At 42.0% G+C, this 144,179-nt stretch overlaps 1 long non-coding RNA gene across 1 annotated transcript in view; it reads left to right on the top strand.

Annotated features, from left to right (window-relative positions):
• LOC120910439 overlaps positions 1-1,952 on the top strand; it is an 18,935-nt gene extending 16,983 nt beyond the window's left edge. Inside the window, exon 2 of the long non-coding RNA XR_005741531.1 lies at positions 1,651-1,952. This is a non-coding gene — a long non-coding RNA (uncharacterized LOC120910439). The remainder of the gene's footprint in view (positions 1-1,650) is intronic.
• The last annotated feature ends 142,227 nt before the right edge of the window (positions 1,953-144,179 follow it).

Here is a 144,179-nt window from a genome sequence, read left to right as displayed (position 1 = left end):
CAGGAGAGTCAGGACACTCCCTACGTTGCAGATAGAGAAAGGAGCTGTGTGTTAGTGGGCGTCCTGACTCTCCTGTATTCAAGTGAGGGGGCGAGCACGACACTCCACACCAGGGAGAAAGCCTTGCATTACTGTGTGGAGTTACAGACAGAAGAACAGGAAGTGAGGATTTCTCAGAAGAAATAAGGACATTTAAAAGCAAAATCAAAGGATGAGGTAAGTGAAGGAGGACTGCACTAAGGTTACATAGTTAGTTACATAGTTAGTCAGGTTGAAAAAAGACACAAGTCCATCCAGTTCAACCACAAAAAAAATAAACAAACAAAATAAAAAAACACAGTACAATCCCATACACCCAACTCCCAGGGCAGGACTTAGGGTGGTGGGGGCCCCTGGGCTTGAGGGTTGAAGGGGCCCCCTGTAGCCGAGAATTGGGGGGGGATCGAAGATGTTGAGCGAGGGGGGATCATAGTTGTTGAGCGGGGGGGGGGGGCGAATTCGAATTGAAGTTGTTGAGCGGGGGGGGCGCATTAAAGTTGTTGACCCGGGGGGTTGCCTCTCACCTGTGCACGGAATGTATGGGCTCTCCTCCCTCCAGCAGACATCCACACACCACTCCGGTTCCTCCTGGGGGGGGTTTTTCAGTTGAGCGGGGGGGAGTGCCTTTCACCGGTGCTGACAGCTGGGGCCACAGACTGTCATTAGCCCGGCTGTCGGCTTTCTTCTCTTCAGCAGCCACAGTCCTCCACACACCGCTCCGGTTCCTCCTGCTTCCATGCTGCCTCCTCTTGCAGTGCGGGAAGAAGCTGTCTGTGCGGGAAAGTCCTGCAGAATCTGTGCGTGTTGGGAGGTATGCGCAGGGCCGCCATTAGGAATTTTGGGGCCCCTTACACAGCTTAAGGCATGGGCCCCCTGGAGCAGAGAACCAGGGGGCCCCCCAGCAACATAAGACTCGCCCACCAACAACAGATCCCATACGAGCAAAGAAGAACTCCCCAGCAACAAAAGACCCCCTTCCTCCGCAAAAATAGATCCCCACCAGCAACAATAGATTCCCCAGTCGCCAGCAACAAAGACCCTTCCCCCAACAGTACATCTCTCCCAGCAACAATTAACCCCCCCCCCAGTAACATAAGACCCGCCCCCAGCAACAATAGATCCCCTACGAGCAACAGAAGAACTCCCTAGCAACAATAGATCATCTTTCTCCGCAAAAATAGATCCCCACCAGCAACAATAAATTCCCCAGTATCCAGCATCAATAGATCCTCCAGCAGCCAGCAACACAGAAAACCCACCCCAGCAAAAATAGATCCCCTACAAGCAACAGCAGAACTCCCCAGCAACAATAGACCCTCTTACTCTGCAAAAATAGATCCCCTTCAGCGACAATAAATTCCCCAGCAGCCAGCATCAATAGACCCTTCAGCACACCCCAGCACTTCTTGTCAGTGCATACATTCAGTGCTAGAGGTGCCGATTCTGCATTCCAGCTGAAAAAAAGCCCTGGCTGCAATAAACACAATATGATTACATTCGTATAGTATAAATCCCGGTCCATCAAATCTATTTGCTTTTCTATGTGTACAACTAGGGCATTTGTATAAAGTGTACAATTATTGTCATCATCTGTTCTTTGTCCTCAAATAGGTACTAAGACCCACCAAAAATGGGGGTGAAGAAGAAAAAGAAAGAAAGAGAGGAAGAGAAATAGAGGAGAGGAAGAACAAGAAGAAAAGAAAGAGTGTCATGAAGTGAAATGCACCAATCCTTTCCACCCATTCTAGGAGTCCAACATTCTAGAACTATTTATTGTTCACCAGAGATGTAGTCCATGGGTCCCATATTTTTTTCAAATAAACGTAGCCAATAACTTTTTAATTGCCACTATCCACAATTATTTAGAAGTTATTGCTATTCTGGCAGCTAAGAAAATAAACAAATTCAGTTTTCTTTTAGGTTTTGGTGCTTGATATATGGGTTGATCCAAAAGAATTTGCCAGTGTGTTTTTTTTTTTTTTAGGTTCATCTGGGTTAGAGAGTTAATAAAGTTATACTTGGATCCAAAACTCTTTAATTTTCAGGCATGTCCACCAAATGTTATACTTCAAACCCTCTTGCTCACATCCCCTGAAGGAGGATAAGAAAGAAGAGGGTCCAGGGATATAGTAAGCTATTCTCGTAGGTACCATGTGCCGCCTTATGAGAACTTTATAGTTAGCTTCCATAATGGAAATGTTTATGTATGATCTGGAAATATTAGGAGCCAGTTTATTCCATTCATGTCTCAACAAAACAGTATCACATACGGGACTTTTGGTCCCTTATGAAAAATGTAAGGCACTGGAGTTTGTCACGATTCAAAAAATGCAATTTTAAGGCTTGACATGTTGGGTCAGCACAACTAAGCAGGTATTCTAGGATCTTAAGAACATTACATTCTATTGTTACATAATGGCATCTTGGTATGCTGTTATATATACAGTAAATACTGTCTACAAAAGACATCAACTCAATAAAAAAAAGAAAAATCTCTATAACTGGGCAATCTATAAACTTGTCTTAAACAGCAGTGTACCTTTGTAATGGGAACACCTTTCCCCTTTCCAGGTAGGACCTGAGTCTTGTAAATGAAGTGTTGTGTTGGCATATACTGTACATGTGCACACAAATTATCAACGCAAGTTCATATGATGAAATATAGGTACCAATGCACACTATAAGTAAACCTACTAAAGAACTTTATAACAGAAAAAAGTTCCAAAAGGATATTGGAGTAAGACCAATTACCATTTAAGTGAACAATAGAGCCTAATGTATATAAACCCACTAAAGGAAGAGCACACAAGATCAGCAAATGAGCAGAACAGCAAGTAGACCAGATATAAAAGCGGAGGTCCGCCTAAAAAAAAAAAAAATTAAAAGCCAGCAGCTACAAATACTGCAGCTGCTGACTTTTAATAAATGGACACTTACCTGTCCAGGGTGCCTGCGATGTCGGCACCCGAAGCCAATCAATCGCTCGGCTCTCGGTTGCCCTCGCTGCCATCCTCGGTGAGGGAATCAGGAAGTGAAGCGTTGCGGATTCACTTCCCGGTTCCCTACTGTGCATGTGCGAGTCACGCTGCGCATCCTCACTGGTCTTAACTGTCTTCTGGGACCTGTGTGTTTCCCAGAAGACAGCGGTGGGGGGGGCGGGAGTGGCGTGACCACCGCGGAAGTCTATGCCCGGAAGTGGGTGCATATACCTATATTATACAGGTATCTGCACCCCCTCCCCCCTGAAAAGGTGCCAAATGTGACACCGGAGGGGGGGAGGGTTCCGAAAAGTGGAGGTTCCATTTTTGTATGTTCAAAGCTTGCGATATTTTTTTTATAACCTAACCCTGCTTTAAACGTCTCCACAACTTCATCCCTGACCTGTCTGGTGTGTTCCTTGGCCTTCATAATGCTGTTTGTTCACTAAGGTTCTCTAACAAACCTCTGAGGGCTTCACAGAACAGCTGTAGTTACACTGAGATTAAATTACACACAGGTGAACTCTATTTACTTATTAGGTGACTTCTGAGGGCAATTGGTTCCATTTGTATTAATGGTATCAGAGTAAAGAGGGCTGAATACAAACGCACGCAACTATTTTCAGAAATGTATTTGTCAAAAATTTGGAAAACCATTTATTATTTTCCTTTTACTTCACAATTATGTGCCACTTTGTGTTGGTCTATCACATAAAATCCCAATAAAATACATTTAAGTGTTTGGATGTAATATGACAAAATGTGGAAAATTTCAAAGCAACAGTCTTATTTTAACTCTCAGTTTCTCAGCAGCACATACCCTCCTTCCCATCAACCTCCCCCTTCACTGGCCATTGTACAGCAGGGGAAACATGATATTGACAGTTCCAGAGGTGTTAGCTTCTGAAGAGACCTATTTTTCTTCATCACAGTAGAATTAGACATCAAGGGCAGCATTTTTTCCCTAACTTCAAAGGTTTTTCTTTATTCTTTCTTGCCTATGCGAGAAGGGTGCCCCCCTCTCAGATCATGTGTATGCTTTGGGTCTTTGCAGATCCCTGCAGCAAACCTAAGCATGTACAGATTTCTCACACATGCCTGAAGACAGAACAAGTCTTCAAGTCCCAAACCTCACCATTTCTGCGCATGTTTGGAAACCGCCTGCGCATATGAAGATGTGCCGCAGGGCTCTGCCTGAACTCAAGAGTAACAAAGATGGTGGCACTAGAGCAGTGTTTCTCAATTGCAGTCCTCAGACCCCCCCAACAGGTCAGGTTTTCAGGATTTCCATTATTTTGCACAGGTGATTTAATCAGTTTCACTGCCTTAGTAATCACCACAGCCTTTTCATCTGAGGGAAATCCTGAAAACCTGACCTGTTGGGGGGGCCTGAGGACTGGAATTGAGAAACACTGCACTAGAGGAAGGTCAGGGCCAAAGCTAAAAGGACTGAAGTTCTGCTTTAGGAGGTGTTGTACTATGCTAATGTTGGGAAGCCCACTCAGTTTAGCTATAATCTGAGGTTTATATAATCCATTGATGTCAGATTCAGAATTCAGACTGCAGCTTATTTTTACATGATTCAGGGCTGTGCTCAAAATATGGAAACATTCGCCTGACGGTTGCAGTCCTAGATTTAAGCGGAGTTCCGCCTTTCCCCTTACGAAACAATTATAAGCCAGCAGCTACAAATACTGTAGCTGCTGACTTTTAATATTAGGACACTTACCTCTCCAGGGTTCCCGTAATGTCGGCACCCCGAAGCCGATTTTCAGATCGTCTTTTGGGTGCTGCCGCCTCCATTAATGGTAAGGAAAACTGATAGTGAAGCCTTTTGGCTTCACAGCCGGTTCCCTACTCCAAATGCACTCATTTTCCCGGTTACAAGAACCATGAATCAGACAGAGACAGAAAATGCAGTTAAAATCACACCTTTTAATATAATGGTAAAAATGGTACAAATAGTAAACGTAGTCAAAACATAGCCAGGGTACAATAGCCAAAGCGGATAGTCAAACACGCCAGTAAATCAGAAAGCCAGAGATCAGCATAGTCAGAGGCAGCAGACATAATCAGGAACCAGAAGGGACGTCAGCCAGACAATTCTTCAACAGGAACACAGCAGAGAGTCTCCAGATATGTTTGACCAAGGTGAAGGCACGGAAGGAATGAACTAGGCAGTTTAAATAGCCAGAAGGGGCTGGCTGTAGGCTGAACTGACAAGCAGGAAATGATCACCAGGTGAGCCACTGTGGAATGATGAGTGTGGGCAATTAACCGACAGCTGAGCAACCTGAGCGCTGAGAAGGGAGGCCTGAGAGCCCAGACTTGACACCTGGCAGCGGAGGAAGGAGGGGGGGGGCGAAGTTCTGAGGGACGGCACTGCAGCGCAGTCTACCGGAAGTGGGGATGGGTACCTGTCAAATACAGGCACCCGTTCTCCCATTCCCCCTAAAAAATGGTGCCGAATGTGGCACCGGAGGAGGGGGGCAAGCATCTAAGCAGAGGTTCCACTTTTTGTGTACTTTCACACTTGGGCGTTGATGGTGTTAGTGGTAAAGCACCACTAGTTTTAGCAGCGCTTTACCGCTGCTATAGCAGCGCTCTTTGGCCGCTCTCTGGGCACTTTTAACCCCCGCTAACAGTCGAACAAAGGGTTAAAAGCTTAGCGCTACCCATTCATTTCAATGTGCAGGGCGTTTTGGGAGCCCCAAAAATGCTGCTTGCAGGACTTTTTTTCCCACCCTGCAAGCGCACCGCTCCAGTGTGAAAGCAGACGGCTTTTCACACTGGGGTGGCTTGAGAGGTGCTTTACAGGAGCTATTTTTAGCGCTATAACGCATGAAAAGCGCCACAATGTGAAAGGGGGTCTAAGGATATTGGATACCCTGGGAATTTACCAAGAAAGACAGAAAAGATTGATCCTGATATGAAAATTAGAACCATTTAATGATTTTTTTTTTGTGCACAGTGTCTATGTTTTACTTAAACCTACTGTATTTTAGTATTTCTTGTTGTAGAACATTATATAAATTATATCACTATCTGCACTTCTTTACTTTTTTGTTTCTTGTTTGATTCTTTTTCCAATGCACTATTAATTAAAAAGTGCTTAAGGAAAGAGTTAAATGCCTAGGTAAAGATCTACACTAAACATATGGAAAGCCTCTATTGTATGTTTATTTAAATCATCCCTTTTACCCCAACATTTTATTCATTCATGAAGAATGAAGAATTGCAGACCGTGCATTTGAAACTCCAAAGTAGGCAATGACTAATCTGATTTCAAAACTTGCTTTAATATTTAATCTTTAATCCATATTTAATAAACAAACTTCAACAAAAAGGGCAATTCAGATACGATTTAAATATCCCACAATGCATTTGACCAAAGATAATTCAATGATGGGAAATAACATTTTGAGCTTTCCGAGGAACATAGATAATACATCTCATTTTGTTTTATGTGGTCATTTTGTATTGTGAAACCACAATGAGTTCATGTACATGTTTAAAAGTGAATATATATATATATATATATATATATATATATATATATATATATATATATTTTTTATAAAAGACATAGAGTGAATGCAAACCTTAACTGAATGGCATTTAGTTTGCTTGAGCACCATGTTGCATAAACAATTACTATGTTTTTTGCTGACATGTTTTTAATTATTCGCATCTAAGCACTGCTGATCTCTTGCATTATATCACCTGCAGCCTCTTTGCAGACACTTGCTTTATATATGCATGCACTCCAGCGAAGGATGCATTCTATTTTTTGGGGGGGATTGGGCATTCTTATTGGAGGCCCATGTGATGTGACAGGTTGACAATGCAGCCAATTGTAAGACAGGAACAGAGTGTGATGACCCAGCAACAGAAAGTGCCTGAACAAAGACAATTCGGCACTGCGTCGCTTTAACAGAAATTTGCCTGGTCGTGCGACGTGGCTCCCAAACAAAATTGACGTCCTTTTTTTCCCACAAATAGAGCTTTCTTTTGGTGGTATTTGATCACCTCTGCGTTTTTTATTTTTTGCGCTATAAACAAAAATAGAGGGACAATTTTGAAAAAAAATCAATATTTTTTACTTTTTGCTATAATAAATATCCCCCAAAAACATATATACAAATTTTTTTTCCCTCAGTTTAGGCCGATACGTATTCTTCTACCTATTTTTGGTAAAAAAAAATCACAAAAAGCTTTATCGCATTTTTATTATTTTTTTTTTTTTTACTATTAATGGTGGCAATCATGATTTTTTCCGTGACTGCGACATTATGGCGGACACTTCGGAAAATTTTGACACATTTTTGGGACCATTGTCATTTTCACAGCAAAAAATGCATTTAAATTGCATTGTTTATTGTGAAAATGACAGTTGCAGTTTGGGAGTTAACGACAGGGGGCGCTGAACGAGTTAGGGTTCACCTAGTGTGTGTTTACAACTGTAGGGGGGTGTGGCTGTAGGTCTGACGTCATCGATCAAGTCTCCCTATAAAAGGGATGATTTGATCGATGCAGCTGCCACAGTGAAGCATGGGGAAGCAGTGTTTACATACGGCTCTCCCCGTTCTTCAGCTCCAGGGAGCGATCGCGAGGGGGCGGCTAGAAACGAAGCCCTCGTCCCGGATCGCTCCCCGCGGGTTTCCGACCGCCGCATGTAGCGGGGGGGGGGGGGGTCCCGATCGGACCCCCGGCCCGCGGAAAGGCGGGGACTTACATGTACGCCCATATGCCTGTACGTGCCATTCTGTGGACGTACATATACATGCGGCGGTCGTTAAGCGGTTAATAAAAGATTCAGGTCTACCAAAATGTAATTATTTTTTTTTCAACTTATTATGACATCGTAAAGCTTATATGGGATTTTGTTGTTTGAGTTTCCATAGACTCTCAAGAGACACCCTATTGAGCTCTATAACTTGCATAAAAGTCTGTGCAGATGGACATTGATTTCTTGCATTTCATGATTATTTGAAGAAAAAATGAATTCAGTAATATAGTGTGAAATACACTTTTGAGGGTGCAGTTGACCTGTTTTGATTTTCGTTTCTTCGGACGCAGCAGGACATACAGGGATATGTGTACTGTGCAGACAAAGCAGGTCAAGGTTCTGCACTTTGAATTTCAATAATTTTTTTGGTCAGCGCTGCGTTCAAACTCAAAAGGCAGCATTCATCAACAACACTGCCATCTACAGACGGTCGTTTTTTGTGATGAAAAAAAACGACATTTTAAAAAACGTCATTTAAAATGATCGTGTGTGGGCAAAACGTCGTTTTATGTCTTCAAAAAAACGACCAAAAAAAAATTCGAACATGCTCGAATTTTTTGTGTCGTTTTTCAAAACGTCGTTTTTGTTTCACAGAAATTGACCGTGTGTAGCAAAAAAATACTTTTAAAACAAAGTTTTTAAACCCGCGCATGCCCAGAAGCTAGTTATGAAGTGAGCTTCAATGGAAAAAAGTGGTGAACGTAACCTCACTTTGCTAGAGCATTGTGAAAAAACGATGGTGTGTAGGCAACATCGTTTTTGAAAATGATGTTTCAAAAACGTCGTTTTATTTCATGATTTAAAACTTCGTTTTTTTTCATCACAAAAAACGACCGTCTGTATGCGGCATTAGGCCTCGTACACACGACCGAGTTTCTCTGCAAAAACCAGCAAGAAACTTGCTGGTATTTTTTTTTTGCCGAGGAAACCGGTCGTGTGTATACTTTTCGACGAGGAAACTGTCGAGGATCTCGTCGAGCCAAAAAGAGAGCATGTCTTCTTTTTCCTCGACGGGAATGGGGAAATTTGGCTCGCCGAGATCCTCGACAGCCTAACAAGGAACTCGATGAGCAAAACGATGTGTTTCGCCCGTCGAGTTCCTCGGTCGTGTGTACGAGGCTTCACTTTTTTTGTGTAGAATCTTTAATTGTTTGGATGTTTTTTCTTTCATGTTTGATACTTTGCAATTAAATTTGAATTCTTCTCAAGGTATTTAACTCAGGTTTCCAAAATCGTTTTCATTATCTATGAAAAAAAAAATAGAATTACATTACACCACAGATAGCAGGTTTTTAATAAATGAAAAAATTCTGTTGAAAGTGTGCAAACACACCAAAACATTAACTAAATAGTTTCAAATGTTACCTTATTATCTCACTTGTAACATGTACTGTTAATGGCCTTTGAGGAGCAGAGCTCAGCATCACTGCTGGGTAGACTCTTTGCCTCCAACAGTCAGTGACATGGGGATTCACCTAAAATTTTATAAACCGTGCATGGCTTCCCTGCCTTCACAGCTTATTTTACCAAACCCTATTTCCTTTTATTCACTTTTGATATGTTGCAATTCCAATTATTCTAACAATACTTGGTATTGCACACATGTGCTCTTTTGTTACCAAATAAATCCTTATATTCAGAGATAGCAAATAAAATGATTACCGGTACTTTTTACCAAAAGGTTTTACAATCAGCCCTATTAACACTCTTTACATTTAAGAATGAACAGTTTGATTAATGGCTTGTATCAGAAGGAATTAGTTTAATTTCTATCAAGCGTAGCCAATAAAAACCTTCAAGTAATATGTACTCTTGATTTTACTACCCTTCAAGAACATAATATTAGTCCAGCCCTATACAATGTAGATTATTATTTGCTTTGTTGACATTGGGTAGATTGGCTGTGAAAGAGGGCAGCTTTCAAAACACTTTTCTTATTTCTCGTAACATAATAGTATTGTATTATAGCTTTTTAGAAATTACTTTTACAATTTTATTATGATGTAATAAAACGTAAACAATATAATATTTTAAGTTTTATAACTTGAGTTACTCAACGTAGAATGTAAAGGGAGCACAAGAAAATGTTTTGGGTGCATCCTGTTCCTTAACATCTACTTTTTCCATTTCCAATTCAAACATCTAGTCATAAACTTCATTGTATATGTACTATATCTGTGTACCTATCTATTCACATACCTGTATACTGTGTATGTGTATATATATATATACACACACACACACACATATACAGTATATACACAGTGGCCCAGATTCACAAAGCACTTCCGCCGAAGTATAACACGTTACGCCGACGTAAGTGCAAATGTGCGCCGGCGTATGTGTGCGGCAGACCCACAAACCAACATGCGCCTAAAAACAGGTTACACCCCGCCGGCGTAGCTTGCACATGCCGGCGTAGGGTGGGCGCACATATGGGCTGGGCGCATGATGCTGCTCCCATTGATTAGCCATTCAAACATGCAAATGAGGGAAATACGCCGATTCACGAACATGCGTGTGCCCAGCGCATGCTACGCGAGATGCGCGTAAGTTGTACGTCCGGCGTAAAGTTATTCCCCATAAATGAGGTACAACCCGGCAACAGACATGCACAGGTCTGCACCAGGGAACACAAGCCGGCGTATTGTGTGTTGGACGTGTGTCTGGCTGGGTGTACTATTATGTTCACGGCATACGCGGTTATCCTGTGTAGCTTAGGCAGTTGTGCCGGCGTGGTTGAATGAATGAATGAATGAAAAACTTATATAGCGCGGCAAATGCGAACTGAATCGCCTCTGGGCACCTCTTGGTTGGGAGCAGGCACAGGGGGGGCTGCGCATGCACAGTTCGTGATACGTACCGGTCTGGCACTTGGCCCATCATTTGCATGGGTTCACGCCCACTTCCACCTACGCCGGCGTGTGCCTTCCAAACCCACGCTAGCGCAGCGTTGGGAGCACTGGCTTGCCGAATGCAATGCTTGCCTCTCTGCGCTGCATTGGCGTGGCATACGTGTTTGCTCTACGGCGGCGTAATGTGCGCCTTGCTCTCTGTGAATCTGGGCCAGTATGTAAAGAGAGAGAGAGGGAGAGAGATAATTCCAAGGGTAGCCATGGCACTCTATGGTTGAAGTGCCAAGGTGCTCACCCACAAACAAATGCATATAATTTGAAACCTGGTATAGAGGTACTCATCTCACATCTTGTAGAGGAGGAAAATAAAAAAACAGCAGGACCCGTGAGTGCCCCTAAACCAGTTTTGTATATATATATACACACACACATCACACACACACTATACACACACAAACATTACATTACAGTTAAGGCAACACTCCTCCTGTAGGGACTGAATGGTGCCATCAGTCAAAGAGAGAAATCCAAACTTGTTACTACGGCAGCATATTCTAGTGTTTATTTAGAAGCACACCACCAATATATGATATCTACTGGGGATACCATGTATTGGTGATTTGCTACTGACTTCAGCTGTTTATATGGTAGGCAGGGAAATGCCACCAAACCAGTCAACGGTTATAATGAGCCTTTTTTGGTAGAAAGAATGGAAAAGTTTATTAAAATGTTTTGTATTTTTTGTGTAATGCTGCAAAGGTAAATGAAAAAATAAAATAAAAAAAGTTCACATGTAATGGGGAGGAGGGGGTGAAACATAGATTCAGGTTAGGTAAAAGCTAAAAGGGGGTTAAATATGAACAATTTGTATTAAAAAATTTAAGTTTATTTTCCAATTTTTAAGATTGCTTCAATTTACATTATAGATCAAATGAGTGTTCCCTTGATCTGCCATAAAAGAACTAGTCTAAAAATTGTAATAATAATCAGTAAAGCCAACAAACACTGTCTGCAGCCTGTGTTTACATAAAAGCCACTGTCTACCCTTTGCACCACAGAGCTGGACCAGACTTACAAAATAACTGCCAGTCCAAGGGACTTTAGAAAATAAAAAATAAATCTGCGCTATCAATGCACTATCCTACATTGATGTCATTTAATGCCTACATAATTGTAAGTGTTTTTAACCACTATTAAATTTCCCCTTTTTTGCGGAGTTACACTATGTGCCTTTTATTTTCCTCCTCATACTCCGTGCAAATATTTCCACTTCTATGAGTCATCTTTCAACTGGAGTCATCCTGTTCACCTGTCATTAAGTGAGGATTTCACCGTTGTCTGCTGATTGATCGTTTGGTGTGGTTCGGTCCATTTCCATACTCAATTGAGTTACAAGCTTCACTGATCCTTTGGGCATAAGCTCATTTGGGTCCATCACATCCGGTAAGCCTCCATTGCTATCGGTGGCGGGCGACATCACTCTTATCACAGTATATTTTGGATCACCGCGGGTGTTGTGTCATTATTATTTGACTGATCATCTCCTTTCTATTTATTTTTTACGTTCATTTTTGTGGACTTGTCTTTTTATGGAACTGGAATATACGTCTAAAGTGTTTCATATATACTGATCGACTCTTTTCAGTTTAAGATTATTTCCACCAATTTTGGACTTATACATCTTATGTTTATATATATAAGTGTTTTATATAGACATTACTGTTTATTCTTCTCCTATCCTCCCAGCGCTGCATTTTTTGTTTTCTGTTTGTATTGCTTTCCTTTTTTTCACTGGATTGTATGCGGCTGCTTAACCACTTCGATAGCGCAGATTTATTTTTTATTTTCTATTTTTGTTCTTTGTGATTGAATTTTTGCTGCTATCACTTCTCTGAGTCCACCTTTCACATGGATGTATTTGATTATAGAGCTTCACGTAAAGTGGATACCGATGGTGTTTTCACCATTACGGGAAATGATTCAGAGATAGGGGGTCTGTTCACCAGACTCAAGAACGTTATGTCATCCGAGTTGCACCTCCAATGGGACCTTGTATTCTTGGATCAGTATCTCACTGATCGAATGGTACCACGGAGTCTCAGGTGGGAGGTACAACCGCAACAAGGGGATTTAGAAATAGATTCCTGGTTCAAGTACTTTAATGATGCTGGAATAGCCTTTTTAGGTGTCTTGATCTCTAAAAAGAGGACTAGGTTGGCTGTGCTTGATAAAGAGATAAAGGAACTTAGGGAGAAATTGTTATCTCATAAAAAATCCATTGAGTACATTTCCCTTTCAACCAGCCTCCAATCTTTCTTAGAGAAGGAAGATAGAGACCAAAAGTTAAAAAAACATAAAAAGTACGCCAGAGATGCAAGTGATTATAGAAATCATACTGTTTTCCATTGGCAAAAACTTTTTTCAACTACATCAGGAGCTGACATGGATTTAACTCCAGCCACAGCATCTCCTTCTGGTAATGCCTCCAATTTAAATGAAGCCCCTTCCACTAGCCAGGGCATTACTGGCACTCTACGAGTTCCATCAATGCAAGTATCCCGGGCAGGTGAGACATATTCTTCCCAACCTAGGGCTCAACATTCTTCCCCTCATGTCTCTGGTCAGCCCCATCGAGGGAGGGGCAAATCCAGAGGCAATAGGGGAAGTAGAGGACAATCCAGAGGTAATTCCCATCCATCCTGTCATCAATATAATTATGATGATAGAACGTATGGACCTTCCCCCGCAAGACATAGAGAGAGATTAGGTCCTTATAGAGAACCCTCTCCCTATTATGGCTTTCAACAAATCCCGGTTCATAATAGGTTTTCCCCTTTAGGTGAAGTTCGTAATGACAGCTACTATAATCGCAGCTGGGATCACTATGAACCACCTAATCGGGGTTTCACCCCAGTCCATCAGAATCCATATGTTGAACGGGATTTTCATGTGGACCAAGCCACAAATGTAAGGGGCTCCGATCAAAGAGAGGGACCCGAGGGGGGAAGAGAGTTCAGAAGAGGAAAACGAAGACGCACATAAAAGGAGAAGGAGTATTTAATTTAAGTACAAAAATCTTTACGCAGGATGAACTATCTGTTTTGGATAAAGGCCTCAAGTTTGCCCCTCCGAAACGTCTTGATAAATTTGGAACGTTTATTGACGTCCAAAAATACATCCGTAAGATTAATATACAACGGTACTTAATTACTAATCCCATTAGAAACGAACCTAGAGCGGCCACCTCTGGGACTGTACATTCAGGGCTTAAGAACCCTTCGTTGTTTAACCCATCCGTTCCTGCTGCAGCCGCAGTCAACATTTTTAGAGATCTGGTTTTGAAAGATCTAGCAGAGATACCTGAGAGACGCAATTCCCATCATCCGGTATCGAGTAATGGTTTGAAATCCTTATGTCAGAATAAGGACATCATTATCCGCCCTGCGGACAAAGGAGGCGGTATAGTCATCCTTGACAAACCTGACTATGAAACTGAGATGTTACGATTGCTTGATGAGCCTAATACTTATCTTAAATTGGCCTCTAATCCCACATCCAGGTTCAAAACAGAGCTACAAACACTAGTCAATAGTGGCTTTGAAAGAGAGATTTTAAACTTGAAAGAGAAGAAATATTTAGTTCCCACGGTCCCTAGGATACCGACGATATATTATTTGCCAAAGGTTCATAAAGACCCTGTAAACCCACCTGGTCGACCCATATTGAGTGGGATCGACTCAATAACTTCTAGAATTGGTCGATACATTGATAATTATTTACAGCCCTTGGTACAACGCACTCCATCTTATCTTAGAGATACGAGGGCAACCATAAATAAATTGGATAATGTTGAGGTAAAGGGTAATTTTATTATGGCAACTGCCGATGTGGCATCCCTTTACACCTGTATCCCACATGATATAGGTTTTGAAGCCGTACATTATTATCTTAAAAAGGATCTTACATTGGCCTCATTCCAGACTGACTATATAATGGAATTGTTAAAATTTGCCACAAAACATAGTTATTTTTGGTTCAATGATCAATTTTATTTACAACAGAGAGGTGTCGCTATGGGGGCTAAATACGCCCCAAGCCTTGCTAATTTGTTCATGGCCAAGTGGGAGGAGGATGTCGTCTATGCCTATGACACCCCTTCATTGTTTTTTTGGGCAAGGTACATAGACGACATCCTCCTCCTATGGGATGGCAGTCTCGAAACACTTGAGACTTTTATAAACTATCTGAACACTAATGATAGGGGGATATCCCTTACCCACACAGCTAGTACAGATACAATTCAATTTTTGGATCTAGAGATTAGCATTGTGGACAACCGGTTCCAATTCAAAACATTTTTTAAAAAAACTGACCGGAACAGCTTTATCCCTATCGACAGCTGCCACCATCCGTCATGGCTGAATTCGATACCTCGAAGTCAGTTCCTTAGGCTGAGAAGGAACTGCACGGATTTGGACACCTTTTCCGTGCAAGCTAACATTCTCAAGCATAGATTTATTGATAAGGGTTATGATCCTGCCAATATTGAACTCGCTCTTAAAACCTCTTTTGAGGTTGATAGAAGTTCTCTTCTGGAGGTTAAAGCCAAAAGGGAACAAGATGAGAGTTATAAATGGGCCTTGCTGACGTCTTTTTCCAAACAACACAAATTGATCAAGGCCATAGTGTCTAAGCATTGGAATATATTAAGAAATGATCGAATTCTTGCAACGGTTTTACCTGAACGGGCCAAGGTGATATTCAGGGGGGCACCAACACTTCAGACCAAGATAGCCCCGAATATCATTAACCCTCCAACACGCCCATCTTTCTTTTTCCAGCTAGTTGGTTATCATCCCTGTAAAAAGTGTACAGTATGCAAATATAACATCTCCAGTAGAAGTAAAAACCTTGAATTTCGTTCTACAGTGACCGGGAAGACTTACCCCATAAAACATTTTTGTACCTGTTCGACCAAGTACGTGGTATACCTTATCACTTGTCCGTGCGGCCAGCAATACGTTGGTCGCACTATTCGGAAATTCTCTGTTAGAGTTGCTGAGCATATAGCCCTTATTCTAGCTGGTGATATTAATCACACTGTACCAAGGCATTATAAAAAACACCATGCCCAGAACCCCATTGGCACACAATTCCTTATTATTGACCAATTTGTGTCCCCTTGGAGAGGTAGTCCAAAAACTCGCGGGGTGTCCCAACTCGAGACATTCTGGATTTATGAGCTATGCACTCACATACCATCAGGCCTGAATGTAGAGTGGGACATCAATTCTTTTATTAATAAATCTTAAACATTTTTGATAATGTCCCATTATTCAAAATTTTTTTCATAAATTAAACCTAATTGGTGCCGTTCACAGCACACTTGGGTTTATTTGTTGTCCATATAACGTGGGTCTGTGATATTTGATCTATTTCTTTTCTCTCTTTGCACATGTATTTTTAATTATTTTTAATTATTTTTAATTGTTTTTTAATTGTATTTTCTATATCTCTCTCTTATGTAAATACATATAATGGAGTGTATTATATTCATATTGTACCAACCTTTTTGGGGGTTCGTCCACTGCAGAGTCACTTTCTGGACACAATATTGCACACATTATATTTTATATGCATAAACAATAGCCCTTCTAGAAAATAATAATTGAACGAAAAGTTTTTTTCTCTTTTTTAATTTCTACCCATTTTGTTACATTTTATATTCCATGCATCCACATTGGAAGTGTAATGTCCAATATTTAGGGATTTTGATATATAACATTTCTTTAAAAAGATCTGTTGTTCCCTTTTTGGCGTTAGTATTATAATGCAGCAGATATGCTCTTATATATATTTTAATATTTTAAATTTAACATTTCCACAGTGTGGAAGCAAAAAATCTGATTCCAGCGACCTTTGTCCGGGCTTTCTGTTATAAACATCTACCGCCGTATGGCGTCTATATTGTTTATTGCTTTTTGAACCTCCGGAACGCATAGTGGAACGCAGCGTTCCACGTTTAACCACTCTGGAACGCAACACGTGTATGCGTATATACGCACGCACGTGTTGATTATCCTATAATTCTTGAACACGCCTATTATTATCGTCACTATGCGACGTTGCGCCGCATCCATGTGACTAACGACCAATGATTGCCCTATATCATTGTGAACACGCCCATTATCACCGTCACTACGCGACGTCACGCCGCATCCATGTGACCAATGACGCACCCGTTAACGAGCTGTTCATACGTCCTCCACACACAGTCATGTGACCGGGATTCAAACATCGCCCATTGGCCGGCCATTCATACTATGGCGCCGTGCAGTGACGTAGACCCTTCCTATTGGTCCTAGTCACTGACCTTAGGCGCACATGAGATTATGACATGGACTCTTTACCCAATTCGTGTACTAGGCGCCACCATATAGTTCTTTTATATACACCAGGTCTGTTTTATTTTTATCATTTTTACTGGCCCTATTTCAATTTTAACTATTATACATTTCACACATTAGATATTCTATACATGCAGCGTTGTGTGAGATAGTGTGTTAGATGATGACCCGGAAGTGCACTCTCATTGGGTGATCCCCCAGGGGAGTGTTCCTAAACAGGTCATATCTCTTATTTAAAGCATGGTAGCAACAGTAGAGTCTTACCCCAGACGATGCTAGTTGTAGCGAAACGCGTCGGGATTCTACTGCTGCCATGCACTATCCTACATTGATGTCATTTAATGCCTACATAATTGTAAGTGTTTTTAACCACTATTAAATTTCCCCTTTTTTGCGGAGTTACACTATGTGCCTTTTATTTTCCTCCTCATACTCCGTGCAAATATTTCCACTTCTATGAGTCATCTTTCAACTGGAGTCATCCTGTTCACCTGTCATTAAGTGAGGATTTCACCGTTGTCTGCTGATTGATCGTTTGGTGTGGTTCGGTCCATTTCCATACTCAATTGAGTTACAAGCTTCACTGATCCTTTGGGCATAAGCTCATTTGGGTCCATCACATCCGGTAAGCCTCCATTGCTATCGGTGGCGGGCGACATCACTCTTATCACAGTATATTTTGGATCACCGCGGGTGTTGTGTCATTATTATTTGACTGATCATCTCCTTTCTATTTATTTTTTACGTTCATTTTTGTGGACTTGTCTTTTTATGGAACTGGAATATACGTCTAAAGTGTTTCATATATACTGATCGACTCTTTTCAGTTTAAGATTATTTCCACCAATTTTGGACTTATACATCTTATGTTTATATATATAAGTGTTTTATATAGACATTACTGTTTATTCTTCTCCTATCCTCCCAGCGCTGCATTTTTTGTTTTCAGTCCAAGGGACTTTGCAGGGTAAAGGGGCCCGGGTGGGGAAGGAAAACCAGAGAATATGCCTAGGGTACATAGATTAAGTTGTTTAGGGTGTATTTCCTTTGCCTAAGGTCCAGCAACAGTATTGTGGGCAGCATTTGGCGACTTAAAAACCGTTGGTCAAAGGCAATGCCCAGATGGGTGCTCTTGCACCTATATAATATAGGTTTTGAAGCACATAATTATTTATTATAAAGTATTATTAGGTCTTATATGACAATCTTTTGAACGTCCCTAGAGGCTGCTACCTAAGGTTACAGTACTTTTAACCTTTAGAGCAGGACTATCCAAAATATATTATAATGCTCTCTTCATTAATTATTCTCAGTACTGTAAATTTCAAAATGTGCACTGTGCTACTCAACAAATTAGATAAAGCTGCAAACACTACAATCAGACAAATGAGTGGATAATGGGAATGTTAAGTGCAGTGCTAATCCATATTGTGTGTGTATATATTAGAATATTGTGCAAGTATGCAAACAGCAATAAATTAATATAAATACAATTCAAAAATGTAAATCACTGAAATGGCATTGTGAATCAATAACCCAGGGAACAAAACAAAAAACAGTCCAAACGGGTGCAATTAAATCACATGTGTTTATGTAGAAATCAATGCTGAAATTGAAGATAGATTCAACCTCTGAAGGATAGGCCACCATCCAGTAAGAAATCACCATAGTCTGTGAATCCACCACCGATGAAAAAAATTGGATACTCTTACCGGATTCAGTGGATCCCAATGCAGGCATGGAACTGTGAACGTGGTCACTCTCAGGAAACAACATGTGAGGTCAGCTTTCGTTCAACCTTGTCACCGGACCCAATCATGGACGCCATTATTCATAAGAGAAAAAGGCCGCCACATAGTGTAAAAGTACCTAATAGTATTGTAAAGGTAGAACAGTTACATCAATGATGATATAAACAGGCGAGATAAGGTATGTGATGACAAATACATCCAAGAAGCACAGTAAGCTAGTGGAGCTAGTTTAATTTACCTGGCCGGTTTTGTTCAATAGAACATCATCTGGGGCATGAGGTTATTTATTCATAATGCCTTGTCACATATATGGATTTTTTATTGATTTCAATTTATGAATTGTATTTACAGTATATTAATGTATTGCTGTTTGCACCTAGCACTTTATTTTTTTTGCACAGTCAATGTGTTATACTTACTGTTTGGATACTTGCACAGTTTTCTAATATATACACCCAATATGGATTAGCGCTGTACTTAACCACTTGAAGACCAGCCGCCCCAGTTGTACTGCGGCAGGTTTGCTCTCCTGGGTGAATCGTTGTCATTGTACATCGGCCGCTTTAAGAGCTCTAGGGGGTGGGCGCATGCTGCGATTCCGGAGCTGATGCGCAGCCGGCGGCCCCAATGTCTGCTGGCCACCAGCGATCGCTCCTGAGAGAGACAGAACGGGGATCTGTCAATGTAAACAGACAGATCTCCATTCTGTCAGGGGAGGAGAGACAGATCTGCTGTTCCTAGTGTCACTACTACAGTCACTACACTCCCCCACAGTTAGAAACACATCCCTAGGGAACACTTAACCCCTTGATCACCCTTTAGTGTTAACCCCTTCCCTGCCAGTGACATTTATACATTAATCAGTGGCTATTTTTAGCATTGAACGCTGTATAAATAGCACTTGTCCCAAAAATGTGTCAAAGGTGTCCGATCTGTCCACCACAATGTCGCAGTCCTGCTAAAAATTACTGCTCACCGCCATTACCAGTAAAAAAACATATAATAAACATGCCATAAATCTATCCCCTATTTTGCAGACGCTATAACTTTTGCGCAAACCAATCAATATATACGCTTATTACATTTTTTTTTTACCAAAAATATGTAGAAGAATACATATTGACGTAAACTGATGAAGCCTTATTTTTGTTTTTGGGAAATTTATTATAGCAAAAAGTAAAAATTTTTTGTTTTTTTTTCAAAACTGGCGGTCTTTCCTTGCTTATAGCGAAAAAAAAAATAATGCAGAGGTAATCAAATACCACCAAAAGAAAGCTCAATTTGTTTGGGTACAGCATTCCACGACTGCGCAATTGTCAGTTAAAGCGAAGCAGTGCCGTATTGCAAAAAATGGGGGCAAATCCTTTCCGGTCCTTATAGGGGTTGTTAAGGTTTGTTTTTTATTTTCTAAATAGGTTCCTTTAAGCTAGTGCATTGCTGGTTCACTTACCTTTTCCTTTGATTTGCCTTCTAAATGTTTTTTTTCTTTGTCTAAATTTCTCACTTCCTGTTCCTCCTCAGTAAGCTTGCCCCCATCATCCGAGCCGTTCTGGCTGGGGATTAGTTAGTGTGCTCTCCCCCTCCCTTGGGACTACATACCTGCGGGGAAGCGCTGTGTTCACAGCGTGAACAAACAATGCACTAGGTTAAAGGGGTTGTAAAGGTAATTTTTATTTTCCCTAAATAGCTTCCTTTACCTTAGTGCAGTCCTCCTTCACTTACCTCATCCTTCCATTTTGCTTTTAAATGTCCTTATTTCTTCTGAGAAATCCTCACTTCCTGTTCTTCTGTCTGTAACTCCCTGGTGTGGAGAAAGCCTCTTGAGGGGGCGAGCAGGAGGGTCAGTACGTCCACTAACACACAGCTTCTTTCTCTATCTGCTAAGTAGAGAGTGTCCTGGCCCTCCTGCTCGCCCCCTCAAGAGGCTTCCTCAACACCAGGGAGAAAGCCTTGCATTACGGTGTGTAGTTACAGACAGAAGAACAGGAAGTGAGGATTTCTCAGAAGAAATAAGGACATTTAAAAGCAAAATCGAAGGATGAGGTAAGTGAAGGAGGACTGCACTAAGGTAAAGGAAGCTATTTAGGGGGAAAAAAATTACCTTCACCACCCCTTTAAAAGGAACCTATTTAGAAAATAAAAAAACAAACCTTTAGAACCCCTTTAAGTAGTTAATATTCTCAGTACTATAGTAGCTTACCAGATAAAAACATTGATTACTTTGGAAAGCTTGTTTCCTCTTTTTCTTTAATAAATGCTAATCTCATATGTCTCTTTGGTATTATTTCCTTGAGTGATAAAGAGAATTAAAAGTAGAACAACCCATAACTTTTATGACACCAATGATCCAATATGACATCTGATATCACTGAATATTTGGGTATCATTTCTGATGATGTCACTGGGGTAGATTCAGAAAGCAATTGCGTCTGCGTATCCATAGATACGCAGCGTAATTGCTAATTTGCGCCGGCGTATCAACTTTTCTGTATTCAGAAAGCTCGATACGCCGACTGCAGCCTAAGATATGACTGGCATAAGGCTCTTATGCCGTCGTATCGTAGGCTGCATTCTTACGATGGCCGCTAGGTGGCGTTCCCGTAGTGGTCAGCGTAGAGTATGCAAATTGCTTACTCACACCGATTCACAACCGTACGCGCGCCCTGCGTTCGCATTTTACGTCGTTTGCGTTTGTCGGTTTCTGCGTAAGGCTGCTCATGCTATTAGCAGGGGCAGCCAATGCTAAGTATACCCGTCGTTCCCACGTCGCGATTTTTAAAAATTACGTTGTTTGCGTAAGTGAATCGTGAATGGCGCTGGATGCCATTTACGTTCACGTTGAAGCAAATGACGTCCTTGCGACGTCATTTACCGCAATGCACGTCGGGAAAGTTTCCCGACGGAGCATGCGCACTACGTTCGGCGCGGGAACGCGCCTAATTTAAATGATCCACGCCCCCTACGGGATCATTTAAATTACGCGTGCTTACGCCGGCCAGTTTTACGGAGCGCCCGCGCAAATTACGGAGCTACTGCTTTGTGAATAAAGCGTAGCGCAAGTAATTTACGGAGGCATAGCGTTAAAACGGTACGCTGCGCCTCCGTAAGAGTGCGCAGCCCTACCTGAATCTACCCCAGAGTGTATATGCCATGAATAATTGTTAACAGGTGTTGGAGAACAACATAACAAGGGTATAACAAATTTCCCAGCATGGGAGATTTTTATTCAGGTATATATTTTTAAAAGTCTAGATCAACTGAGAAACAAAAACATTTTACTTTATTAATGTTCTGCAAATATTTTTTTGAGCTATAAGAAACTAGTGTTATGAGGCCTAATAGTCAATATAGATTGCTTAGGCATCATTTGTGCCAACAGCAACAACCCCATCCAATCTTTCCTGTAGTGGCAGAAAAAAATCTTCACGTTGATGACCGGCAATATTACAATATTTATCATAAAAAGAAAAGGAAAAATCTATAGATCTCTAGCATACCATAAAACACCATTTCTTCCTTGCCTCTGAGCCGGTACAATGAAAGCCATACCCCAGAGTCCCGGAATGCAAATCTGTGACATCTTAACTTCACTTTTGCCTGCGGTAACTAATTTTTTTTTAATTACATTTATCAAAAAACATTGGTCAAAAGCTTCATTTACAATGAGGGATTTCCCATTTTGTTCCACAAGGAAAACATACAGCCCCAGGAAGTTATATTAAGTCTTGTGCGGTTCAAGAGACCAACTACCAGCCCATGTCTGACTGCACGATGTAATTTTCTTTCACGATGGTTTAATGCAGCCCGCAGTCTGTGAATTCCCAGTGGGTCACTACTTTCTGTTGTCCTATTTCACCCTATCAATGAGTGGGCTAATTCATTTTTTTCTTTGGCGGTCCATGGGGAAAGGGATGATAATGTTATCCACTTGACCTCGTATGTCCCAGAGGTAATGGATAGGAAGGGGAGAAAGGGGGGTAGGAGTGGGCAGTCATGAATAAGAAGAGGCTCCTGCTTACAGAACTGATTTTCACAATAATGGTAACATATGTTTGCATTTTTAAACCTGCGGGAGAGTGTGTGTGTGTGGTGAGAGGGCCTGTGTGCAAGGGATGAAAGTGCAATGTAGATCAGGGAAAGGATGGAGAGGAACGCGCCAGGTGCTTGCTGTCAAACGGAACAAAACAAGCTGGAATCAACTCAATTTAATGAATAACTTAGACCCTATTGGGGGATCTCAATCATTATTTTGTCTCTGTTCTGTTAATGTTTTATTTTTTTACAGGATGGAAAACCATATGTTTATTAAAACATGTAAATGTTATAGAAATGCAACAAAGCATGCGCAATGCATAATACCTTGGTGGGAGAGATAAATGAACTGGACTGGCTGGATCAGAGTGTGGTCAGACTGCACCAGTATGAACTAAAAATAAGGAGATTGCCATAAATTGTGATGAATCACTTGATTTAAAAACAAGGAAAATTTATGAATATAAGCATGTGATTTTTAATATATTTTACTGAACCCACTGGTTTATCTCTATCATGACTAATGCACACGACCATTTTTTATGACGAGAAAAATTAAATTTTTTTAATTGGTCGTTAAAAACGGTCGTGTGTATGCTCCAGAGCATTTTTCTCGACAAGAAAAATTAAAAATTTAGAACATGCTCTATTTTTTCTCATCGTTTTTCACGTCATTGTTTTTCTCGTTGTGAATGAGACAGGAAATTAGCATAATCAGCCCAAAGGGTGGCGCCATTAGAATGGAAGTTCCCATAGTGCCGTCGTATGTGTTGTACGTCACTGCGCTTTGCTCGAGCATTTTTTATCACGATCGTGTGAATGCAAGGCAGGCTTGAGAGGAATCACGTTGAGAAAAATTTGTTTTTTTTCCCATGACATGAAAAATGGTCGTGTGTACGCGGCTTAAGCCTATTTCTGACATTTGGGTGCAGATCCACATACAAACGCTGCGCCCGGCGCAGATGTCAGATACGCTACGCCGCTGTAACTTACTTTGACTTGGTTTGAATCCTCAATGAATTTGCGCCGTAAGTTACGGCGGCGCAGTGTATCTCTCGCGGCGTAAGGGCGCGGAATTCAAATTGGGCAGGTAGGGGGCGTGTTTCATTTAAATGAAGCGTGTCCCCGTGACCGAACGAACTGTGCATGTCCCGTCCGTCAAAACTCCCAGGGTGCATTGCTCCAAATGACGTCGCAAGGACGTCATTGTTTTCGATGTGAACGTAAATGGCGTCCAGCCCCATTCACGGACGACTTACGCAAACGACGTAAAATTTTCAAAATTATACGCGGGAACGACGGCCATACTTAACATTGAGTACGCCACCAGATAGCAGCTTTAACTATACGCCGGAAAAAGCCGAACAAAAACGACGTAAAAAAATGCGACGGCCGCTCGTACGTTCGTGGATCATCGGAAATGGCTAATTTGCATACTCAACGCGGATTACGACGGGAACGCCACCTAGCGGACGTCGAAAAATTGCATCTAAGGCCCCATACACACGATAGAATTTATCCGCAGATACGGTTCAGCGGACCGTATCCGCGGATAAATCCTCTCTAAGATTTCAGAGGATTTCAATGCGATGGCGTGTACACACCATCGCATTGAAATCCGCGCTGAAATCCTCTGCCGATGACGTGTCGCGCCGTCGCCGCTATTATGACGCGGCGACGGGCGCGACACTGTCATATAAGGAATTCCACGCATGCGTCTATTCATTACGGCGCGTGCGGGGAATCCCTTTGGACGGATGGATCCGGTAAGTCTGTACAGACGAGCGGATCCATCCGTTGGAATGGATTCCAGCAGATAGATATTCTGTGCATGTCGACAAATATTTATCTGCTGGAAATCCATTCCAGGGGAGATTTATCTGCGGATAGATATCCGACGGAGTGTACACACCATAGGATCTATCCGCAGAAACCCATTTGATGGGATTTATCTGCGGATAGATTCTATGGTGTGTATGGGGCCTAAGATTCGAAGGCGTATGAAGACGTACGCCTGTCGGATCTAACCCAGATGCTGTCGTATCTTGTTTTGAGGATTCAAAACAAAGATACGACGCCGGAATTTTGAAATTACGCCGGCGTATCAATAGATACGCCGGCGTACTTTCTTTGTGGATCTACCCCACGGTGTTTACAAGTTAAAATTCTTATTTTTTGCTAGAAATTTACTTAGAACCCCCAAACATGATATATATTTTTTTAGCAGAGACTCTAGAGAATAAAATGGTGATTGTTGCAATATTTTATGTCACACGGTATTTGTGCAGCGGTCTTTTAAACGCAACTTTTTGGGGAAAAAGACACTTTCATGAATTTTAGAAAAATGTAATAGTACATTTTTTTATATAATGTGAAAGATGATGTTACACCGAGTAAATAGATACCAAACATGTCACGCTTTAAAATTGCGCACACTCGTGGATTGGCGAGAAACTACGGTACCTAAAAATCTCCAGAGGCGAATCTCTTTTTTTTTTTTAAATAACGGTTACCAGGTTAGAGGTTACCAGGTTAGAGTTACAGAGGGCGTCTAGTGCTAGAATTATTGCTCTCGCTCTGAAGATCACGGCGATACCTCACATGTGTGATTTGAACACCGCTAACATATGCGGCCGCAACTTCCGTATTCATTTTCTTTGCTGCGCAAGCTCGCGGGGACGTGGGCACTTTAAAAAAAAAAATCTTATTTATTTTTTACATTGTGTTTTAAAAATAAAAATTGATCACTTTTATTGCTGTCACAAGGAATGTAAACATCCCTTGTGACAGTAATAGGTGGTGACAGGTACTCTTTATGATAGGATCGGGGGTCTAAAAGATATATATTTATATATATATATATATATATATATATATATATATATATATATATATATATATATATATATATATAAAGTTTTTATTAAATAACAAAGATTAAAGGGTATTGACAGATGAAGAAATTCAATACTCATTAATAAAAAAAACTATCTGCTCTATCGTATCGCCTTTCTCTCAAACCTCACAATACTTTATTTTTGAAGCTTCAATATATTTTGGCTCTTGCCCACAATATTGTAACCTAGTGAAAGTGAGGTAATGAATTTGTTAGTACTTTCTACCCTACTTTGCCAGGAGGCTACAAAAGAGATTGAAGATTACAAATAATAATATGGAGAAGATATCGAATATTTGTTATAAACAATAATTGACATAAAACCATTTTAACTTTATATCAAGTTTTATCATGAGAACGCTGTAGAATCTCCTGCCGGTGAGCTCAGGAGCCACCAAGAGTCATCTCTATCACGAGGGGCTAAAAATAGATAAAAAAATAGTTTATTAGTTTATTAACGGATATTTAGACTCTAAGTTAACAATCAAAAAATTCAACTTGTGCTTTGTTATGACATCCAAAATCCCTCATTTTGCCATTGGCTTTGCCATTGGTTACTTGGGGCTAATAGAGTCACACCTTTAACTTTAATAGTACAGTTTTAAAGGACAACTATTTCAAAAAATCTTCTGTTATAGTAGCTGTACGGGGTTAATACATATAATGATAATGTTCACTATATAACTTAATTTTTTAAATTTCATATTCCAAATTTTTATATTAGGCCAATTTCACACAGGGCAGATCCATCTGAGCGGTATCCGCCTGCTCAGCGGGGGTCTCTCCGCAGATCCCCGCTGAGCAGGCCGATGACAGATACTGTCTGCCCTGCTATGCAGAGCGGATGCAGACAGAGCCCACTCAACTCTATGGGATGGTCGGATTGGAAACAGACTGCATGTCCGTTTGCATCCAATTGTTATCCGATCCGACTAGATAGATGGATGGCAAACGTATTCCAACATATATGTCTGTTTACAGCGGATTTTGGCAGATCGGATGCCAGGCGAGTGTCAGCGGCACATGTCCTATAGAGGACAATGTATGGCCCAATCACATCCACCTGAAAAACGGACAAGCGGTCCCTAACGGTCCAATCCATTCCTCCACATCCACTTAAAATCAGCCATGTGAATAAATGAGACTGTTGAAAGTCCTCCTGGCGGTGTTATAGTTTGTTTCAACCTCTGTCAATGCTATTTTTTTCAGCTTTGTCTACACGTACTGTAAATGCAGCTAATAATATAAATAAAGATGTGAATTAAAAAGAGAAGGTTGCAAAGTAAATACTATTATTGCCTGTATTATCCATATACAACTATTGGACTACAATATTGATAATAGTTCCCTATTGTTTTGAACAGTTTTTCTGTAACGCAGTAGTGCTACCCAAATAGCTACTAAGTTTAAGGGGGCATATTATAAACAACATACAGGGACCAGAGTTAGAATAAGTAAGAATAGAGAGCCCTGCCTTTGGACCAATAACACTTCAGCACACCAGTTGAGGAGTTTTGTGTTCATGCTGTCATTTTGGAGCACTAATTAACTGTGTTTTGCTGAAGTCTTCAAATAATACAACTTACAACTGTGGGACATCAATGATTTGATGCTGTAGCGGTTTAATGGCCAAAACCATCTGCTATAGTAACAGCATAAAAGCAGCTTTCTCAGCATACCTTGAAATAAATATGATGGTATTTTTAAATAAATCTGCACATTTACTGTGATGGCAGAGTTTCTTGCTTTTGAAAGGCACCTGTTTCTGGAAAATCACTAAAACCAGAAAGCCATTTTGGAATATATTTTTTTTATAAAATGATAACTGGTCCTCTTCTTTCCATGCCAGTCAGTCCTTACATTGCCTAGTAAGCTTGTAGGCAGATTACTCTATACCAAGGGTCTCCAAACTTTCTAAACAAAGGGCCAGTTTATTGTCCTTCAGACTATACAGGGACCAAACTGTGGCCAACGGAGTGGACATTTTCTGGGCAACAGTGGGAGTAACCATCACCACATTTGATATAAGGGAGAGAAATAGTGCCCCATCATTGGTACCATTGGGAGGAATAGTGCCCCATTGTTGATATCAGTTGGCAGAATATTGTCTTGTATCAGTGGGAGGAATACTGCCCCAAGGGCCAAATGAAGGCAAGCATCTGGCCCCCGAGCGGCAGTTTGGAGACCACTGCTCTATACCATATACGTAATAGACACATTCAACAGAGAATTCTCCCTATTGACAGAGTTTCAAGTATGTCATTGGTTCCCCTGCCAACCAAGCTTACACTTTAACCATGTGAATGGACAGGCCACTTTCTCACACTCATCTACCTGGTCACAGTTTTTTAACCCCTAAATGCTCAGACCACCCCCTTACATGGGCCCATGTCTTACTTGTGGTCCAGGTTAGAGCTCCCAAAATCAATTGAAACAATCGGGGCTCATAATACACAGGAGCCTGAGTCACTTGACACGTGTTACCTGAGGGGGTCATCGCTCACTGCCAGGAGGGTGATTTTGTTCCTCCGTTACCACCTGCTCTGTGGCCAACCAAAAATGTCACAATAAACACAACTCCACACTTAACTGAATTTAACTCCTCACCTTTAGTAAAGCAGTTCTTTGTTTCCACTGAGACAGTAATGGGCACAAGAATTGCGTGCTTTAAATTTACTGAACAATTTCTAGCAAAAAAGGTTGCTGATTGTGCAATCTCTTTACAATATGCAATGCGATGAACAATTCATTCTATTTCTAGGCAGTCAGGTAGGAGAGATAAGGCTTCTGATGTCACCCCCTTCTCATGGGCAGGTTGGATAACTACTATGTCACTCACAATATAAAGTGTGATGTAGGCACTCTGGATTTCATGTAAGTTATTTAAAAAATATAACTCTTCTTTAGATATTATTTGGAGAATTTGTTTAATAAAAGGTCTACTGTAGGTAAACTCCCTAGAGTTGGAATGTTTGCATTTTCACGTAGTGGACAGGCACCAATTCCTGGCACTAAGACCAGGCTGACATGCTGATTAAAGACTCACACAGGCTTTTCTTACAAGCACACCACTCATCTTCACCACCCTACCAGAAACTCCCTCTACTCTCTGTATCTTGTTTTTACAAATTCATTATAAACATACCATATATTCTTCAGCTTTGGAATTGGACATGTGACCATCACCAGTCAATTTCTTCTTCCTCCTTTAGTGGGCATATCCTATGTAGTGCAGGGAAAGCAGCCACATATTGACATCAGCAGCATTCCCTTCAGCATTCTTCTTTGGGTCCAGGGTGTCTTAATGTCGTGTCTTAATGACGTGCTCTCAGGGGGTGATTTCTGGACATCATTATCCTACAATATGTGGGTTAATTGATATTAGCTGCAACTTTTTTTTATTTTGACATATGTAGGAAAATAATATATATAAAAAAAGCTATTAAACTGGAGTTGGGCTTTAAACCTCTGCAATGCTTGCTGCCCCATTTTCTGAACCAGGGAAAATGTAGACCAGCCAATCCACCTGTTCAAGGGCTACCTTACAAAGCCTTCTGCAGCATTGCCCACACACAATAGAATATACGAGGGAAATTGCACATTCATGTAATGAGAGGCTATCATATCACCAAGAAGCAACACTGGGTAGACAAGTGTATCTCCAGCCAACAATATTTATAAGTTTGGATAGGGTAAAGAAGTGTTACAGCTTCTGTTTGGTTTTTATTGCACTCTGAGATTCTTTTGGGGAAATCTTTAACAGGGAAAAAGACAAAACCACATTCTCAGCAGAGTATAGGGAACACTAAAGCCTCGTACACACGACTGGTTTTCTCAGCAAAAACCAGCAAGAAAACTGCTTCTTGCCGAGAAAACCATTTGTGTGTACAAGGCTTTCAGGTTTTTCTTCTGGAAATCTGGCCAGAATCTCGACGAGAAAAAAAGAGAACCTGCTCTATTTTTCCTTGTCGAGATTCTTGTCGGCCTGTTTCCCGACGAGAAACTCGAAAGTATGTATACTTACCTGTCGCCGTGAAAACCCACGCATGCTCGAAATGACTTTGCCGTGGTAGCTTCCACCGCATAGGTAGGGTGAAGCAAGATGGCGGCGACGGCATCGAATGTGACAAGCGCATGCTCGTCGTACGCAATGACCTTGCTGCGTTCTTGCCTTTCAAGAGAACCGTGGTTCTTTTGGAAGGTCAGTGTGCACACTCGGGCGGCAAGAGATTCTTGTCAAGAATCTTTTCAGGGAAAACAATGTTTTTTTCCCGACAAGATTCTTGCCCATGTGTACGAGGCCTTAAACCTCTGTCAAATTTTTTGCTGCCTGTGTCCCCAAAATTGTTAACACTTTTGTCTGGTAAAAACATTGTTACTGGAAGAGAATGTGGAAGGGGGGCTCACCAAACTTGATACTCTAGACAGCAATTTAAACCTTACAGAGGTCAGATCCAAAAACAGTTACGTTACAGCGACTCTTAAATTTGATATAAGAAGGTTATCCACAAATGGTCTATAAGGCTGGAATAAACCAATCTTGTAGGCAGGTATCAATGAGATACTTGCCATAAATGAACCTCATTGTATAATCAACTGGTTATATGATTCGTCACTTTACAGACTCAATATGGTTATAAAAGTTATTTTATTGCCATGAAGCCCTTTTAAAGACTCAAAGAATGTCTTTATATTCTCGGAGCAGAAAGAGTCTTTTACAGTTCTGTGTTCTTGAAAGATCTCCTTTCTAAGTTCTGTTATTTAACGACACACATGGAACTGGAAAGCATTGCCTAGCCTCTGCGCAATACAGCTCAGCTAAATCTGATTATAATTTTACAAGTGCCTAAATAGCCCTAAAAGGGCTCCCTGCTAATGGGGTTCTACCTCAGACCAGGACTGGCAGCCAAGAAGCGAGTGTATGTCTCTGCAGGGAAGGAGCCTTCTGTTTGTGTTACTGCATTTTAGCAGACAGCGGGGGAAAATAAACTGCTAAATGAATAAACTGATCCTGGCTACAGTCTGTGCAGCTTTGGCGACTTCCAGGCCTGTTTTCAATAGTAACAAGCTGTTGTGGTGTATTGTGGGATCAGCTGTCTTGCTTGATATGCCGACTAATTGTGTCACTTTTATTAGAAATTATGTACAGGGAACTACAGAAAACTATTTTGTTTTCATTATTGAAATTTAAATGAAATGCAATTTGTGTTTTTAGAATGAGAACATGCAATTTTCCTTTTCTGTATTAAACAAGGATTAATTCAACCAGCGATATTGTAAACTGCCAAAGCGTAGTCACCTAAAGTGCTATGATTGAGCAAAATGAAAACCATTTACAAGGGTAACTCCATTCAAAAATGATTATTCAGTTTTGGAAGCCACCAATGGGATGACTTCTGAATTTTGTTGTTTTGGATAGAATTGGAAAGAGTTATTCTTTCTGGCAGGTTCCATTTTCTGTCTGTGAACCAGATAGGGATATTTTCGCAAATTTTAGGTCTCCGTGACTCCTGTTCAAGAAATGAAGGTGGTGGTGTCACTGGAACAGGAAGGCACAAATAGCAATGCAAATGTATTAGGGGGAATTACTTTCATTTCCTGTAGACACAACAGGAAGTAGGGGAAAATCTCTCCAACATAAGGTGAATCCCCTCTCAGACAGTTGTCATCAGAACAAATGTTACCATTGGAAGACTGTCCCCATATTTCTGGTTAACCAGTGGATGAATCTCCTCAGTGGGGACAAAGACAGGGGTTCTAACCTTTCGGTACATGGGGCCAGATTCACAAAAGAGATACGACGGCGTATCTCCTGATACGCAGTCGTATCTCTGTGATCCGCCCGTCGTAACTATGCGGCTGATTCATAGAATGAGTTACGCATAGATAGCCCTAAGATCCGACAGGTGTAATTGATTTACACCGTCGGATCTTAGGATGCAATTCTAGGCCGGCGTAGAATATGCAAATGACTAGTTACGGCGATTCACAAACGTACGCTTTACCCGTTGCTCTAAATTTACCTTGTTTCCGTCGAGATACGCAAAACTAAGGCTGCCCTCTAGGTGGCCTAGCCAATGTTAAGTATGGCCGTCGTTCCCGCGTCAAAATTTTTAAATTCACGTTGTTTGCGTAAGTCGTCCGTGAATGGGGCTGGACGCCATTTACGTTAATGTCTAAACCAATGACGTCCTTGCAAAGTCATTTAGCGCAATGCACGTCGGGTAATTTGACGAATGGAGCATGCACAGTACGTTCGGCGCGGGAACGTGCCTAATTTAAATGGTGCCTGCCCCATTTGAATTAGGCGGGCTTGCGCCGAGCGGATTTACGTTACACCGCCGCAAGTTTACAGGTAAGAGCTTTGTGAATCAGGCACTTACGCTGTAAACCTGCGGCGGTGTAACGTAAATGGGATACCTTACGCCACCGCAGCGTAACGTATTTGTACCTGAATCTGGCCCATGGATACTGAGCCTGATGATTCCAGCCCTAAAGAGTTTTTTTTTTACATCTGCTTTAATTCAGCTAAGTGCCAGAGCTGACACAATTTAGACTATATGAACAGTGGTTTGCAATCTTTCTTCGTTGCCCCAGACCTTGGTAATCATGCTCATTCACAACAGCTGAATGACAAGTAAAATGTGGGGGTAATGGGCTAAAAATGTAGTTATCTGACTAAAAGTAAAACCATCTACAGAAGCGTCGGTACCTGGATTTTCTAAATCTTTAACTAATTTTATAATTATCTATTACAAACTTGCGAGTATAAAATACGATTTAAAAAAATTAATCTGTACTGAGAGACATTAGTATTGGACTTTTGGAATGAATGCTAAATGTTGTGCTTATATTCTCGGGTTGTCCATTTATTCAGTATCAAACCTATTTTCTCCTTTGAGTGGACCAACTTACTGTTGTTTTAGGACCTACAACAGCTTCCCCAAATAACTGAAATCTTAGGATGCCCAGCATACATACCACAGCTGTAGCAGCTGAAGTCATTATCCTTTAAACATCTGAATGCGCTATATTAGTTTTGTACCATTCTTTGTATAGCATAATTGTTTGTTAACACTGCCCAAACTCAACTAACAGGTATGAAAGAGGGATATTATCTAAAATAAAAAGTAAAACAAATGTTATATGCTCTCACACAAATTGTTTTTAACTAACTCAAGACAGAGTAAAAATCATAACAAAGTGGTATAGATGCCCTCAAACAAATAAAATGTTTCTTTAAGTAACTGGCAGCTTCTACTTATTTTATACAAGTAGCCTCAGGTAACATAGCCAACATTGTTCCTTGTGCCTTCCTCTGGTTGGGCACAATGATCCTCAGAGCATGCCAATGTGATCTTCTGAAGAATTACTGAATACATTCAGTTGTCTACCATAACTGGCCAGTGAACCGATTGAGGAAGGATGTGTTTTGCTCAGGCTGTAAGAGGACACTGTACCCACCGATGTGAGTGCCGGCCAGAAAATTAGCTTGTCTTGGCTCCAGCCATTAGTGTGAGCAAGTGAGTGAATGGCAGTCAAGGCACATGCTCCCGCAAGGCCACAGCTCCAAAGCGCTTCACTCTGCCCCTCGTAGCTTAATCACATCGGCAGGGGCAGAGCAAAACACATTGCGGGCATGGCCTGGTGGGAGCCCGGGCTGATTCTGTCATTCACTTAAATACAGTGGGTCTGTCTTGATGTGTGGAACCCTGAAACATACTACTTGCTCACATTGACTGGCCAGTGAGTTATACTGAGACACCATGTGGGAATTTACACTTTGATTACTAACTGCATTTCTAGTTTGCATTATAGGTACTGAATATTTACCCTTTATTTAGTAATATAGGGCCAGATTCAGAGAGATCGGTGCATCTTTAGATAGGCGTAGCGCATCTCATATGCGCTACGCCGTCGTAACATTGAGAGGCAAGTACAGTTTTTACAAAGCACTTGCTCCCATATGTACGCCGGCGTAACGTAAATGGGCCGGCGTAAGCCCGCCTAATTAAAAAGTAGCAAGGCAGTGGGCGTGTAGTATTATAATGAGGCGTGACCCCATGTGAATGCATGGCCGAATGAACGGCACATGCGCGCGCATGCTCAGAATTACGTCGCAAATACTTCCTAAGATACGATGGCTCAATGCGTACGACGTGAACCTAAATACGCCCAGCCCCATTCACGTACGACTTACGTAAACGACGTCAAAAATCCGACGGCACTTCCAACGTCCATACCCTAAACAACTTAGACCAGCTTTTTGGTGGTTTAACTTTACGCCGGAAAAACGCCTTACGTAAACAACGTAGATTACAGCGACGGGCGCAAGTACGTTTGTGAATCTAGCTCATTTACATATTCGACACGTAAATCAACGGAAGCGCCCCTTGCGGCCAGCGTAAATATGCACCCAAGATACAACGGCGTAGGAGACTTACGTCGGTCGTATCTTGGCAAAATTCAGGCGTATCTCATTTAAACAATCAGCGCATAGATACGACGGCGCACATTTGGACTTACGACGGCGTATCAGTAGATACGTTGGCTTAAGTCTTTGTAAATCCGGACCATAGTTTCAATGAGGGTTCACTGTTTGCTTAAATTGTTAGGAGGCATATGACTGCAAGATTACTGCATTATGGCCGTATATTTTTATGTACCTGAAGACAACAATGTCTTTTTAATGGGGAATAGGGCAAAGGGTATGTATTTTTTAATTAAAATCCTGATATTTTGGAATTTGATAAATACATTTATTGTTTTTTTCATAAAAAAATTAAAGCTTGAGTAGGTGCCACACTGTCTCATACAGCAGTTACTTTTAGGGTTGCTGCAACCAGTTCTTATTTTTTGTTGAGAATGCTTAGTTGGCCCCAAATTTAGATCTACCAATCAGTGAACTAAACAGGGTCTAACTAAAAAAAGATTCTCTTCTGTACTTATGTAACCTGTTCTGTCTTTCGTTGGCAAGAAAGGCTGTAATCTCTCAGCATTGGAAATCATCAGCTGTCCCATCATTATGTCATAAAAGGAGAATGAAAGAACTCATGGGTAAATCGAGTAACAGAATTTATGGATATATGAATGGCATCTGTTTTATATGTGAACATTGATGAATTCAAATCCTTGGTGTAAACACTGGTTGAAACCTTAACTTTAAATATCTTCAGATGTATCATTGCTGTATTTCATCTTTGAGTGAAGTCAATAACGTTCATAACACATACAGTTAAAAGCCAAAAAAACATAGAGAGAGCAATTTAAAAATATACTTCTCCCCTTACTTTCTAAAATAAAGACCATTTGATCATGCTTGAATACAGATATGGTCTTGTCTACTTGTGCGTTTCATACAGTTACAATATACAGGCGGGAACAGTTAGTTTACAGGTTCCTTCTTCTCTTGATTCCCAAACAATAGGATTTTTGCACTCACTGTAAAATCAATTTCTTGGAGTCCATTGAGGGACACAATTGATGGTATAAAGCAGCGTAGCACATAACACATAAAAACTGAAGGTCTACTTCTTTACGACTATAACCTCTCCCAACTCACATCTTGCCAGTTGAAGCAAGCAGTCCAAAGAGGGAAAAAATAGAAAATTATCTGGGGGAACTGTGTTACAACTTAATAGTATTAAGCAATGCAGTGAAGTGCTAAAGCAAGGGTAGAGAGACACCAAAACAACACAGACAAAGCCGACAAGAAAAAAAAACAAATAAGGGAGAAGCAACTGAAACAGCTGCTCGCTGAACTTGCATCTGTGGTCTCGGATGTGCTGCGAGGATCTGGGCAGCTAGGTTGAACGTCCATGGCTCCCGCTTCCCCGGATCTTGAGGTGGTTATAGGAGTGTGGCCACAGTGGAATCTTTATGCTGTATCTATCTTCACATGATGTGAGTTTGACCATTGTAGTGTTTTTAACATTACCATATTAAAGCCGAGTTACACTAGGACGTATTTGTGCTCTCTTCTTTTGTGTTTTACAAAAATACCCACCATCTCATTCCTTAGATGTGTTCCTGCCACCCAGAGGATCCATGGAGAGCAGCAGCACCCTTTGACTTGTTTAATTATCACCAATAACCAGGTGGCGAGCTATACCAAACTGTTGAATTAAAATGTGTAATCATGTCCTGGCCACAGGTTGCAAATAGTAGGGAACTTCAAGCAGCAATATGGGCAAAAAAACTGCCCAGCCATCAGCCAAATTCACTGCCCAAGCAATAGTAAAGAGAAGAGAGGACCTAATGCCCCTATTTTTTCCCCCAAATCTTCATTGGGATTACTCAAATACAGCACAATGTTAATACAGTGGTCATACATACAACAATGTGTAACTTAACTATAAAGCCTTGCACACACGAGCCAGGAGAGCATTTGGCTGGGAATCCCGGCCGTATGTATGGTCCCTAGCAGTTTTCCCATCAGGAAAACAGCCGGGCATTCTGACAGGAAGATAGAGAACCTGCTCTCTATTTTCCCGTCGGGATTCCCGGCAGAGTGTTTCCTGCCGAGAAAACCAGTCGTCTGTATGCTTACCTGCAGGGTAGAAAAACCTTGCATGCTCGATAACACTTAGACACATGTGCGGTAGCATACAACATTAGTCTGTGGTGTAGAAAGATGGCGGCGACGGAATCGAATGTGACGAGACACTGCGTTCTTGCCATTCAAAAGAACGTGGGGTTTTGTGTGGCTGTGTGTATACATGGCTTTTCAGGGCAAGCCTGCCAAGAATCCCATCGGGAAAACCCAATGTTTTTTTTCCCCCGACCGGATTCCCGGTTGTGTGTACAGGGCTTAACATTCACAAAAATAAGAAACCAAGCATTTTTTTCTCAGGTAATAGGCATGTATGCATTCAAAGGTATTGTTTCAATGCCCCTAAATTTTGGCATTTTTTAATAAAGTGCTTTTCTCTCCAGCATAGTAAGACAGCTACAGGTACATGATTTAAATAACTGTTAATTGTAACTGCAAATACTCACAAAATAGAGAGTCAGAGACAGGGTAATAATAATTGCTACTGTCCTGGTCCTGACACTCAACAATGAATCTTCAGACAAACACTGGCCTTAGCCTAAATGTAGAGTCCGGTAATAGCTGGCAAACAAAGGGGATTATCACCACTAGTGTCACGTACCTGATGGTTGTGAGCCCGAATAGCAGAGGTCGGCCTCCCTTACGGCTCCCACTCGTGGCCCCCTGATAGGGTAACAGTAGGCACAGGAGTAAGGAGTGGCACAGGTGCCTGGCAGGATCAACAAGAAGAGGAAGTGAATCAGTCCAGCAGAAGCTTCCTTGCAGGAACTGGAATACCGGAACTGGATCAGCTTAGCAGACTGGATCAGCTCAGCAGACTGGATAGGCTCAGCAGGCTGGATCAGCTTAGCAGACTGGATAGGCTCAGCAAACTGGACTGGAACTAGTAACAGACTGGAATCGTTCAAATGGACTGGAACTAGGAACAGACTGGAATCGTTCAGCTGGACTGGAACTAGGAACAGACTGGAACCGTTCAGCAGACTGGAGCAGACGGGATGGTCAGACAGGCCGGGTTGGTTATCGGGCGGACAGCGAGGTACAGAGGTGCAGACAGAAGGGTAGTCAGAACAGGCCAAGGTTCAGGTGCAGGCAGATGGCTGGAATAGTCACAGGTAAGCCGGGGTCTTTCACAGGTTAAATCTGAGATCAGATTTCAGATACACAACGCTGTAGAGCAGACAGCAAGGATGGTGTGTGAGAGGCCGGCTTAAATACCCCGCCTGGCTCCAACACGTGCACGCACACGCATGCGCGGTTGCAGCCGCGATCGGGAACCGCAAAGTCTGAGTCGCCTGTTTCTGGCAGGATCTTGATGACAACTAGTAATGGAGGGCTTTTACAAAGAGAACGACAGTATAGAAAAATGTGCACTTGTAATGTAAGTGAAAGTGGTATTCCAGATCTCTAATTTCAGTACGAATTACACCTGTTTTGTCAAAAGAAATTCCATCGACTCATGGTCTTGTTTACATTTTTGGGGATATTTGCAACTCATAGACAATGTTAAAGAGGTGGTTTGGAAAAGAATATAAGTAAATAATATACTATGGGAGAATAACTCTGAAAATGCTGCGGCCATCTCCTTCTCGTTCTACCTTGTGTCCAACTCCAAACACCAAAGCTATATATAATTCACAAAAGTTTTTTTTTTTATGTGGGAGAGAAATGTAGTTTGGATCAAAAAAACATCTACCATAGTTATGACCAATTATTGCAGAATTAGATGAGAAATATCCACAATTTATTAGCATTATTTTAGAAGTTGTATTTATTTTTATTAGTTTTTGTATTGTGCCATTATATTCCATAGCGTGTTCCAGCAAATGTATACAGACCAGTATTCTATAACCAGTATGAAAAGTCACAGAGGAAAGACATTAAAACCTACAAACTTCCTACACTCTACAAAACTGCAGTACAAAGCCTACATACCATACGTCTAGTCCTCAACTAACCTGGGCATCTGTACAACTATTAATTGCCCTGTGCTGTTTGTATAGTACATAAAGCTACCACGTGCTCACAGCTACATGTATATTAATCAATGATTCTTTACTTTTTATAAATCGGCCCGCAATGTATTTTGTTGCTTGTGTTCTAAATCTGAGGTGTAAAAAAGGCAGTACCCTCAGTTAATACCCCATTTAAAGAGTTTATACATTTTCTCAGTTTTGAATAATGCAAACAAGGTAAGCGAATCAAAATATATTGAAAACACATTTCTATTCTAATGAGATATTGTATTTCCTCCTCCTTCAGAGCACTTAGTCATCATAATTCAGATGGCAAACTCAGAGGTAAGATGATGCTTTAAAGCTAATCAACAGTTCATTCTATTAAATAATCTCACTTTAATATCTTCTAATGTTTCCAAATAAAATGAAAACACAGCTGGCCTTATGTCTCGTCCTTTGTTAGAGTGTGGATGTTTGATCCTCTTATATGTTAATAGACCTCCTCCTAATTACTGTTCAATAAACTCCAGTTAAATTAACAGCTCAATCAGATGAGCATCAACATCTGGTGTTGGTTAATGCCCACAAGTCTTGTTGATCACCTTAATCGAGATGTTCAATACATCAGTTGTCAGTTGACTTGCTGTCTCTTTACAAATGACAGAGTAAGACTACATGCACATAGTCTGGAACTTCTACAGCTATTGTCTATGTATGTGTTCTGCTCTTGAGTAAGTGGGAGGGGGAATGAGAAAAAGAACAAGTGTGGCCTTTTTTTTAAATGGAAGGTTAACAAGGGTCATATAGCAGTGTAAAAGTGTTTGTATATTTAAAACAGAGGTAAAGAAAAGCATTTTAACTGGAAGGGATAAAGTACACAAAAAGCAGAGATGCCCCTAGCTTGAATTAAGTCGTATAAAATGTAGGTCTTAACTAACTAAAGTGTGGTAAGCTTTAAATTGCTAAATATTTTAACTGTTGTCATCTGAAGAGGTAAAGTTAAGTAGGTAAAGTGGAAGTAAACCCATCGATTTAAAGTTTAAAAAAACGGTTACCGTATATACTCGAGTATAAGCCAACCCGAGTATAAGCCGAGGACCTAATTTTACCACAAAAAAACTGGGAAAACGCATTGACTCGAGTATAAGCCGAGGGTGAGAATGCAGCAGCTACTGTAAGTGGAAATAAGGGTCAACAATGCCCATTTGCAGCCTGACCTCAGATGGCGGCCGTGCAGTTTTATAAAATCGCGCTCCTCCGTGTGCTGTTCCGTGATAGGCAGAACACACGGTTTCCCAGAAAACACTCTGTTCAGTGTTCCGCCTATCACGATCGCACTCTCGTTCGTGATAGACGAGAGGGCGATCGGGATAGGCGGAACACTGAACACAGTGTTTGCTGGGAAACCGAGTGTTCCGCCTATCACGGAACAGCACAAGGAGGAGCGTGATTTTTTAAAACTGCACGGCCGCCGTCTATGTCACAGACTCGGGTACACAGATCGGATTCTGCAATGGGCAAGGTACTGACTCGAGTATAAGCCAAGGGGGTGATTTTCAGCCCCAAAAAAAGGCCCGAAAAACTTGGCTTATACTCGAGTATATACGGTACATTCCTGGCACGTGCCGATAATATAACTGTCACATTGGTTGTGCTCTCAACCAAACTGTCAAACCATGAAATGGTTGGTGTCATAACTGATCACATCTGCAGCATCATGGCTGTTGAAAATGAAACAGAGGCTAAGATGGCAGCTTCCTTAGCTGAAAACTATAGGAGGGTTTACTTCCACTTTAATGTCTCTTCATGAAACAGAAAACGAATGGCTGCAGTGTATTTCAAACTCCATAAACCTAAACTACAGGTAGGTATTTAAAATTAATTTAAGCCCAATCTCAGCATCGTGATAATGACAACAGTGGGCCATGCCTCTGCAATATGGCCCTTTATGTGCCACTTAGGCCGCGTACACACAATCGGTCAAAACCGATGAAAATGGACTGAAGGACCGTTTCATCGGTCCAAATCGATCGTGCTTGGGCCCCATCGGTCAGTTATCCTTCGGTCGAAAAAAAGAGAACTTGCTTTAAAATTGAACCGATGGACATCTAACCGATAGGTCAAAACCGTTCGTTAGTATGCAAAAGCATCGTTCAAAAGGCCGCGCATGCTCAGAATCAAGTCGACGCATGCTTGGAAGCATTGAACTTCGTTTTTTTCAGCACGTCATGTGTTTTACGTCACCACATTCTGACACGATCATTTTTTTAACCGATGGTGTGTAGGTACATCAGACCATCAGTCAGCTTCATCGGTTAACCGATGAAAGGGTCCTTCAGTCCGTTTTCATCGGTTATGACCGATCGTGTGTACGCGGCCTAAGAAATTGCAAGAAAAATGCAGGGTCATGTGCCTTTATATTCCTTTAGTTGGTCTGTACTCAAAGTGGCCATCAGCCATTCAGAGGAGTACAGACTAACTATGGGCTATGGCTCACATGGGTACTAGGTACAAGACCACCTAAATGTTAATTATCACCTAATACAACATAGAAAACAGCAAGTTATCTGTATTTACTGAGAGAAAACTGCATTCACACCTAGAAAGCAATATAACAACTTACAGTTCACAGGTAGCTGCAGTTTATGAATCCTAGGTAGGATTTAGTGTGCAGAGGGGCCAGGCTCCGAGGAACTCAGATGAAACTGGCTTTATGAAGGTTGTATGCACCACATATGAATTTGTAAATGACACCCTCTGAAACCCAGGGGAGTGTCAGAGACAGTATAAGACAGTCAGTGGTTCTCGTTGGAGACAGTGGTACAGAGTACACAGTGAGAAGGGGGGGGGAGAGAAAATGACAGTATAAAGCTGGTCCTACACTAATGAAAATTTTGATCAGTGTGTGCCAGATTATTCTTGACAGAAGTGGATCGTCTGGCCTTTTTTTTTTATCAGCAGCTGTAGCTGCTGATTGGTGTGTTCTGGTGGCGGTGGGAGCCGTTTTCTATCTGCTGGGATTGACCCGCGGATCAGTTCCAGCAGATAGATCCGGTCGTGTGTAGGCCCGAGCGGACATTTTCCAGCGGATAAAAATCCAGCCGACGGATTTTCAGCGGATAAAGATTTCTTAGCATGCTAAGAAATCTATCCGCTGGAATCCAGTCCGCCGGACTGATCCGGTCGTCTGTACAGACTCACCGGATAAGTCCGTCCGATCCAATCCCTCGCATGCATCGTAATGATTCGACGCATGCGTGGAAGTATTTACCTTCCAGGGTCGCGCACGTCGCCGCGTCATCGTCGCGGCGATGGCGCGGCCACGTCACCGCAGATGTATTCCGCGGGGATTTTGATCTGATGGTGTGTACAGCCATCAGATCAAAATCCGCCAGAGGATTTATCTGCTGGAAACGGTCCGGCGGACCGTTTTCAGCAGATATCCTCTTGTGTGTACAAGGCCTTACACAACAAGCACATGGAAAAGATAGAGGTGAAGCTGGATTTCTGTTTTAAAGTGCAGTTAATTTAAAAAATAAATAACTGCTAGAATGTGTTTTTTTTTTTGCAAAAAAGACTTGTAAAATACATTCTGCAAAAAAAATGCTGCTTCTATGGCTAGCAGTTTTTTTTTCTTCTTACAGATGTCGGGAATGGAGCTAGGTGGCACCATGATGTCACACACCCATCAACAGGAGCTACCTCCCAACAGACGGGACAGTAGCAGCCAAGGAGATGGTGGCTACATGGGATAAGGGAATGATTGATAATATAAATATGTCAGTGTTGCAGGAGGGCACTCTCATAAGGTAAGTGTGTCATAATGTGCAGACATATTGTGCATACCTGAAAATTATGGCAAGAGCTCACCCATTTTACTTCAACTTTAAGGATAGCTTTACAAAAAGTGAAGATTTTCTTTAAGGTAACGAAGCCATTAGATCAGTATGTTAGCTAGGCAGCTAGCATTTTCAGAAGAGGTCAGCAATGACAGTTTCCATCTTTCTTTTAGTGCAAGTTTCTTTAAAAAAAATACAGATTCCGTTTAAAAGATTGGATAGGTAAAGCTGCAGTATTACATTGCTTGGATGATGTATATTCGGCAGTAGAAGAGACTTTGCTCATTATGAGGGAGGAAGCAACCAGATTTGTTTAATACTAAGAGTTTATTGCACGTGTCGCATATAATCTCCAGGCCCTCCGCTCTTACACGTCCTCCTCCCAGTAGATGACGGCTGCACAGCAGAGGCTGGAAACTTGGATAACACTTTGTTAGTTGGGCAATATAAACAACAATTTATTATACTCACAAACATTGTAATAAATAGGAGAGAAGCGAAAATGGTAAAGATCTGTACAGAGTGAACACTGTAAAAAGCCTGAGTATGTTTATTTATAATTTTTACTTATAAATCTATTTTCTTTTTTTCAGTTTGAAAATGTAGAATTAAATGAATGTGTTCATGAACCAGCATCAAGCAAAAAAATACATAGCATGCTCAGAATTATTAACACAAAGTTGGAGGAGAAAAGAGAAGATGCCACCTTTAACATCTGAAGTTAAAGTGGATGTAAACCCCCCCAATTTTATTTTTTTTAAGTCACAATGTACAGTATAAGATTTCCTATCTTCTGTGCCCAGTCTTGCCACACAGAATTAATCCAGCTCTGAGGAATCATCTTTTATTGTTCAGTAAAAAAAAAAACAGAATTCCAGATAAAAACCAAAGTCCATGCTTCTGAAAAAATTGCACAATTCACATCCCCTCCCCTGTGTTTTGATTAAATGTTTTCAAAACATGGGGTGAGTCACAGTTCAGTGCCATGAGAAAATGCAACAGCCATCAGAATATACATAGAGCTGGAGGGAAGAGGGGAGGGGGATGTGAATTGAGCACTTTTTACAGAAGCTGTGTATGTCTGCAAGCAGTGGACGAGATATGTAAATAACCTGTCACTCAAGCAAGGACTTTGGTTTTTATCTGGAAGTCCGTTTTATTTCCCTGAACAATAAAAAGAGGATTGCTCAGAGCTGGATTAACTCTGTGTGGCAAGACTGGGCATAGATGATAGGAAATCTTATTCTCTACATTGTGACATCAAAAAAAAAAACACATTGTTTTTATGTTTACATCCACTTTAACTGTAAAGCAACGGTTGCAACCTGCTACAGGTAATGCTGAATTTTTACTTTATATCTGCTTTTATGTGTCAGACTTAGTTGCTAAAATAGTGCTTTTGCTTAGAGCTAGTAGTAGTGAGTCACATTAACATTGGTTTCAACATTACAGAACAATTCCAGCAGAACTTGTCTAGATACTACTAGCTATACTAGGAATATTGATTTAATATTCAAGGCGGTAACATTTTTTTCAAGCAGAGGTTTAAATCCCATGTTTGTTCTATGATTCAGATAGGATATATGTAGTTATTGTAGTTCTATGAAAAAAAAGTAGACCCCCAGCACAGTGTCCCCTTAAAACAGGCGTCCACATCACGAAACATCTTACATCAGTTGTCCCCATCAGATTTCTCCTTACATCATGTACCCCCCCCCCCATCACAGCACAGTCTTAAATCAGATATCCTCATCACAGTGTCCTCTTACAATAGATGTCTCCATCACAGTTCCCCCTTAAAACAGGTGTCCTCATCAGAGTGGCCCAATCAAAGTGCCCCTATATCAAGTGTCCCCAACAGAGTGAACCCTTACGTTAGCTTTCTCAATCAAAGTGCCCTAGTACCCCTTAGTGCAAGGCAGGCAGAGGGTGGGAGCTGGGAGGCAAAGAAGATAGACGATTTGGAAAGAGGAAGTTCCACTTCCATTTTTCAGTGATGCTGGAGGTTGAGCATGCATGTAATGTAATTTATTGTTAGCATTTCTAGAAACTAATGACTGCAGAGATGGGGAATCAGCTCTAGTTTCCGACTAGTGGACTAGATAGGACTGTCACTCAGTCCATGTCTGGACCGCAAGCCTCCATTTACTGATGGCTTAACAATACTATTATCTGGATAAATGAGAGTCTCCACAGGCATTTTTGTGCTTACAATTAATTATATAATTTCTGTATGGGCTGGAGATTTATCACAGCAACAACTTCCAACCAGATGTTTACCTTGATTGCTGTACCATTAAAGTGGATGTAAACCCTCAGGTATACCCAGTGAAGTGAACAGCCTCATGTCACGGTGCTACTGGTGTGAGTCCACAGGTGAGCAGGTGACACAGGATCCCCCAGGGTGTGGAATCTAAGGACCAGCTGGTATTCTGCCAGGGACCCCCTCACAAGGGTTTGGGCTTAGCTGCGTGCTGACCTAAGGTTACGGCCCCCAGGTTCAGCCTGTTTGCAAGGAGAGTACCAGAAGACACTGTCAGACACGGATGGATGGAAGAAGCAAGGAGAGCTGTATAGCGAGCCAAGGTCAGGGTGGGCTGCAGACAACGTAATCAAGAGAACTAGCCGAGTTGGTACACAAGAGATCAGTTCACGAGAGGTTAGGTTAAGCAGGTTACACGAAGGGCGCTCAGGAACAAGTGTTGCTCAAGCAACCTGAAACTGGTCTGAGTGAAATTTAAATAGAGAAGCACATGGGAGGCTGGGCAGGAAGTAGCAAGAAGGAAGGATATAAATGGCAACAGGTGAAGCCAGCGACACCCATAGGTGCTGAGTGCAGCAAGAGCTGAAAACCACAGGAACTAGCCGACCTACAGTAGTAAAAAGTAAGACACAGATCAGCACCGCAGCTGATCTGTGACACCTCAGATGATACACATGGATGAAACTATTCTCCCTACATAAGTTTTACAACATGTATGTCTGCTGTCTTTATCTTCATAAACTGTTTAGAAGGTGCACATCTTGCTAGGAGATTTTCTCTTCCTGGTTAGCACTGCAGTGAAGTATGGGAGTATACAAGACAGTGGATTGGAGGAAAGGCACACACCCCCTCCCCTCATAGGTATAGACTTTAAGCTTGTTAAGCTCTGTGCTACTCTATTTATAGCATCCTCCCCAACACAAATCTCCGGATGCTTTTATTATATGTGATGGAGAACTTGTCAGGAGTTATCAGGCTAGTAACAGAAGAACGGAGCAGGAGACAGCTATGGGACATTGTGCTTTGATGAGAGATAAGAAAACACTGCAGATATATGTGCCCAGCTCAAATTTAATGAATCTGGTTTACATCCACTTTAAAGCTGTCACAGCCACTCTAAGGTGACATTTACCCATAGAGAATGGTCCCAAACACTGCACACCTAGCAAAGCTATTGGACCTCTATAATTAAGACCTGAGTTTTAAATCTAAAACTGCGAGTATATTTTTATTATTACAGCAGCAAAAATAAAATGCATTGAGGCTTACAAGACTTCACTGACAGTCTCTGAGAAAAACTCTACCGGGCTGTATCTCCTATAATACACCTTTTATAAAGAATTCAAAGAATTTTTCAGTCTGACTTTAGAAGGCTGATTTACCAAAGGATTTCAGAATGTTTAAACAATAAATTGTCTGACGATACAGTTACATTTTACAATTAAGTGCAGATGAAATAAGTAAACAGCAATTTTATTCTTAGAACTGTAACTTTAAAAGTCAGTAGGTTGGCTCTCTTAGATTTAGCTCTTCTGTACATGCACGTGTCTTTTGATTTGGTGATAAATTGCACATGATTCAAACAATACCAACCCAATCAATCGTGGGTACAAGATAATTGCAATAGATGCTGCAATGATATTGATTAACATGGTTAAAAAAATAAACCAAAAAGTTTGTACTGAATGCTCGTTTTGGTAGGGAGATTATTTGTTGGAGGGTTCTGACTGTTATGCCGCGTACACACGATTGGACATTCCGACATCAAAAACGTGGATTATTTTTCAGACGGATTGTTCGCTCAAACTTTTCTTGCATACACACGGTCACAAGAATGTGCGAACGTCAAGAACGCGGTCACGTACAACACTACGACGAGCTAAGAAAATTAAGTTAAAAAATTCCGAGCATGCGTCAAATTGATTCCGAGCATGCGTAGGATTTTTGTGCGTCGGAATTGACTACAGACAATCAGAATTTCCGACAAGAAATGTTGTTGTTGGAAAAATTGAGAACCAGCTCTCAAACATTTGTTGTCGGAAATTCCGATAGCAAATGTCCGATGGAGCACACACACGGTCGGATTTTGCGACAACAAGCTCACATCGAACATTTGTTGTCAGAAATTCCGATCGTGTATACGCGGCATTATAATGGGAAGGAACAATCAGAAGTAATTATGTATGATTACCTTAGGCTGCATTTACACCTAGGCGTAGGCGATTTGTGGAGTTTTTTTACCGCGATTTGCAGCGACAATTTGCAGTGTTTTTACCGCGATTTGCAGCGACAAAACGCTGCGTTTTTAACCGCGGTTTTGTATAAGTCATTGTCGGGTATGGAGAACGCCGAGGCCGCCCGATATGCCGCGACAAAAAAGGGTCTGGGACTTGTTTAAGCTTCAGGCGTTCAGCGTTTCGGCGTTCGGCGTGGAGATGTGAACCATCTCCATAGAGAATCATGTTATTTCTCCCCTCCGGCGTATTGTAGTGTCGCGCTTCAGGCGTTTTGTCGCCTAGGTGTGAATGCAGCCTTAATGTGTTCATAACTTTGTCAGCTCATCTTATTGTCTAATCCTTTGTGTCTGAGAAAGGGCCTCTGTGAGGTCACAAGGAGTTAACACTTGGATTCATGCTGTGATGTCCTGCAAAGCTTTTTTCATATTCTGATTTAACAATGAGATCCCTAACTAGCCCTAACTGGTCTATTCTAAAAACAGCTTTACGGCAGAAGCTTACAAATTGATGCAAATCAGTTCAAAAGTTCTTTGAAAACATCTCAATGTAATAGACACATGCTTAAATATATATTTCTATATTTCTGTGCAAAAGCTTTAGGCAGGTGTGGGACAAAATGCAGTATTAACAAAGCTTTTAGAAATAGAAGTGTTATTTGTTTATTTTAATCAGTTAACAATATAAGTTAGGCCCCTTTCACACCTGCAGACTGATCGGGTCCGATCAGACCACCCATTGTTCTCTATGGGGTGGCCGATGTCAGTGGACATGTGTTCGCTTTCACCTGGCGTCACCTAATCTGATCTGATCCATTAAAAACAGACGGATGGGGATATTTTCTCCCCATGCACCCGTTGAATCGGATAACGTTCAGATAGAAATGGACAGGGAGTCCGTTTTCACCTGACCACCCCAAAGAGAACAGTGGGCTGCGTCTGTGTCTACTCTGCATAGCTGGAGCGGACCTGTCATTCTCCTGCTCAGCGGGGATCAGCGGAGAGATCGGGCACACCTGAAAACGGAGCGGATTGGATGTAGGCAGGTGTAAACTAATACATGTGAATGGAGGTTACAATCGGGTACACCTGAAAAACGGACTGGCGGACCCAATGGAACTTGGAAACCCTCGGAAATGCTCGGAAACACTTGAGAACCGAGTATTTCCAAGTATTTCCGAACGGCTCCAAACCATTCCAAGTATCACCGGTGTCCCCTCACCTCTGGTAAAATGCGGTACTTCACATTGCAGAGGCTTGAATCCTGCTTGTTTTGCAAGAAAACGCTTGCAAACCGAGTCAGGATTTTTTTTTTAAAGTTGTTCGTCTTTCAAAACGCTCGTAAACTGCATTACTCGTAAACCAAGGTTCCACTGTACAGTATATTGTACATTCACATCAGTCCCTGCCCTCAAGGAGCTTACAGTCCCGGTTCATATATATGCAATGGAGGAACCAGCTCGATTCCAGTGCGGCTTGCAGCATTGCATGTCACCTGCTGGTGGTTCATGCATGCAATCCGATTCCAGTGCGGACCAAAAAAGGATCCTGCACTGTTTTGATGCAAATTCAGCTGTACAATCTGTATGGCCGAATTCGCATTGGACAGACATCGAATTTGATCTGCACAGCAGTGTGGCGCGATTCACATGCAATGTCTAACATTGCACCAGTGTGAACCCAGCCTTAGACCCCTTTCACACCTTTCAGGCATTTTAGCGCTAAAAATAGTGCCTGTTAAGTGCCTGAAAAGCGCCTCTCAAGCCTCCCCAGAGTGAAAGACCGAGTGCTTTCACACTAGGGTGGTGTGCTTGCAGGACAGGAAAAAAAGTCCTGTAAGCAGCATCTATGGGGCAGTGTGGGAGCGGTGTATACATCACTCCCAAAATGCCCTGCCAATTGAAATGAATGGGCAGCGCTGACGAAGCGCCTGTGAATTGGCATTAACCCTTTATTCAGCCGCTAGCGGGGGTTAAAAGTGCCCTGCTAGCGGACGAAAAGCGGCAAAGCACCGCTAAAACTAGCAGCGCCTTACTGCTAACGCACCTCCGCCCCAGTGTGAAAGTAGCCTTAGCCCAGGTTCACACTGAGCTGCGGGAATGAAGCCATGCGAGTTCAGCTAAACTATTTCACTCCCGCATGTCAGTCCCAATTTTGGGCCACGATTTCAGAGACATCTGTGCAGGTTTCTGCACAGATGTCAATGTAAATCGCAGCCCAAAATCTCAAAAGTGGTACAGAAACAAATTTTTGCAGCAAAGCAGATGCAGCATCGCACCAATTAGGACGGTGCCATTGATGACAATTGCTGCTGATTTGACATGTCAAATCGCATGTAAAAATGCTCCAGTGTGAACCAGGGCTTAAGGTCCCTAACTCACATTCATACAGTGGCGGTGCGTCGATAGTGGGCGCAAGACCGCAGCCCCCTCTCTCCTGCACTGCCACTGACAGTTAACCAGGGGACGCAGGGGGTGTGCGTTCCCTGGTTAACACTGACACGGGTCTGATTGGCTGAAGCGTCAACGAGGACGGGAGAAGACATCGAGGGACAGTGGAGGGAGGATGGCTGACCCGAGAAAGGTACGTGCCGGGCAGGGAGGGGGCAAATTGATGGGCACAGTGGCAACAATAGATGGGCACAGTGGCTGCGTTTGGCATGGCACAGTGGTGGCAATTGATGGCACAGTGGCTGCGTTTGATGGCATGGCACAGTGGCAGCGTTTGATGGCACAGTGGCGACAATTGATGGCACAGTGGAGACAATTGATGGCACAGTGGCTGCGTTTGATGGCATGGCACAGTGGTGACAATTTATAGGCACAGTGGCGACAATTGATGGGCACAGTGTCTGCGTTTGGCATGACACAGTGGCGACAATTGATGGCACAGTGGAGACAATTGATGGCACAGTGGCTGCGTTTGATGGCATGGCACAGTGGTGACAATTTATAGGCACAGTGGCGACAATTGATGGGCACAGTGTCTGCGTTTGGCATGACACAGTGGCGACAATTGATGGCACAGTGGCTGTGTTTGGTATGGCACAGTGGCTGTGTTTGATGACATGGCACAGTGGTTGCAATTGATGGCACAGTGGCGACAATTTATGGCACAGTGGAGACAATTGATGGCACAGTGGCTGCGTTTGGTATGGCACAGTGGCTGTGTTTGATGACATGGCACAGTGATTGCGTTTGATGGCACAGTGGCGACAATTTATGGCACAGTGGAGACAATTGATGGCACAGTGGCTGAGTTTGATGGCACAGTGGCGACAATTGATGGCACAGTGGAGACAATTGATGGCACAGTGGCTGCGTTTGATGGCATGGCACAGTGGTGACAATTTATAGGCACAGTGGCGACAATTGATGGGCACAGTGTCTGCGTTTGGCATGACACAGTGGCGACAATTGATGGCACAGTGGCTGTGTTTGGTATGGCACAGTGGCTGTGTTTGATGACATGGCACAGTGGTTGCAATTGATGGCACAGTGGCGACAATTTATGGCACAGTGGAGACAATTGATGGCACAGTGGCTGCGTTTGATGGCATGGCACAGTGGTGACAATTGATGGGCACAGTGGCGACAATTGATGGGCACAGTGTCTGCGTTTGGCATGGCACAGTGGTGACAATTAATGGCACAGTGGCTGCGTTTGGTATGGCACAGTGGCTGCGTTTGATGGCATGGCACAGTGGCTGCGTTTAATGGCACAGTGGCGACAATTGATGGCACAGTGGCTGCGTTTGATGGCATGGCACAGTGGCGACAATTGATGGCACAGTGGCTGCGTTTGATGGCATGGCACAGTGGTGACAATTGATGACACAGTGGTGAAAATTGATGGCACAGTGGCTACGTTTGATGGCATGGCACAGTGGCTGCGTTTGATGGCATGGCACAGTGGTGACAATTGATGGCACAGTGGCTACGTTTGATGGCATGGCACAGTGGCTGCGTTTGATGGCATGGTACAGTGGCAACAATTGATGGCACAGTGGTGACAATTTATGGCACAGTGGTGACAATTGATGGCATGACACAGTGGCTGCGTTTGATGGCATGGCACAGTGGCTGCGTTTGATGGCATGGCACAGTGGCGACAATTGATGGCACAGTGGCAACAATTGATGGCATGGCACAGTGGTGAAAATGTATGGCATGGCACAGTGGCGACAATTGATGGCACAGTTGTGACAATTGATAGCATGGCACAGTGGCTACAATTGATGGCACAGTGGTGACAATTGATGGCATGGCACAGTGGCGACAATTGATGGCACAGTTCCTTGCTTTTGGGCACAGTGGCTGCAATTGATGGGCACAGTGGCGGCAATTGATGGGAACAGTAGCTGTGTTTAATGGGCACAGTGAGGCTGTTTTTGTTTTTTTTCGTTTGTTTGCGCCACTGCATTCACACATACACACACTAGGGCTAATTTAGACAAGAGTCAATTAATCTACCAGCATGTGAGAATAATACTAGAAATCCCACTGTCAGGTCGAAATCCATTGTAACTGTTTGAGATTTTGGTACATTTTCCTTGTGGAAAAAAAAAGGATTGTAATAGCATGCATTTAATGACATGCCTCATATTACAAAATTCTTCTCCATTTGAGAAAGTGTCCCTATTGCTTCCACTAATACAGACTCCATTCTGATATGAAATAAGGAAAACATTTTTTGCAGCCTATTTCAGTGATTTAATAAGACTGGAAGGACCTTTCATGGCCCTATAGCATTATGTCCCCAGGTAATCTAGAGGATAAGGGTTTACAAGCAATATGTCTTCAATCAATCCTGGGGATACACTTCTTGCAATGTTGCGTTTAAAGTTAGAAGGGCAAGATACAACTGTCAGGATTCAGGGATGATATATGTGCAGTGTGATCTCAAGCTGCTTGTTATCATTGAGCTGCTAAGTAGCAGACAGGGGGATGATACAGCAAGGATCACAAGCCAAAAGTCTTTGTGCACAATGCAGAGATGTGGCCGTGTGAGCTCTGTTGAGGACATTGGACTGAATAGTTGTAAGCGGTGGCCTAAAACTGGAAATAGAAACTGCTAGTGGGGCCAAGGCTTCTAGGGGCCCAGCTCTGACCTTTATACATGGGTACCTTTGTATCTCCCTTGTATTTAATAATAGAAGTAATCTTTTCTTAATCAATCAGAATATGTTTTTTATTTTGTCTGAAACATTGTAAATGTGCAGGTGCACTTTGAACTTCAATATCCTGCATTGTACGTTGTAGAGGGGTATTGTGGGATTTTAGAATTAGGTCTCATATTTATCAGCAATTTGTGAATTTCTAGTTTGTTTTGCACCAGACCCCAAAGGAGTTTAGATATGTCCCTGAATATGGATGACTTTGGCTCTGTTTGGTGCATGACTACCCAGCTGCTAGGCCCATTAGCGAAAGCCTACACTCTCTGCCTCTTTAGGCTGGGTTCACACTAGTGCGAATTGGATGTGGGTTTCCCCTTATCCAATTCGCATGACAGGAGATTGTGACCAACTCTCTAGAGCCGGTTCATATATGTCCGTTGCGGCTGCGGAGCGGCTTTCACATGAGTCCTGTGTGTCTTTGGCTCAGTTTCAAGGCCGAATTCAGGCAAAAAGTTTGCCCTGATTCATCCCTGAAACTTAGAACAGGGACGCACCGGACCCCTGCTGCGAGACGCATCTATTTGTAACGTTACGCCGGATATTATTTAAGAGTTAGGATCTCAACTGCGGAGACTACTCAGTTTCGGACCCAGGTTTCACTCTCTTGTGTGCAGAGAGTTTGGGATCCTACCATCACAGTCTCAGTCAAGAAACATGGCGCATATTCCTTCATAGGCGCCAGTGAAAACTCAAACAAATAAGTATAAAGTCCAGGTAGAACTGATACTAGTTAAATGCAGAAGTAGCCGAGCATGCGTGGCATGTAAATAACCTCAACGGCAAAGTCCTCAAAGTAATAGGTAGTATATGTGCACAAAATAACATTTGAGAAGGAGGTGCATAGGCATGAAATACTTCTGTTTATACTTGGTGACTTAGAATGTAGAAATCATGGCAGGATCCTTATTAGAAGTACCAAACATAGAGAGACTATGGATGCAGCAATTCCTGGTATAGTTAGCATACATAATTAGCAGGCAGGGCAGTTTACAGGATAGCAATGCATAACAACATCAGGGTACTTGCGATACTGAAGTGAATGATGCAGGCATAAGGTCAGGCTCCAAGGGTCCAGTCAGGTAAGGCTGGTGAAGCAGGCAGTGGAGACTCCTGGTCCAGGTCAGGAAGCTGAAGTTCAAAGCAGGTGCGTCTGGATACCCAACAACCGACAGAGGCGTTGTGTCAGCCAAAATAAAGGAACACTTCCTGGTTAGTGCTAGGAGCTTAAATAGGCCGCCCAGCAGCTTAACAGGAAGTCACAGGCTAATTAGAAAGAAGGAAGTAACTATAGTTGAACTTCGAGTGAGAGACTCTTCAGGAACAAGGTTTGGGAAGGAAGTAACGGATGAGAGTTAACTGGGAAAGAAGCACAATTGTATTTAGTGCAAAATTGTTCGTGAGACGTTACACCATTAGAGGTCTTAAAGAGGAAGTAAACCCGGATGTGTCACTTACCTGAAACCAAAGCATGCAATGTCACCTCTGTCCCCTGTACAGTAAGCGTCTATTCTTCACCCCTCTTTCTTTCGGGACCTGTAACTGGCCGGAGTCGCGTGACGTCACTCCCACGTATGCACACGGGAGCCGCCAGTCAAGGCATGACCCCTTTAGAATAAGGTGACCAGATTTTTTCGTTTCCAATATTTTTATTAAAGTTTACAAATAAGAAGACAAAAAGAAAACAGCATTTGTCATTGCCATGAGAACAAACGTACAAGTACAAGTCATTGCGAGTGCAAATACATAACCAGCACACACTATTCCCTTGGGTCCCCATACTACAACTGTTGTGACCAGATTTTTAAATGAAATCCGGGGAATTATTATTTTTTTTTACTAGTAATGGCGGCAATCAGTGACTCTCTGACGGTCACTGATTGCCGCCCGCCTCACAGCCTGTCAAGTCTTACTCTCCAGGCCCCGGCTACTACTGGGTGGCGAGCGATGAAAGATCACTCCACCAGAGAAGGCAAGGAGATAAACAGGCAGGCGGCTGGCCGGGACTTGAGCCAAGGCAGAAGAACATGCGAGCGGTGCGGAATGGGCATGAACCCGAAACAGAAGAAATATTCCCTCCACTCCGACCAACACATGATCATCAGAAAGGGGGACATATAATGGGAAAAAAATCCACCCCCCTAAGATAGTAGGAGCATGCTGATGAATCTATTCTAGCTGGAGGGGATCTATTTGTGCAGGGGTGTCTATTGTTGCTGGTGGGGGGACCTACTGTTGCTGAGGGTGAGTCTTATATTGCTGGGGGGTCAGTTGTTGCTAGGAGAGATCTATTGTTGAGGGAGGAATCTATTGCTGCTCACTGATGGAGAGTCTATTGATGCTGGATGTGCGTGGAGATCTTTTGTTGCTGCCGGGGGCCGATTGTTGCTAGGGGGGGGGGGCATTTTGATGTGGATGGTCCATTGTTGTTAGGGGGATCTTTTGTTGCTGGCAGGGATCTTATTTTTACTGGCTGCAGGGGATCTATTTTACTGCTTTTGTTGTTATCATTACCAAATTCCATACAATTTACTTAGCACCACAAAATGATAGTGGTTCTGGATTCTGGGAGGTGGAACCAAGGAATGGTGCTCAGAGGTGGGTAGGAGACAGAGAGAGGGGCTGACTCAGAAAGGGGACGTTCCTGCACCTATTCTAAGATATATTTTCAGCTGATATATGTATGTGTGTTTGGGAAGGGTATGTTTTCTCGGCCTTAGCAAGTTTTGACTTCCTCGCCTCTCCATGCGTTTATTTACCAAGACTTGGGTCTTGTGAGACTATAAGGCCCCATGCACACGAGACGCTGGTAAACTCGAGTTCAGAGGCGTTTGGGCATTTCTTTCAACTGCCCCTGAACACATTTAATGTTATCCTATGTGTCCATGCACACAATCACGTTTTTTGGCGTTTTAAAGCAGTTGGGTTTAGGCTCGTTTTTTTGGACGCAAAATTGTGGGTTCTGCCGCAAACGTTTTTGCGTTTCAAAGCTTTGGGAGGGTCTACAATGTCTTTGTTATGAAGGCTGATAGCCGCAAACGCGGTAAAACGCCGCAAAATTCGCGGCAAATACGGGCGTTTTAAACACCGTTTTTTGCCTTAAAAACTTGAGTTTACATTTGCTTCTCGTGTGCATGGGGCCTCACACTTTCACAGGCAGAATCTATGAAGACACAAAGGAGGATGTACTGCAGTTGTCAATTTCTGCTTCTCATAGCATACAGTACACAAGCCAAAGTTTTTCTGATATTGGCATTTCTGAACCCAATAGACTGCAGCTACAGGGAAGCATTGGCTTCTCACCACCTGAATGACTACTTAACATTTTTTTTTCCCAGTTTAACATCTAGTTTACCCAAATCACGAAAATTTCACTTTAAATGCAGTGTATCATTTTTTTTTTTTTTTTAGGCGTTTTGGTGAATGGAATGGTCATCTGCCCTGTTGCTCATAAACCTGTTGTTTGGGGTTGGTTGACATGCATAAGTACCATATTATTGGCCTATCAAATATTCATCTACAGGACCCTTGAGCCTTTATTCTAGCAATGGTTACCATAAAACCCTGAGTGCATACTATGGATTTAGTTGTGCCCTCGTGTATTTATCATTTTATGACAGTATAATATACTGTACAAGCATGCGCTTCCCTCAAAGGACTGCCTTGGTCCATAATCTGCTCTTTATTTTAGTGTTTCGCAAGCAAAATACAAACTGTCACCTACTAAAAGGAAAAACAGACGCTGAACATTGCAGAAAGAAGGCAAGGAAGGCTTACTTAGACACTTTTTTTCTTCAGTCCTCATAACACAGTGTGCTGATTAACTCAGCATATCAAATGCAGGCACTATCTTGCTGATGCCAATGATAACATTAGGTATATATGTTAGGATCACAAATAAACAATTAATATACATTTTTGTTCTGCAAAGTAACAGTACCATACTGCTAAAGCAAAAATGTTATCCTGTTAATCCTTTTTACTGTGATAAAATGAGGCACTGTAATTGTACAGTAAAAAAACAAAACAAAAACAATTACAGAGGAGAAAGCCCCAGCACAAACCCTGTGATTGAAAGCCTTAGCTTTGTTCCTATGTGCTATGTGAAAAGGGGAGTTGTCCCTTCCCTCCAATCAGCTCTCACTGGGCTCTGCAGTGTGTGACTTCAGCTCCCCGCCCCTTGCTGTCTGAAAGCTCAGAAATGCTGGATACGTTCTGAAATGTAAACAGCTGTAAAGGAGAGATGGATGCAGATAAACAGATACAAGTTATATAGGAAGAATTTGTTTTCTTCTATGTGTATCTTCTGAGGGTAGTCACCTCCATGGCTATATGTAAGGATTTACCACATTAACTATAAGAGAGTGAATATTTCATTCAACAGGGGTGGTACTGATTCATCTTGTGAATTCAACTCATGATTTATTCGAGAATTTTCTTAAATCTTAAGATCTGATAAAAGCAACGGTATTATATAACAAATATATAGAATATATAGACCATTATTTGTACTAATTTATGTACTATTTTATATGCATGTGCACTTTGGTAAGTGGAATTTTCTTTTTATCCATTTTTTTATTACATAACAATTATGTTGAGGCAGACAGAAATAGACAAATGTTTCTACTAGTATAATTGTCTGTATTTTAGTAGACGGAAGTCTTTGACAGTATGGAGTATCCATCCCAGGTGCATAAGATTATGTCCACGTCAATCAAAAAAGGATCCTTGCCTGCTGGGTAAGTTCTAGTCTGGACCCGCCCACCTGTTTGGGGACCTATATGCAATTTAATGCTCACATTCTGTTTAATGTTTGTGCTTGACCATCCCCAGTCTCTGTGACTACTTTGTTCCCTATCCTTTGTCCCCATCCAAGTGCTTCGGACCTAGCTCTGGAGCTGGTTTTATTCTGTACCTTTTGGCTGATAATTACTTGTTAATCATATGTATACACATGGTTCTTCTCAAGTTCCGAGGAAGAGTTGTTCTTGAAATGTGTTGGTCTTCTGCTCTTGAGAATTACAAACTTTGTATGCCATCAGTATGAACATGTGAACACTATGATAAGCCATGTGTGTAGTAACTGTATACAAAATATAATCAGCCAGTGTATATGTTCATATGCCTGGTTTATATATATATATATATATATATATATATATATATATATATATATATATATATATATATGATTATTATAAATGTATGTAACTTAAAAGTCCCAAAAATGAGTTGTGTGTACTGTATAGATGTTTCACCCCTTGTGCTCCATTCCAGGTATCACCATCCTGTACTTCCTCTTCTACACATACCCACAAGCACGACAGCAGGAAGCTTCAGGCCATAGACTTGGGCCACTCTTTAGCATAGACCTTCTCATGAAGCAGGCCTGGGAGGACCGAGGATTCCCACAACACCCCCTCAAGGCAGAAGGCCTGAGAGTGAATAGCTTTTCAAGGTCATCCCAAATATTTATGTATAACCCTCCAGCATGAACAAACTGGAAAAAAAACTCCTAGTGGTTGGCCAGGGAGACATAAATATCCATGTATCTTCTATTGATTAGCTGGACAGTGTAAAGGTGGACCCATTTTATTTCTGTGTGGCCATGACGTGCAGCTGGGCTTCCCCTATTCCCCTATACATACAGGATTGCGACACACACTGTTGAGTCCAAACCACATACTGTCACATGCATGGATGTCAGTCTAGGCCTCTTCTCCCCATCCTCCTGGTCACCACATCTGGTAAGCCCTTTCTGTTTGGAGTACTTACAAACATAGGCTTATGTTTGACACGTGGTCGAGACAGAAGCTCCAGAACCATTCACCCAGGGCCCATGGAGCATGGGGGCCCAGGCCACAAGACCTATGTAACATGAGGGGGTTCACTCTTTTCCTCCGGTGGGGGACTCCTTTTCCTCCATCACCACCCACTCCAGAGCCAACCAGGATTGCACCAGCAAACCACCAGAATTCTCTCTTCATTGGCATTGGCTGTACTTATCACCTTGCTCTGTTTGGTCATCACACAGAGGCTCTTGGTTGCAATTAAACTCCTTTACTTGTTTTGATAGGCATTTCAGTCCAGATACTAGTTTTAGATATTCCAAATCATAGCTGTCAACCAGTTCATTAAATCATGTTTTTATTTGGATAGTAACAACAGTGTAGTACCCAGGATACAGCTTACTATAGATTTCCACCGGAAATAGGTCTGTAGTATACACCCATCCCTTGGAAGGGAGAGCTCGCTGAAGTCCTCTCTAGAACCTCTTCTTAGCAGTCCACCAAGCCCAGAACCTTCCAACTCCGGCTCCTCTCATCTTCTAAAGGACATGAGCAACTCTTAAAGTGGAGTTCCACCCATAAATATAACATTACGTCAGTAGTTTAAAAAAAATGTCATTAGTCCTTTAAGGCCCCATACTCACGACCAAACATGTCTGCTGAAACTGGCCCGCAGGCCAGTTTCAGCAGACATGTTTGGTCGTGTGTGGGCGCGAGCGGGCCGAATTCCAGCAAACATTTGCCCGCCGGGCCTTTTCCCAGCAGACAAATATTCCTGGACTTGTTTTAAAACAGCCCGCTGGAATTCAGCCCGCTCGGACATGTACGGTCGTCAGTACAGACCTACCGTACATGTCCAGGCGCCCGCCGTCCCTCGCATGCGTCGAATGACTTCGACGCATGCGTGGAAGCATTTTAAAGGCGGGCCGCCCACGTCGCCGCGTCATTGTCGCGGCGACACCGCGTCATCGACGCGGCGACACCGCGGACACGCCCCGCGTATTGTTTACGCGCGGACTTCTGTACGATGGTGTGTACAACCATCGTACAGAAGCCCTCTGGCAGACATGTATGGTGAAAACGGTCCGACGGACCGCTTTCACCATACATGTTTGTCCGTGTGTACCCGGCCTAAGAAACAATTTTTTTTTTAGATGCCTTCAAAGTGTTGTTGCTAGGCAGAATAGTTAATCTTCCCTCTTCCTACACCTAGGTGCTTAATGCTTCCTAACCTACACCGCACAGACTCCTGGGAATGCAGTGGGTGTAACTTTCCAGGAGTCTGTGCACTCCCCAGTCTCGAAGAATCATGTGACTTGGACAGTACAGGTGCTGAAACCTGATCTGAAACCTATTACACTGCTTGTGCAGCACTGAGCATGTGCAAGATCTACAAGGCTGAAATCCAGGAAGTCATATAGTCTGGCTTCATGATGCCCACACTTAAGATGGCCCCAGTCAATTTCTATTATATAAAGTGTCTAAATGCTGTAACAACCTAACAAAACGGACCTTAGTTTACAGACTAACTTTACTAGAATACATTAAGCTTTTGTATTACAGGGGTATTTATATTTAAAAAGTGAAATTGTGACCGGAACTCCGCTTTAAGGGGAACTCTATCTACCTACATCTGTGGCAGGGAATTTTTGTATTACTCTGTCTATGTGCCCTGTTTTCCTTTTGCTAGATTATACATTGATGTGAGCTGTTACCTTTGTTGCACAGTTTGATGAGGAAGAAAATACAAATCTCAATTTACAAAAGCGGCATTTTTCACTTATACACAATGGAAAGGAGAACAAAATAAAGCAGACCTCTAGGCAGATGAACAGTTGCCAGTGCAGCTGCAGGACACAAAATTTAACAAGGCCAAAACCACCAATACTGCTTATTTTCTGTGTCTTTGTTTTATTTCTTATAACAAAATGGATATTTTTGTATCATGGAGTTGGAACAGAAATGATAGTTGGTCAGTGAAATGAGTAATGTTTATTGTCCATATTGGATTGATTACCTAAAGCTTTCAGCAATAGTAATAAAGTAGCTTTGGATGTGCTCCATTTATACTAGATTTTATATACAAGTTGTGATCATTTTCACATGGAAAACAATGATTACAACCCATTTCCACAATCACTTGGTAAGAAGTATGATGAAGCAAGAGGAAAAATATGTTTTTGCATTTTGAGAGAGTGATCCCAGATAGCAAGGATATCTTGCAACAAATTTGTAGCAGTGTTGAATTGTAAGTCTGTTAACTTGCTGTACATTTTCACTGGCAAGTTGTACACTTACAGAGCACTTGAAGCACAAATTCCAGTTGACACTTTTTCAATTTGTAGCACATTTATGTGGCAAGTCTCTAGCAAGAGCAAAGTTACAGTGGTGAGTCTACAGCAAGAGCTCTGCAAGTCTACACAGCATAAAAATTCAGCCACAGTGACCCCTGTGGTGGGATGACTATAGAACAACATAACTGAACCAGAACTTGCAGAAGACTTGCAGAATGTTTGCAAAGAAAGTTGATCTGAAGTTATGCAAGTCATTTTTAAACTTGCAATTTAATTGCTTGCTATCTGGGATGTTAAGTTCTGGCCTTTTTATCATTAACATCCAAATCCACTTTTTTTTTGATTAGCATGATGAAGGGTTACAACCTCTGTCAGGTTTGAAACGCAGTGAATGTCACCTGGACAGGAGCTAAGAGGAAATTTGCCTAATTGGACCACAGAGACCAGTGAAAGGTTTATGCCTTACTCACTGTGTAGACAGGTGTAGTTCTTACTCCCTCTAATAGGTGGCTTCCAGTGAATGCATAGTTTGAGTAAAGACTCTGTGGAATGATGTTCCTCAGCAGCCTCTGTAGATGTCAGCGGGAGAGCAGCTGTCCGATTGGATGCTACAATCCCCAATAACCTTCGTGGCAATCTTGGTTGGGGCAGTCCTTTTAAATAAGGGACCCTGCCAGGGTCTGGTGTACATTTTGCAAGTCATTAAGCTAGGTACAGGAACCCGCTCTGACAGGGAGAGTGATTGAACACTAGGGAAAGGTTCCATTGCGAGGAGGACAAGTGTTGGAATATCGCGCTACACCTCCTTAGGACACCTGTTTCTGGAGTTGCCACTGCAGACCTGCTTATCCACTCTAAGTGGCGCTTGTGCCAGCTGCCCTGCCACTCAGCCACCCCTACAGCAGATGCCATTCCAGCAAAGTAGGCCTTGTCTGTGCTTTGGCCTATTGTGCCTGAAGATTTACCACTGCCTAGCTGTGTGTTGGGTGCTGTGACACTTTGGTTCAAGCCAGCTTATCTGCACTGCTTATCTTCACCTGTGCCAAGGAGGACTGTAATAGCACTCTACTCTGAACTGTTATAGTGCCTGTTACTGAAAGTGAATTGCACCTGCTAGATCTACTGTGCCTTTTTCTGTGAGTATTATCATGCCTGTTTACTGCAAGTGTTGTTGTACCTGTATTCTGTATCTTTTGTCATTAATGATCATACCAGTGCTAATTAATGTGCGCTGCAAGCATCATTGCTACACTTTAACCTGCATACTCCTAAATATAATAACTGTTAACTCTTCATGGACTCTGAGGGGGAGATTTACTAAAACTGGTGCACACAGAATCTGCTACAGTTGTGCATAGTATCCAATCAGCCTCTAACTTCAGCTTGTTCAATTAAGTTTGACAATAAAACCTAGAAGCTGATTGGTTATTATGCACAGCTGCACCAGATTATATGTGCACCAGTTTTAGTAGCCCCCCCCCCCGTGTGTATGCTGTTTCCTTACATTGGGATTGGGTTCCCTAACTCTGGCCGCACCCACAACTGTAGTGCCATATTTGTCATTAGGGCCCTTTCACACTGCTGCGCTTTTGATTTGTTCCCGTTGACCAATGGCTCCTATTCCTGTGTGAGCCAATGAGGAGAGAGAGACCCAGGAAAGATGAGTTAAGTGTAACGGGGGGCTGCGAGGGGTGCTTCACCCAGAAGGATTGTGAAAAACTATCAAACTATAAATCAACTATACTGAGACTAATTGGACAGCTATGCTGATAAATAAGATTGTTAAAAATAAACACTAAACTGGCAGAAGTCAAAATCAGCTAGGCATAAATAGTGCCGATGGTTTGGATAGAAGCCCAATTGGGAGTATAGCCAGGGGACTATACAATGTACTAGCGGTAACTAGTCTAGGCAGTAACAATTCCAGAACAAACACAAAATCAGAAATCACTGTATATGCACAGCAGGGTTTGTGGAAATAAGCAAGGCTGGGACAAGAAAGTCATGAACAAAAATAAGCAAAAAGTCACACTTAAATGCTATGATGACAACTTGTGGGAGGAATAAATAGTCCTTTAAAAAAGGCTCTTGACCATAAGGGTATACTTTGATGTCAAGTGTTCTCAGCCATGCTTCTCCAGGTGGACGACACAACTAATAGTATAAAGAGAATGCTGATGCTTACGTTGGACACAGCAGGGAAGCCACAGAGTAGCATGACACAGGAAGAACATCAAGAAACACACTAAAAGAAACCAATGATGATAAAGGACATGGACATGGCAAATTAAAAAACAGTGAGAACAGATCTACAGCTGGCCACTCAACTATGCCCCAGTCTGCTGACTAATTGCAAATAATAGCACTGGTGATTGGCTGCTTAGGTGCTAGCACTGCTTCCTGAGAGGTCACTTAATCCTCCATCCTAAAGCTTCAGATATTTACAGATGGCTTTTATGGAGCAACGAAGTGACAGGGAAGCACGCAAACCTTATGTATCAGTGGATGGAGGTTTATCTATTTTATTATTCAAGAGGCGCTAAATGGACAAAGTGGGAGATCATATTGCAATGTGCTTGTTATAAGCTTTATAAACTGTAGACTCACTAAACTATAATTTGCAACGTATATGGATATACTGGCTCTCCTCACTTAACGACCAGGTTCCGTTCCAACAACCAGGTCGTTAAACGAATTGGTCATTAAGTGAGGAGCTACAAGTAATCAATATTTTAAGCATTCTTAACTTCTGTACTGTATTGTGAAAAAAAGGTCTAAACACAAAACTCCAGCTCAATAACATTGTTTTAATTTGCTTAAGTACAGAACACAAATGAAATTTCTGTACTGTACTGTACAATACAATGATGTACAGCGCGTCGTTTGGGTGGGCAGAGCTGGTCGTAAGTCCAAGCAGTCGTTAAACACGTAAGTCGTTAAACAAGAAGTTTCTGTACATTCCTTCATAACTTGGAGGTAACAACTAGAAATGTGCACACTGAAATATTTTGTTTCGGAATTTCATTTTCGTCCAAAAAATTTATTTATTTGGTTACTCCCGAAATTCAATTTCATTCATTTTTTTCCGTTAAAAAATGCATTAGTCCGAAAATCTGAATTAATTAAGGTCAAATCTGTCATTGAAGGCTTATGGTGTCTGCCGAATGTTCTAAGAAGATTCGACAAAGCAGCTAAACTGTACAACGCCGCAATCGTACATTTCCGGTCGAATGTTCCGCATACAAGCTTTAGAAGAATTCTAATGTTTATAAATTATTATTACTAGTCAACCAACATTTGAATTCCTCTATAGCCTATGGACCGAGCATTTGACTGGAAATATACGATTGCGGCTTTGTACAGTTTAGCTGCTCCGTCGAATCTTCTTAGAACTTTCGACAGACAACATAAGCCTTCAATGACAGATTCAACATTTGTATGTTTTTCGCTGCTTCGTCGAATCTTCGTCGTTCATGTCGAAAGGTCTACCCCAACACTGCCTCTATAATGTCAAATATTTTCTCTCTATGTCAAATCTTTCCTCTATATGTAGAATAATCTTGGACTAATAGAGGTAAGGTTAGGCACATTCGATCACAGATTGCTATTGTCAGCGTCATGTCGAATCTCCTATCTATATCGAACTGTTGTAGCAACGAAAACGAAAATTAAGCATTTTTGTCAGGGATCGGATGGGAGACTGATTTGATGAGGTCGGCCTCGCTTATATATCCTGTTCTGGCTCCGCTGAAGGTGAAACAGAGGAAGCCAAAGGACAAGAGGGACACGAGTGCCTGGAGCCGGATGTCCCTGGAGAACAGCTTGGCAGGGTTCAGCGGCCTGGAACAGACTGTGATGAGCTTAGCAGGAACAGGTAACAGCCAGGCAGGTAACCGAGGGTAAACAGCAACCAGGAACATAGACATGAGCAAGGTCTCAGGGATAGCCAGGTTCGTCAGCAGGCGGGCAGTGAGGTACAAAATCATAGACAGAGCCAGAGTCAGGAATGGAGCCGGGTCAGGGATGGACATCAGTACAGGATCGAAACACAGAGCCAAGGTCAAGAACAAGCCGGGTCAAAATACTATGAAAACACACGGGATCAGAGCAAGACTCAAGAACACAGCTGAAGATCAGTCAGCAAAGCACAAGAGCCCAGACTTCCTTTAAATAGGCTGTCCGACGTGTGCGCGTGCTCGCGAGCTCTGGCGTGCATGCGCACGCCTGTGTGCCATTCTATGGCAAAGATTATGCGCTTGCGCACGTCTGTGTGCAAAACGTCTCACAGGAGTTCCCTGACAATTTTTTTATGTCAGATCTTTCGGATTTTGAATTCTGTGCATTTGTTTGTTAAAACCATAACGAAAATACCCAAAATTGGGACAAAAATGCATTCGGAAGAAAACGATTGCACATGTCTAGTAACAACAGCCAGGTGTAGACAGGTCTCCACAGAAACAAACAGCATGTTAACATTTCATGATAGGTGCTATGAATATTAATATCTACAGGTGCAAAATGACAAACCAGGTTAAGAATGCCCTCTACAAAGTTTAACATTTCATGATTGATATCAAATTTGTTAAATTGTTGGTGAGATATAACGTTAGGCTGGTTTCTTCAAACAGCAGAAGCAACCTTCCATGTCTAGGACAGTCCATGTTATTTTCTACATATTTAAATAGGACTTTTCCATACCAAATGAGAAAATCAAAATGCAGAAAAATATTTTACAAGAGGCTGTATGTATTGTCTGCTTTAATGAGCTGTCCTTGGAAAAGCCTGAAGGAATGTTTGCCAGTATCTTATTGTGATTTAATTTCCCCATGCATAAAATGGTTGGCTGATATACACAATCAGTTTAAACTGGCTCTTCTATCAATGAATCATAACAAATGGGTCAGGTTCACTGGTGATTTTGTCCGTCTATCCATCTCTCTCACAGCCTACATAATTTTTTCACGTTTTTTATTTATTCCTGACACTCATCCATCAACAGCGTTTAAAACCCGTGATTACCAGTGGGTCGAGTGGGGGTAACAATGACTTGTAGCTGAGCCGGGGCAGTGAAGGGGTTAATGAGAGACATTTCACTGAGTCTGTCACTTTTGGTGTGCTCTACTTGGCTGCCCTTCGCTTCCATTCCATTTGAAGCTCTGTAATCCCCTATTTGGTTTAGTTCCACATGATTTCTTGTTTTGCACATGCCGAGGTACCAATGGGACAAGAGTAAATTATACAAAATAATAAAGGCTGTGCTTGCTCTAATAACTTTGATAATTACTTATACCTGATATTAGTGAAGTTAAAAGTATTTTTCTGTTTGAAAAAAAAGAAAAAGCTCTCAGAGCAAAATTTCTTGAAGAGCAGATATAGCTGAGATCTGTTTCAAAACATGTTCGAATGAAAACTATTAGGATTTGTCAAGGTAAATCTATTTCTATGTAAACTGTTCATAAAGGAGGTTGGACTATATACAATCATGTATTCATGATTAGTGTTGCCCGGACATGTTTGTGTTTGATTTTCTGTTTGATTTTCTGCAGTTTGGTCAAACTGCCAGGAAACGGGCAAAACCCCTAAAATAAAAACCACTCAAGTCAATAGTGATGGAATTCTGTTGGGCTGTACATGCCACACCCCCGCCGCTAAATGGCGGATTTCTGGCTGTAATAATAAGAATGGGAATCCCAGGTGATGTCATGGCCAAATTTGGTAAAGGACATCATCTGGGATTCCTGGTGGTGAATTTAAATTATGCCAGCTGGGAGTCATTTAGTGGCAGGAGTGCAGTGACAGGTTATCATAATTGGCATGGGTTAGCTCAATAGACAACTTGATTGATATATTGCTGGATATCATGATTAATATTGGGTTTGCTTTTGGTGACATAAATAAACCTTTTTCTCAAAGCTGGTAAGTACCTGTTTGTGTTTTATTTTATTAAATAATTATTATTCTGGTGTTGGTGTTTTCTACATACAACTTTTTGTGGGAATGGGTACTAATGTACCCCTGTACTAATTTCCCTAAAGGGGGCAGATATCTCATCGCCACCTTATAATCGCTTACACCAAAAGTCCCTCCTATTTTACCATTGCCCCCACCTTCTTTTTGGGGCACAGGGAGGTGAGGTAGAGGCCTTTGTCCCTAATATTGGAACAATGAAGGCTTTGCTGCCCTCAGCCCCTTGCAAGGTACCCTCTAATGTTGGAAGACATATGGACGGGCATGGTAAAGAAGGGGGGACCTGCATACTCATTGAAATCTTTTTCTTGTCCATTCAGGTTGCATTGCAGCAACAATAAATTGCCAAACTAAAAACCATCACTGAACTGCTTTATAATTTAACAATGTAAATAGACCCTTGCTGACTTTAAAGAGTCACGCATTTACTTATATGCACATGATTACAACTATATGCATACTTGAGGTGATTGTAGCCGTATTAGTGCAATTGTGACAACTATGGCCCAGATTCACGTAGATCGGCGCATCTTTGTGCCGGCGTAGCGCATCTCATATGCGCTATGCCGACATAACTCTGAGGCCCCATACACACCATAGAATCCATCCGCAGATAAATCCCAGCAAATGGGTTTCAGCGGATAGATCCTATGGTGTGTACACGCCAGCGGATCTTTATCCGCGGATATATCTCCCCTGGGATGGATTCCAGCAGATCGGATATTCGCTGACATGCACAACAAATCCATCTGCTGGAATCCATCCCAACGGATGGATCCGCTGGTCTGTACAGACTCACCGAATCCATCCGTCCGAAGGGATCCCCCGCATGCGTCGTTATGATTTGACGCATGCGTGGAATTCCTTATATGACAGCGTCGCGCACGTCGCCGTGTCATAATCGCAGCGACGGCGCGACACGTCATCGCAAGAGGATTTCGGCGCGGATTTCAATGCGATGGTGTGTACACACCATCGCATGAAAATCCGCCGAAATCCACGAGAGGATTTATCCGCGGAAACGGTCCGCTGGACCGTATTCGCGGATAAATTCTATCGTGTGTATGGGGCCTGAGAGGCAAGAGCAGTATTCAAAAAGCACTCGCTCCCAAACTTACGCCGGCGTAACGTAAATTGGCCGGCATAAGCCCGCCTAATTCAAAGTAGGTTGAAGGAGGGCGTGATACATGTAAATGAACCGTGACCCCATGCAAATTAATGGCCGAACGAACGGCGCATGCGCAGAATCACGTCGCATATACTCCCTAAGATACGACGGCTCAATGCCTACTACGTGAACATAACCTACGCCCAGCCCCATTCACGTACGACTTACGTAAACGACGTCAAATACGACGGCTGTTCCGACGTCCATACCCTAACATAACTTATCCCTGCTTTATGTGGGATAACTTTACGCCGGACGTACGCCTTACGTAAACGGCGTAGACTACTGCGACGGGCGTAAGTAAGTTCGTTATTCAGCGTATCTAGGTCATTTACATATTCAACGCATAAATCAATGGAAGCGCCTCCTGCGGCCAGCGTAAATATGCGCCCAAGATACGACGGCGTAGGAGACTTACGTCGGTCTTATGAAGCCAAAATTCAGGTGTGTCTTGTTTGCTGAATAAGGCGCATAGATACGACGGCGCATCTGTGCACTTACGTGGCGTATCAGAAGATACATCGGCGTAAGTCCTTTCTGAATCCGGGCCTATATGCATATAATTATACTTTGTGTGCAGCTTTTAGCTCAGCTTCTTGCGCCAAATTCTTTGTACTTGAATGCTGTAGATGTTTGGTTCTAACTTTTCAGAATTATATCTTCAATATTCAGGATGACCAGCAACCATATTGATGAACAGATTTAGATCCTCTTGGAACAATAGTCCAGGCTACAAAAAAAGGCAATAAACTTAATAAAACAAATCTTTGGAGTGAAAAAAGTAAAGATAAGTATCATTGGAATTTTTTGCCACTATTTCCACATTTTGTCATGTTACAACCAAAAACATAAATGTATTTTATTGGGATGTTATGTGATAGACCAACACAAAGTGGCACATCATTTTGAAGTGGAAGGTTCATTTTTTTTTTACAAATAAATAAGTGAAACGTGTGGCGTGCATTTGTATTCAGACCCCTGAGTCAATACTTTGCAGAACCACCTTTCACTGCAATTGAAGCTGAAAGTCATTTGGGCATGTCTCTACCAGCTTTGCACATCTAGAGAGTGACATTTTTGCCCATTCTGCTTTGCAAAATAGCTCAAGCTCTGTCAGATTGGATGGAGAGCGTTTGTGAACAGCAATTTGCAAGTCTTGCCACAGAGTCTTAATAGGATTTAGGTCTGGACTTTCACTGGGTCATTCTAACACATGAATTTGCTTTGATCTAAACCATTCCATTGTAGCTCTGGCTGTATGTTTAGAGTCGTTATCCTGCTGGAAGGTGAAACTCTGCCCCAGTCTCAAGTCTTTTGCAGACTCTAAAATAATTTCTTCTAAGATTGTCCTGTATTAGGCTTCATCCATTTTCCCATCAACTCTGACCAGCTTCCCTGTCCCTGCTGAAGAAGAGCATCCCCACAACATGATTGGATAGAACATTGGATAGTGTGTATCCAGCTTTACAGCAGATTTACTAACACATTAAAGCAGAACTCCAGCTAACACTTTTTAAGCAGTTACAGCATAATTTGTTTTTACTTTTAGGATGAATAATTAAAACCTGATCATTGTAAGAACCCCTGTCAGTGTTAAATGGTTTGTCTCAACACTCTAACTGTCTCTTTGGACAACTTGGACTGTCAAAAAATGTTGACTAATAACAGACTTACTGACCAGATCACACATCTAAGAATTGGTAAGCTGTAATATTTAACATTTTTGATTTTGGGTTTAATATCATTTTAGTAGATGCTCTTAGAGTTTTTACTTTCCTTCTTTCTTGTTAATCTTTGACACCTGTCAAGGAAACAGGAAGTAAGGAGAAGTCAGCAGAATACAGACACAGACAGCAAAAAAAAAAAAAGAGTCGCATCGTTTTGCTCGTCGAGTTCCTTGTGAAGCCGCCGAGGATCTCGGCGAGCCAAGTTTCCTCATTGACTAACGAGGAAATAGAGAACATGTTCTCTATTTGGTCCGACGAGATCCTCGTCAGTTTCCTCGGCCAAAAGTGTACACACGACCGAGTTTCTCGGCAGAATACGGCTCCGATCGAGTTTCTGGCTGAATTCTGCAGAAAAACTTGGTCGTGTGTACGGGGCCTGAGAGTTTCTTACATTTGCTGTTCTGAAGTTTCTAAGCTTTCCCCATTCTACCTAAAACTATGTCAATAGTAAAGCAAAGATGTTTTTATTCTTTTTTTTTTTAATGCCACAAAATATCATTCTTCCATTTTATTTTTTCATTTTCAATAACATAGGAAAGGGTTAACACCCTTAAATCTCTGCCCCATTAGGAGATTTTCCGCCACTCGCTTCTCCAAAGATGCAAAGGACAGGTGTCCTCAGTGAAAGACTTATGCCCTGTACACACGATCAGTTCGTCTGATGAAAACGGTCTGATGGACTTTTCCATCAGTTATCCGATGAAGCTGACTGATGATCAGTCGTGCCTACACACCATCAGTTAAAAAAGCGATCGTGTCAGAACGCGGTGACGTAAAACACAACGACATGCTGAAAAAAATGAAGTTCAATGCTTCCAAGCATGCGTCGACTTGATTCTGAGCATGCGTGGATTTTTAACCGATGGACGTGCCCACAGACGATCGTTTTTTTCTATAGGTTTTTATCCATCAGATAATTTTAAAACAAGTTCCTAGTTTTTTGACTGATGGATAAAAAAACTATGGGGCCCACACAGGTTAGGTTAGCCTGATGAAAACAGTCCATCAGACCGTTTTCATCAGACGAACTGATCGTGTGTACGCAGCATTACCCTCACTTCGTGTTCTAGTGATAACTGTAAAATTTTGAATTTACTCCTCTAATTCTTTTTTATGGTGACCAGGACAAACAGAGAGGTAAGCAGGGAAACAGAAGGCAATGAAAACTTGAAAGGTTATAACCTTTTCCTACTTTAAAAAAATATACTTAAAAAAAACCTCCAAAACAATTATTTGAACTGGAGAGGAAAAAAGTTGCTTTGAGCATAGCATTGTTTACTTTGGTGATTAAAAACTGACACTAAAAATTTAAAGGGACATTATGTTAATACTATGTGCTTGAATTTCTTGGGACCCATGCACTGGCACAGTCCATGAACTGTGGTGGAATAAAATGTCAACTGAGAGGTACAGATGCTTCAGTGTCACTTAATGTGTCATGGAGAGCTTCTGCGAATTAAATATGGTGTTACACAAGCTCCTTATTATAGACACAGCTTGTTTTTAAATCAACAGGTTCAAATTAGAAAGATGAGCAAAGTCTTTCACAATCAAAAGGGAATTATCGCCTTAGATGAAGAACAGAGATTTGCTAACAAGTTTTGATTTAGCTGAAATTAACAAGATCCCCATTTAGCTGATTTAAGTTCACACAGTTTGCCTGTTCCTCAAAGGGAAATTATTCTAGGCAGTCTGTGAACCATGCAAACATTCGGAATATTCTCAGCTTAGTCTTGATTATTCAGGCTAAGGGCATAAACTTTTGGATTTACTTGCATTTAATGACCCTGCAAGCACCGTGCTTTGATAGAAATCTAAATATGCTATTTAGAAGAAGGATTTAAGGAAGCAACATTTAATTGAAAAAGAATAACAATAAAATCTTAATTTAAAAGGACACTTGTCTTGAAAAAATTAAGAGTTTTTTTTTTTGTAAAAAAGTGTCAGAAAGGGTAAAGAATGGAAATGAACTTGGTTCTATGGGTAGCAGAACAAATGTCATCTTAGAGATGATCCCTGCATGTATCTAGTTGTTGCTTTATGTGCAGCTAGGGAGTCATTTTCATGGGTACAGAAATGAAATGCTTCTAAGCCAGTGGCGGAATTACTAGGTTCGCAAAGGTCGCACTTGCAACCCACAGCCCGCTGATTATTCTAGTTAGAGGCAATGATGGGAGTCGGGAGATAGTACACTGTGGCTGAGCACTCACTGTCACTGTCGTACCCAGACAGCAGACCACCTGCCTATCCTCTCAGACCATTGCTGCATACAGGTTGGGAGGCGGAAACTGGAGGAGAAAGTCATCTAGCCAGCTAACGGGCTATTAGAGTGAAGGGAGCTCTAATCTGTGCTAGGAGACCCCATGTCAGGAGAGGCATCACTGGAGGCAAGTAAAGGGAGCCATACTCAGAGATACACTGAGCAAGGAAGGGCAATCGACTGACACTGAGTGCCAGTGCCACTGTTACCACCCCCCTACCCCACCACCACTGCCTCTAACTGATCACATCCCCCACCACCATCACCACTGCCACCCCCATCACCACTGCCACTGATCCCATGCCCATCCCAAGTCACCTCTTCCACGGATCTCATCATCACCACCACTGCTGACACTGATCCCATCCCCCCCACCATCAGGGGACTGATCCCACCCCTCACTACCACCACTGTTGCCACTAATCCTATTCTATCTCCACCCCCAGTAGAGTGATCCTATCCCCACAACCACTGTTGCCACTTATCCCATTCCCCACACCACCCTCAGTGGACTGATCCCAACTCTCCCACTACCACCATCACAGCCACTGATACCACCCCCCACCACCATCTGTGGACTGATCCCACCCTCCCCCACCACCACTGCTGTTCTATGCGTCTGTTCTAAGCCCCACATTCATGGACTATTAGGCTTATTAAACTTGTGAACTTGTGCTTTGCCCATACTTTGACAAGAGGCTCATTCAAGGGAATAAATTAATTGCTGCATCAGCTCCATGTCACTCTGGTCAGAGTTTACACAATACTCTCTCTCTGTCCCCAACCAACAGCTTGATACCTGGATATTTGTAGGCAGGTATAACTTGGCCTTGATTCAGTAGGTGGGGTTGTGCTGTTATACCAGTGTTATTGGATCTTTAGAGGAAAGTTGTTAGTTGAGAGATCCCATAGTTGTCACAGAGGTCGCAGCTGTCTGGATGCTGCAACTTCTAAAGACCTCTGGCAGTCATATTGGTAGGACTCTATAAATTAGGGTGCCTGCCAACATTCGTGTGTCCCTGGAGCGAGTTTATAGGTGAGGCATTAGCATCAGCTATGGGAAAGATTTCTGATCAAGTAGGGTCAGTGCAGGGACACATCTTGTTCTCCACAGGCATTGAGGAACTCAGAGCAACAATTAGGGATCCTCTGACAGCAATTAAGTGTTTCTACTCAATACTTCAGTATGCCACTCCTCCAGAAGAAGCTGTCCTCCCAGTAAACAGGTTAACCCTGGAAAATTGCCACTCTGAAATACAGTGCATTAATGAATCATATATTGCTGCAGTACTGTGCAGTACTGAGTGATATGTTGCTACAGCTATAAGCTTTGACTCTTCTAGGAAGTCGTCTGTCCACAAGGTTTAAGAGTGTGTATATGGTAATGTTTGATCAGTCTTCCAAAAAAGCAATTGTAAGGTCAGGCACTGATGTTGGACAAGAAGGCCTGTCTTGCAGTCTCCACTCTAATTCATCCCAAAGGTGTTCTATTGGGTTGAGTTCAAGACTCTGTGAAGGCCAGCCATGTTCCTCCACTCCAAACTTGCATGTCTTTATAGGCCTTGCTTTGTGCACTGGTCCAAATCATTTGGTGGAGGGGGGATTATGGTGTTAGGGATAGTTAGGGATGGCTCCTTCCTGTTTCAACATGACTATGCACCAGTGTGCAAAGTAAGATCCATAAAGACACGGATGAGCGAATTTGGGGTGGAGTAACTTCACTGGCCTGCACAGAGACCTGACCTCGACGGGATAGAACACCTTTGGGATGAATTATAATGAAGACTTCTCGTCCAACATCAGTGCTTGACCTCACAAATTCACTTCTGGAAGAATGGTTAAAGATTCCCATAGACACACTTCTAAACCTTGTGGACAGCCTTCCCAGAAAAGATGAAGCTGTTATGGCTGCAAAGGGTGGGCAAACTCAACATTGAACCCCACGGACTAAAACTGGAACGCCATTAAAGTTCATGTGCGTGTAAAGGCAGACGTCCCAATACATTTGACAATATAGTGTGTATAGCGCAAATTGGTGGTCGTAGATTTTGTGCATAACAATAACTGTATCACAGTAGAGCACTCCTTTTAAGAGGTCAGACATACTTCCATATAGGTGAAGGTGAAGGCTTTATGTGTCTCTCAATGTCTCTCAGTTCAAAGTCTTTGCAGGACACTTGGTCAACCAATGAGAAAAAGCGCCCCAAAAAGAACTGCAAATTAGTCAAGTCCTCTTCCCACATCTGCTCAGTCAGTTGTCTGGATCACTAGTTCTGATGTCACCTATAGGGATGAGCTTCATATTCGAGTCAAACTCATGTTCAACTCGAACATTGTATGTTCGATCGTTCGTCGAAATACGAACAAAAGGGCCGTTCGTGCCAAATTCCAGTAGCCAGGGTGGCTTTGGCCAATTATGGCTCAGGGGGTTTAGTACATGCCCCACACTATAAAAGGCCGCCTGCAGGTCGGCCTTGTGTAGTGTGTTGCGGTGGTTAAGAAAGGACAGAGAGAGTGTCATTTTTTGCAGGTAGATAGAGAAGGCAGGCTAGTCAGTTAATGTTACAGTGTGTAGAGGATATATGTACATCCTAGGTGTTGAACATATATTTATACACTGTATAGTTTAGCTAGATCAGTTCTTCCTAATTTTCTGGCAGGCAGGTGATTGTGCTAGCTGCAGTATTCTTACGTGGTTTATTGCCTATGTAGTTATTGTCCTATGTAGTTTGCACCTAAAGCTACTTGGTGTGTACTGGCCGTGTGTTCTGTAGTTTGCACCTAAAGCTAATTGGTGTGTACTGGCCGTGTGCTCTGTAGTTTGCACCTAAAGATTCAGGAGCAGTGATTTAAAAAAAAAAAAATATGAAAAATTTCTTTAAATATTGTACCTGCTGGGTGTCTATAAGTATGCCTGTGAAAACGTCTTTGAGAACCCGGGTCTTGCCCGGGGGAAGAGTAGGCTTGGTTTTTCCCTGGGCATTCCCCAGGTTTTTGTTGTTACTTGCCTGAGGGAACATGTATCAATGGAAAAATGAGTCCTGAAAAAAACAACCGTTTTTAAAAAATTTTTTCCATTGATACATGTTCCCTGGGGCAAGACCCGGGTTCTCAAAGACGTTTTCACAGGCATACTATAGACACCTAGCAGGTACAATATTTAAAGGAATTTTTCATTTTTTTATTTTTTTATTTAAGCATCATTAAAATCACTGCTCCAGAAAAAACGACAGTTTTTAAAACTTTTTTTCCATTGATACATGTTCCCTGGCGCAAGACCCGGGTTCTCAAAGACGTTTTACGACAATAACTTGCATATTAGGCTTTAAAATTAGCACTTTTGCATTCGAACGTTCGAGTCCCATAGACGTCAATGGGGTTCTAAATGTTTGCGCGAACGGTCGGTCCGTTCGAAGGTTCTGGTGCGAACCGAACAGGGGGGGTGTTCGGCTCATCCCTAGTCACCTATAGACTTATAGCATCAACTCTCTACAGAGAACTTGACAGCTGCCCAATCCATCCGTTTTTTACTACAATGGGAAACAATCATATATCTATGGTAGTACCAGACACTTGTAGACAAACCCATCTCAAAACAAAAGCTTAAAGCGGATCTCCCACGCCAAATCTTTTTTTTTTTAATTGGCTATTTCAATGTGTAATAGCACTGCTGTGCTAAACTCACGTTTCTGGTGTCCGACCGCCGCACCGCTGTAAATCCGTCCAGAATAAATACTTATATTCCTCGTTTCCTCCCGTCGCCATCTTTGCTTAGGGCGTTCGATTCCCACAAGCAGGCACTTCCTATTTGCGGTGGATGCTGTCCCAGCATCCACCGCTCGATCTCGTATGTAATGAAAAGTTCCCGCCCCGTTGTGATGATAGTGAGAATTTTAAAACGCCCGCCCCTTCCTCTGTTTACATCCACGTCACAAAGTCGCGCGATGTTTGGTAACAGAGCGGAATGTTATAATTACGGAGCTCCGACACTGGCTCCCAGCAGACACAGCGCGGCACAGGAAACTGAAGAAAACCCGTCGAAAACCCGAGGGAGGGCAGACCGGAAGGCAGGCTGATTAATAAGGTACACGATTAATAAATTAAATGAAAATAGCCGATTCATCATTATTTTGGAGAAGTAGGAATATGGAGCTGTAGTCGAATTGAGGGTGGAGATCCGCTTTAAGAAGACAGGTTAGAAAAGCTGTTTTGCCTGCTATAATTGCCCTTTTGACAAAACAGTTCTGGCTGCTCCTCACTGCTCCAGTCCTTTCATTTGCCATTGACCAAGCTAGCCGTTCATGTTTGTATAGCATTCCGCAGAGAATTTAACCTGAGGGCTGATACATTGTCCCTGCATTTCCAACCACCCTCCGATGTCCATGAGTTCCCTTAGGATGACGTTTGTATGATCGCTACAAAGCACTACAAACAGCAAAGACTCTCTGCTGACCAAAGTTAATTATGGTTGTAATTGACTACAAAGATCATCATTCAGCCATTACCTTTAAATTATATTTATTTACATAAACATAAATGATAATCAATATTCATCTATTTCCCAGTATCAGTGTTCTCTTCCAGGATTATAATGACTTCTCTTTCTATACAATAATTGTTTTAGTTTCTGGTGTACGTATTGTTTAAAATTCAGAGACTGTAAGGTCAAAGTCTTTAAGCCAATATTTTTGTAATGAAAAATGTAGCTACGCACGACTCAGTAATTTAATCTATAAGTAAAACGCTCCACACCACACTGATTTCCAAAGACAGATCTTCAATAAATCTTGTTTTGAGAAAAATGATATTAGGCTGATTCTCTAGAAATGCTGGTATGGTACATTGTGCCCAGCTCTCAGTTATCTTCATTCCAAGCTGGTGATAATATTTTCTTAATTAAAAATGTAATTAAGATGACATTAATTTTTTTTCTCTTACTGAATGCAGATTCTGCTGTATGTGACAGTGACCTGCAGTAGCCAGACTGGGGGGTCGACTTACTATAAGTCAATTGAGGCTTTTTCTCCGACTCCTTATGGGCAGCATGGAATCATTTTTACCTTGCTTCTTTGGTTATAATAGCAAAACAAAATGTAGGTGCAGGATTTATGCTGCTCTTTCCTAAGCATCAGGAATGGCCATGAGTCACGATTGGCTGGTTAATGTTTAGGATGGTGTTTAGCACCAAGAATGTGAACGAAATACCTTTACAGCACTGGCTATGAGGAAGGAAACATCATTCACGACACAGCACAATAAAGGCCGTTGTTAATAAGTTTTGTGCTTGTGTTGATGAGCTTACTTTTAGGTGGGTTGTGCTTGCATTTTCAAGATTTTTCTGAGAACATTCAGAGTTTATTAAAAAGTGCGGTTGACCTCCTTCTAATGCCTCGTACACATGGTCGGACTTTCCGAGAAAAAAGTCTGACGGCCTTTTTTTATCGGAAAGTCCGGCCGTGTGTAGCCTCCATCTGACTTTTTTGGTCGGAAGTCCGACAGACCTTAGATGGAGAACCTGTTCTTTATCTTTCCATCAGACTTACGACGAACTCACGGCGGACTTATGCATGGTCAAAAGTCCGACCGTGTGTACAAGACATTACTTGCATTTGGTTTCTTTTAAGCTGCATCAGCTTGCTTCAAGCTGCTTTTTGATCCCCATTGACTTGTACAGAGAGGGAAGCAGTTCCAATGTAAACAAAAGCTCATTGGCATGGACCCTTAATGCTATTCTGCAATAGTAGACCTACTCTAAAAAGTAAGTCAAATCAGCAATTTTTTATTCTTGCTAAATATATGTGCAAGTTTGTCCATTATAAAAATACAAAAACAGTTATTAAATCACAATTTCCGGTCTTCCAAAATTGTATGTTTCTCTGTGGTTTAAGCAGACATCCAGTAGAACCGAAAATGATGACTTGGCAATTTTACTTATTTAGTTACCCCTATTAGAGAGTGACACCAATGCAGCCCGTGAATGTTTCAGGGTCTTTACATTTAAAGGCAGAGAAGAGGGTAATTGAAGGTTCATAAGCTTTGGTTGCCTAGCCTCAAACAGGCCAGATGTTTTAGACTTTATGTACACTAGCAGCTCTTGACCTCGGCCGTGGCAAAACGCAAACTGCGTTTTTAGCATGATCTGCATTTTCCCGCAGCCTGCAGTCAAAATGTTCCTATCCTGAATGCCGTTCTTCCACCTCACCTAAACGTGCCAGCAACTAAATTCTGTCAAAATGTGTTCATGAAGTTTTATGGAGTTAAGTTTAGGAGCTTTGGCAAAAAAAACGCCAAACGCTCCTAAACTCAAGTTTTGGAGCTGCTGGGAGCTGCTAGTGTACATGAAGCCAAGTAAACTTCTCAAATGCAGTTGGGCAATTCTAATAATGCCATGTGTCTGGGGGAACAGCAGGAGTAGCTGAACAGCCTTATCTTCACCAAAAGAGATTTATATACAATATAATATCAGAAGCACAGGCATGAAATCCTAAGTGTAGTGCTTACTTCCAGAGGGGTCGCAATGTCCCAGGAGCTGTCTTTAAACCAGCATCCACAGTTAGATCCTGCCCTATATTCTGGAAACTTCTACCTGAAACAGTTGAGAGAAATCAAACACTCAGCTCAGGAAATTCTGAACAGACAAAAACAATTAATCACTGCTCCACTCACCACGGTGATGCTGCCAACAACTACATTTAACCTAGCAGGCTAACTAGAGGAGGGAACTATATAAGTGTAGCACCTTCCTACATAGGCTGTAAGGTAAATTTAATATGGGGCTTCTGCTGTAGCCACAGGATCCAGAACTGTTTAGTTTGGTCTGCTCAAGACTCCACAACCTGGGAGTTTCATTACCCCCCTCTGACTCATGGAGAAGCTTCTGGAGATTAGGGCAGGGAGATTCAAATACCTTGCCTAAATACTTTGTAGAGCCTATCCTGTTCTTGGGGAGGTGTGCCCTGATGGTGGATGGGTTCCTTTAGGCGGAAGTCCAGAGGAGAGGGTATTTTTCCCTGTGTGAGATTAAGATCTGTGAGCTCCACTGGCTTCTTGCCCTGGAGTACTCCTGGGCTGGACATTGAACTTCTCTATTGGGATCGTGTCTATGGACTGTATATGCTTTTGGACCCCGCCTCTTATGAGATAGAATTTTCTTGGAACAAGGACTATCTCATTCTTTCACGACTTGTGCTATATTTTTGGTTCATGGTCCTCAGCTGTGCGCATATAGATTGTCCTAGCTGATTATAATTTCCTTGGAAAATACTAGTGTTTCTTATGAAGATAGAAGTGTCCTTCACTAGCAATCTGCCTGGTTTTGGGGTATCCTGCATCACTCCCTTAACCTCTCCCCAGTTGTACCAGCAATACATTTACGAGAAGACACCCCTAGACTATTTTGAACTGGAGTGGATGGATGACAACTGTGTGTTTGGCAAGAACCTGTGTACATTTACAGTGGCTCTTTTGAGGGTAGCGCTACATAAGATTAAAGAAAATATGTAATTTGCGGTCATTTCGACAATCCTTCTAAAGGTTCCATTCAATTAATATTCTGGTATATTTTTCCAGCTAGGTCTGATGGACCATTTTTATCGGTCAAAACCGATCGTGTGTGGACCCTATCGGTTATTTATGAATAGGTTAAAAAAAAAAAATCTTGTTTTAAATTTAACGCATGCTCAGAATCAAGTCGACGCATGCTTGGAAGCATTAAACTTAATTTTTTTCAGCATGTCGTTGTGTTTTACGTCACTGCGTTCTGATGCGATCGGTTCTCATCGGATGCACCGATCGTGTGTACGCGGCATAAGACACAAGATTTTATAGGAAATTCTAAGAGGGGAATATTCTGACAAGCAGAACTGTCAAAGTAAACCTATTCTTCTCCTTGTTCCCAAAAGCATTTGCTTTCCTTCCACTCTCAATCACTCCATTCATGAGAAAAAAACAGCCCTGTGTAAGCTCAAGTCAGTTTTCTACAAGGTTGACTGCCTCCCACTCTCATGTGACAGTACTGCTGATTGGCCAAGCACTGACACATGAGGTGAGTCACACGCTCTCTTTAATAATGGAAGAAGTGGACATTTCCATTACTCCAGAGCTGAATGAACCACCAGGGGAGTAAAGGAAAGGTGCCCTGCTGGAATAATTACCTTGTTCCTTGCATTCTTTGCATTCCTTGCAGTGCTTTCTTCTCCCCGTAAGACTGGTCCCACAAAGCCACCACTATTTGAAGCTTGTCCAGCCCTGCATTGTGCACAAGGATGTCAAGGGTTTTCCCATATGCTTGCTAGCTGCAAGAGAAATGATAAAACTAGGTATTCCTGCTTACTCCTTACCCCCGCAGAAAATTTGCCTCTGCTGTGAGAGGTGATGGGGGTGTGCACTACATAGAAATCTTTATTTCTTTTTTGAGCCGACTAGAGTTTTCCTTTAAAGTGCCAAGTGTAGGTGGTACAATAGCCAAAAAAGTGCTTGGTAGGAACTTTTTATAACAATGTATTGCATTGCAAGATGCATTGAGGATGGTCAAACTTGCATTTCTTGTATCCATTATCGCATCTACATTTAAAATATTTGAGTGTCTCCTCTAAAGTAAACATACACTATAGACCAGCCATTCTCAACCAGGGTTCGGTGGAACCACAAGGTTCTTCCAGTGGTTTCAAGGAGTTCCTTGAGCTTTGGCAGTTCCCATATGATGACACCTGCATTGTTCTAGGTCCAGCACCACTTGGCAGAGCAAGCAGCATTACACTAGTGATCTTTTTATCCATCGATAAGGGTGGTATTTGAACCACCACTGTAAGGGGCCTTCTTTAAACTGACCACCAATGTAAGTGGGACAGGTAACACTGATTCCCAATGAAATGGTTTCAGCAGGGGGTTCCCTGAAATCTGGAAATCATTTTAAGGATTCATCTGGGGTAAAAACGTGAAGGAAGGCTGCTATAAACAAGCTCCGCAAAGTAACAACAAAGCCATGACATACCAAGCATCATTAGGTGCTTACTCCTACCTTGTCAGAGTCCTCCACCATAACAACCTGTCATTGCAGCCAATGCACAATTTGATGCAGTTGTATTGCACTTGACATGTCCCCTATGTGATAATGTTTCACCCTGGTGATTGGCCACTCAGGCACTGAGCATTTTAGGAGATCAGGATGAGGGCACATTTATGCACCATACACAGAACTACCTGTGTGTGATTTATTTATATAATGTATCTCAAGCAGCAGACTGGGAAAGCAGGAGCTGGTACCTTATGGTCTTTGCTGTACAACAGCTTGGTTGCATTGGAAAGTCTGTCTATATACGTTTACTGTTAATTACCAGTTTCTAACAGCCTATTAGCATTCATATGAATGTATATGATAAAAAGCACGGACGTTCCAAACATGGATGCACATGCTCTAAGACAAATTATTTAGTTTTGAAAGTTTAGAGGAAACATTTCTCACCCCCTTCTGCTGCTTCCCTGTCATTACTTGATACTATTGATGTAACTCTGCGTTTAATGATCTTGTTCAGCATTAGTGCGCTGGTGATTTTAAACTTTTGGCACAGTCATTAGTTACAAAGAGTAATTATTTTCTTTCCACTAACTCATTTTTTAAATGGCTCCAGGCAGCATTATTTACAGAACAAGGAAACAAAATACCCATGTAAAATAGTTAATCGCAAATTACTAATTATATTCTCTTTTAAAAATATCATGAAATATTATCTCCATGAAAAGTGAAAGGTCTGCTTGTCTGCAAGCCCTTCATGCCTGTTATGGCCACTCAATCCATCACACTGGGAATACTTCCTGCTTGTGTTGCTGGGAAGGGCTATCACTCTTGGAAGGAACAACGTGACCCTTTCTCAAGAGGCTAAAGGTTAGGAGGTAGCCACAATGTCCCTGGAACTTGGCTCGTAGGAAGAGAACACTGTCCCATGGCAAAGTAAAGACTTTACAATTAAAACGGCTAATTATTCTTTTACTGCGTTTACGGTGAACCAATTGGTTCCACCAAGGGTGTAACTATGCACGATGGGGCCCTAGAGAAAAGCTAATAAGGGGCTCTCTGTCTCCCTGTTAAAGCCCAAGTTAATTTTCAGTTTAAATAAGATAAATATTTTATAAGTGTATCAACTGAAAAGGTGTTCATAGTCTTAAGCCCTGTACACGCGATCGATTTGTCCGATGAAAACAGACCGATGGACTGTTTTCATCGGACAAACCGATCGTGTGTGGGCCCCATCGGTTTGTTTTCCATCGGTGAAAAAAATAGAACATGTTTAAAATTTTTCCTATGGATAAAAAAACGATAGAAAAAAACGATCGTCTGTGTGGAAGTTCATCGGTCAAAAATCCATGCATGCTCAGAATCAAGTCAACGCATGTTCGGAAGCATTGAACTTCATTTTTTCAGCACGTCGTAGTGTTTCACGTCACCGCATTTTGGCACGGTCAGATTTTTGACTGATGATGTGTAGGCAAGACTGATGAAAGTCAGCTTCATCGAATATCCAACAAAAAAATCCATCGGACTAGATTCCATCAGATATCCGATCGTGTGTACGAGGCTTTACAGTTTGTTTTCTGTAGAAAGCAGCAACAGCCTGAGTAGAAAAGCCTGCCATCTTTCAGTGGTCTATCTCCAAGAGGTTTCCACCTGTTTTGCTCTCTGTTCATCTGTCAACTTATGTGGCACAAACCGGGTACAGATCTTCTTCTTACCCAAATCTTTGTGGACGATGGCGTGCGCTGTATCCTTGCTAATGCCCAATTTCTATGTCATGAATCATAGAGTCAGTCGCCAATGTCTGGTTCAAATATTTTATTGAAGATTGCATAATATAATACATATTGGTTATACAAATTTTAAATTAAGTAGTTGTATATATATAACTTTTATCTTCTCTACAATTGTGTAAAAGGAAATCTAAAACAAGTATAAGACAAGAACTTTTTGTCAAAAATAAATAAATATAATATATAAAATAGAATAATAATGAAATAAGATAATTTAACCACTTAAGGACCCGCTCACGACTATATATGTCCTGTTTTTAAAGATGGATATCTCGGTAACGGCAGCAGCTGCTGCCACAACTGAGATATCCATCTTTACTGTGAGCAGTTCTGTAAACGATAACGGTGGTCTCCGCGGCGGATTCGCCACGAGATCACCGTTATCAGCGGCGGGAGAAGGGCCCCCTCCCACTGCTCTCCCGCGCCCTCCGCCACTTACCGGCGCCGTCGGTATCGGCGGAGGCGATGGGGTCCTGTCCCCTGCTCGGCTGGGATACGAGTGAGGGCAAGATGGCCCCCACCCGTCCCCATAGCACAGCACGGCGGAAGTGACGTCAAAACGTCACTTCTGCCCATGCTTCTTAAAGCAATATTTTCTTGTTGTCATTTTTTCAAATGACAACATTTTTTTTTTTTTGCATTTAAGTCTAAATATGAGATCTGAGGTCTTTTTGACCCCAGATCTCATATTTAAGAGGACCTCCTATACCACTGAGGCTCTCAACTAACCACTACTACCTGACAAAGGGACCAGGATTTCTGGGACAAGCATCCCATCGTGCAGACATGGATCTTGTACTACTATGAAGTAAGCCAATGGTAGCTTACAGGGGTGCCAGGTTTATGGCAGGTAGCAAATATGACAGGTTCTCATTAAAGTATAACTCTCCTATGTGTTTCAAGCAACCACCTGTAAACCTACATTGAAACATAGCTGAAGATGAAAGTATGAATCTGATAGCTGGCTTTAGACACCTTACCAATAGGCTCACAAACAGAAATAAATATCTGACCAAGGTTCTAAGCCTTCCTCCAAAATGATTTGTTCATTCAAAGGAAAAAAAAAAAGGTACAATGGGAAAAGACGCTCAAAACAAGCTTTACTGATAAGCAATGGAAACGTGCCTGCATTTTTGCCCATAAGTGTGCGATTGGCACAAGATTGCAGGAGATGTCGTATAAGCTTTTAACACAATGGTATGCCACTCCGGATAAAATTAAAAAATGGTACCCGCTGACATCGGATTCTTGCTGGAGATGCGAGCAAGACCCGGGCACCATTGTTCATATTTGGTGGGAGTGTCCTTGTCTGAGACCCTTCTGGGACAAGGTGTGTGAATTGATCAAAGCCATTACGGATACCACAATCTCTCTTATGCCTGCATGTTGCTTACTCCACATGGCGGACTGCTCCATGCAACATTACAAAAAATCATTGACTAGACATCTACTGAACGCAGCGAAAGTCTTGATTCCCAGGAACTGGAAATCGAAGGTTATTCCTTCCATCCCGGAATGGTTTAGCTCCATAGAGAACATTCACCAATTGGAGGAAACTGTAGCAATTGCCAGGGAATCGTCGGAAAAATTCAATCAAACGTGGTCACCCTGGGTGGCGTTCAGGTATTCTGATCAATATTCACAACTCGATACGGGATGGGATTGCTGTTTTGGCTTTGATCATTTCCTTTTCACTCTTCTTGGTATGTAGAGACCTTAGATCAGCCCTCAAAATTTCCACTCGCCTACTAGCATTTGGCGAGTGGATTTAAGCTGGGAGCGAGTGATGACAGGGCTGCATGACCAATCTCCCTCCAGTCTGTGCCTACACTTAGAGTCCCGATGAGATTGGCGGCCGAAGAGAAAAGGTGCATGCTCGGGAAAAGTAGTCTGGTGAGCCACGCACAGGCAGAGCAGTACACAGGTGCTCTCCTTACAATTCTCATTAAGCCATGGGACCCAACAGTATGACCTCTCTGAGCTTGCCCCCCTCCCCTGGGCCAATGTAGCTGGAGAGCAGAAAGTAATGAGTGAGGTGGAGGATTGCAAAAATTACCACTCCGGTGCATCGCTCACTGAAAGTTGCCCTGACATGAGAGCGGCAGCCTTCTAGTTTGTGCAGTTTTCTTCTCCTTGTGCTCTATGTAAGTGTCCAACAGTTTAGCCTGAGCACTGTGAACTGACTAGTCTCAATGTGTGCTGTGCGCTGTCAGTGTGCGCTGTGCTATGGTGTCAATGGCTGTGCAGTTGTGTGGATCTCAGCGCTGGATTGTACTCCCTCCCGCTGTGCTGCAGCTCCTCTCCTCTCTGCCAGCCTGAATAAAAGGGGGAAGTGGGGACATGCAAGCGTGGAGCCGCACACACAGGCTCCTGATGATGAGATGAATGGGAGAGCTGGTAGCTCAGGACTTGAAATTTTGAGCCCTGCCTTAGATGGTCCGTTCACTACAGTGTCTTTGCCCCCCCCCCCCTCTTTTTTTTTTTTTTTTTTTTTCCTCTCTCTCTCTCTCCCCTTTTTTCTTAGTATTAGCTAGTAGCGGGTAATATCTTAGATAGTGATGTTTCCCTTTTCTTTTTTTTGTTATAAGATATAAAAGTTGCTCACTTTCAGAGTATGTATTGACATGTTTTGACTATGTGATATTGTGCGGTACTTAGGTACCCTGGCTGTATTTTGTACTCTGATTTTCTTTTTCTTTATAAAAAAAGTAAATGTAAAAAAAAAAAGTTTTGGTGGAGTTACGTTTTAAGATAAATGAGCCTATGTGCATGCAGTGGCTAGCTATGTTCAGCACACCGGCAGGCAAAGTAATGTCTTTGAAAGGCTTTTATTGCTGTTACAGGCTCAGAACATTTGCCAAACATCAGGAATTAAAAACTATGAGATAAATAGCTATTAACATATTTTACTGGCATCTCCTGCTCCCCAAACAGTAATAAAACATCTTATAAATGAAATATGTACATAGTCTTTTTTTAGAACATATGTGTCTTGATTTCCTTCAATTGAGAAAGAAGCCATTTCAGCAGATTTGCAACTAAATTAAAGTAACAAATTGCACTGATTCCAGTGATACAGACATCCATGATCTAAACCCAAGACGATGGGCCTCCATTGTTTCATGCACGGCTACTTAGAAGATTACGTTCAGCTTTTTCACTCTAGTTTTGCAGGTACAAGACATTGACAAATGCCCCATTTCTGGAAATGCTCTGGAGGGCAATGAAATTACTTCTTTGCTCTCTGTAGACTTCACAGTCATTTAAATTTACACAAACTCTGCCGTGGATGTGGTGAAGCAGAGCGCTAAACTAGTATTACTGCATGAAAGAGAAACCAAACAAGACTGTAACACTACCAGCAAATATGGGGAATGTGTCAGAGTCCCACTCAGCTTTGTCATCCCAAGCAGATGGCAGATAGATATTTCTGAGCTTGTTGGTTGGGGGAAAAAAAAGTCTTTATAATTTAATTCTAAAACCTTACTGCTATTTCATATGGCTTAAATGGTCATGTGCAATATGATCCAGCACTTGAGAAATGCATAGATAATTAAAGTGTATGTAAACTCCAAATCTAGCTTTACTATAAACTCCAAATCTAGTTTATCATGTCTGTCTGCATACTGTTTTCCTAAGCAAATTGTGTTTTGTGAATCTTTTGCAAATTCTTTTATCTGGAGATCCTGACAGTAACAGCATTTCCTGTTATAGGCTGACAGGGCAAAGTCAGCGCTTCTCAATTAGCAGTGTTGTCAGTCTACCATGTGAATACTTTCAAGAGGATGTTGAAGCATATATGGCAGGCTGACAATAAGGATGCTAATTGTGAGGCAATGCCTCAGTTTTGATATTGGCTACAACTCTAGGTCAGGAATTTTGCAGCTGATTCATAAAAATGTGTTTGTTTAGGAAAACTGTATACAGTGGGACCTATCAAGGTTTGGGGTTTACATACACTTTATAGGGCAACTTGTGCATGTGATGAAATTTGAAAAATCTGTCATATCCAGCCTGGAGTTAAAGGAGCCCATTAAAATATTTCCCCATACACAGTGGTCATTATACAACTAGGTGTCTCAATGAGGAAGGAATAACAGTTGAAATAAACTGAGTTGGTCCCTGCCTTTATGTATTTTAAAACATTTTGATAAATATGTGCTATCCGGGGCTACCCCTGATGAAGTCATGCGACTGTGATGACATGCACTGTGCAGAGCCGGGTGACGTTGCCGAAACTCAAAGTGACGCCGGAGCCAGAAACACATTAATTTATAACAGCCTTATTATGCTTGTTGTAAAGCATTACAGTATTTATATCAACCTTTTGGCCCAGTGATGCTACCGTACATACACTATATTACCAAAAGTATTGGGACGCTTGCCTTTACATCCACATGAACTTTAATGGCATCCCAGTCTTACTCCTTAAGGTTCAAAGGAAAAAAAACGTACATTTTAAATAAAGAACTTTGAAGCAAAATAAAGGCCAGTGCCCATCAATGAAGCCTGATCAATGCCCAACTGTAGCCTCAAAATTGCCCATCAATACAGCTTAATCAATGCCCATCTGTAACCTCACAATTGCCCATCAATGCATCTTGATCAATGCCCATCCGCATAGTTTTGCCGGCCTAGCGTATCGAATATACGCTACGGCAGCGGCGCGCAGACAGCCAAGAGCAGTATTCACAAAGCACTTGCCCCGTACATTGCGGCGGCGTAGCGTAATATGCTCGGCGTAAGCCCGCCTAATTCAAAGTAGGCAGGTAGTGGGTGTGCTTCATTTAAATTAGCCGTGACCCCATGTAAATGAAGGTCCGATCGAACAGCGCATGCACGCGCATGCTCAAACTCCCTAAGATACGACGGCTCAATGCGAATGACGTGAACGTAACCTACGCACAGCCCCATTCACGTACGACTTACGTAAACGACGTAAAATTCGATGGCTGTTCCGACGTCCATACCTTTGCATTGGTAGCGCCACCTATAGCAGGGATAACTTTACGACGGACGTACGCCTTACGTAAACGGCGTAGATTACAACGACGGGTGCAAGTACGTTCGTGAATAGGCGTATCTAGGTCATTTACATATTATGCGCGTAAATCAACGGAAGCGCCCCCAGCGGCCAGCGTAAATATGCACCCAGGATCGGACGGCATAGGAGATGTTACGTCGGTCGGATGGAGGCCAAATTCAGGCGTAACGATTAAAGAGAATAGGGCGCATAGATAGATATGACGGCGCTTTTGTTCACTTACGCTGCTTATCTGTAGATACGCAAGCGTAAGTGCTCTATTTTTTTGTGGAAAAAAACTTGCAATTGTCATTAAAAGTGTGACAGCGCTGAAAACTAAAAATTGGTCCGGGCAGGAAGGGGATGAAAATGTCCTGTATTGAAGCGGTTAATAGTTTTCATTTAGAAATACCTGTATACATTGTGGGCCAGATTCAGGTACATTTGCGTATCTTTGTGGCGGCGTAGCGCATCTCATATGCGCTACGCCGACGTAACATTGAGAGGAAAGCTGAGTATTCACAAAGCACTTGCTCCCATATTTACGCCAGCGTAACGTAAATAGGTCAGCGTAAGCCTGCCTAATTCAAAGTAGGCAGGAAGTGGGCGTGTTGTATTAAAATGAATCGTGACCCCGTGTAAATGCATGGCCTTACGAACGGCGCATGCGCGCGCATGCTCAGAATCATGTCGCATATACTCCCTAAGATACGACGGATCAATGCGTACGACGTGAACGTAACTTACGCCCAGCCCCATTCACGTACGGCTTACGTAAACAACGTAAAATACGACGGCTGTTCAGACGTTTCCGACGTTCATACCTTAAAATGACTTTATGAGGGGTAAACTTACGCCGGACGTACGCCTTACGTAAACGGCGTAGCTTACTGCGACGGGCACAAGTACGTTCGAGAATCGGCGTATCTAGGTCATTTACATATTCAACGCGAAAATCAACGGAATCGCCCCTAGCGGCCAGTGTAAATATGCACCCAAGATACGACGGCGTAGGAGACTTACGTCGGTCGGATGGAGCCAGAATTCAGGCGTATCTGGTTTTAGGAATACGGCGCATAGATACGACGGCGCATACTAGAACTTATGCGGCGTATCAACAGATACACGGCGTAAGTTGTCTCTGAATCTGGGCCTGTGAGTTTAGCCTTTTAATGGCAAATACATTTGTAAAGTACATTGAAACTTTAAAGAATTAACTTTTTATTTCTCTCCAGCTAAGGCAGAATTGCATCTCTGATCTCTCTCCACTCGTATTGCCTTACATTATACAGTAATGGGTCATGGGAATATAATTGTTTGATACCTGCTGTTTGATTTAACATGCTTGAAATTATTTAACTCAGTGTGTAATGTATCTCTCAACTAAACTAATGCTAATTGAGTTTATTCTTCGTCAGGTCACCAAATAGCTAATGATAACATTTTACCACCGATGAAGTAATCTGTAACAACGAGGACTCCTAGGAGGAGACATCAAAGAATCTTTATGGTCAACGGAAGGATGAAGTTTACCAGCAGACATTTCCTTTATCAGATATTGTGTTAGTTACGCTGATATTTGATAAAGGCAGGAAAGTTTTGTACAGTAGGCTGGTATCGGGTAACTTGTGATGGTGATCAACCGTTATTATTCATAAAATTAGCATGGTCATTAAAGTGTTTAGTAGCACTTGGAGGTCACCGACTGAAAGAGGGGCAGCCTGGCAACTTTGACCACATTTTTAAGTCAGTTAGAGCTTCTTGATTATTTAGTTTGTAAGAAAATCTCCACCAAAAAGCAAAAAATCATAACATATTCTTGTATATTTATTTACAGCTATACCTTCATTTAGTCCTTAAAGTGGTATTAAAGCATATGTAAAGCTTTGTTTTGTTCTTTATCTAACAAACATGTTATACTCACCTTCTCTGTGCAGTTGGTTTTGCACAAAGTGACCCCAATTCTCCTCTTCTGGGGTCTGTTTGCTCCTGTCTTCCCCTCTTCTTGAGTGCCCCGTTGGAGAGCCGCATTAAAGTTGATGTAAACCCAATTCATGAAATTTGAGCTGGGCACATATATCTGCAGTGTTTTCTTATCTCTCTTCAAATAGCTAAGTCCCGTAGCTCTCTCCTGACCGGTTCTTCTGTTATCAGCCTGACAAATTCTCAGACACATCAGATAAAAGCAGCCTGAAATTTCTGTCCAGGGAGGTTGCTATAAATAGATTAGCAGGCTGCTGGCCCTGTTACAAAACACCTCTGAGAGTCTCTGCCTATGATGAGAGGGGGTGTGTGCCTTTCCTCCAATCAGCAATTTTAGCTATCTTGGCTGTATGCCCAGACATCATACTCTGTGTTAAACAGGAAGAGAACATTTCCTAACACGATCTGAACTTTCTAAATAGTATATAAATGTGAAGCTATACATGTTAAAACCTATGTAGGGAGATTTGGTTCATTTCTGTGTATCAAACATGTCATACTTACCTGCTCTATGCAGTGGTTTTGCACAGAGCAGCCCTAATCATCTTCTTCTTGGGTCCCCCGCCAGCTCTTCTGATGATACGGTCTTTTTTTTTTGGAGCAGTGATTTTACCTGCTTGCCGACCAGCCGCCGCAGTTATACGGCGGCAGGTCGGCTCTGCTGGGCGAGAGCACGTAGCTATACGTCACCTCGCAGAGCAGCCAATAGGGGCGCGCGCGTGTCCGGTGGTCGTGATCACCGCCCCGGCACCCGCGATCACTCGTTACAGAGCGAGAACCGGGAGCTGTGTGTGTAAACACACAGCTCCTGGTCCTGTCAGGGGGGGAAATTACCTATCGTCTGTTCATACAATGTATGAACAGCGATTTGTAATTTCCCCATGTCAGTCCACCCCCCCTTCAGTTAGAACACACCCAGGGAACATGATTAACCCCTTCCTCGCCCCTAGTGTTAACCCCTTCACTGCCAGTGGCATTTTTATAGTAATCAATGCATTTTTATAGCACTGATCGCTATAAAAATGCCAATGGTCCCAAAAATGTGTCCGAAGTGTCCGCCATATTGTCGCAGTACCGATAAAAATCGCTGATCGCCGCCATTACTAGTTAAAAAAAAAATATTAAGAAAAATGCCATAAAACTATCCCCTATTTTGTAAACACTATAACTTTTGCGCAAACCAATCAATAAACGCTTATTGAGATATTTGTTTATGAAAAATATATAGACAAATACGGTTGACTGCGGTTCTAGGAACAAGCCAGTGACCGGCTAACTGGGGATCATGGAATGTTTTTAAGAACTTCCTGGGGTATGAAGAACTTGATTCCAGAGTACTCTGTCCAGTCTTCATAATGAGGCGTGCTCTGTTTCGGGGTATGATGCAGAAGCCCGTTCGATAACCAATTTCAAGCTGGGCAGTATTAACAAAAAATTCTGGGCAGAAAGAATGGTTCTCAGGAGAGAAGGTTCAGTAGATTTTGGGAACATCCGGCATAGGGTGTTTGCCTTCCGGTTCTTGGATTCAGGTCTGTATGTCAAGTGAAAATAAAACAGTTGAAATATAAGGCCCATCTGGCCTGCCGGAGCCGTAGACGCTTAGCGGACCTCAAATACTCCAGGTTCTTGTGGTCAGTAAAGATCATGACTGGGTGACTGGTTTGAGACCCTTAACTGTCTCTAACCATCCATGGGAGATGATCTCCATGGATTTCATTGTGGCTCTTCCGCCCTCGGAAGGATTAACTACCATCTTGGTGATGGTGGATCGCCTGTCAAAGATGGCCCACTTCCTGCCCATGGTAGGCACACCCTCCACTGCAGAGACAGCTCACATGTTCATCAGAGAGATTGTGAGACTCCATGGTTTATGCAACATCATTGTCTCGGATCGAGAGGTACAGTTTATTTCTAGGTTTTGAACAGCTCTTTTTAAAGCCCTGAGTGTGGAACTCTGTCCTTTTTCAGCCTACCATCCCCAAAGCAACGGTCAAACCAAGTGCAGAAACCAAACCCTGGAGCAGTTCCTACGTTGCTTCTCAGCTTTATTCCCAAGACAATTGGGTTTCTCTGCTTCCAATGGCAGAGTTTGCTTACAACAACTCATTACACTCTGCTACCAACCAGGGAGGAAAAAGGAGGGAGTTTGGGACTTTGAATGAGGTGCATATGTGGTGCATCTCCATCCCTGGTTCGGAAAATTATAAACGGGACATTTGGGACTTTAGATGAGGCTGCAGACATGATGCGGGTAAAAAAGGTACATATTTATTGATCATATAAATGCATAGCATGCATCAAAATCAGAAGACATGTAAAAGGAACGATCATTTCAAATAAATGTAATTTCATAATACTTGCCACACACATAAATATGTGCATGTGCAGTAAAAGCAACAAGGATACAACAGTGCATAGCCAGGTGCCACATGATAATCTGTATTGATTGGTAGATACATTAAATGAATGTGCATATGTACAGATGTCATATTGACAGCAATGGCGAAGAGGATAAAAATACAATAACCAGTAAAAAACATGGAGAGTACAGTTGATCAAAGCGGATAATGCAATGAAAATATATGTTACATCCATAATATCCCAACGCGTTTCGTGTAAATAGAACATTCTTCAGGGGCGGATGCTTGGAGTATCTAAAAAACATATATAATATAATAAAGTATAATTTATTGATACAATAGGTGATCATAGTAGGTTAGAGATGGAACATAGATGATTACCTTGGGTACTCACATGGAATCTTAGGTAAGTGGATGCGGTAGGTATGGAGCCAAGGCCAAAAAGGTAGGTCCTTCCTAAAGAAGTGGGGTGCTCCATGGAAGACACTCTACCTATATCTTCTACCTTCAGTTATGAACTTTTTGTTAATATGATATAATTGGTGTCTTTTACTCTGTGGAGGTATCTGAGGGAGATTCATTTTATAGTATTTGACTCTGTCTTTTATCTGAATGTTTTTATACATGTTGGAACAATAAAATGTATTGATTGTATTCATGTGTTCTTGCTGGCACCTTAAAGGTCCATCCTGTTCTTCTCATTTTTTGACCGTATTATAGGATGTTGGTGTCTTTTAGCAATACCTAACCTTTTTTATATCCTACTGGGCTTACAACTTGTATGATGAGCTATGGGAGATTAAATCTTGTGTCTTGTGTGAATGGGACACAGATAACACAGGTCTAAAATCAATCAGATGAAAGTGGGAGAATGATGGAAGACTTTTTGTGTGTGCAAATAAGAATGGTTGCATCACTGGGCCAAAAGTTGATATAAATGTTGTAATGCTTTCTAATAAGCATAATAAGGTGGTTATAAATGAATGTGTTTCACATGCGTCCCATCCCCAACACTGTAACTTACAATGGGACGGTTAAGCCCCTGTGCTGCCCACAAATCAGCGCTGAAAATCATCAGCGGCACGCAGCCAGCGTCCCTTCCCAGTGTTTTAAAATGTACAGCACCCCTGGCTTCCCTTTAGACGTGCACTTCTCCCTTCCTGCCACTGGGTGCTGCTTGTATATAAAAGTGAATTAGAATGTGATTTTAGAGCATCCCCAGCTTGATCTACAAAAGGCTGACTTCTGCATGTCCTGCTCCAAGGTATGTCACTGTTTGCTAACGTATTATGCAAATAGAAGTTTTCTGTAGAGTGTGCCCAAAGTCTTTATAATATTTGATGATTCACTGCAGGTCTGGTCAGTGTTTTAAAAAGTTCCTCTATTTGCACATGGCCTGGCATGGGGTCACAGCACCGTCTGTCCATTCTGCTTTAGCACTATGGGACCCCATGCCATGCCATGTGTAAAATAGAGGAACTCTTTAAATCACAGACCAGACCTGCAGTCCAGGCTGAGTAAGGCCTCAGAGCACATGGCATTACTGTCTGTATTTAACTGCTTGATGGGCTTATTTTGGGCCTGGCTGGTTCACATGTATGTGTTTTGGCGGCCCACATTTGCGCAGGCCCAGCAGCCCATTCATTTGAATGGGCCGCCATGTTTGCGTTTCCTGCAAAGAAAAGCGCATGCCTCATGTAATAGGCTGCGCACACGGAACACCAATGCCCATCAAGCAATGAAATACAGCACTGTCTGTCCATTCTGCTGTCTGCTGTGACTTATCTGCAGTTCCCGCACTGTCAAACTTGCTGCATTTTTAGACGTTTAGGTCACGCTTTCAAAAACACAGTGCGTTTGTGTGTGCAAGAACTGCAGGTAAGTAGCATGGTGCAAAAGCAGAATGGATTTCAAGGCAACTGTATTTTTAAAATGCTGAATGCACCTTTTTTTTGCAGGAAACAAAGGCATGGCAGCCCATTCAAATCAATAGGCTGCTGTGCCTGCACAAATGAGGGCCGCCAAAAAACATACATGTGAACCAGCCAGGCCCAAAATAAGCTGGAGGGGGGCCCAAAAAAATGTTTGCCCAGGGCCCAAACCATATTAAAGACGGCCCTGAAGGGCAACAGTTTGGATAACCCTGTTCTAAGCAAATATATCTTGTTATTTCATAAATGTGCAGATGTTGCAAAAATGCAAAACCCTACCCATTTTATTAAACAGCTGGTTCAGTGGGTGCAAAAGTCCATGTTTTTGGCTGGTGTATGATCTACCGAATCTGCGAAAAAAGTCATAAAGCCTGCTGTATATCCCGTTGACCTCCTTATTTTCCCTTTAACAATCTTGGTTCAAGGGTGTTGGAATTATGGAAAATTGAACATCAAAGTTGGAAAATAATTTCCAGGGTATATCATTTACCATAAATTAAAAGAAAACTAAATACCCATTTGATCAGAGCTGAAGGTCACTGGACCTCTCTATATTTTAAAGAAGATATGTTTTGAAAAACAAGGATGCATAAATATTTCCCTTGGGAACATCCCTTAGCTTTAATCATGATCAAGCTAAAGCATAAAAAAATCAGCTGTACTGTATAGTCATAAGATCTAGCTGGAGCTGTACAAGAGTGATTAATCACTTTCATCCACATGCCTTGTTCATTTAAGCATTTGCGAGACAGGCATCCAGAATGCCCATCACAGCTAAATGTCAGCAGCTCCTTCTCTTTCCAGTTACAGATGAATTGTTAGTTAGAGATATTTCATCCTGTAATGCCCAATGCCTGAACTGGAGCATGCGTCCCAGCAAGGTTATGTTCTTCTCATTCGTCTGCTGTCCTGGTGTCCTCCTCAAATATCTGTTTAGCTTCACTTCTCAACTTTCAAGCCAGGTTCAAATGGCCATCCACTCTCCCTTCATCCTCAGGTCCAAGGCCTTCATTAGACAAGCCAGTTGATTGATGAGACTTAGCGAGAGGCTGCTACAGAAGACAAATGTCGGACAGTCAGAGTACATTTACATGCCATTCAAAGGAGTCAACTGTCTCAGTAAAGGGAGAATTATGGAGGATTCTTGTTATTCCAGAGCATTCTCAGAATGATAGAAAACATGGACAGCAATACTACAGGGTGAGAAAGTAATTCCTTGCGGTGACATTATGTCAAAATATTACTGACTTATCATATATGTCTGTAGTGATCATCTTGATGACCCCAAGATATGCTATCCCATTTCTTAAGGAGGATTTATTTATAGCTTGGCCAGTAATATTGAAGGATTATATTAATCCGTTGAATAAGTGCTAATGGACTTGGTTATAGTTTCATTAGTATTCTTTATAGCCATAATGCTGCATGAGTACATTAGCATGGAGCTTTAAAAATGAATTTACTTTGCTCTGTATTAAAAGGATGTATTTTTCTTTTATGCCAGACCACGTTGGCTCTTCTTCTGAAGATTGCTTGCTTGTTGTAACAATCCAGAATCAGCCACTGGAGGACGCCATTTTCTCATTAGAATATCAGAGCCCCTTCACTTCAGAAGCCCCTTTGTAAGCCTATCCAGCTGTTACAAACAGATTTTCCAATCAACCGTGAAATTTATTATAAAATGTATTTGTAAAGTAGACAATTTTTGTCTCTGTTATATATTTAGGTGTTGCTTTATGGAAGGTATAGCAACATGTACTTCCAATGAGACAGTGGTATACTAGTGCACTCTTAACATAATATACATAGATGTCCCTAGGGAGAAGTCAGAACATACTGCAATTAAACATTTTGTTGTAACAGACAGGGTCAATTGACAAAGATTTAACACAAGGATAATGCTCTGCAATTTACCATAGTAATTGTAGCTTTTAACTTTCACTGGGCTCAGCAGAAAACACCTGTCACTTTTTTTGAAAATAAATATATTTATACTGGTGGGATAGCTTTTGGAATTGCGCCTAATAAGCTCAATGCAGAAAGTTTTAACACAAGAATGAGGATTGTTATTGTATCCATATGACTGTAATGTTTAAATCTCATTGGACTGAAAATAACTGTCACTTTAAAAAAAACAAATATGTGAGTCGAATTTAATAAATGCAGTTTGTCAGATTCAGCCCTGGCCGGTAGTTTTCATTTTATTTTAATGAACTAGCCCTAAATATTGCCAAGTCCAGCATAGAAGAGTTTAAAGACATTTTAATTGTTTTTCAGATTTTTCGAATGCGATTATTGCCAGCATCTATATCCACTAGCAATAATCATTGTGTTCTCCTGGCAAGGACAGCTACCCATGCCCATGGTTGCAGGAAAGAAAATCACATCTTATATTCTTCCATGGCCTGCCTTATATGGAGAAGGAGTTGGTTTCAGACCTAATTTGTTAATGGTAAAAGGGGTACCGCCAACATGTTTTGCGACATTTGGACTCCTGATGACGTGGAACCACTTTGGAGACTCTTTCAGCGTCTGAGTTTTTCCCAAATGCTTCTCATACACTTCTCAACACCTTTATGGCATTTGGGAAGCAATCGAGGAGCTTCTGATGTTGAATTTCTTTCATTCTGGTAGCAATAGTCAACAAAGCTGGCTGCTAAAAGGAGTCAAAATAACCTGCTCAAGTGCTTGTTAAACGCATTGCAAATACATGTCATCACTTGATAAGCCCATGCTGTGTTTGGTAAGTTGTGATATTAAACACCCATGTGAACTAGCTCAGTATTGCAGGGTTTCTATTATTTCCCCCCCTTAAAAAAAAAAAAAAAAGTGGGCGATAACTTATAATATACAATACAATGTGAACATATTCATAATACAAGTAATGATATGTATATGAAGTGGTAAAAATAAATGATAATTAAAAGTCCATAAGTGACAAATTCCCAACACCGTAATATCTTCAACATCAAATTCTTGTTTGTTGAACTCTTGTGCCCAAAAGTGTGAATATAAAGTCACCGGAAATGTTGGACCCCTTTTTACAGGTAGGTCAAAATGTGCTGTTGCCCCCTAGGCTGATAACTCCTAGTCTTTAACTTTACTAGCCACTTAGCCTGCTGTGCAAACTTTTGGTGCTATATAAATCCTGTATATTATAAAATATAATATATAACTTATATAATTTTGGTTCCAAAAAGTTTTAAAAGTCTCAGTTAGGTATCTGATTTGTGCAAACCAATCAATATGAGCTCATTGGGAATTTTTTTCCCAAAAATATTGGCCTAAATTGATTAAGAATTTCGATTTTTCTTTAAATTTTATTGTGTATGTTTCATAGCAGAAAGTAAAAAATATTGTTATTTTTTTCAAAATTGTCAGTCTTTTTTTGTTTGTTTTTTGTTTATAGCGCAAAAAGTAAAAACCACAGAGGTGATGAAATACCACCAAAATAATCTCTATTTGTGGGAAAAAAAGGACAACTTTTTTATTTAAAAAGGTAAACCTTCTGGTTCAAGAAGAAGTATTGTCAGAATTCTAAAATCCTTGTTAAATCCCTACAGAGCCACAGTTCACACAGCAGCACAATTAGGCAAGATGAAGGAGACAAATACTAAATCATCTCATTAGCTGGCATATATTGTTGTGGGCTTGTGTTTTTGTGAAAGACAGTGCTACTCTCCAGTGTCATCATTAACAACACAAGCCAACAGTTAAAACTATATGTTCTCTCCATATTTGAAATATGAGTCTGAGGCAGTGACTGGCTGGAAGACAGGCAGGTATGAGCTCAGTAGCTTTCTATTCAGTAAAAAAACAAGAATGCAGGGGAAGCACATGACTTCATGATTATAATGCAGAGCTAACATAATAACTTCAGTGCTTCAGTGCCAGTTGTAGGGAACGCCCATAAATTGAACTTCAGCCTGGTGTGGACCTACAACCATCACTGATATGGAAATGCCATTTTATTTAATTCCCTGGGGGATTCAATAAGAATTTTAAAATTCTAGTGATACATCTTCTTTAACTCTACAGCATCTACCAAAACTGAAATGTCAGTTTTGAATGGGTGGATTCGGTATATGGCAAAAGAGATATAATTTTCTTAAAATGTAGTTATATACTTTTTATTTGAAAATACATTATGGTTCCATATTAAAATGTTTTAATTTTTCTTTTATTCAGTGAATGTAATATATTACATATTATTCTTTCATATATTTCATTTGCAGCCACCAGACAATGAGATGTGTTGGAGCACCTGCTGTGCTGTGAAATAGAACTGAATTTGTTTATGTAGACCTCTAAATAACTTAGAGAAGAAACATTCCCCCCTTGTATTATCTGACTTACTAATTAATAAGCAGGCTTCCAACAAATATTGAGGCTGTGCTAAGCTATTTTTAGCATGCTTTGCAGACAGAGTAAGTACCTCTCATCCAAATGTAAAATTTGTCAAATGAATACAATTAAATACAAATAATTATAAAAAAAAATGATATGACAGCAATATATAAGGTGCCATTTCTGACCTTTTGCTGCTTTGGTTCAAGTACCAGGTGACTCACTGGCATATATATATATTCAGTATCCCACAAAAGTGAGTACATTCATCACATCTTTGTAAATATTTTATTATATCTTTTCATGTGACACAGAAATTACACTTTAATGACTCTGATCCAAATTACAATGTTCAAATAGGGCCTTTGTCGCAGCTTGGCTGTGCTGTGGGCTCATTCTGTTGTTGCTGGGTGCTATCTCAGCCCAGGGCGACAGGTGGCAGCAGCAGAGTCGAGACTTGGGTGTTATTTTCCAGCAGCCAATCAGGAGGGAGTGTCCTCGCTGGGCATGCTGGGAGAGGGTACTTATGGGACAGACGCCATCGAGTCTGGGTTCTTCTTCTTCCAGTGTTGCACCCACCTTTAGGGTAACCACATCACGCCGCACCGGCGTTATGGCCTGCCACGCGGTGTTCCTGGTTCTGGGACCATGTTGGTCCGGAACGTTTGAGCAACGGCGGGGACCCAGTGATCGACTGGGTTCCCACTTTTGAAGATCCCAAGCGGTAGAGCTGTTCGGTGGGGAGTCCGTCTGAGGAGCGCCGATGAGAGGCTGGCGGTCCAAAAGGATTTCGACAAACCACTGAGGATCAAGGTAGCTGGACACTGAAGGATTGATCACCTGCAAGTCGGTACCTGGGCGACATTAAGAAGGAGATCCAGGCGTTATTCTTCCGAGGAGGATTGCCTCCGCATTTGCAATCAGAGAGGGCCTGTGGCAGAGGTGTCCCTGAAGTCCATTCCAGGAGGGTCTGTGGCAGAGACTTTTCCTCAAAAGGTTTGAGTGATACTCCGGCTGCCAGGTCAGTGAGAGAGGCCTGTCCGGGTACGTTAATCCCACTCAGTCAGGAGTGGTACGGAAAGTGTTACGTATGGGAGCAGGACTGTTCCAAATACTACGCCTGAATCTGCTGTTCTCCTTCTTCCAAACTCTATTCTTTCATCACCTTTCATTTCATTGCTTTTACCTGGCTGGGTAATAAAGAGCACAGAAAAGACACTTGTTGTGGACATTCCTTTACTACTGCTATATGCACCATTCACCCCTAGGAATTCGGAAGAGCCACAAGGTAAATGTGCCACCAAAAACAATCCAGCAGCTCCTCCGGAGGTAGTGCTACAAGTGTAAATTTGCTGTCCCCTCAAAAGAACTCAACACACAGCCATAAATGTCTAAACCCGTTGGCAACAAAAGTGAGTACACACCTAAGGGAAAATGTCCACATTGGGCCCAAAGTGTCAATATTTTGTGTGGCCACCATTATTTTCTAGCACTGCCTTAACCCTCTTGGGCATGGAGTTCACCAGATCTTCACAGGTTGCCACTGGAGTCCTCTTCCACTCCTCCATGATGACATCATGGAGCTGGTGGATGTTAGAGACCTTGCGCTCCTCCACCTTCCCTATGAAGATGCCCTACATATGCTCTATAGGGCTTAGGTCTGGTGACATGTTTGGCCATTCCATCACCTTTACCCTCAGATTCTTTAGCAAGGCAGTGGTTGTCTTGGAGGTGTGTTTGGGGTCGTTATCATGTTGGAATACTGCCCTGCGGCCCAGTCTCCAAAGGGAGGGGATCGTGCTCTGCTTCAGTATGTCATAGTACATGATGGCATTCATGGTTCCCTCAATGAACTGTAGCTCCCCAGTGCCGGTAGCACTTATGCAGCCCCAGACCATGACACTGCCACCACCATGCTTGACTGTAGGCAAGACACACTTGTCTTTGTACTCCTCACCTGGTTGCCGCCACACACACTTGACATTATCTGAACCAAATAAGTTTATCTTGGTCTCATCAGACCACAGGGCATGGTTCCAGTAATCCATGCCCTTTGCTTGTCTTTAGCAAACTGTTTGTGAGCTTTCTTGTGCATCATCTTTAGAAGAGGCTTCCTTTTGGGGTGCCAGCCTTGCAGACCAATTTGATGCAGTGTGTGGTGTATGGTCTAAGCACTGATAGGCTGATCTCCCACCCCTTCAACCTCTGCAGCAATGCTGGCAGCACACATATGGCTATTTCCCAAAACCAACCTCTGGATATAATGTTGAGCACGTACACTCAACTTCTTTAGTCGACCATGGCAAGGCCTGTTCTGAGTGGAACCTGTCCTGTTAAACCGCTGTATGATCTTGGCCACCGTTCTGCAGCTCAGTGTTTCAGGGTCTTGGCAATCTTCTCTAGGGCCCTAGGCCATCTTTATGTAGAGCAAAGAAAAAATAAAGCTGCTGGAATGGCCCATCCAATCACCTGACTTGAATCCAATAGAAAATCTATGGAACTAACTAAAGATCAGTGTTCATAGAAGAGTCCCACAGAACCTTCAATATTTGAAGACTGTGTGGAAGAATGGGCCAAAGTCACACCTGAGCAATGCATGCAACTAGTTTCTCCAAACAGGAGTCTTGAAGCTGTCATTACCAACAAAGGATTTTGTACAAAGTATTAAATACATTTCAGTTAGCATGTTCAATATTTTCATTCCATTTTATTACACATACTGTAACTTAATTTCTGAACTTACTTGTTTTGGTGTCTTTGTATGAATTGATTGCATGGGTTGTTACCGACATGTGAATAAAATTTCATGTCAATAGCACCTTTAAAAATATATTTACCTAGAAAAATGGTGGCTTGTTCCATACTTATTTTACCCACCATATATATATTACAGTACATACGTTTAGCGCTTGAGCATTACTTCAATACCCAGAATAAATTATTATTCTGCCCTATGAAATTAATTAACTGCCAAGCGCTTGACATGCCTAAACACAGAAAAATACACTTTATGTGCTAAACTTTAGGCGTGTTTTTGAAGTTGATTTTCTCCCGCCAGGAGAGGTGAACATGAGGCCTTAGGAGCCCCCTTACCTGCCACAGGATTGGCACTACAGTCCATTCCAATCTTGGGAGGGGGGGGGGGTAAAAAGAACATAGGGAGGGGGGGTAAAAAGAGCATGGGGGGAATAAAAAAAACATAGGGAGGGGCGGGGGAGGGGTAAAAAAAAACATGGGGATGGGGGAGTTAAAAGAACATAGGGAGATGGGGAGGGGAGTAAGAAAGACACAGGGGGGAGTAAAAAGAACTTTGCGTGGGTGCGTGCGTGCCGGGGGGGGGGGGGTTAGGGGGTTTCCATGTCCATTTTGCTTGGGGCCCCCAAATTCCTTTAACCGGCCCTGCTTGCATGTTTGGGCCTTTTGTGCATTTCTTGCAGATCTGTGCAGAAATCCAGCATGAAACAACCCCTGTACTTTGTTTCTGTGTAAAAGCTTCCTATAATGCAGACTAGTCCCTGTTTCTCTCTCTTCTTATACAGGCATTCTAGTGGTTGGACCTGCTGGGTCCAATCCACAGCTCTGCTCTATGTGCAGGCTTTATGCAGTCCCATGATGATGTCACTGCTACTTTTTTAAAGTAATACTTGGGTTTGTAAATGCATTTGGCACATGCACAGTGGAAGATCCTTTGTATTTGGATTACATTTTTTATGGCTACATTTCAGCTTTAATCAACAAAGCTAAGTCACCTTCTTGCTTCCATCCTTTGATCAGATAAAGAAGAAGCATCCATTAACAGATGGTGTCATCCCTTTGCTCTCATCCTCTGGTCTGCATACTCCTTGTTAGCACATATGGCTACACATAGGCTTGAGCACAGGGTGTGCCAGATGTGCCTGGGCACACCCTAATCATTCCATGAAACCTGATGTTTCATCAAAGCCCCCTAATGGGGCTCCTAAACTGTAAAAAATAAATAAAATTGAATTATAATAAATTAAAAACTACTGACACCACTGCTCTTCTGACACTGCCCATTGCTCTACTGACACTGTGAGTATATTTGTTTGAGCTTTGGGGTGCACACCCTAATGCCATAGACTGTGCACACCTATGTGGAGTTCCACCCAAAAACCTCTGCTTTTCAAAACCTTCCCGCCCGTCACTTTGCCACCTTTCAGGGGGGAGCAGATACCTGTCTAATACAGTTATTTTGCTCCCACTTCCGGCCATAGATAGCCCAGCCACCCACGGGTACCTACACCACTTCCTTCGTCCCTCGCTGTCTTCTGGGAGACACATAGGTCCCAGAAGACAGAAGGGAGCAGTGAAATTGCGCAGCACGAGTCGCGCATGCACAGTAGGTAACCAGGACGTGAAGCCGCAAGGCTGATTCCCTTACTGAAGATGGCGGCGGCAGTACCCGAGAGTTGATCGATAGATCGGCTTCGGGTGCCGACATTGCGGGCGCCCTGGACAGGTAAGTTTGCATATTTTAGAAGTCAGCAGCTGCAGTATTTGTAGCTGCTGACTTAAAAGAAAAAAATTTGGGCAGACCTCCGCTTTAAGCAAATAATCCTTACCCTTTTTGTGTGGAAAATTATTCTGTAGGAAATGTTGTAGCGCAGTTTGTCTTTGTTGCATAGAGATTTAAGGATTAAGTAAGGAGACATTTTTCTGTAGGTTACATATCTTGTGACACAGCAAAACAAATAGCGCTTCCATCACTTCAAAGGCTAACATATTTATCATAAGTGTCCTCATTCTTCATGTTTTCTCCCTGTAGATGATGATTCACTGAAAACAATAGTTGGAGAGAGCTACTAGCATGCAGCTGAGATAACATAGACATGTAAACCAGGGTCTTGCAGTCAGGGGAGGCAGGTAAGGCAGAGCCATGAACATAAAAAACACACACAAAAAAGCACGATTGAGCTTCAAGGTTTGTAGCTTGGCGACTTGGGGTCACAGAGCCCCCAAATTTGGGAGGTAGGTAGCTGAGGTCAAAATTTGGGGCTCTTAAGACCTATGGTTCTGGGCTCCTTGTAGAAGCTACATACAGAGCGGCCAGTTTAAATACAAGCTGACACACTCTGCAGCAGACTGAAAGGATGAGCTCACAGTGCCTCTCACTTCTTGTCAGAGGCACTGAGCTCAATGGACAGTTTGGAGTCTTGGACCAATGGAAAAGTACCATTGGCCCAAGCTGTCCAATAAAAATGCTGCAGTGGAGGCACACCTCTCACTGCAGTGCCATAGAAGGGGCATGTACTGTATCTAAAAGACAAATGCTCCCTTCCAGCCCAGCCCTCTTAACTAAAAGGAAAAAACATGGGTTTATGGGTATAAGATTTACCTACAATCCCACACAGATAAGAGAGAGAATGAGAATCTGCTGCTGTTGAAAAGGTACTGTTTATATCAACTAAATCATTTATGGATATGCTATATGTTATAACATAATAACTTATTGTTTATCTATTTACTGTGAAATTACTGGTTGGAAGTTATAACTTCAAACTTCAGTAATTTAACTGTTAAGCCACCTGCTTGAGTACAGTTTTAAAAAATATAGTAAATTACCTTAAAAACAATATACAATATATAAAACCATAATTTTTTTGCTAGAAAATTACTCAGAACCCCCCCAAACATTATATATATATATATATATATATATATATATATATATATATATATACACACATACATATATTTTTAGCAAACACTCCGAAGAAAAAAATGGTGGTCGTTGCAACTTTCTATGTCACACGGTATTTGTGCAGCAGTTTTTCAAATGCGTTAAAAAAAAAACTTCCATGAATAAAAAAAAAAAAAAAAAAAACACGAAAGTTAGCCCGATTTTTTTGTATGATGTGAAAGATGATGTTACATCAAGTAAATAGATACTTAACATGTCACACTTTAAAATTGCGCACACTTGTGGAATGGCACCAAACTACAGTACTTGAAAAGATCTTCATAGGCGACGCTGTACATTCTTTTACAGGTTACGTGTTTAGAGTTACAGAGGAAGTCTAGTGCTAGAGTTATTGCTCTCACTGTAACGATCGTGGCGTATGTAACCTGTGTGTATCTGGCTCTGATACCAGCCAGTGCCTCACTAGCCACTGACTAGGGTTGTCCCGATACCACTTTTTTAGGACCGAGTACAAGTACCGATACTTTTTTTCAAGTAGTCGCCGATACCGAATACTGATACTTTTTTTAAATGTGTCCCCAAATGCAGCCATGTCCCCCCCATATGCAGCCATATCCCCCACATATGCAGCCATGTCCCTCTAGCCATGTCCCTCACATATGCAGCCATGTCCCTCTAGCCATGTCCCTCACATATGCAGCCATGTCCCTCTAGCCATGTCCCTCACATATGCAGCAATGTCCCTCTAGCCATGTCCCTCACATATGCAGCAATGTCCCTCTAGCCATGTCCCTCACATATGCAGCCATGTCCCTCTAGCCATGTCCCTCACATATGCAGCCATGTCCCTCACATATGCAGCAATGTCCCTCTAGCCATGTCCCTCACATATGCAGCAATGTCCCTCTAGCCATGTCCCTCGATGCGGCGGCGCGATGCGGCGGCAGCGGCGGGGGGGAAAGGGGGGGGAAAGTATTCTATTTAGGTATCGGGGGTATTTGCGCGAGTACGAGTACTCCCGCAAATACTCGGTATCGGTCACGATACCGATACTGGTATCGGTATCTGGACAACCCTACCACTGACCTTACCACACGTCCCTGATGTAAACAGTATTATAAATAAAATAAAACTACGACTAATAGTAATAAAAATAATAATAATAATCATAATATGCTCTACAATGAAGAAATCTTTGAACAAAAGCCTTTAAGGCAGAATTACTAAGTGCAATAGAGGATGTAGGTTTAAACAGCCTGACTATGGCTTTTAAAAATAAAAATAAAGTATTTAAGTGTTACTAAACCCAGGACCCTGTATTCATTATATGGTCTCCCACAGTACACAGAACATGGAAATGCAATTATTTTAGTAAATATAAACTGCTAAATACCTTTTCTTATCAGCACTATATAGCAGTCTTGTGACCCCTATAAGTGTCTACTTAAAGCTTGTAGGAGGAGTTTTCATTCTACTCTGACTTTCCTATGAGGCTGCAGGACCCTTGACCCTTTGTTTGAACAGTGCTGATAGGCCCTGTGCTGATTACATTCACCCTTCTATAGAAAAAAAAAAGACTCTAGCAATACACACCAAACTGAGCATGTGCTCCAAAGGCTCTGTCTTATCAGGAGATGGTTAGGGGACAGTGGAAGAAGGGGAGGATCAGAGAAGATAGGATAAAAACAGCCTTTCTACACAATGCAGAGGATTAACAGCTTAAGTTCCACAGTGAGTATAACAAGAATGTTTTACTGCATATACAGATTTTACTGTTGTGGGTGTAGTAACACTTTACCACCTCAATACAGGGCACTTTCACCCCCTACCTGCCCAGGCCATTTTTCCCGCTTTTAGCACTTTGAATGACAATTGCACGGCCATGCAACACTGTACCCAAATGAATTGGGTGCAAGCAGCATCTTTAGGGCAGTGGAGGAGCGGTGTATACAACTTTGCCTATAGTTCAACTTTAATGAGCATCTCGGAGGGCCTGCAGATGCTTGTGTTCATCTTCAAATAAATTCCTGTGTAGTCCCTATGTTGTCCATTGGATCATTGGCTAAGGGTATACATAGAGCTGTAACATCAAGTCAATATTATAGCCCAACTCTGGAATGATATCACCCCTCCTTTAGGCTGTGAGTGGTTGTTCGATGTAATTGTGCCTATGAATAAGGTAATTTGACTCTCCCCTTAAAATGTATATATATACCAAAGAACAAAAAACTTAAGATATTGCAGCTTACCAGCACTAAGATGTGGCTAGTGTGTAAGTTTTCTATTTTAAGGCTTTTTTGACAATATTTTTACCCTATTCTACTATTAACACAATTTCTGTTCTAATGCAACAGACATCTTACGGGGATATCCCCTGAAGACATCCGTTGCACCAGACAAAACGCGCGTAGGGTGAGGCCAGTGGTATATGATGTTGTACACCTCAGATAAGGTGTGTTTTGCCTGTGTTATTCTAACTTATGTCAGTATATCTACTTTCTAAAAAATCATGTGATTTTAGCATACTGTTATATGGTCTTTTGTTCTTTCTCCTACCCATTGTTATTTTGAGGTGCTGGCTTTGAATAACCATTAAAGCGCTGTGGAGGTGGTGGAGTCAGTGGTATCCTGAGGGATGGACCACTAATTGGATGATTTCTGCGCTGTTGATCTCTTATCATTTAGAGATCATTACTGTTCGGTAAGGGAACTGGCACAATTGTCTGTGAGGTGGTTAGAGATTCTTGCACGTGGACTTTCATAATTTTCAAGATTTTACATTTTGACTTTTATATATTTGAAACACATTGTTTATTATGGTTTAATATGAGTTAACCTTATTTTTTCACATACATATTTTTGTATTGATCACTACAGAGATATTGGTTTTGTGCAGGTTTCAGAGTTATTATTTCAATGGTATACAGTGCATCTGGAAAGTATTTTTTCCAAAATGGATTAAATTCATTATTTTCCTAAAAATTCTACAAATGAAACAATACCCCATAATGACAACGTGAAATAAGCTACTCCTTTGTTATCATGGCTGTGTGCTCAGAGTCATTTTCCTGTTGGAAGAGGAACCTTCGCTCCAGTCTGAGGACCAGAGCACTCTGGAGCAGGTTTTCATCAAGGATGTCTGTACATTTCTGCATTCATTTTTCTCTTGAGCCTAACTAGTCTCCCAGTTCCTCCTGCTGAAAAACATCCCCACAGCATGATGCTGCCACCACCATGCTTCACTGTAGGGATGGTATTGGTTAGGTGATGAGCGGTGGTTTCCTCCAGACATGACGCTTGTCATTCAGGACAAAGAGTCCAATCTTTGTTTCATAAGACCAGAGACATTTTGTTTTTCATGGTCTGAGAGTCCTTCAGGTCCCTTTACTGGGGAGTGGCTTCCGTCTGGCCACTCTACCATACAGGCCTGATTGGTGGAGTGCTGTAAAGATGGTTGTTCTTTTGAAAGGTTCTCCTCTCTCCACAGAGAAATGCTTGAGCTCTGTCAGAGTGACCATTGGGTTGTGGGTCATCTCCCTGACTAAGACCCTTCTCCCTCGATCGCTCAGTTTGGCCAGGCGGCCCGCTAAAGGAGTCCTGGTGGTTGCAAACTTCTTCCATTTACGGATGATGGAAGCCACTGTGCTCATTGGGACTTTCAATGCTGCAGAAATTGTTCTGTACCCTTCCTCAGATCTGTGTCTCGATGCAATCCTGTCTCTGAGGTCCACAGACAAATCCTTGGACCTTATGGCTTGGTTTGTGCTCTGACATGCACTGTTAACTGTGGGACCTTAAATAGACAGGCGTGTGCTTTTCCAAATCATGTCCAATCAACTGAATTTCCCACAGGTGGACTCCAAACAAGTTGTAGAAACATCAGTGGAAAAAGTATGCACCTGAGCTCAATTTTGAGTGTCATGGCAAAGGCTGTAATTTCTTACAAAAGATTTTAAACAAACTTCTTTCATGTTGTCATTATGGGGTATTGTTTGTAGAATTTTGATGAAAATAATTAATTTAATCCATTTTGGATTAAGGCTGTAACATAACAAAATGTGGAACAAGTGAAGTGCTGTGAATACTTTCTAGATGCACTGTATCTAGCAGATCTAAAGGAAGCAAATAAGAGACGTTTATTGTTAGGGTTTATATAAACTTAAATTGTATCTTCAGACAAGTATGAATATTTTTCCTTATAAAATAACTCCTTTAGACAGCATTTATTCTCGAACGGCTCTGTTTTCATTCTTCTTGTGCTGTTGCATACCTTTGCAGCTACATTCCTACAGGTGCTGATATTCCTATCTTAGTACTGCTAGAATGTGAACATTTGAAAATTCTTCTAGAATAAACTGCTTTTATACATCTGTTCTTGAATTGCAAGGTTGTCCTGACTATTAAAGGAAACATGCCATGAAAGAATCTGGAAGGATGCCATTTCTGATCATTCTCTTTGAAAATGCTAGTTGTCTGGTTGGGATCTTGATGTTTTCAGTTGAATGCTTTCTGATCTGCTAACCTGAAACAAATAAAGGTAAAAGCAATTCTAAGGCCCCGTACACACGAGAGGATCGATCCGCTGGAATTTATCCGCGGACCGGTTTCAGCGGATAGATCCCCTGGTGTGTACGATCCAGCGGATATTTTTCCGCGGATATTTTCCGGGCCGATGGATTTCCAGCGGATCAAAATTTCTTGACATGCTAAGAAATCGATCCGCTGGAATCCAGTCCAGCGGATTGATCCGATGGTCTGTACAGACTCACCGGATCAATCCGTCCGAATCCATCCCTCGCATGCGTCGTAAGGATTCGACGCATGCGTGGAAGTCCTTATATTACAGCGTCGCGCACGTCGCCGCGTCATCATTGCGGCGACGGCGCGACACGTCACCGCGGAGGGAATTCCGCGGGGATTTTGATCTCATGGTTAGTACAACCATGAGATCAAAATTCGCCAGAGGATTTATCCGCGGAAACGGTTCTCCGTACCGTTTCCGCGGATCGATCCTCTCGTGTGTACTAGGCCTAACACTTTTCTGACACTCAATTTCAAAATGCATGTTTCAAGGTCTGTAACTTTCTAAGCAACAATTATTTTTTAGGAGGCCAGCACTGGCTGACCTGTACTTTTTCTCATAAAAGGGACTCTTTACTGTCTGAGAGCACTCTGCCTTACAGCTGTGGGTGAGGCTATATTAGTTCCTTTCTTATCTCTTGGTTGAGATTAGCATTATATATTTAATCAATTTTTATTATAATTTTTTGGAAATAAAATAAAACATGTATATATTGAGGAACATGTATAAAATGTGCACATGCATAAGTAAAAATGTGGATGGTAGAATAATTAAAGTGTTACTAAACCCACAACTGTAAAATAAGTCTGTATATGCAGCATAGCATGCTTGTTATACTCACTGTGGAATTTAAGGGGTTAATCCTCTGCATTTTGTAAAAAGGGCTGTTTTATTCTGTATGCATTGATCCTTCCCTCCCTGCACTGTCTATCTGGGGAAAGCCAGCTAACACAGGCAGAGTAGCTGACCTGCACATGCTCAGTTGTGTCTTTTATGCTGGAGAGAACATTCACTTGTTGATAAGAGCTATGATATTGACATCACACATGTGGGTGTGTATACAGTGGAAATCTCCTCCTTCCTGAACTCTCAGCACTGGAGAAACTCTGCAGTTTATCATGTAACCATGGTATACAGATCATCCAAAAAGGTATATAGTGGTAGTATTTTAATGTAAAAAGATGATTTATAAGCTGTGGGCACTGTGGGGGGGGGGGGGGGAATTAACTATTTTCATATTACTGGGTTTAGTAACACTTTAATGTCTACCTGATATGGAAAAGAACAATCACATGAAAGCATAGTACATCCTAATAAATTTCGCTAAAATAACAGGGTGTCAAGTAAACATGTAGTGTAGACTTATAATACTTTGTGGACATTCAATACATAAGTAATAAAGACAAAGATGGTGATATGCTGTTCGGGGGAAAAAAACCTCAAGGAAGCAGCACAGAAGATGTATGGAACTGCCTACTCCAACGCTGCGTTTGCAAACCATTGAGGGAGGGAGTGGAAAAGAGAGTCGAAAGAAGATACAAGAGTACAAAAAGGAAAAAAAATAAAAGTGTGTGGAGGGGAGAATTTTATAAATGACAGAGCCGAATCAGACATCCAGGAACCTCCAGGTGACTATACAGAAGTAGGTATGGATGTACCTCCCTATGGAAAAGTCAGATGAGTATCTAAAGTGAAACCAGACAGTCCAGATAATTTTAAAGGCATGAGATTTGCCATTTTCCCAGAGACCATCTGCTCCAAATCACATATGACATCCAGTTCACAGGCCCACTCCACCAAGGGATGGGTGTTCAGTTTGTGCCAGTGTCTGGCACTAATGGTATGTGCTGTGGTAAGGAAGTGGCATAAAAGGGCTTACTTAATTTGTCTATTTGACCCAGGCATCCAAAAGAGGATAGTGAGTTGAGGAGTATTCACAACCTTGTCTCCCATCAATTTATGATATAACCCCAATATTTCATCCCAGAAAAGGAGAATCAAAGGACATGCACCCCAATTGTGTGTCGTGGTACCCGGGCAGAAAGGCACCTCCAGCAGGTATCCTGCATAGATGGATCTATGGTATGCAGTAATATGGGGCAGTTATAGCATCTAGATAGAAGTATAGTTGAAGTATAGTTGTGCTCATGTGCTCTAGTACGGGGTTTCTCAACCAGGACTAGTGGTTCCTAGAGGAATGAGCAATTTTTGCCTCTTAGATAAGTTCCCATTGATACCATTTCTTTTTACCTATCTTTATGGGGGCAATTTTTCCCAATGACCACAAGTGTAAGGAGCATTCTTCCCACTGACTATCACACTAATGTATGGTGAGTTGTAGATACAGTTATTTTCCCTGAGAACATAACGTTATTTTGAGGATTCCTTTATGTTGAAAAGGTTGAGAAAGGGTACTCTGGAAGATAAGGAGAACTTACGAGTGAAAGTTAATATCCTTTCCCAGTCCATATCATCATGAGATACTGCAAGTTCATCTTCCCATTTAAGAAAAGACTCAAGGTCTGTGTATGGCCTATCGATAGAGTCAAGCAAAGGCATAGAGCTCAGGAAATGTTGTAGTTCAGAATATTCCAATCAGGCCTTAGAAGGTTCATAGCAAAAAAAGAGGAGGTAATATCCCTTGTATCAAGGTCTGTCATATAAGTGGTTTATCCCCTTTTGTCCAGGATAGAAAACAGTTTTGGGATAATGTCAAAGGAAAGGCAGAACTGCCAATCACAGGCATGGCTTTAGGGGACTAGTATTAGGGAAAAGTAAACCTTTCAACACACGAGTTCCATATCTGTAGCAATTTATAACAGAAGGGAACCTTAGAAGGTTTGGAAGTGGGCAATGACAAAGTCAACGTAATAACATCAGGAGTTATAAGATCATTCTATTAGACCCCTGATCCCTCCTTTTGACCTCCAAGGCAGCCAATTAGAGACCAGTTTGATGGGTCGCTTCTCTGGCTGTACGGACCAGGGAAACATAGCACTGAAACCAGAAGTGACTAAATCCTTCTCACATCCGCTTACAGCTTTTCGTCACAGAGGAGATGTGGGAATGGATGTATATACAGTATTCTGCCTAAGGACGGGAAGCGGTTTAATCTCCATGCAGCCTGGGAGAGCTCTGACAAGTAAATTATACATTGAGCAACCAGAGCATGAACTGGATTCTGCATCTTGTGTGTCTTGGATTTAATATGATACCAAATGCACGCTTATATCATAAATATTGCAAATAAAAGTGACATAACGCTGCAAACATTGCTTCTTCTGTAAAGCCTGAGAGTACCTCCTAGACCAGCATTTCTTAACCATTTTTTACAGAAATAAACCAGCCTATACAAATGACCATTGGCAACCCTTTCTTGATTGGAGAGACGGATTGGTTCAGGACTTTTGTGGCAGTGTAGTGATTGCTGGGGAATGGAGTGGATGCACACTTTCAGGCATTCTATGAAGTGAGTTGTGTTTGCCCTTTTTTTTGGTGAATATGTTCATATTGTTGGATATGATTCGTTTTTGGTTTCTATTCTATTCAATTATTTTTCTTTATTTAGATATCAAGGACACAATATGATATCCCTGATGAAGATCAAATTGTACATTTTTGGTTTGATTTGAAACGCGTCAGCTCGGCCACTTCTTCACTCTGCCCCTGCTGGGGAACCTTGAGATGTGGCACTGTGTCTTCTTGTTTTCATTCATATGCTTGTTATCTCTTTTATGATGTTATACTGTATTGTTATGTAATTTTCTACCTTTGTATAATAAATCTATATTTTTATATTTATTTTTTTGTTGCCCACATAATCCCAACCCTAGAGGTTTTCATATTAACCATTTTTAACATGGAAAAACCCTTGAAATAACTTTACGGTCTCAGGGAACCCCTGCTAATAATTACTATATCTACTCAGTGTACATTATCATGATGGTCATTGTGAAGAATGCTTACAAATAGCAAATATTTTTCAGGTGTATTTACAGCACATATCTAATGTTTACATTGAATATTGTTTTCCTACTGTCCTACAGTTTACCCTCTCCGCATTATGGTTTGTAGACTGGCACATGTCCAAATCTTCCAATGTTATATCTTATTATCTCTGCGACTGTGTTAGACTTTATCGAATTCTTAATATTGCAGGGACGCCCTTGCTATGCTTATTGTATGCTGTTACCTTATCAGTGTCAAATGTTCTTCCTTTCACCATCTAAAATCACAGACGATGAATTAATCTAGGATCGCCTGTTAACACTATTCCACAACGTAACAACTTTAGCATATAGATTTCTGTTCGTTGTCATAAAGCCTTCCCGGTGACACACTCTAATAAATAATTAGATGAAGTCAAGCTGGTTGTTGTTCCAAAATAATTTAGTTTACAATATCCCTTCACCTCTTCCATCATTACATATTCTATTCAGCCATCATCTCATGTCCCCTTGGTCTCTCCTTGTCTATTTGTCTTCCCTGTTCAATTCAATACTTACTGTCAAATCTACAAATTAAATCATTCAAGAGCTCAGTTTGATCAAAAGAGGACTCTGCTGTCTTGTGTCAGTGGCTGATGCATTTTTAAGTAACATGTCCCTGACGTTTCATTTCCACGCTGAAACATCCGCCATTGCTCTGCCACAAGCTGTGAAGTTGATTTATGAACAGACCAAGATGCCAGTGTATTAGGTTGTGTATCCCCCTGTTGTTCAGTGGAGGCTCTATTTAAAAATCAATGGTTATACTGCTGCTGCTTCACATGCATGTCATATTCAGATAATAGTGAGATGGGATGGGAGTACACAGTTATGACCGGCCCCAGCGTCCTTGAATAGCTGAGATGCTAATGAGAACGGATGGCAAATTTTCAGGAACTACACATTGTGGGATATTGTTGTTAAGTCTACCTGAACACAAATTTCAGATTTTTAATGGTATCTGTTTTGCATTTCATATAAGCATTTTAGATTGTCCCTATTAGTATGTCAAGGTATGTCAGTCAGTCAATCGGCATCCTTCTTAAAAAAAAAGACACTACTGAAATAAAATGAGATAGAAGATGAACTGTCTAGATTAGTCTTTCTCAAACCTTATATCACAGCGGGATCTTTCAAATAATTTTAAGGTCTCAAGGAACTGCCACGAAAATGATTATATCTGCAGTTTATGGTACATTAGCATGGCCAGTAAGCTGTAGCTATAATATTTTTTTTACCAAACTTGATCTATATACCAAAATTGTTCTGAGCAGTAAAGTTGATGAACATGCCAAAAAGAGGCCCACTATATTGTTGCTCAATAGAGAAGAGGTCTCTTACATTTGTAGTCACTGGAAAAAGAGTCCCACTTCTTTGGTGGAAGAGATGTCCCCTCAGATTGGAGGTTAATGGGGGGGGGAGAGATATCCACTTAGAATGGAGGTCAGAGGAGAGGTGACCCCATAGAGTGAAGGTCAGTGGGAGAGGTGTCCCCTTAGAATGGTGGTCAATGAGAAAGGTGTCAGCCTAGAATGAGAGTAAGTAGGAGAGGTGTTCATTTAGATTGGAAATTGCCTCTGACACTGGTGGTCAGTGTAGTGTCCCCTTGTATTGATGGACATTAGGAAAAATGCTTTGTTACTCTGGTGGTCAGTGAAAAGAATTATCCCCTTATGGCTATTAAGATCAGTTGTGTGAGTGGTTAGAGACTGGAGACTTCACTGGGCAAGACTACTGGCTCTGCTTAGTCATTAAGTCTTGGAGCTTTGTAGGCACCATTAGGTGGGAGATCAATCCATCAATGTTCAAGTAACCCTAGCAACCTCTAGATGATACTTCCCTAGAACCTTGGTAGAGAAAATATGATCTAGGAGTTGTATTGAATGCAATAAATAAATAAGAGACTATGCTGATCCATACATTTACACAGAGATAGGATTGGCAACACAGCATAATTACCATGCAGCATTACTAGGCATGAAGCACAGCATGCATAGCTAACATGCCAATATAGCTGCCCCATGTATATTTATAATTAAAAGCCATATATTCACATCTAAAAAAAAACATTTAAGGTATGATGGTATCATCAGATAAGGCCATTTAATCACTCTATCGTGAATTATTAGGCCATTAAAGCCCAACACTAGACAACAAAATGTAATTTAAATACAGTATCATTTACCTTACTGCTCAATCTTCATTCCAGATACCTATTCTTAAGCCCTCATGCAGGGCAATAGATCAAATTCCCAGTTTCCTCTAATTAAGTTAATTTTCTGACCTAGGGACTGTGCATTTTTCGCAGCTCGTTGCCTTCTTGGATACCAGTACCCTCACCACCTCTGTCAGTTATCCTGCCTTTAGGGCCTATGAGGGGGGACCTGGCCACTCTAAGCCATTTCAACTATAATATTAGCAATAAAAAAAGTTTATTTGTGACGTGACGTGCCAGAGCCGGCCGTCAATCACCCTCCCTCTTGCGTTCCTAGCAAGAGGGAGGGTGATTGACGGCCGGCTCTGGCACGTCACGCTCCCCGAAGACAGCCGGAGTAGGTCTCGGCTCTTCACGGCGCCTGCGCACAGGCTATGCGCAGGCGCCGTGAAGAGCCAAGCCTATTTCGGCTATTTCCGGAGAAGCGTGACGTGCCAGGGCCGGCCGTCAATCACCTTCCCTCTCCATAGGAACGCCCATTCCCCGGAATCTTCAATATCCAATTGCACAGTGAGTACGGGGATAAAAAAATACAGACAGGCATACTGTAGCTTGCGCTACTATGCTGAATTTAATGCTAGAGGGAAAAAAAATTATTATTTTTTTTATATAGGGTGAACCCCCGCTTTAAGGCTTTCTTTTTTAGCACCACATGTGTTATTTTATACCTATGTTCTATTATAGGTATGGACAGTATTAGAAGTCGAACCCTGGGAAGATGTATCTATGCACAGTTAAATCTGATGACACTAATGCCTTGCTGCTCTCCAATTTTTCAGTTAATCTTGTGGAGGTCCCCTGTGCTCACCCCTTTCTTTAATGTTGGATGCCCACCTCCTCCTATCTTCCACCTGGGAGAGTCTATTTAAGTGAATTTTTTTCTGTGGACAAGACCTCCCTGGGTCAGCTCACCACATCCATCCCCTCTCTCACTGCTGGTCGGCTAAAGAAGACAGAGCCACATGGACAGGAACAGAACCCTATGTAATGATCAGACATGCCTGTTTTACACTGTGGTCCTGTAAGTGCAATTCAATTTAGTTGTCAATAATACTGCTCTTAGAGGCGCCTTCTCCTCTTCTTATCCTGCCAGTTGGAGTTGCTTCCACTCTTAGAAGAGCTGCCCCAGTGTCAGTATGGCACCCCCTATATCTCTATCGATGACACTACTACTTTACATTTGAGGATTTATCTCTGAACAGAAGTGACCTATGTTCCAGATACCAATTTTTTTTGGTGGAGGGGCGATTATGGTGTTGGGTTCTTTTTCAGGGGATGGGCTTGACCCCTTAGTTTCAGTAAAGGGAACTCTTAAGTCATCAGCATACCAAGACATTTTGGACAATTTTATGCTCCCAACTTTGTGGAAACAGTTTGGGAATTGGCCACTTCCTGTGTCAACATGACTGCACACCAGTGCACAAAGCAAGGTCCATAAAGACATGGATGAGCAGGTTTGGGGTGGAGGAACTTGACTGGCCTGCACATGACCTCAACCCAATAGAACACCTTTGGGATGAATTAGAGCGGAGACTGCGAGCCAGGCTTTCTCGTCCACATCAGTGTCCGACCTCACAAATGCGCTTCTGGAAGAAGGATCAAACATTCTCATAGACGTACTCCTAAAACTTGTGGTCTCCTTTCCAGAAGAGATTAAGCTGTTATAGCTGCAAAGGGTGGGCCAACTCAATAGTGAACCCCAGGGACTGAGACTGGGATACCAGTAAAGTTCATGTGCATGTAAGGGCAAGCATCCCAATACTTTTGGTAATATAGTGTATGTAGATAAAAATAAATACTTGTTAAAAACACTCTTTGAACTAATAATACTGCCTAAAATCATATTTGGTTGCTATGAGCTCTGTAATTTTACAATAAAGTGGTTGGTATAACCTAAAAAAGAACACAAATACAAAATATTTAAAATAAATTATATTTATTCTATTCATTCAGTTACTCAAAGCTTGCTTGGTACCAAGGTGTAGCATACGTTTCCACGTGACACATGAAAATGGTAAAGAATTTGGTATCATAATCGGGTACTGGCAGTCTTCTTCAAGGCCTGAAATAAAAAAAATAAAAAATCTTTATAAATATAGTAAAAAAAATGGTAAATGTTGTTATCAAACACAAGAAATGTATGTACTGTAAAACCCATAAATGAAATTCACTGAACTGCTTTTCACCTTGAAGATGTTAATAGGTCTATTAACACTCTGGTCACATTTAAGTGTCAACTGAATGTCCTTCAATGCCTTGTCATTGAGCCTGTCACTGTGTTGTAAAGATCACTAAGTAAAAACAAACAGTTTAAACTGAAAACTGTTAGGAAATAAATTACAGCAAGGACTAATTTGATAATTGAATTACTAGGATGTATCACGAAACCCAGAAAATGTTGTATAATGGAAACATGGAAGTAACGCTTTGTATTATATTTGTAGATGGATGAAACCGTCTCAGATCTTGATACAAGAGATAGAAATCGAAAATTGTAAAAACCTGAGTGAACTTGGTAATTTTCCTTTTACACATTTGACTTTCTTACTCTTATGTCCCGTACACACGATCGGATTTTGCGTCTGAAAAACCTTAGATGTTTTTTCCGACGGAATTCCATTCAAGCTTGGCTTGCATACACACAGTCACACAAAAGTTCTCTGAGCTTTCGACCGTCGAGAACGTGGTGACATACAACACTACGACGAGCAGAGAAAATTAAGTTCAATGCTTCCGAGCATGTGTTGAACTGTTTCCGAGCATGCGTCGAAATTTTGGTGTTGGAATTGCTACAGACGAACTGATTTTCCGACAGGAATTTTTTCCATCTGAAAAATTGAAAACCAGCTCTTAATCTTTTGCTGGTGGAAATTCCAACAGCAAAAGTTTGATGGAGCATACACACGGTCTAAATTTTTGTTCAAAAGCTCACATTGGACTTTTGCTGTTGGATTTTCCGATCGTGTGTACGGGCCATAAAAGACTCCAATTACACTTTGCAATTTGGAATTGCTGGGTAGAATCGCCTTGATCCTGCCCACAATTCCAAATCTCGTGGCAATCACTGCAAAATACGCAACACGTCTTCTGGTGCTATTATTCTTCAATGGCACCTCAAATGCGATCCAATTCTGCTGCGATTGTCGCACGACAGGATCATGCATGTTCAACCCGAAATGAAAGCTTATTCATACTGATCATCTTATCTCATTGCTAGTTTACAGAATGGAGTCTCAATCATTAAAAAAATGTATTGATGTCATAGACCTACATGGTCAATAATGCCTCGCAGATTTCCCAGCCTGTTCTTTTACATACAGTCACTAGCCAGGAATCTGGCATTTGCAGTGGGACTAGCAGGAATTCCACGCCATGTTTTTTTGGAACATTTTTCTATTGCCGGTGATGTTTTTTTTTTTTCATCCAGCTGTCAGCGGGGAAGCTTGTTGACAGCTGATGACTCATCTGTTGTTAACAACCAGCTATTCACTGTGCGCTGATTGGGCAAAGCTTTGCCCAATTAGGGCTTAGAATGCACTGTGCAGCACACAGTGCATTGTGGGGTGCTCAGCAGGTGAACAATGCGCCGAGCCCCTCGCAAATTTGGGTGTTTGCCAAACAAGCGATGTTCGAGTTGAACTTTTGCTTGGGTCGAACTGTTCGCCCAACTGTAGTAAACATCATTGGACATGGCAGGTTGTCATGTCAGGGGCTCATTGTTATTGACATAGATCTAAATTGCAAGACAATGTGATTGATGTTGGCTCTACATTGGGGAGCCATGTTTACTTTGCATGTTTTTTTTTTTACTTTTTCACATCACCCTTCAGACCTTCACATTCCTTTTGGGGGACAGGATGTGGGAATGGAACCCTTGTCCTCTGATCATTTGGGAGAACATGCTTTCTGGGGGGGGGGGGGCTTTGCAACCCCCTTGTAAGGTACCTTTCCACTGTTGAAGTCATGCTGCACCCCTTTCCTGGCCATCTAGTGTCTTTTATACATTTTTATAGGGACCCCACACCATTATATTTTTTTCTTAATTGGTATTGGTGTGGGGTAGCGTTTATCAGTATGAGCTGCCACCAAAAGATGTTTACCCGCTGAAAAAATTACCTGTAATGCCAGATGATGTTACCCTGTCACTGCTTCCATCACAAATGACACATCCACTTCCAGCTTTTGTATGAAAACAAACAGCCAGGGATCCTGGGTGACGACAGTGACTAAACATGGCCATGACCATACTTGGACAATGACACCATCCAGGATTCCATGGCCGTCTGTTTACAAACACTAGCTGGCCAGGGATCTGTCATTTTGTGGTGGTAGTTTATTTAAAAAAAAAATCAGATGGGGGTTCAGACATGCAAGCTGGTGAAATATTAGTTTGCCCATTTGCCAAACTGTGAACAAGTTGTGTTCGGGTCAAACACATATTCAGGCTGAACTTGAAGTGTATTCCAAATCATCTTATCTCACTGCTGGTTTGCCAGATGGGGTCTTCCTCATTAAAAACAAAAGACTCTTTACAGTCTCTAATGTTTTAAAACTCCAGCAATGCTCTGGTAGCCAGAGACTATATGATCATGTGCCTAGTCCCTAAGTCACGCAATGGGACTCAGAAAAATGTGTATATCCAGAGCGATCCAAGCATTTGAATCACTGGTCACTGGCTGAAGAAGGAACCAATGAGCTGTTCTATGACACACTTCCTGTCCACTTCCTGTTTGTGTTCCATTCTGGTTTCCGTCTCGCTTCCTCTGACGTCATCCCCAGGCTCCAGCGTTATTGTGTCCTCTGAACATTCATAGCACAAATCGGCTGTTATCTCGTGGACTTCCCTGGAAGCTTTACCATCACAGACTGGGACTTCCCTGCCACTGGAACATCTCCTGGACGCACTTACCTGCTACATGCCTGTTTCATCCACTATCTTGTAAGTGTTTTTTACCGCTTTAGGGGATATTAAAAATGTTATACTTCTGAACTTAGAGGCGCCTTGTTTGTTTTTCTGACGCAATGGGATTTAGTAGCAGCATTTCTTAAGTCATGGCAAGAAAAAAAAAATTTGTTCACAATGAATGAATGAATGAATGACTTGTATAGCGCAACGCATGCGAACTGAATCGCCTCTGGGCGCTTTTTCCAGCCAGTATCTGCTTGGCTGGTGCGGTCATTTTTACCCCGAAGGATCATGACACACTAACAATAATGATGTTAGTTCATAATTCTGCCATAGACCCTAATAATTCATGTAAAGAGTAAATTTAAAGATGGGTCTCCTTTTAAATTAAATCCAAGGACAATGTGTGGCCAGTTAAAATGTTGGGTTTGTGGTAGCATTTTCTTTCCCTTTTTGTTTACATTGGCACAGTCCATGTTGCCTTTACCTCTGCAACTAAGCTGCTTGATTGAGAAAATTAAGCTCAAAACATTTATTTGGTAAGACAGCTGAAATTGAAAATTATGACAAATCTATCCCACAGATTGAAATGAGTAACTGGTTAAAAATTTAGCAAGAATGAAAGGTAAACATTATAAACGTAATTATGTTACATAGAATACATCTATAGGATTTCTCGGCTATAGAATATATATTGCACTTTTTGTCCACATAACACACATTTTCATTCCACTGGGAAGCCTAATATAAGAGATGCACTAATTGGAAAATGATGAGATTTCACAGTGTGTAAATTCAGCCCTGCCAAATTCGTTCAAGTCTGGCCAAGTAAATCCAAAATGGACAGTTGTGTGTTTTAACCCTCAAGTTGTAAGACATAAAAAGGTAGCTTTTTGATGTGTTTGTTGAAGGTTCTTTTTTTTTTTAGGAATATAAAAATGGTTACCATCGTGTAAAAGCAGTAGAGAAAAGCTGTTCCTGCAGCTGTTATTATTGGGTTTAATGGCATTGTTGAAAAGCTGGAAATAGGATTATCAACATGGGAGCCAGCAGTCGGCTTGTGAACCATACTTTAGGGTCTGCCAGCAAATTCCTCTTGCTGTGTGCCTTTGCCTCGTAGTCCCAAAATCTTTCCAGAGGCAATAATTAATATGAATGCTGTTTGCTGACCTTGGGTTTTGTGTGGCCTAACCAGAAATTACATATTTTAACCTCTAAGCATGTGTTTGCCTGTGAAACCATAGCTAATTGGCTCTTTCCAAATGCAGCTTTCATCGCCTGTGATGTCCATTGGATCCCAATCAACACTAAAGATGATCTAATGTGACAAAAAAAAAGAGAAAAGCTAAATAAATATGAAAAACAATCAGAAATTGTATCAGTTAAACCTCCACATCAACCCATACTTTTCTTTTTGTTTTATTAAAAAAATGTTTTAACCTTAGATTGATGCTCATTTTGTCTAGGTGAATCGTCTATTTTTTTTAAAATCGAAGCTGTACTTACCGTTTTAGAGAGCGATCTTCTCCGCCGCTTCTGGGTATGGTTTTCGGGACTGGGCGTTCCTATTTTGATTGACAGGCTTCCGACAGGCTTCCGACGGTCGCATCCATCGCGTCATGAGTAGGCGAAAGAAGCCGAACGTCGGTGCAGCTCTATACGGCGCCTGTGCACCGACGTTCGGCTACTTTCGGAAAATTGTGATGCGATGGATGCGACCTGCGACCGTCGGAAGCCTGTCGGAAGACTGTCAATCAAAATAGGAACGCCCAGTCCCGCAGCCCATACCCGGAAGCGGAGGAGAAGATCGATCTCTAAAACGGTAAGTACAGCTTCGATTTAAAAAAAAATAGCCGATTCCCCTAGACAAAATGAGCATGAATCTAAGGTTAAAAATTAACATTTCCGGGTGAACCTCCACTTTAAAGAAAAAGTGGGGAAGGGTCAGACCTTCCACTTAAGGCTGGGTTCTGACTGATACGAATTGGATGCGGATTTCTCCCTCTCTATGGAGCCAGTTCACGCATATCCAGAGTGGCTCAGGTCTGAATTGCACAGGAGTCCTGTGTGTCTTCTGGTCTTTTTCAGGTCCGAATTCAGCCAAAAATTCGGACTGAAATCAGACCTCAAACAATGAACAGGGACGCATTGGACCCCTGCTGTGAGCAGCTCCGTACTGCGGTGTGAACCCAGCCTGAAGAAGGACATGGCAGGAAATGTCTCCAGTGGCAGAAAGTGAGGTTAAATTTATTTAACCACTTAAGCCCCGGACCATTTTGCTGGTCAAAGACCAGGCCACTTTCTGCGATTCAGAACTGCTTCGCTTTAACTGACAATTGCGTGGTCGTGCGACGTGGCTCCCAAACAAAATTGACAACCTTTTTTTCCCACAAATAGAGCTTTCTTTTGGTGGCATTTGATCATTGATTATTTTTTGAGCTATAAACAAAATCAGATTGACAATTTGGGAAAAAAAATGAAAAAAAAAATGCAATATTTTTTACATTTTGCTATAATAAATATCCCCCAAAAATATATATAAAAACATATTTTTTTGCTCAGTTTAGGCTGATACACATTCTTCACATAATTTTGCAAAAAAAAATCCCAATAAGCGTTTATTGATTGGTTTGCGCACACGTTATAGCATCTACAAAATAGGGGATAGTTTTATGACATTTTTATTAATAATTTTTTTTCTACTAGTAATGGCGACGATCTCGGGGAACAGTCATCAGTGACAGTGTCACTAGGCAGAATAGGGGAATGACTTGCCTACAAAGGCATCCCCCTGTTCTGCCTTTGCCGATAGCAATCGCGAGCCGCCCAGAAACATTGAGGGCCAAATCCTCAAATTTCCTGCCTAACTTAACTTTTCCCATTTAAGTTACACTGACTTAAAATTTCTACCTAAGTGCCCGATCCACAAAGCACTTACCTAGAAATTTCAGGCCGTGTAACTTAAATGTCTCCGGCGCAAGGCGGTCCTCTTCTGCAGGGGGCGATGACAATTTAAATGAGGCGCGCTCCCGCGCCGGCCGTACTGCGCATGCTCGTGACGTCATTTTCCCGACGGGCAGCGCGCGAAATTACGTTACGTCGGGCTTTGTGGATTGCGACGGGACAATAAAGTTGCGTCGGGTAAAAAAAAAGTTACGCGCCGGGAAAAAAAATTCAAAATTAAAAAAAAAACGCGGCGATCGAAAAAAAGACTGTTTTTACAAGGTGTTACTAGTTTACACTTTGTAAAAGCAGAACAAATTTTACGTATGCAAACGTAAACTTACGCAGAAAACACAAAGCTGAAAAGCTTTGTGGATCTCCGTAAGTCCTCATTTGCATACGCAAAGCGGCATTTCGACTCGACTGCGGTACTGCATCCTAAGATCCGACAGTGTAAGTCTCTTACAGATGTCGGATCTTCTGCCTATCTTTGGAAAACTGCTTCTGAGGATCAGTTCCAAAGATAGGCACAGGGATACGCAGGCTGAACAGCAGTTCCGCCTGCGTATCCCTTTTGAGGATTTGGCCCCGAGTTCCCAGGACCCATGAGCGCACTCACAAAATATGTGGCGCGCGCGCGCTGGGTGGCCAATTTAAAGGGACGTACAGGTACGACAATGTGCCTGCCCGTGCCATTCTGCCGAAGTACATCGGCGTGCATCGGTTGGCAAGTGGTTAATGGTGACTAGGACAGCAATAGAAACTTGGCAAAAGAAGAAACCTTTCTCATGTCTAGCTAAAATGTTTAAGAGTTTTGATTGGAGTTATGTTTAAATGGAAACTATATTGGCTTGTGGTCAAATCAAATATCATTTTTTAAGGCTGTGCATTTTTAAAATGGTGTTTTCCGCATATTTGTTTTTATTTTATTTTTAAATTGTTGTTTTACAAATAAACTTTAAATACAGAGCACATGCATGACACTACTCTCAAATAGCATTATGGATTTTTTTTAAAGACAGAGCTGTTTGCCATCAGACTTTTTCTCCGTGATTGAAACATCACATGCCCTATATACAGTATATATAATGTAGATATAATATCTATATATATATATATATATATATATATATATATATATATATATATATAGATCTATATATCTATCTATATATAGATCTATATAAGGTGTGTATATATATATATATATATATATATATATATATATATATATATATATATATATATATAAATTGGCATAACCATATTATATTATTAAAGGAATTATATACCAAGACATTATACAATCTGTTTAACCTGCACTGGGAAACTGAAACATGGAACTACAACTCAATTTTTCTGTATTTGTTCTGAAAAGTAACATCATCAAAATTGATATTTTTGTGAATTACACATTGTACTGTGTACTTGAATAAGAAAAATGGTGAGTGTTTTTTGACAGAGTGTTTATGTTTTATTGCAAATAACTTATTTAGGCCATCTATGCACATGTGGATTTTACTGAAACCTGGCAATAGTGGGTGCTGCATTCCTGGCAATGGTGGGTGTTGCATTCATGGCAATTGGGGGTCAGCAGATGGGCACTGACCCTTATTTTGCTTCAGAGTTCTTTATTTAAAATGTTAAGTTTTTTTCCTGAAACCTCCCTCTTAAAGTGAAGGTGCGTGTTATACGTCAATAAATACGGTATATCCAAATAATACACCTGAGCTCATCTCTTTACTCACACACAGCCACAAAGGCAAGATAATTATTGTTGGGCCATGTATTAGTGCTTGAGCGAAGACACTTAGACTGAATTTTAATGGTTCAAAGAATGTCAGGCAAAATGGTCGGCCTTCACGTATGTTCACTTCATCATGGTGTCCGTTTATGAAGCAGTGAAATCTATTCATTGCTTCGTTCTCCGGCATTCACGGTGGAGATTTTTCTCCTCTGTGTGCCTGTTTATGAAGCCGAGAAGATCACTTCACCCTTGGAGGAGTGAAGTGATCTACCAACGCTCCAAACAGTGGAGAACGGCCCCTGATACTGAAATCTCGTGAGACTTTACGAGATTACAGTACCAGAAATTCAGAGAAAAACCGAGATGTCAGTTTATTGAGCGGTGATAAATTATCACCGCTCAGTACACTGACAGACGGTGTGGTTAAGCGAGTCCCCCTTCATAATATACATGTATACACACACACACACACACATTATATATATATATATATATATATATATATATATATATATATATATATATATATACATGTACACATTATATATATGTATGTATATATATGTATACACATAAATATTACAGGGGGACATGGTTACAGTGTTGGGGGGTCTGAACGAGGTAGAAGGAAGTTAAAAATCTTCCTCCTTCCTCCTCAGAACCCCCCGGATTCCTTCTTCACTCCCCGCTTCACCAGCTCTGAGATGGTGAATCGGGGAGTGTGAATTCTGACACAGATCGCCAGTGAAGCTCTCAGATCACAGCTTCATAAACTGTCCGTTACTGTGTCAGTCTATGAGGATTCTCTGTGTGTGAAGATAATCGGCAGGAGAACAAGTACAAACACTTCTCCCCCCGATTATCTCTGTTTCATAAACTGTTTATGGGCTGTGATCAGTGGTGATCCTTGGGATCACCGCTCTTCACTGCTTCATAAACGGACAATCAAATTGGCTAAAGTGACAGGCTCTCTCGAAAGCTAAACTCCAGACAGATATAAAAGCACAAACTATTATCATTAGATGTATTTTTTTATGCAAGCAGTATAATCAGTGCCGGGACAAGGTCATCTAGTGCCCAAGTCAACGTGCCAAACTGCACCCCCCCCAAGATGTATGAGCATTGTGTGCCAGCAAAATAAATTCCCCCTCCTCCCAGTACAAATCTGCCCCCCTGCTGAAATCCCCCCTCCCAGCACAACTCCTCTACTCCCAAAATCCCCCCCAGCACAAATCTTCTTACCCCCCCCCCCAATAACCCTTCCTAACACACAAATGTTAACTAGGTGAAAGTGAAACTGCATTAGAAAAAATATCAGGTCCCTTCTCCTGACATATAAAGCTCTGTCACACAGCACGGCCCTATAATTCTTAGAGATGAACAGAAATACAAATGCTTTGTATTCCCTTTATGTTTTTCTTTTTGTATTTAGCTGTTTGCCTGGAGTTCATCTTTAAAGTGGATATAAACCTGATTTATGACATTTGAGCTGGGCACATTTATCTGCAGTATTTTCTTATCTCTCGTCAAAGCACTATGTCCTGTAGCTGTCTCCTGCTCCGTTCTTCTGTTATCAGATAACGTCTGACAAATTCTCTGTCACATATGATAAAAGCAGCCTGAGTTTTGTGTTGGGGAATATGCTATAAATTGATTAGCAGAGCCCTGAACTATTCAAGGAACAGAGCTGAAATTCTCTACCTATAAGGAGATGGTGTGTGTGCCTTTCCTTCAATCAGCTGTCTGTATGTCCAGGCTTCATTGCAGCACTATCCAAGAAGAGAAAATCTCCTAACAAAATCTGAACTTCCTAAAGAATATATAAAGCAGAAGACAGCAGATATACATGTCAAATTTATGTATGGAGATTTGTTTCATCACTGTGTATCATCTGAGGCTGTTCACTTCACTGGGTATATGTGAGGGTTTACATCCACTTTCAGTGTCGCAGCTACACAGTGATTAAATATAGGTGGCTTGGTGTCACTTCTGCTTCTTTATACAAAAATAAATTAATGAAGAACCAATTCATTGGTGCCTTTTAATGCAAAATGCAATCTTTTCAGTATCTTGGATAATACTATGAAATTTTAAATAATAGAGAACCCAAAATTTGCATCAGGATAAATAAAGAGTGTCAGTTTATGGCTCACACACATTTAGGTGAGGAATGCATTCATAAAGTTTAATGCATAAAAGTGACTTGGTTTGGGGAAAAGACAAATTAAAGTGCAGACTTTATTTCCCATAGATTGTAAACTCTTATAGGCAATTTGCACTGTATCTGATTCTACCTCTGAGGTGACCTTGTTTAGCTTTGTATTATCATTTCACAACACGAGGGAGCAACATGCTTTATACATACAGGAAATAACGCGCCATCCAACAACACATCTGATCCAGTGTTGTAATGATATTAAAATCTGCTTTGGCCATGTCGCAAAGTGTGCTTCCATTACAAACAGGTGGAATTCATATTGGCTTACAATGGTGGTTTTCTGTGGTCTGTTTTCCTTTGTCATGGAGAATTCATAAATATGCTATGAAAATAGGTGCCAAATGGATTATGTGATCAGCTTTTCCTGCTTACATCCAACAGAAACTATTATGATTGGGTAAGAGGAGGACGTGTATGTAAAAAGTAAAGGAAAAATTCTGTGTATTAAAAAAGAACTGGAGGCAAGTCGCATTTGGTTATATATGTATTTATGAACTGGAAAGAGTTCTGGTTTGTTAATTACGGAGATTAAAAACAAAAAATATTTTCCATCCAGAAAAGCCTCTCACTGACAACAAGCTCTTCGAATGAAAGCAGATAAATCTACATCCCCTCCTGCTGCTGTTCAAGAAGAATTTTAGGCATCAGAATGTTCTACATAGTTACATTGGTCCAGCTTGCACTAATGTAACTTGGTCTATATACTATACCTAGCCAATGTCGTTGGGAGCTGGAAATCACTGAAGTAGACACCAGGGGGCAGATCCACAAAGAAGTTATGCTGGTGTATCTATTTATACGCCGCCTAACTTCTAGTTTGCTCCGGCGTATCTTTGTTTTGTATCCACTAAACAAGATATGCCTGAAGCTGTGCTAGATCCGACTGGCGTACGTCTTAGTACACCGTCGGATCTAAGGTGCATATTTATGCTGGCCGCTAGGTGGCGTTTCCGTTGATTTCCGCGTCGAGTATGCAAATTAGCTAGATACGGCGATCCACGAATGTACGTCCGGCCGGCGCATTTTTTTACGTCGTTTCCGTAAGGCTTTTTTCGGCGTATAGTTACCCCTGCTATATGAGGCGTACTCAATGTTAAGTATGGCCGTCAGTCCCGCGTCGAATTTTGAAAATGTTACGTTGTTTGCGTAAGTCGTTCGCGAATAGGGCTTTGTGTAGAATGACGTTCAAGCATTGGCTTGTTGCGGGTTAATTTCGAGCATGCGCACTGGGATACCCCCACGGACGGCGCATGCGCCGTTAAAAAAAACGTCATTTACGTCGGGTCAAGACGTATTAACATAAAACACGCCCCCATCACATCCATTTGAATTGCGCGCCCTTACGCCGACAAAGATACACTACGCCGCCGTAACTTACGGCGCAAATTCTTTGAGAATACTGAAAATACGCTGTAAGTTACGGCGGCGATACACTCAGATACACTACGCCGGACGGAAAGAAGCGCCGCGCTTCGTGGATCTGGCCCCATGTGTACAGCAGCAAGATAGGACTAGCACCCAAGTATTAAATAGGCAGCATATGGATGTAAAACCAGCCAATCAGGGGTGGAGAACAACCACAAGATATTGGCTGGTCAAACTTCGCTCACACTGTCAGATCAAGTAATTCCTGCTGCCATATTGGGCATGTGAGTAACGTTTGCTCTTAAAGATACGTTATTGCTAATTTATCTAGCTGGGCCACAATATATTATTATTTTAATACTTCATTATTTATTCATCTTTATAGACCTGACGTGGAATGAATGGCATTGGTCATTGATATAATTGATTTAACTCTGACATCACACTTTCAATTGGCAGCTATGATTTGGACAAAACACATACACAATATTGGTATAATGTTCAGCACTAAACCATCTTATGAAAAAAAAATAAAGTTTAAAATTTAAATGAAAATGCATGCATTTGCATGCTGATAAATGAGGGTGCTACCATGTGAATGGTGAGTGAATTGAAAGTTCTGGGGGATGAACCCCTAAAAGTAGTCTCTAAAAAAGTCTCAAAATGAAGGCTGTAAAGGGAGCGAGGCTGCTTCAGGTGCGGGCTGAGGAACCCGATCACTGTGAACAAAAGGAAAGCAAAAGAAGGGGAGAGAAACGCCAAGCCAATCCTTTAAACAGCTTAGGAATTTGTTCAGTATATAAGTATAAAACAACACTAAAAACTTGCATAAAAAATGTTGGAGCACTTGCAGAGTGCTAGAGCGGGTGGGAACTTCCACATGCAGTGTCACAGGAGCACAGGAGGGCCGCCAGAAAGTCTCTATTGAGGGATCCCCGAGCTCTGTGTGTTAGCCACAGCTGGAGCCTCGATAAGCCTCATGGAGATGTCGACTATGTGTCTCTGGGTGGGAGTGGTCCAGGGCTGCAAACTGGGGAGCCGCCCACACGCTGTCTGGTCAATCAGAACGTGTTTCAAAGGCCTCGCCTTCTTCATCAGCTACAAGTGCAAAGTGCACTTGAAAGTGCACTTTCGTAAATAACCCCCTGTGAGTCTGCTGTGAATGCTCTGGTTGTGGGTTCTATAAGATGGAGACAGCATATATCTATCCTGTATTTTAATTCATGCAGCTACTCATTGTCAAACTAAATTCAAAAAGGTGCTTGCCCTATACACATCAATTTGTAAAAAAAAATCTAAAAACAAAAATTTTTTAGTGCACATATAAGATGAATTAGTGAAAGTGTTCCATATAAATAGCCACAAGCTATTGCATGTGAATAAAGTATACAGGCAAACGGAAACCTAAAATAAAATAATTAAATGCAGTGCAACAGTGTGTTACAACTTGTACATAAAAAATACTGTAGCGAACCAATAAGTCCATAAACCAGCATGTGTTTGCCAATTTCCGTAAAAAACTAAGAAATATATAGGTGACTATTTTATTCTTTCACACCCCAAGAAATTTGTGCTGTACCACGTGCCAACAACCACGGCACTCACCAGAGCAATAAGGCCGACCAGCAGCCAAAATGTCCCTTTTCCATCCAACTCAGGGTTATCCAAAAGCCAACCTCAGATCCTTCTACTGTTTTTCCACTGTTCTTATGGCCAATGTATATAGAACATGTAGAGAATAAAATAAGCCCCACAGATAGAAGTAGCATATAGTGTAGTAGTTAATTTCCACAAAATAGTTAAAATCAGAAGTTTTTTTTTTTTTTTTAAAAGCCTATGGCGTGTGAACACACCCAAAAACTCCACCCGGTGCAGAAAAAATGTGCACACACATAAAGAGTGTTCACAAAAACGTGCAGACGGGTGCAACGTCAAGTGGTCCTCCTGTGAAGAGGGACCCAAACCCTGATCCCCCGGGGCGTTAGGCTCCAGACGGGGACTGAGGTACTGTGGTCCGAGCAACCGAAGCCGACACGGACCCAACTTCCTCAGAGGGACTGCTGAAACAGAACCCTCCCAGTACTAGGTGGGGCTCCCCCGAAGGGAGACCCCATGAGAGCAGGCGAACTAAGCCAGAAGGCCATGTCCACCCACTCCCAAGACGTTCAGGGCTGGCCCGAGGACCCGCACCCTACTAATCACACAGTGTCACAAAACGTGCACAACAAAAAAAGACAAAAAAGTGACAAACACAGGCTTAAATAAAATAAAGTGGGGGAAGGGATAGTGGAGAGGAGAGTGAAAGAAGTGGCCATTGTGGTGAAACAATGACCAGGCCCTCCGGCCAGGAATAAAAAATTCCTCCGGTCCTAGCCAAAAGGCCCGGCCCAGGAGGCAGGTGCTAAAAAAAAGCGTGTATCTCAGAAGTATTCAACTCACTTTTGCAAGTGGCTTTAGAGAGGCACCAAGCCAAAAAGCTCACTGTGCAATTGAGCCACGCAACACCCAGACATACCATTGGGGAGAACCAGAGAGGGCATCAGTTTCTCAGCCTCTGTGCATTTCACATTGTCTTTCTGAATCTTGTTTGACAGTTTATAAGTGTTTTAGTTACACTTAAAGGGGCAGCTGCTACATATTTATACACTTAACTTAAGTATTCATTAGTTGGTGCCATCCTTTTAATCAATACCATTGTGCTACTTATGCACAATGGTATTGCACAGCTAGGTCAGTAGCTATACATGATCTGTAATGTCAAATATTCTTATTGTACTGTGACATTCATGTGCAATTATATTTTTAGTTTGTAGAAAATATCCTTGAACCTAACATATGGGCCCCCTTGTAGAAGAATCATAAAGCCCTAGCTTGAAACTCGTTAGGAAGTGAGAAGTGCAAATTCCCTCCTAGAGGGTTTTTAATTGTAAAACATTTGGCTTGAGATGTGTTTTAATAAAGTTCAATGTAAGTTTAGAAAATTAGGAATCTGAACCTAAAAAAAACAAGATTTATCTAAAAAAAGGGTTAAATCTCATTCACCCAATGGACTGTGCCTAATTTATTCAGCCATATTATATAGAAAATAGCTGCTTTTATTTAAAATGATATAATTTTATTACTGGTTACACTAATGTTCTTTATGGAAGGGAGTTTGTTCTTTGCTTCTGACGTGCATTTGTGAAGCCCCTTGGAAGAATTTGAATGCAGTGGTTGAATTTTTGTTGTTTGGATTATATGGAACAATTTGCATTTGCTTTGCTTCTCATTTTGGTAAATGCAGCATATCCTATTTTGCTAACACCCCCCTTCCTCAATACAATGTTATTGCAATTTAAATCCACTCCAAGGAAGCAGGTCAAAAACAGAACAAAGCAACTCTAAAGTATCCTAAACATGTCTGACTTGTGTTTGCATCGGATGCCCTTATACACAAAGGTAGATATGCTGGCCATAGTGACCAGTCCATTTTGTTCTTCACTCTTAAAGCGGTGGTTCACCCTTAATAACAACAATCTACCATTAAATCAAGCATAGTAGCGCGAGCTACAGTATGCCTTTATTTTTTTTTTGGCGCCGTACTCACAGTTTAATGCCATAGTGAAGTTTCAGACTCCCCGCGGCGAATGGGCGTTCCTATGGAGAGGGAAGATGATTGACGGCCGGCTATGGCGCGTCACGCTTCCCGAAAATAGCCGGAGTAGGTCTCGGCTCTTCACGGCGCTATACGGCGCCTGCGCACAGACTAGGCGCAGGCGCCGTGAAGAGCCAAGTCCTATTTCGGCTATTTCCGGAGAAGCGTGACGCGCCATAGCCGGCCGTCAATCATCTTCCCTATGCATAGGAACGATTATTCCCCGAGTGGAGTCTGAAACTTCACTACGGGATTAAACTGTGAGTACGGGGCCAAAAAATAAAATAAAGGCATACGCGCTACTATGCTTGATTTAATGCTAGAATATTTTTTTTTTTAGGGTGAACCCCCTCTTTAAGTTTGCACTGGGGCACTGATTCCAATAATCTAGCTACTGGCTTACTAAAGGGCATTAGAAGAGCAATAAAGGGGTTGTAAAGGTACAATTTTTTTCCCCTAAATAGCTTCCTTTACCTTAGTGCAGTCCTCCTTCACTTACCTCATCCTTCGATTTTGCTTTTAAATGTCCTTATTTCTTCTGAGAAATCCTCACTTCCTGTTCTTCTGTCTGTAACTCCACACAGTAATGCGAGGCTTTCTCCCTGGTGTGGAGTGTCGTGCTCGCCCCCTCCCTTGGACTATAGGAGAGTCAGGACCCTCTCTACGTTGCAGATAGAGAAAGGAGCTGTGTGTTTGTGGGCGTCCTGACTCTCCTGTAGTCCAAGGGAGGGGGCGAGCACGACACTCCACACCAGGGAGAAAACCTTGCATTACTGTGTGGAGTTACAGACAGAAGAACAGGAAGTGAGGATTTCTCAGAAGAAATAAGGACATTTAAAAGCAAAATGGAAGGATGAGGTAAGTGAAGGAGGACTGCACTAAGGTAAAGGAAGCTATTTAGGAAAAAAAAATGTACCTTTACAACCCCTTTAAGTACCATTATGGCAGTGATGCTCTGGCCCTCAAGGTCCAACAATGAACATTTCCTCACTAGAACATTAATTATCTCATGTGACAGTCCATGAAAAGAGCTGAAAAACATACATTGTTAGGGGGTCCTGAGGACCGGAGTTGAGCACCTCTGTTCTTGGCATGTATTTAATTGAGTGCCCTATTATCTGTTTGGCCCCTCAAAAATGGAGTTCTAAGGACTCACAACTACACATCTTCACACACATAGCTGTCTAGGCACACCATGTTATCCAGCTGAAGTCTTCACTGGATTGCTGGCAGCTCGTGTCTGAACCCAGCTTGTAGCTCCCCCCAGAGTGGCAGGATTGATTGGCTACACTCGGATTGGGCACTGCTTCCTGCTACTTGGACGCAAATGGTGCCATCTGTTACACCTCTAGTTAAAAGAACATAAAGTTGAGCATTTCATATAGACAATACCACCCCTGATACTCCATATACTAGACATTGCTCTGTCTCACTTGGCAGGAGACTGCGTCATGGTGGGGCCAATAAGAGGAAACAGAAGCAAGGGCTCTACTTAAATGGATAACATATTTATTTTGCATTTCAATTCTTTACTAGCAGATGGAATTAAATCTATTATTCTGCAGGCAGCGGGAATACTTTTTACACAGTTACTGGATGGGGTGAGTTCACATTTCACAGACTCCAAAAATGTATTGGTTATCACATCCCAAGCTCTCCCATTCTGTCTGTAATGCTGCGTAGAGACCAGGAAACTCTGATATGGTATTTCCACTGAAAAGGACACACAACTATAAATGTTATTTGCTCGATGTCACACAGCTGTTAGCAACAGCTTTAAAAATATAGAAAGTGGAAAGCTATTTAGAAGGAGGGGCAACAATCAAGAAATTACTTGCCAGTAAACTTGCCTAATGCCGCGTTCACACGATCGGAAATTCCGACAACAAAAACGTGGATATTTTTTCCGATGGAATGTTGGCTCAAACTTGTCTTGCATACGCTCGGTAACAAAAATGTTGTCGGAAATTCCGAATGTCAAGAACGCGGTGACGTACAACACTACGACGAGCCGAGAAAAATTAAGTTCAATGATTCCGAGAATGCGTCAAATTGATTCCGAGCATGCGTAGGATTTTTGTGCGTTGCAATTGCATACAGACGATCAGAATTTCCAATAAGAACTTTTGTTTTCGGAAAATTTGAGAACCAGCTCTCAAATTTTTGCTGTCGGACAGAAAATGTCAGATGGAGCCTACACGCGGTCAGAAATTCCGATCAAAAGCTCACATCGAACATTTGTTGTCGGAATTTTCGATCGTGTGTACGCGGCATGAGATAAACCTACATTGGGAGCAGTATACTGGCTGCTATCATTGGGAAATACAAGTTGCCTGCCTGTCATGTTGATCCATTGGCTTTCTGGGTGACTCGAAATGTGTATGCAGAGTAAACCCCAAGTGTAGCTAAAATAAAAAACACAAAAAAAATCAGCACAAGAGATATAATTTACAGTCCATAGGATGTGTCCCTTGTGCTGATTTCTCTTCTATCTGTAATACTCCTCCATTTATGCCTCTGGAAGTTTACAGTGGTGCCAGTTAATAGAACTAAGGAGCTGTCACAGGCTGTCATTGCTTTTCAAAGGGTGGACGAGAAGTGGCTTCCAGGCTTTCAAAAGGCCATCCTGCTGCCTACTGAATGTGTTTTTTATTTTTGTTTTGTTTTTAATCCCAAAAGGAATTTTGTATTGAAAGCTGTTCTTCGGGCAATTTTTTATTTATTTTTTGCTCAATCTGCATGGGTTAACTGCTTGTTTTTTTTTCTAGGGGAGAGAAGAGCTAGAAGGGGAGAGAAGAGTTATACTTACCTATTCCACCAATCCTCCCACCACAAGACAGTCCCTGCAGCAACCCGCCCCCCCTGTGGTCGAGCGGTCTTGTGCAGTGGACTGTTCCTGATGTCATCACATCCATAGACTTGCTCTGGATGTGAGGACATCAGGAACAGTTCACTGCTGGATCGTGGGGGATGGAGGGAGCAGAGGATTAGGTGAGTATACAGCTATGCAAAATGAGCAAGTTAACCCATGAAATACAGGCACAGCTTCACTGCATGGGAAAACATTTTTGCTTAGAGTTGAGCTTTTAAATACTGTGCCACAACCGCAAAGTTGTGGCACAGCCCCAGTGACCTCAAAGACGATTTTTACAGACGGTTTTGCCTCGACGAGTTGAATTTACCATAGCAATGAAGCAAAGCATTGCGGCTACACCACACACTCTGGCCTCCATGGTAGGGGCCAGGGATGGACTGGCCATTGGGACTACAGGGAGTTTCCCGGTGGGCCGGTGGCTCAGTGGGCCGGCTTCAGTGACAGCGGACTGCTGCCCCCCTCCGCTCCTCTGTCTCTCCCTTCCTGCAGCGCTTACCTGGGGGGAACAGAGAAGCATGGGGGAGGGGACAGATAGCTGACTCAACAGCTATGGCCTGGGAGTTTCTCACTTCTGCCTAATCTTGTCCCATAAGGGGGGGGGGCACCAAACTGATTCTTTTTCCCCCGGGTGAAATAATGTCTAGATTCCTCACTGGTACTGCCTATAAGAGTACCAGTATCTAATAAAGTAGAACGGCTAGTGGCTAGTGAAGGGGCAGAGGGGGTTTGGGTGGCCGGGGGGGGGGGGGGTGTGCGGGAGTTGTCCGGAAGCCATGGGAGAGACCTGTCAAAGTGGGCCAGTCTGGATGACGTCCAGGGCCAAATTTTTGTCCCAGTCCAGCCCTGGTAGGGGCTAGGTGAGCAGTCGGGGGTCATCCACCTGTTTTTACTGTCCCTTTTATGCCTGTGTGAATGGGGCCTAAGAATAATTAGCTTTACTTTTAGAGATTATTTGAATTACTAATATACAGTAAATCACTGATTACCACACAGAAATAATGGAAAGAATACTTACCGTAGTTCCAATGGTTTAAAGAGGAAGTCAACCCTGATGGGTTTTACTTCCTCTTTATTTCCCTGCAAAGGTAAAGCATAATGGGCATAGTAATGCATCGCATAGTAGCCCATTATGTGTTACTTACCCTAAACCGAAGCCTCCGATGTCCCTGTTGGCTCAAAGCGTCCATCTTCAGCCCTCTGCCTTTCGGGGCCATGGACTCAGGCTCTGTGACTGGCCGGAGTCGCGTGACGTCACTCTTGTGCATGCGCGCGGGAGCCGTCAGTCACGACATGACCCCATCTAGAAACGGCACAGTGTGCCCTCGTACAGGGAATTGTAAATATCTCCCAAACCGTGTAGGTTTAGGAGATATTTCCAGCACCTACAGGTCAGGCCTTGTACACACGACCGAACATGTCCGCTGAAACTGGTCCATCGGACCAGTTTCCGCGGACATGTCCGACCGTGTGTAGGGCCTACCGGACAGTTTTATGGCCTAGCGGACAGGTTTCCAGCGGACAAAAGTTTCTTAGCATGCTAAGAAACTTGTCCGCTGGAAGCCTGTCCGTCGGACATGTCCGATGGTCAGTACGACTCATCTGACATGTCCGCTGGCCCGAAATCCCGCGCATGCGTCGAAGTGATTCGACGCCTGCGTGGAAGCATTGAACTTCCAGGTTCGCGCACGTCGCAGAGTCATCGTCGCTGCCACGTCACCGCGTATTCTGTCCGCGGGGAATTTGGTCTGATGGTGTGTACACACATCAGACCAAAAGATCCCAGCAGACATGTCCGATGAAAACGGTCCGTGGACCGTTTTCATCGGACGTGTCTGGTCGTGTGTACGAGGCTTAAGCCTTAATCTAAGCTTACCTGTAGGTGAAAGTGGTTGTACAGGGTGTGCAACCACTTTAAGACAAGGTCCCTTGCTTGCACCAGCATCTTCTTCAGCTATCTTGATTGGTCGGTGTGGGATGATGTCACTCCTGCACATACACAGGAAGTGCTCCAGAATGTAAACTGAGCTGTGCATGTTCAGTTCAGTGTACATCATACAGGTGACTACAAACACTCAAGTACGTGTATTTTATTGCAATATTTATTGATTTTCTGCAATAAAGAGCCTGTCTGTTCACATTTTTGTTTTTTTAACTTTAGTTACACTTTAAAACAAGTGCAATGCCAGGTTGCAAAAGCTTACAGTCTACCTCCCACAGGAGGTGCTTTATAGAAATATATACACCAAGCAAGCTGCAGCAGTTACTCATAGCAACCAATTACTAAAAGATGAGACCTGCTTGGTTTCTATAGACAGCTGCTTTGATTTTCCAGAGCTGGCTCTCCTAGAAGGGAAGTGACTGTGTCTATTCCTCTCTGGAACAGACCCTGCAAGATCTGGTGTGTACAGCCCGGCCTTCCATACCCCATCTGCAGCCATCAATCTTCCTTCTTTCCATGAAATATAACCATGGTTACAACTTCAAGACACAAATCAGTCTGGATTTTCTTTACACTTCCTGCATTACCTATTGAGAGACGCATGGAGCGCACGATGGAGGGAAATGAAAGCAGCTTCAGCTGTTCCACATAATCTGCAGAGAGGGGAGATCTCCTACCACACAGCGAGGCCTGGCAGACATGTCACCCGCCTTGGTAATTTTATATACGATAGGTGGCAATCCTCTACATAAGCAGCGTTCATGACAGGAATGCTGTTAGTGGCAGAAAACCAGGAGAATATACTGTTTCCTGACAAATGGTGTAGAGATTTATTAAAAAACGCATTTTATGTCAGGTATGGAGAAATGTAGAAATGTTATTTAAGGTATGACTAGAGGCAAAACTTTTTAAAATAATTTTTGAATAGAGTGGAGAGGGGTTAGAACTCCTGTCAGGTTTTTATTGCTGTCTGTGTCCCCCATTCAGAAGATTCACACTCTCTATTTGTTAACACTAATGCCTTGTACACATGATCGGAATTTCCGATGACCTAAAATCCGGAATGGAATTTGGCATCGGAATTCCGTTCAAGCTGTCTTGACACACGACCGTTTTTCATGACGAGATTTTTTTTTTAAATTGGTCATTAAAAAACGACTGTGTGTAGGCTCCAGAGCATTTTTCTCTACGTGAAAAGTGGCCATTAAAAATTTAGAACATTTTTTCTCGTAGTTTTTTCTTGTCGTAGTTTTTCACGTCGTGAAAAACGGTCGCGTGTAGGCTTTAATGACAGGGAAAAAAACACGCATGCTCAGAAGCGGGTTATGAGAAGGGAAATTTGCATAATCAGCCCAAAGGGTGTCGCCATCCGAATAGAACTTCCCCTTTATAGTGCCGTTGTACCTGTTGAACGTCACCGCGCTTTGCTCGAGCATTTTTTTTTCACGATCGTGTGTATGCAAGGCAGGCTTGACAAAAATCACGTTGAGAAAAACGTAATTTTTTCCATGACATTAAAAACGGTCGTGTGTAGGCGGCATAAGTGACACTTTTTGGGGACCAGTGACCCCAAAACAGTGATCAGTGCTAAAAAAAACACTGTCACTGTATAAATGACACTGGCAGGGGAGAGGCAATCAAAGGGTTAAATGTGCTCCTGGGGAATGCCTCATAACTGTGGGAGGAGTGGATGCACTGGAAGGAAAGAGAGCCATGTTTCTGCTTAGCAGAAACACAAGATCTCCCATTTCCTCCCTCACAGAACAGTCATCTGCCTTGGCAAAACGGCGTAAACATTCTTCGGAACAATCGGTGATGTCCAATCACAGAGGGAGTGGGGCTCGGGTGGCGTACGTGCGCGCCCCCGATCGTGTGAGCAAAATCACTTATAGGTACGTGATTTTACGCAGCCTGGCCACCCTGCCACAGTATATATGCGGTGGGCGGTCCGGGAGCGGTTAAAGTAAGCAAGGGTTATAACCCTTGTCCACTTGTTTATTTTATTTTATTCATTTTTTGCCATCTGTGTCCCCTTGGAGAGATTTACTTTCACTTCCTGTACCATAGCCAAAACAGGAAGTGAGAGGAGATCCCTTTACAGTAAAGCGAGGAATCTTGCGGTTTCACCAGGATCACTTGAACTAGTTTCCTCATTGGAAGTTTTCCCTCTATTACTGTTCTGGGGTGAACCCAAGGACTACACCAAATGTTTTGTCTTTAACCACTTAAGGACCGCCTCCTGCACATATACGTCGGCAGAATGGCACGGCTGGGCACAAGCACGTACAGGTATGTCCTCTTTAAATGCCCAGCCGTTCCGAAGCTCCGTGACCGTGGCCGCGGGACCTGCTGACCCGATCGCCGCTGGAGTCCCGCGATCGGTCCCTAGAGCTGAAGAACGGGGGGAGCTGTGTGTAAACACAGCTTCCCCGTTCTTCACTGTGGCGCTGTCATCGATCGTGTGTTCCCTAATATAGGGAACCACAATCAATGACGTCACACCTACAGCCACACCCCCCTACAGTTAGAAACACAGATGAGGTCACACTTAACCCCTTCAGCGCCACCTTGTGGTTAACTCCCAAACTGCAATTGTCATTTTCACAGTAAACAATGCATTTTAAATGCATTTTTTGCTGTGAAAATGACAATGGTCCCAAAAATGTGTCAAAATTGTCCGAAGTGTCTGCCATAATGTCGCAGTCACGAAAAAAATCGCTGATCGCCACCATTAGTAGTAAAAAAAAAAATAATGAATAAAAATGCAATAAAACTATCCCCTATTTTGTAAACGCTATAAAATTTGCGCAAACCAATCGATAAATGCTTATTGTGATTTGTTTTACCAAAAATAGGTAGAAGAATACGTATCGGCTTAAACTGAGGAAAAAATAAATTGTGTGTTTTTGGGGGATATTTATTATAACAAATATTGCATTTTTTTCAAAATTGTCGCTCTATTTTAGTTTATAGCGCAAAAAATAAAAACCGCAGAGGTGATCAAATACCACCAAAAGAAAGCTCTATTTGTAGGAAAAAAAAGACCAAAAATATGTAGAAGAATACGTATTGGCCTAAACTGAGGGAAAAATATATTTTTTTATATATTTTTTGGGGATATTTATTATAGCAAAAAGTAAAAGATAGTTTTTTTTTCAAAATGGTCGCTCTTTTTTTGTTTATAGCGCAAAAAAAAATCGCAGAGGTGATGAAATACCACCAAAAGAAAGCTCTATTTGTGGGAAAAAAAGGACGTTGATTTTGTTTGGGAGCCACGTCGCACGACGGCCAATTGTCAGTTAAAGCGACACAGTGGCGAATCGCAAAAAGTGACCTGGTCTTTGACCACCAAAATGGTTCGGGGCTGAAGCGGTTAAATAAAACTCCAGCCAGAATTATTTTTCTGCTTTTATGTAGACTGAGGAAGGGTTAGAACATCTGTCACAGAACAGGAAGCAAAGGATGATCTACGTATTCCGGCACAGCCAGTAAATAAAAAACTGGCAGAGTCTCTTTCTCTCACCCTAGAGAGGTCTCTCACATTCTTGGTTGGGTGGATGGACATTCCGTGGTTCACTCGCCAGTATCCATTCTGAATGTGGTCAACTGGTAGTGGAAGCGAGCTACCTCAGCGGTCTGTCGTTTGATCAAGAAAAGTAGCCTCTTCATCTGAAGGTCTTTCACCTTCTATGTCAGCACATTCTTCATTGGGTGGAGGAACATGTTGTGGTTTACTCACCAGTATCCATTCTCGACATGGACAACTGGTAGGTGAGGCGCACTACCTCAAGTGTCAGTCGTTGGATCAAGGTAAGTGGTCCCTTCATCTGAAGGTCTGTCACCTTCTTTGTCAGCACCCTAGAAGCCATTCAACCTTTTTTGTTCTTCCTCCTTCTTTTCCTACTGTTTACCATTCGTGTAATCACCCCTCTTCTTTGCCCCATTGCCACCGTGGTCCTCTAGTGTTTATTTTTAAGTTTGCATGTGTTACTCCCAGGCCTCATACTCCGAAGCCAAGCCCAAGCCTGGTACCCAGCCCACCTGTGAAGCCTGGACTTCCATGTCCTCCATTCAAGCCCTCAGATAAATATTCTTCAGTATGATGTGGCACCCCCACTTTTCAATGTGGGGAGACGTCTTTTAGCCTCTGCAGGCATCTGGACAGCCAGCATGTTATAAAGTTCTGGCTGGATCTTTCCGTTTGGTAGAAAATGATTTCCTGTTTATATCCCCCTACGCCGCTGTAACTTAAGTTTGAATTCCTCAAATCCACAAAGAATTTGCGCAGTAAGTTACGGCAGCGTAGTGTATCTCTTGGCGTGTAATTGAACGACGGCAATACTTAACATGGCGAATCTAACTATACGCCTCAAAATACCAGCTTTAACTATACGCCGGAAAAAGCCGACTAGAGACGACGTAAGAGAATGCGACAGTCGCGCGTACGTTCGTGGATCGTCGGAAAAAGCTAATTTGCATACCCGACGCGGAAAACAACGCAAACTCCACCCAGCGGAAGCCAAAGTATTTCATCTACGATCCAAAGGCGTAGGAAGCCGTACGCCTGTCGGATCGAACCCAGATGCCGTTTTATCTTGTTTTATGGATTCAAACTAAAGATACGACGCGGGTAATTTGAAAGTACGCCGGCGTATCAGTAGATACGCTGGCGTTCTCTCTCTCTGGATCTGGCCCATTGTGTTTCTGGGCTTGTGGACACAGTTCCACTCCCCGAAGACATTTATGAGCCCATTTGGTGCGTTATTTAAAATGTGGCAAACAGCAGACTAATGCGTAAAAGGTAACCAACAGCAGTCGCATTTGACACCACAGAAGTAAAATCTGTTAAAAATGAAATTTGATTGGTTGCTGTAGAATACAGAACATTGTTCTTTTCCTCTTTACATAAATGTGTGTTTAATAAGGGAACATTGTGTACTGATTTTGTATGCGTCATCATAGTACAATAAACAAAACTGCTCAGCATACATTTTGGCTTCCCCTTATATGCATAAATATTAGGCTGATGCATAAAATGAATATATGAAATGAATAGAGACGTTCTTCAAGCAGAAGGTTTTGTTCTGGCTTCCTAAGGACAGTGTTTGTTGCCTTTTATTGTGCTCAGAGGTAAAGCTTAAATAGCTCAGCTTGTATGTCTAGATCATGTGACAATAGCTCATTAATCATGCCTTAAACCCATCCATACCGCATGGTTCATCATAACCCACCCTCCCAAATTTATCTTAGCCTTTCATCACATTGACCTCGCAGGATGGCAGCCTCCTAGGAGACAAAATGGGGATCTTGGCATTCCTGATTGTTAGCATACTGTATTTGTTTTTATGTTCCCATCATATGCTTTTGTTCTAATTCCTGCATCAGTTCTGCATGGCTTGTCAAGATCATCTGCCCTGATCTGTACCGAATGGCGTCTCTGGGTCCTAAAATACAGCACGCAAAAGGCAACAATCAGATCCACTCACCATGATGTTGGTTAGAGGAATACAGCTAGCAGAGCTGTGGCCCACAACAACCAACCAAATTGCAGCTCCTACTTTTTCAAAAAAGGTTAAAATATGAAAGCTAAGACCTGTTTAGCAGCTCTGAAAAACATTACTACTTTCATGGCTATGCATAATACTTTGTCTTTCTCTCGGTGTTTAAAGTGGAGTTCCAGCCTTTTTTATGTTTTTTAAAAGTCAGCAGCTACAAAAAGTGTAGCTGCTGGCTTTTAATAAACAGACACTTACCTGCTCCACTGTCCAGCTAAGCGGCCGCGCGGAGCATCGCTCCTCTCCACCCCTCTCCGCCGGCGCCTCCATTCATACTGTGGGCACCCGGCCATGACAGTTTTCAGCTTCACGGCCGGGCACTCACTGCGCATACACAAGCTGCTCTGCGCTCTAGGAGTGGACAGGCAATCGCCTGGGACCTGTCACGTGTCCAGCCGATCGCTTACAGGGAGGGGCCGCCTAAGGCGATATGACAAGTCACCTAGGCGGTCCCTGGGTGGAAGGAGGAAGTGGGACAGGAAGTCCCACTCCTAACGAAGCCCCCACTCCCCCCCCCAAAAAAATACATGCCAAATGTGGCATGTAAGGGGGCGAGAAGTGGTTTAAGCGGAAGTTCCACTTTTGGGTGGAACTCCGCTTTAAAGATGAATTCCAGCCAAAACTCTTTATTTTTTATAGAGTGGAGTGTGGAAATGTTAGGACCTCTTGTGACAAAAGTGAGGTCTGACACACACCAAACGGATTTTCTCCAGAATTTGCCTGTCGCTAACAAAATTGTCAGATTTAAATTTCACGTTTATGCTAGACAGCCACGCAAGGTGACACATTTCTCAAAAACATTCCAGGTTAAGGCACAGTTGACAGAAAACAATCCAAGGTAGAAGCAAAGCAGAGATGTAATAAATCTCCACTAGCCAAGGTCTTCAAAAACCTCTAAATGTTCCTGATGTAAATGGCTCTGTCATAAATACTCTGGAAGACCAATCTGGGTTACACACATCTGTGAGTTTGGTTTTATTTGACCTAAAACTGAACTTTCATAAATTTCAACTCTCAGCTTTAATCATATTCCATAACTCCACAGTAACAGAGTAAAATCCACAAAAAGTTGTTACTCTAATGTAAAGAAAATATATCCTCTAACGCATAATAATACACTTTACAACTCTTACACCGCACCCCTCAGACCTTTTGATTGTGTGGGAATTGGCTCTTCAGCTTTCTTCAGGTTTAAGAAAAAGCATTTTTTTTTTGGAGGCATGGAGATTTCATATGACATGGAAACCATCATGGACACTCAGGCCCCGTACACACGTCCGAGAAACTCTACGAGCAAAACACATTGTTTTGCACGTCGAGTTCCTTGTGAAGCCGCCGAGGATCTCGGCGAGGAAATAGAGAACATGTTCTCTATTTGGCCCGACAAGTTCCTCGTCGGTTTCCTCTGCCTAAAGTGTACACACGACCGGGTTTCTCGGCAGAATACGGCTCCGATCGAGTTTCTGGCTGAATTCTGCCGAGAAACTCGGTCGTGTGTACGGGGCCTGAGAGTCACTTTTTCTTAGAGCCAGTGACTCTTGCAAATGTTAGACTGGATTCACACCTATTCATTTTTAGTTCTTTTTGCATTTTGCAGATTTGCACTACAGAACGTATTCCATAGGAAACCATGTTAAATGAACTGTAGTGCAAATTTGCAAAATGCAAAAAGCATAAAAAATGCATAGGTGTGAATTTTACTGTTGCTAATTTCTTCTTTTTTTTTTTAAGTAATTTCTTTTATGTTGATTAAAACAATACTTACATATCATTAAGCTGGACCTCTGAATGCTCTAAATAGAAATTAAAGGACAACTCAAGTTCCAAAAGGCAGTTTGTTCCATTTAAACCCTCGATCCTTCTCTCCAAACTCCCCCATCATAAAAGCAATTTTTCTGTGTTTTTTTCCTTTGGTCTGCCCCCCACTGTCATTCTGGCCTATACCAGAATGACTTGTCCTTGGTCCTGCAGCCTCCTGGGATACTTATGTCACATCTCCCAGAAGGCTGTAAGACCAGGCACACAGTGGCCAGAGGGTGGGCCTGGTGCATCATCAGTAGCTGGCTCTCCAGAAAAGACAACTAGCTGAGGAGGACCAAGATAGAAGCCTAGCACCCAAGCTTTGACACCAGAACAGTGGATAAAAGCAGGAAAATGCTCAATACGCTGTGTAGGTGTATACAAAAACAGAGGGGTAGGTGAAAAGTTTCCCAAGTCGAATAGCAGTGACTCACAATCCCATCATTAGATACATATAAAACAAAAGCACATATAAGGGAGAGAGGAGTTCTCTTCCAAATATAGGGATTTTTAAGTGAGATGCTATTCGTGGTATTTAAGGTAAGCACACCAAACACATATGTTTTAGAAACATATCAAAAAGGTTTAATTGTCATATAAAATATTTCCATATAAAACAAGTTGTATGATATGACCACAGTAAATTACAAGGAATGAAAAAGAGAGAATATTATATGCAGATTGCAGACTAGTTTCGCACTGTTGTGCATCGTCAGGGCTTGCAATTCATTCTTTCTGAATTTAATGGTCAATTCTGTTAACAACTGAGCCAGAGCAAAATTGCCTATACGCCAACCGATAGGTCCCAGCGAGGTGGACCAAAGCAGTACTGTGCCTTGACCAGTGGAAGCCAGATCCAACTGGTCGTGAAAAGTGCGGGTAATGGGGTGCTAGGACAACCAGCGGGGTCCAAGGATAGATCTTAAAACAGGGATAGATTTGAGTGAGGAAGAGGAGGGGGAGCGCTCTATTATGAGTTGGCCCAGGGATCCAATGTTCCTCCAACGCTGGTAACGTGTCCTATTGCTCAGGATGGCGTCTGGAACGCTGTGTAGGTGAGAGTATGTTTTGAGAAAAACCCAGCAATATAGGTAAAGGGGCGGACTTTCATCTGACTTTTCTGTGCATTTTGGTCCGAAGGAGCGTTGGCAGTGAACTTGGTATGCATACACATGGCAGAACATTTTCAGCCAACAAACATGAACGTATTGACGTAATAGACATACTACGTGTTTTTTTTTAGGTCTTTAACGCCACCGTTTGGGCAACTTCTGATATTTTTGTCTGATCTTTAGCATTGGTTCTAAGCATGCGTATTTGTACTTTGCACTT

Source organism: Rana temporaria, chromosome 8 (genome assembly GCF_905171775.1).
Source record: "Rana temporaria chromosome 8, aRanTem1.1, whole genome shotgun sequence".
NCBI lineage: Eukaryota > Metazoa > Chordata > Amphibia > Anura > Ranidae > Rana > Rana temporaria.
This window is presented reverse-complemented; position numbering and strand designations above follow the sequence as displayed.